The 144179-nt window shown below is 38.1% G+C and overlaps 1 protein-coding gene across 2 annotated transcripts; it reads left to right on the top strand.

The window, feature by feature from the left end:
• Window positions 1-65379: 65379 nt before the first annotated feature.
• PLPPR4 (phospholipid phosphatase related 4) lies at window positions 65380-113219 on the top strand. Of its 2 annotated transcripts, XM_065927685.1 has the most exons (7): window positions 65380-65472; window positions 93299-93484; window positions 100883-101012; window positions 103148-103343; window positions 105108-105165; window positions 105943-106116; window positions 111261-113219. In XM_065927685.1, the coding sequence occupies exons 1-7, from the start codon at window positions 65395-65397 to the stop codon at window positions 112587-112589; spliced, it is 2151 nt and encodes a 716-aa protein (XP_065783757.1). In that variant the 5' UTR covers window positions 65380-65394; the 3' UTR covers window positions 112590-113219. The 2 variants fall into 2 exon arrangements, with proteins under 2 accessions (XP_065783757.1, XP_065783750.1); XM_065927678.1 differs by lacking the exon at window positions 105943-106116 and having other exon boundaries at window positions 65395-65472.
• Window positions 113220-144179: the final 30960 nt, after the last annotated feature.

Below are 144179 nucleotides of genomic sequence, written 5' to 3'. Positions count from 1 at the left end.
GAATATATTTAGACCTCATTTATGTAATTAAAAAATAATTCTTAAAAGTCTAGCAGAAGTCTGCTACTAATAATCTAAGCATTATATTTAATGTCCTCAAATTAATTTACTATCATGAATAACAGGTGATACACTCTGAGAAATATCAGTTCTTAAAAACTTTAAAAATGTATCTATATTAAAAAAATCTGATTCGCAATGTAATACACCCCTATAAAAATTCCAACAATATGAACGAAAAATAAAAGCCTTCCTTAACTTAGGGGTGGGAGATGAGGTGGGGTCAAGTATGAAAGGAGCTTGAGTCTGAAGTATCTGTTGTAAATATTATTTGGTAATAAAATTCTTACATTTTAGTAGACCATCTAAATTTAAATACTTCAAAATAGCCTTTCAAAATCATTTTTGTCCCTCCAAGGTGAATATAGCATGTGACTGACATTTCTCTCTTTCTAAAGAAAACACATTGCCTACAATCAGTTATATTTCTAAAACGAATGTCATCCTGTGAATTTTCCTTTATACACAATGAACACTCTTTAAATATCTTTTCTTTCTATCAGCAGCTAATACCCATTATAATAAAGGAATGTCACTGTTTTGTTTCCAAGCTGAATAACCAGAAGCTGTGAGCACACTTTTGTTTAACTCTTTTATTACACATTTGGAAAACTAATAAATTGCCCTAGACTTACTTTACCTTCTCTTAAATTATTTATTGGGAATATAATTTTTGAATCCAGAGAGCACCATAAATGCTATCAAAAGCCATCATCAAAATGACCTGTTACTTCGAGACAACATAAGAAAAATCTATTAATTAGTTTAGTTTAGCAAATTATCTACAATGTGTATTCCCTATTTGTTTAATGAGTGCCTCCTCCATCTTAGCACTGTTATGCTTTGTATACAGCAGCAAACAGCACTGAGTTTCCATGTGGTCTATCAATTAGAATCATCTTGTGTGCCATCAAGAGACTGACTCGATGGTAAAATGAGCAGTCTCAAAATTATCCTCTTTATTGGTACTGAGACATTAACAAGACTTGCTTCAATTGCTATCACTCTCTAAGGTTGAGTCTGGCATTCTTAATGACTTTCTTTTTGGAGTCTGCATCTTAATATGAAAGTTTTTCAGACTTTGGATTGACGTTATTCCCCCCAGTAAAGTTGAATATAGAGGAAGAATTATATAGTTTATATATATATAAAGAATTATATAGTTTATATATATAGTTTATTATATGTATACATGATTTATAGAGTTATCATTGTTGTTCAGTTACTCAGGCCTGTCCCACTCATTGTGACCCCATGGACTGTAGGCCACCAGGCTCCTCTGTCCGTGGGATTTCCCAGGCAAGAATGCTGGAGTTGCCATTTCCTTTCCAGAAGATCTTCCCGACCCAGGGATTGAACCTGCATACCTACATCTCTTGTGTCTCCTGCATTGACAGGCGGATTCTTTACCACTAGCACCAACTGGGAAGGCCTATATAGAGTTATAGTTACATATTATATGTAACTATATGTATAGTAACTATAATTATATATAATAATTACGTGCAGTTATCAGAGGCTATGGTAAGGAAATGTTTTAAAATGTTCACCATCAGTATGTCAAATATATGGAAAAGTAAGTTAGGAAAAACTAACCCATGAACACATACGATGACCCTTTAATTCCACATTTAACAACTATTTTTTGAGTATTGTGCTAAAGGCTGAGTATAGTGTGTTAAACAAGATATTCCTTATCCTTAGAGCTTAGTGGAAGAGATCAGAATAAAAACTATAAATCAATCAGTAAACACAAAATTTTAAATTCTACCATTATTTGTGCAAATAAACAGACTGCAATTGCAAAGAATCACAGTAAGGCCTAGTTTACATTGCAGGAGGTGGTCATAGGAGACTTAGAGTTTTGTCTGACCCATCTTTGTAATAAGAGATTTCTAAAAAAAACTCTGGTTGGGATTTATCATGTTGACATTATCATCTAGTTATGACTTCTATATATGACACTCCATCATCTAGTTATGACTTCTATGTGTGACACTCCAATTATGTTTCACTCTTAAAATTACCTTAAAATCTTATACACATCATAATAATCAGACCAAAGATGATTTGATCATCTAAAATTTCTACCCCTTCCTCATTAACAATATGAATTGGAACATATGACACATCTGTAGTTAATTAGTAATATGAGGTAAAATAGTACTAACCACAGTTAAGGTACATTAATGTCTTATAAATTAAAATAGTATATAAATCTTACCCAAAAGCTATGTGTAGAAATTATCTGGACAAATATCTTTCTTTTCTGTCTTCTGGTGGACAATTAAGCTCTCCATAGAAAAGGCCGGGCCAATCTTACCCAAAAGCTATGTGTAGAAATTATCTGGACAAATATCTTTCTTTTCTGTCTTCTGGTGGACAATTAAGCTCTCCATAGAAAAGGCCAGGCCAATATGGGGATGTTAAGCATGGATAGATATTCATATTCCCCTTACTTTATGTTTGACAAATAATGCAATGTGGAAAAGGGGCTAAAATGGTGGGCAAAAAGTGATAGACAAACAGGAGGAATGAGATAATGGTGCAAATTTGAGGTGAGTGAGTTGGATGATGACTATTTTAAAAAAAAATTTTAGGAGAGTTTTCATACTGAGAAAGTTTTTGACTAATAATAGCACAATATTAGTTTCCATTTCTTACATATTTGCAATGTACCTGGCCCTGTGCTTCACAAATTTCTTATTCAAATTTCTTGACCACCCCATGTGGTCAGAAACATTATCCCCACTTTACAAATACAGAAGAGAGTCTCAGAGAGGGAAGTGGCTTGCCCAGTGTCACACATCTTGTCAAATGGAAGAATCAGGGTTCAAACTTATGTCCATCTGACTCCAAGCTCTTTTTGGTATATCTCATTGCCTCCGTGGGCTTTCCCAGAGGCTCTTTCCTAGAGGCAAAGAAACTGTCTGACAAATGCAGGAGATGTGGGTTTGATCCCTGGGTTGGGATGATTCCCCTGGAGAAGGAAATGGCAACCCACTCCTTGGGTTGTATTCTTGACTGGGAAATCCCAAGGACAGAGGAGCCTGGTGGGCTCCAGTCCATGGGGTTGCAAAACAATTGGACTAAACAATAACAACATTGCCTCCTTATTGAAGATTTACAATATTCCTAGGTTTTTTCAGCAATGTGGAAACTATTTTTTCTGGGCCTAGAAGATGTGGAACAGGTCATTAAGTGTGCAAATTGATTTATGTTAAAGTCAATTACTTTTGAATGAATATTTCACTAATCGCTTATTACAAGGTGCTATATTTAGTATTTGCATAGCATTATGCCATGCCATGCTTTGGGATAGAGCAAATGTATTCCCATGAAAAATATTTATTGGACACTCCAGAGGCAAATGAAACTCCAAACTATTCCTACATTTTCATGGGTGACTCTAAAATAGTGGTTTATACTTTTCATTGATTTGCATAGGAGCATAAATACACTTTCCTTTTTCAAGTTTTTCTAGTTTTATTTGACATAAAAATTTACGGCATAAGTTAAGACTACATAACAATAGGAGTAATTTAGTATGAAATGTTCGGAGAATTGTCAATAAATATTTAAAAAGTTACAAGGAAGAACTGGAGAAGAAAATGGCAACCCAATCCAGTATTCTTGCCTGGAGAATCCCGTGGACAGAGGAACCTGGTGGGCTGCAGATCATGAGGTCGCAAAGAGTCGTACACGATTAAGTGACTAACACACAAAAGGAAGAACAGTATCTGTTCCTACTTCTTTGGCTATGCAGATCCTTTAGAGATGCTGAGAAAGGGCAGCAGCATGAAAATGTAACTGAGTTTTTGTTATTGTCGTGCAGTCGCTCAGTCATATCTGACTCTTTGTGACTCTATGGACTTCAGCATGCCAGGCCTACCTGTCGCTCACCATCTCCCACAGTCCATCTAAGTTCATGTCCATTGAATTGGTGATGCTATCCAACCGTCTCATCCTCTGTCTCCCTCTTCTCCTTTTGCCCTCAATCTTTCCCAGCTTCGGGGTCTTTTCCAATGAGTTGGCTGTTCATATCAGGTATTTTTTTTTGGAACTTCCAGGAAATCTTCACACCCAAAATGTTTTATGTGCCTTCCCAGATAGATTAGTTGTCTATTGTTGCATAGTAAGTTACCGCAAAATCTCCTAAAGTAACATGTGTCTCATAGTTTCTGTGGGTCAGGAACCTGGGCTGCCTGGGCTCTCTGGTTCAGGGTCTCTCTCCACGGGTGATCAAAGTGTTGGTCGGGGCCATGATCATGTCAAGTCTTGCCCTGGACAGAACTGTTTTCAAGCTCCATTGCTGGACTGTTGGCAGGCCTGAGATGATCACCTCCAAGGTCACTCTCGTGGCTCTGGTCAGGCCCGATACCCTCACTGGCTTTTAGAAGGAGGCATCATTTCCTTCCCATATGGTCTTCTCCACCACAAGACAGCTTGTTTCACCCAGACTTTCTCTGGCTTTAAAACTAAGGCCAGAGAGAATGCAAGATGGCAAGTAAGATAGAAAGTTCAGTCTTTTGGAAAACTAATATTGAAAGTTTTACCACTTCTCTCTTGTTTCTTAAAATTGAGTCACTAGGTCCAGCGCATACTCAAGGGGAAGCAGTTATATAAAACTTTGAACACCAGGAGGCAGAGATCATTCGGGGTCTTTTTAGAGGCAAATGTTGCCTACTGCACAAATGTACACTCAGTAGTTTATAAAACAAACATGGACCTAAAGATGATCATGCTAAGTGAAGTAAGTCAGACAGAGAAAAACAGGTTATCATGATACAAATGAACTTATTTATGGAAGAAAAACTGGCTCACAAACTCTGAAAACAAACTCATAGCTATGAAAGGGGAAAGGTGAGCAAGGGCATAAATTAGGAGTTTGGGAAACTAACACAGTACTGTAAGTCAACTATTTTCCAAGACAAAATACAAATTAAATTTAAGAAAAAATATTATTATTATAGTCATGCAAGAATGTTAATAACATACTTCAACAGCAATTTGCATTTTTCAAAGTATTGTAGAAAAAATTTACCATAGCAAAGTCTGATGACATTTTTGCCAGTAGATAAAATAAACATGTGTGAAATTCAGTCAGTGGAATAGACTGACATCTGTAAATTTAGCAAATGCGTATATCCTGGGCTTAAGAGTGGGCAGGTAGTTAGAAGTTAATCCATCTTGATATGATGCTAAGAAGTGCTATTCCTGTATAGCTTTGCAGTATAATTGACTTAGCTGAAAAGTTACAGTCTGTGACCTCGGGACTAATTAAAGCTAATTTGACCTCAAGGTGGTTAAACCAATGACCTTGGCCTCATTAACCCTGATCAAATGAATGCTTGGTCCTAATACTAACAATGCCTGAGTACATCATGATTATACAGTTTCCAGGTCAATGGCCATAAATATCAAGGACTAAAAAATATAGAAATGATAAAGAACATAGCTTACAATAATTTTTTCTTCAGGGAAGTATTTCCTAAACCTACTATATTAAAGTTATCTGGGATCTGTTGCACACCTGAATTCTAATTGTCTGATAAATGGAAATCATCACTCAAAGCTGTTCATCAATTCCATAATGAATCCAGTAGTTTCCAGCTGACAGTATAAGGATTACTGACACTGATAAAAGGAACTGGCTGAAGTTACCGGGGATAGCATGTCTCTAGAGCTTTTAAAAAGCCCTGCCTGAAAAGCAGATAGCTTGTCTGTGGATAGGGTGATGTGTTGCATGGGAGTGTGACCAAGGTTTTTAATGCTGAAATCTAACTCTTTCATTTATTTCATTGTAACTCTGGAATATTTCCTAAACTTTCTGAAATGCAATTTTCTCACCTCTGAATATGGGTGAACTCTATGATGATCATGAAAATGTGCTTCCCAGGAAGCATGCTAGACTGAGGGTCCTGCTGCCCTGCTTTGATACTCGGGGCTGTGTTTGCCTGGAGTCTGTGCTTCCATGGGGCAGCAACATCCAATGAACAAATGTGTTCTGACCCAGTACCAAATCTTGTTTCTGGGAGACTAGGGACTCTGCTGGCAAACTTGGGCAGATGTCTTGCCCAAATCTTCCCCAAACTGCTTGGCACTTTTGACACTTCCATCCAACCTTTTCTACTTTCTCCTTTCATGATCATATTGTCATTGCAGTCCACTGTTTGCCTGCCTTTGCTGGGTCTCTTCTGTATTATCTGTGTATTTTTATTCTAATACTTTGACATCTGTGTCTTTTTATTCCAATGCTGAGCCTGGAAGGAAGGATCCTTCCAGGGTTTACAGATTCCAAGAGATAATAAACAACTTGCCCCTGAGCTTGCCTTTCTTTCAAATGCAAACCAATCAATCCGGAGACCACCTACCTACCAACCACTTCTTTATTGGGCTCTTATCCCCAGGCCACTATCTACTTGCTCTAATTATCTCAAGGCCAGGTTCCAGGCAACTCTAGGCTGCTGAAATTATTCAAACTAGTCATTTAGCATTGCCTCTGCCTATTCTTCCCCATAGAAACCACGTTCAAGGCTTTGCCCACATTCCTCCATTCCTTTTGTCTTCTGACCAACCCTGGTGCTCACCTGTGTGGCATGATACACCTCCTTTTCTGAGAGAATTATAAGTATTGTTTACATTTTTGCATGTCTTATCATACCTGATTAAAATAAATCCCAGGTTTTCTTAAAACATCTTCCCATTTCCCTTCACACAGGCATCTCCTTAATATCCTTGCATATTTAATCCCCTCTTGGCATCCGTTTATCTGAAAATCCAGACTAAATCAAACTGCCTGCTAAAATTGGTGTTTTTATTTCTTTATCTTTAAAAATGTTTATTTACTTGTTTATTTGGCTGCTTTGGGTCTTAGTTGTGACGCTCCGGATCTTTGGGGATCTTGGGATATTTCATTGCCATGCATGGATTCTCTAGTTGTGGCAGTACCTGGTCCAGTTGCTCCCCAGCATGTGGGATCTTAGCTCCTGGACCAGGAATCAAACCCTTGTCTCCTGCTTTGCAAGGTGGACTCTCAACCACTGGACCACCAGGGAAGTTCCTAAAAATGATATTTTTTAAATACTTAAAAAAAAAAAAAAGACATCATGTGTCTCCAGGGCCGGGGGATAATGCCCATTTTGCCCTACTTCAGATTTTTTCTGAAGAAGAAATCTGTCCTTAAAATGTTCATTCAAAATCAAATTAAAAATGCTGTGAAGATCAAGTAAATATCAAAGGGTTGGATGTGGCTTATGGAGTCAAAAAATGGGCAGAGTAAAGAGTGTGGAATTCCATGCAGGGGGGAACACCACATAAGCCAAGCTGGCAGGCGAGAGCAGCAGGGGTCACAGAGAGAGCATCTTTCAGTATGTCTAGTGCATGCATGCATGCTAAGTCACTTCAGTCATGTCCGACTTTTTGCTATCCTATGGACAGTAGCCTGCCTGACTCCTCTGTCCATGGGGATTCTCCAGGCGAGAATACTGGAGTGGGTTTCCCTGCCCTCCTTCAAGGAATCTTCCTGACCCAGGGATAGAACTGGAGTCTCATATCTCCTGCATTGGCAGGCAGGTTTTTTATAACTAGCACCACCTGGGAAGTCCTATATGTCTAGAGGTGAGAGTTTTTGGTAGGTAGGAGTGGCTGGAGGATTCAGCAGAACCCAGATTAAGAAAAATCTTATCAACCGTTTATGGAATATTGACCCTAACCTTTCAAGGCTTTTAAGCGATGAAATTAGTTAGCTGGATTTCCCCTTCAGAAAGAGCTATTTGGCTGCAATATGGAAAAATAATTTGAGTGTGGCATGACTATTAAATTGGAAACCATTATCTTCACCTCTTCAGAGGTATCATTTTCTGTGACAACATAACAATAAAATGTGTTTTGTGGACCATGAACAACAAAATGGAGTCACTTATGTCAAATGGATCAAGTGGAGCCAAGAGGCGATTGAGGAAGGAGAACTTCCATATGTCTACACCCGAATGCAGCATAAAATTCTGACTTGGCAAACCACAACTACCCAAACTCATTTTCTTCACTCACTGGAAACCGCAGCTTAGCAACCAATCAGCTGCTCACAAGTAACTGAATGCCTGCTGGCACCAATCATCCTTCTACAAAACAACTATGTAACTTCCCTGGGATGTCTTTGTCTGCTGTCTTCATAAACCTGTACTATTTTTACTTCTCTCAGGACACATTCCAGTTGCTGCTTCAATCTGTACCTCTCAAATTGCCATTCCTAAAACCCCAAATAAATGCTTCTTATTTGTAACTTCCTGTGTATCTTCACTGACAGGTTCAACCTAAACCCTTGGGCTATCTGTATTCCCATACGCCTATCCCAATTCGGTCTCCACCTCCAACCTGGCAGTTAATTGGAAAATACCCCAGGAGTAGTGGAGACAGCATATCATAGGAAAGAAAAAATACACACACACACACACACACACACACACACACACACAGGCTCTATTAGTCATTTACTGCAGCAAAACTTTTATCCATCCATAAATTTAGCAACTTAAAAATAACAACAAATATTATTCCTTCAGCGTTTCTGTGAGTCAGAAATTTGTGAAACAGCTTAGCTGAATGATTCTGGCTCAGTGATTTTGTAAAAGGTTGCAGTCACGATGTTGGTAGGGGTGCAGTTATCGAAGCTTTAACTGGAACTGAAAGACCCACTTCCCAGATAACTCACTTACACAGGTACTGGCAGGAGGTCTCAGTTCCTCCCATGTGAACCTCTTCGTAGACCTGCTGGAGTGGCCTCATGACATGGCTAAAATGGGCTATCACTCCGACATTGAGATGCCCAGCTATTATTAAAACCCTCAGAGTTTTAAGGTATACCCAGAGGAAGAAAGGGCAGGTTCAGAGACAGACATTTGTTTAGCTTGAACTGAGTTAATCATTTGACCAGCAAATAACCTTTGAGTAAATCTGACCAACAAATCACTGTATTTATTTTAACTTACATGCAATAGTTTGAATAGAGTTATTTTCAAAAAGACAGTCTGGGAGTTGAGTCTGAAAACAAAATCAGTTCTAGTATAAACTTCTATTTTATAGAATCCAGTTTTGCCAGTTGTCATAATTGGTGAAATAGATACATGATAGGTGCTAGGAAATGTGGACTAGTAAAAGCTTATCCCTGTTTTCAAAGGGACATGGGAGACTCAGTTTTGGCCAAAGACTCTCTCGTTTAAAGAGACTACTACCTTAACATACTCTTGGAGAACCAAGGATGTTCCAAAATATTTTAGTGATCCTAATATGCATGAATTCCTAGAAACCCAAGTGAAAAGAACCCAAGGCAACGAAATAATAATCTGAGTGTCATTTAACTCAAGACATTTAGCTAAATAATATATAAATAAATTCTTAAATATATTCTGATTCCTTGCTTTAAAATAGAAAAACTGATAATATAACATACTGAAGAGTATAACTCACAAGGAGATTCTGACTGAGTTCAAAACTAATCTCATGTCTGCATCAGTAAACCACATGAAAGATTAATGATAAATTAATATTTAACATTATAAGTGAACTTAACTGCTACAATGATTTTTCTCCCCCCAAAGAGACAGCTTACTATATAAGAAACTTGAAAGCATGAAAACAGATCATCATTTCTCAAAAAGCCACTCATGTTAAGCATAATGGAATTGTGCATCTTTAGCACAAAACCAGGACAAAAAGGCAAGCTAACATTTTTAAGATACACATAAACTTAACTGTTTAAAATCTAAATAAAAATAAAACACAGGTAATGAAGAATATATCAATGATTTTTCAGTGAAGATGACCCAAGAAATCACATAAGTATTTTTAACTATGTTCTCTGCATCAGCTGAAAATTACTATGGTTTCTGTCTTGATTTGCCACTTTTTTTCAGTTTTGCAGAAGTTCATCATGTGTGAGACTGAGAATATGCTTATTCTATCTGCCAAAGGTCCAGTTAAGACTCCTCACTTCCAGTGTGGGGGCCGTGAGTCTGGCTCTTGGTCAAGAACTAAGATCCCACATGTTGCTAGTCTTAAAAAAGTTTAATATATATATATACTGTAATATATATAAATATGCACTCTAAAAATTATCTGCCAAAGCAAAAATTGCACTGGAAAAATTTTAAAAGGCAAGGAAGACTTTATTCAAGGCTACTGAATGCAGTAGAGGAGAGAGGCAAGAAAATCTGAGCTCAATCTACTAATTTTTTTTTTTCCCCAGTGGGTTTTATCATACTCAATTTACTATTAACAAAACAACGGACTGGAGAGTTTTTAAGAGCTGGAAGAGGAATTGTAGGCCATCTGTGTCTGCTAATTATCTTTACCTAAAAGGTAAACTTTACCTAGAGTAAACGTCCTCTGATCGTCATGACAGGAGGTAGTTGTACAAATTTATGCAAGATGCCTACTAAAGTTAGGTTTCTACCCTCTAGAAGCAATGGGAGACGGAGTGCTTTTTGTCATGATAATTACATTGCAAAGGTGTGATTCCCAGGTCTTTGAGAAAGACAGTCTTAGGAAATAAAACTAGCAAAATGTCAGAGGGGGCAAAGAAAGAATTTATAGATTTTCTTTAAAGTAGTAAAAGAAAAAATCTAAGAAAAGAAAGGTCAAGGGCCTCAAGTCAAGAAGAAATCTGTCTCAAGTTGAGTCAAGCTCTGAGGAAGGTTAAGGCTGTTTTCATCTTACCAAATCTATATTCACACACATGTATTTGAACTAATCTGTCGTTCTTTCCTTGGAGGAGGAAATGGCAACCTACTCCAGTGTTCTTGCCTGGAGAATCCCAAGGACAGAGGAGCCTGGCGGGCTACGGTCCCTGGGTCACAAAGAGTCAGACACGACTGAGCATAGCACGCAGGTTGAATCATCCTTGCACCAATAGTAGACTCTAATTTTGCCCCAGATTTCAAGTTATTCTCTTTTATTCCAACTGACAGTTCGTTCAACTGAGGCAGGGATGAGGATCAATTAAACACGCAGGGACTGGGAGTAAGCACCTTGACATTTTTTTTTTTCATGTAATTTAATAGGAGAGAATCTTTTCTGTTCTTAGAACTTCCAACAAGGCAGTCTGCCTTCTCAGTTATCTACTACCGTATTAGCAGCCCTCACATGCAAGGCTTTGTTTCATAAATTCAATTAAAATTCTCACTTCCAATTTTAATGTTCTCCAGCCTGCCCTTGGCGATCATCTCTTTCTCACCCTCTGTGCTACTATCCTTGTTGTTGTTGTTCAGTCCCTAAGTATCCTTTGTCTAGGTCAAATATGATTTTCTCCCACTGTATTTGCTTTTTCAGCCTAAATTACTCTTGTCCTGCTTCATGGCTTTTCCGTAGTTGAATCATGTTTGTACCATCATAAGTCAGCAGAAATATTTGGAACCAGAGAAATTGAGTTCCTAATCCTGGGTTTCCCACATTTCTAGCTAACGTCAACTACAAATTGGCACTTGCCATCTACCTCTTCAAGAATTAAATCCTGTGCTGCTGCAGCTGCTGACTTTCAACAACCCACTTAAAGGAGTTCAGGGTGTGCTCTGGGGGAGCACAAAACAGGTCTTCAGATAGTTAGATACTTTCAGGAGCTGATTCTATGAGCCCGATTCTTAGATCTCCTTACATCTAGAAAAACATTAAAATTCTTCGTGTGACAACTGCTCCCTGTGACTAGAAGAAACCTTTTGCAAAGTATATGTGCTTGATTTCATGTACTCTCCCTTCACCAAAATCACATAAACACTAACTCTCCCCACACCTCCGGCCTCTTTGGAACAGTTTCTCAGAGCTATCTGAGGTGCTCTCTTCCAGGCTATTATTCTCATTTTGCCCCAAATAAAACAACCGTCACTTTGTACATTTTTTAAAGTTGACAGTAGGGAACCTGGGACACAATTTTGGAATACCAGTTTCCTCATTGTAGAGTCAATAAAACTTATTTTGAGAGAGGAAGATTAAATGAGGCAAGTGTTGAGCACAAGTGAGTGAAATGAAAGTCACTAAGTTGTGTTTAACTCTTTGTGATCCCATGGACTATACAGTCCATGGATTTCTCCAGGCCAGAATACCGGAGTGGGTAGCCTTTCCCTTCTCCAGGGGTTCTTCCCAACCCAGGGATCGAACCAGGTCTCCCTCACTGCAGGTGGATTCCTTACCAGCTAAGCCACAAGGGAAGCTCTGAGCACAAAGCAGATATCTAACAAATATGAGTGCCCTTCATCTTCCTTTTCGCAATGGCCTACTTAACTTGCACCTAGCACACTGGTCACTGACTCTCCTGTACTGAGAAGGGAGAAAAAATAATTCGCCAACACATACAGCTTTTGAGCTATCATTTTACTGATGGTAATGAACACCACATTAAAGTTATATAATATATCGTGAAGATCCAGAAATACTGATCAATCATCTAATTTATTAGAATAAAAAGGCAGCAACGTTGGAAACCAAATTATGGTTTGATGTGATCGATTTTAAATGGATGCTAGAAAAAACATTTTTCATTCAATCTCCCTTAAAAACCAGTTAAATCAATTTCTTTAAGTTCATGGAAGCCAAAAGGGCTTGTAGATTCATTTCCACTCTCTGATAAAGATAAATGTCACACATAAATAGTATGGGCATTTCCCTTGATGCAGGTATGTGGAAGAAGAAACTTGGTGATCTGTTATATCACTGATGTGATAAGGACATCAGTTTTTAGAAGTTCTAAGTGATAATTCAACTCTTCCTTAAATCTAAAACAAATTCTCTCCTAAAAACAATGTTTTCTATCATCAAAAGACATATGAGAATATTTCCATCACCTGTTTAGTACTACATTAACACAGAGTCAAAAGCAGATAGTCAGCTGAGTAAAATTCAAGTACATGTACCCTTCCCAGAAAGCAAGACAATAGATGTATTTACTAAATGTATTATGTCCACAATAGAATACATTGCCAGGGGCTCTAAAAATGTTATTGAGTTAATTATTTTGGTATCTTCCATCTCAATTTCCTTGATATTCAGAGTCACGTCCTTTTATAAGGAACGGTTAGGCTGAGCCTCTGCTTCTGGTGCATTTCGTCTTCAAGTCAACACTGCATTTACTGAGTATCTATGCAGATTTATAGTTGCTTCCCAGGTGACTCAGTGGTAAAGAATCTGCCTATTATGCGGGAGACCCAGGTTTGATCCCTGGGTCAAGAAGATCCCCTGGAGTAGGAAATGCCAACCCACTCCAGTGTTCTTCCCTGGGAAATCCCACGGACAGAGGAGTCTGAGGGGCTATAGTCCATGGGGTCACAAAGAGTCAGACACGACTGAGCGTGAGTAAGTGTTATTATACTCAGACAAGGCAGGAGGAGAAAGGGATGACAGAGGATGAGAGGGTTGGATGGCATCACCAACTTGATGGACATGAGTTTGAGCAAGCTCTGGGAGCTGGTGATGGACAGGAAAGCCTGGCATGCTACAGTCCATGGGATCACAAAGAGCTGGACACAACTGAGCGACTGAACTGAACTGACTGAACTGAATACCTATACAAAGCCATGTTTCTGTAAGAAATTGAAAGAGACACTAGTCAACTGTAAGAGACAGAGAGATGTGGAAAACAAAGATGTCTTCTTAGGAAATTTAAAATGTATCTGGGGATACAAAATGTAGAGAGGGACATATAATAAGCATATTTCACATTTTATTTCTTGTCTGAGAATCACCAGATTATTGGTTCATAACTTGATAATTAACTGTTACTCTCTATTAGGTAGGGAAATCAAATACAGAAGACTAGAGATGTGTCTAAAGGCTATAGATTGCTAAAACTTCTCTTCAATAATGTAAAAAGTCAAAGGTACCTTGATTAAAAAGCACAGTTGGTATTGAGAAGAGAGAATTAATATCTAAAAAGGGAGCCAATGCAAATGAATAATTGATGGAGTTTATAAATGAATAAGAATGCAAGGGCTTCACAGGCAAGAAATAATGTAAAGCATATAATTAAATTTCCTGAGACCCAACCTAAAGTAATTTGCAAATGCAATATTGTCTTTTAAGGCTGTTGGTAACTAAATATCTGCTCACTGTTTGAAGCTTTTGCTAAATAAATTTGATATGTGATAGCACAAACTAGTTAAGACCCTAACCATTTTACACTAACATGTATTAATTTCATGCTAAGAAATTCAAACCAGTTCCAAGCAGAGGCTTTCATCATGGGTGTCTCCTTCACATCAGCTTTTCCTGTTCAGGTAGGCTTTGCACATTGCAATGTACATTGTAATTCCAACACAGTCGTCCTTCAGCTTCACTTGATCTGTGGAAAATCAAGAACCAATAGTGGCGATAGCCAAAGTAAAGCAGAGGTTGAGATGCGGGTGATGTAACTTGATCTTGTCTTATGATACACACACCAGCTATTATCACTTGGTCTGGGTTAAATGCTTTTAACTGAGCAACCCATCTGGTGGGGCAGAGTTGTGTAACAGAGAAAGTCATCTCTGGAGCAAGGCCATTGTATGCCCTCATTTCAAATGACACCTAGGTTTATTCTCACAGACCAACTGGAAAAATAATAGATTCTGTTCTAATAAGTGGTGATTTAAAAACCTACTGGTTAAGACTCAGTTGCTTAATTACATTGAGTTTAAAAAAGAAACCAGTTAGAAAAAATATAACTTTGGTGGGAGAAAAGCAAATTTCTAATAAAGATAGCTTCACAGAACTCAAACCTAGTCCTTTTGAAACAAAAATATTAAATCATGATGCACATGCATCAAAAGCTAAAGTTGATATCATTACTTGTCTTTCTCTGCCTGACTTATCTAATTAAAAAAAATGATACAAATGAGTTTTTTAGAAAACAGATATTTAGAGAGATTGGAAACAAACTTATGGTTAACAAAGGGGAAATTTTGGGGGGAGGGATAAATCAGGAGCTCAATAATACCATATATACAAGATAGATAATCAACAAGGACCTACTGGGAACTACACAATATTCTGTGACAACCCACAGGAGGAGAGAATCTGAGAAAGAATGAATGAAAGAATACGTGTAATTGGATCACTCTGCCGTACATCTGAAACTAACACGCAACACTGGAAATCAACTATAATCCAATACAATTAAAAAAAACTTTAAAAAAAACCTTCACATTAGTGATTTGATGTAAAGCTATGGTGAGAATATTTTTATTTCTACCACAGAAATAAAAACCAAAACCAAAGGTAAAGTCCATAGAAAGGACCCTTCCCAAAGACCTACTAGGGTTATCCTGATATAAATCACACACACACACACACACACACACACACTCGCATGCGATTAACTTATTATTTAAAGATCTCTTCTAGCATAGCCAAATCTCAGCACTTGGTACTATATAAGATTCAAACAAGTCCTCTTGGAGAGGTACGGGCTGTGAAGGATTAGGATGTGCTGTCTCCTCTCACCCCAGGACCCAGCATTTCAGCGTGGTTCTTCCCCATGGACACCTAGCACCCATCCCTTTCAGGCACGTGGTCCCCCATAAACCTCAGGCTCGGTATGTCCTCCCAACACCACCCACCACACCCCATCCCCCCCCACACACACACTGAGGTTGCCTTGAGAGTTCCAAGATGTCAGCTCCAGTGTAAGAACAAATGCAAATTAAAAATAAGAGACATCACGCTCCCCACTGAAAATGGGGAAGAGAGTTCCATCCCTTCATTTTTCTTACAACATTTATTACCTTAAATTTTTTTCATTGTAAGTATCAATACTTTCTCACTCCTTTGAAATGAATAAAAATACTTTTGAAGAATAGTTAGGTTTCTTGCCAGCTTTTTAACCCAGAATCATCTTTCTTAAGGACCTAGGAACCCTTTCTTTGAAGTGTTAACATCAAGGGAGCTAGCACCCCTGTTTCCCAGTTTCTGTGGAAGAGTCAGGATCTAACTTCAGGGGGTCCCTTGCTCGAAGCTGCAAAACAATCTGCAGTCATAAAACCACGAGTTTTGTTTTTCCTCTGGATAAAGCCAGTAAGCTAACAGCGCCCCCAATTACTAGGACAATTTAGGATAAACTATATATGACAAACTGTGCTATTAAATCCTCTTACTTGAAGACTAGTTACTATTTATCTTTAAAACGTGTATGTGATGAATTGTATATGGTTGTGTATAAAAGGGGCAAGATTTTTATCTTTGCCATCTTTTAGCAGATTGCCTGTGGTGCACATTACATTCTGGTTTAATGCTTATTCAATAATAAATGTGTTTTCTTTCTCAGATATCTTTGTGAAGAGGAATTCTGGATTGGGAGGAGATTTTGCTTTCAATTATATTTCCCTAAACACAGGTAGAGTCCAATCGACCACCTAGGGAACTGGAGTTTCAGCAGGGAGCCCTCAGCCTGGATGACAGAGCTACTATGTTTACTTACTCATCTGTTCTGAGCCCACCCTATCTTCCCTTCCTCAGGGTGAAGGAGATTTGAGCTATTTTTCTTGTCCTAAAATCACACAAATATTCAGTGGCCTCGATCCTGCCCTCTGACAGTAACTGCGTTAGCCTCTTATATGTTAGGTTTTTCAGAGTCATTTATGAGCCCCCTCAAAAAAGCTGAAGTAAAACTTTGATAATGTTAAAAAAGTTTTTGAAAATAGAATTTTTATACTTGATAAATCCTAATATCCCAGATTTTTTCAACAGAACAAGTATACTAACAACCACCACTACCTCAACCAGTTTCAGACTTATTCTTCTGGTCACATGAGGGGACAAATTTTCTCTCTTCTCTTTATTTTTTAATTGCAGTTAAAAAAAAAAGTATATTATGTGATCCACTCACAATAATTTTTAAGTGTATAGGGCAATGTTGTTAACTGCATGTGTATTGTTGTACAACAGATCTCTAGAATATTTTCATTCTACATGACATGAACTCTATACCCAATAAACAATAACTTCCCATCCCCCTCCCCCCGCAGCCTCTGGCCACTCTCTGCTTCTATAATATGACTACTTCATTAGATCATGTAAGTGTGAGAGTGAAAGTGTTAGTCGCTTAGAAGAGTCCGAGTGTTTGCGACCCCATGGACTATAGCCTTCCAGGCTCCTCTGCCCATGGAATTCTCTAGGCAAGAATACTCGAGTGGGTGAACATTCCCTTCTCCAGAGGATCTTCCCTACCCAGGAATTGAACCCAAGTTTCCTGCACAGTAGGTAACTGTGCATTCTTTGCCATCTGAGCCACCCATATAAGCATAATCTTGCAGTATTTGTCTTTTTGCTGCTGATTAGTTTCATTTAGCATAATGCCCTCAAGTTTCATCCATGTTGTAGCATAAGACAGATTTTTCTACTTTGTTAACCATGAATTATATTCCAATGTATGTATATGCCACATTTTCTTTATCCATTTATCCATGAATGGACATCTAACTTTTTTTCCACCTCTCGGCTATTGCAAATAAATGCTGCAATGACCCATGGCAGTGCAAATATCTCTTTGAGACACTGTGTTCAAGTGAGATTGTTGGATCATTTTTTTAATTTGTTGAGGAAACTGCGTAATGTTTCCCATAATGACTGCACATTTTACATTCCTAACAACTGTGAACAAGGGTTTCAATTTTTCTACATCTTTTCTAACACTTAATTTCTGTGAATTTGATAAAGGTCATCCTAACAGATGTGAGTTAATATTTGATTTTGCTTTTGATTTGCATTTCCCTGATGACTGATAATGTTGCTTACCTTTTCATACACCTGGTGGTAACTTGTATGTCTTCTTTGAGAAATGTTTATTCAAGTTTTGATCATTTTTAAATTAGGTTATTTGTGGTGGATTGATACTGAATTGTAGGAGTTCCTTACTTTTTTTTAATATTAACCCCTTACCAGATTGCCTTTTCACTCTGTTGATTTTCTTTTCCTTTATGCAGAAGAATTTTAGTTTGCTGAAGTTTCACTTGCTTATTTTGGTTTTCATTGCTTGGACTTTTTGTGTCATAGCCAATAAATTATTACCAAGACCAATATCACAAAGGGTTTCCCTTATGTGTTCTTCTAATATTATAGTTTCAGATCTTCCTGTTAAGTCTTTGATCCATTTTGAATTTATTTTTGTGCATAGTGTAAGATAAGAGTCCAATTTAACTCTTTTACATTGAATATTCCCAATACAATTTGTTGAAAAGATTATTCTGTCCCCACTTATCAAAGATCCTTAGTTGTAAATGCATGGGTTTATATCTGAGATCTCAGTTCTATTTCATTGGTCTATATCTTTATACTGATATCACATTGCTTTGACCACTCTAGCTTTGTAATATGTTTTGAAGTTAGGAAGCATGAGATCTTCAGCTTTGTTCTGTTTTTCAAGATTTCTTGGCTTTTCAGGACCCTTTGTAGTTTCATATCAATTTTACAAATGGTTTGTCTATTTCTGCAAATAATGCTGCTGGAATTCTTATAGAAATTGCATTTACTTTGTAGACTCTTTTGGGTAACATGGACATTTTAATAATCTCAAACAAAAAAACTGAAAAGGAGGGAACACTTCCAATCTCATTTTATAAGGACAATATTACCCAAAGCCAGACAAAAACACTACAAGAAAAGATAATTATTGGCCAAAATTCCTGATGAAAATATATATGAAAATCCTCAGTAAAATACTAACAAGCTTAAGTTCAACAGCACATTAAAATATCATATACCTTGTCTAATGAAATTTATCGCTGGGATGCAAGGATGTTTTCACATATAGAAATCAATCCATGCGTTACATCACATTAACATGTGAATGAAGGGTAAAAATCACATGATCCTTTTAATAAATGGAGAAAAAGCATTTGATAAAATTCAACACTGTTTTATCATAAAGAACACTCAGCAAACTTGGAATAGAGGAAATTACCTCAACATAGTAAGAGTCATTTATGAAACACATACAGGTAGTATGATACGAAACAGTGAAAAACAAAGTTTTGCCTCTCAAATCAGGAACAAGTCAAGGATGCTGACTCGGATCACTTATATTCAACATAATATTGGAAGCTGAAGCTAGAGCAACTATGCAAGGAAAAAAATAATAGCCATCCAAATCAGAAAAAAAAAGAATTAAAATGATCTTTGTTTATAAATAGCATAAGCTTCCATGTGGAAAACTCTAAAGATTCCACCCCCCCCCAAAAAAAAAAATCATTAGAACTAAGAAATGAACTCAGCAAAATTTGCATGATACAAAATCAACATACAAAAATCAGTTGTATTTATATTACACTAATAACAAGCCATCCTAAAGGGAAATTTAGAAAACAATCCATTTACAATAGCATCAAATAGAATAAAACATATAGGAATAAACTTAATCAAGGGAGAGAAAGACTTGTACAACAAAAACTACAAAACACTGCTGGAAGAAATTAAAGAGGACACAAATAAGTGGAAAGAAATGTTCTCCCTTTGGTGTGGTACATGTTGGTACCCTGTATGTTGGTTAATCCTTATATTCAAACAAGTGTTTAGCCTGCCCAGCTCTGACCACAGTCATCTGCATGTTAATGGAATCACTTTACAAAAGTCAGTGGGTAAAAACGCAACCTCGGAATTAGACGAAGGAGGTTAGGTGGGTGGCTTGATGTGAAACAGAGAACCTGAAGAGATACAGTGGAGAAAAATGATGAAGAAGGGACTGGAAAGTAAAGAATCTGGAGAAAGAACTGAAATTCAGGAAAAGAAAGAATTGATAAAGCTTATCTTGCTGAACCAAATGAAAAACCTACAGAAAAGTAAAATTTTCAGGACATTTTAGACCAATGATTTAAATTCAAAATACCTACTTAGAGATATTAAGGGTAGGTTACGAGATTTATTTATTCCTCGAACCAAGTGTTACCACTGGAAGCAACTCAGTAAGGGTCCTGAGGAAGGGAAGGAGCAGTGACAGTTATTACCTAACAGAGTAAAACCCTAGGAAAGAAAATCAATCTTACATAATAATATTAACTACAGTGATACTGCCAATCTTTGCCTGCTTCCATATATTTTACCCACAAAGAATCTTTATTCAATTGTAAAGTAACTTCTGCACACTGTACAATTAATTGAGACTGCGCTGATTCCCAAAAGTCATTGAAAAGGAAAATCCAGGCCCTGTTCCTGGGATCTGAGGAAGCAAAGTGTCCTTAGTCCCTTGAATGATGCTTTTAGAAGAGACTAGTAGAAGAGTTGGAGATTTCTTTTTTTTAAGCATTTTCAGACACTTGACCTCATTATTTATTAGGCCACATTTGTCTTTAGAATTTACATCCTTTAAAAAAGAGATTTTTTTGTTCCCCATAAAACTGAGTGTGTCAGGAACAAAGTATGAAAGTCAACCTCTCCCATTGCCAAGTTTGATAAGGAGGGGACACTATGAGCAAAAGTAACATAAGGGATCTATAGCTGCAGTCAGCAACATCGTTTCTCCCTTTATCCCTTGCAGAACCTCTTAATAAGTAAACAAAACTGGTTTTGACTCTTCAAGGGCTCTTTCCAAGGACCTCAGATTGTTAGGGAGTGTGGGATTGTTATGTACACAATGATACATTTAAAAATGAATAACCGGAAGGACCTACTGTTTAGCACAGGGAACTTGACTCTATATTCTGTAACACCCTAATTGTGAAAAGAATTTGAAAAAAAGTAGATACATGTACGCATGTATGTATGTATGTATATATGTATGTATATATTGTTCTACAGCAGAAACTCACACAATATTATTAATCAACTGTACTGCAATATGAAATAAAAAGTAAAAAAAGAAAAGAAAGAACCGCTGGCATGCTTAGAGTCAGTGAGGATAATGGAGGCACTACTTACAAAAACAGTGGCAAATATTTGCTTCCCAAAATTGGAGGGTTAGTCTGACTTAGGAAAAATGCCATATAATCAAACCAAATTTGTTGTTTATGTTTGTGGCAAATTGAAATCTATTCATGAAAGAACTTTCTAGCTGCTAAAAAAAAAAAAAAAAAAAGCCCTCTGATATGGAATTGGATTTCTTATGACATATGTTTGCTATAGAAGTTGTCTGGCTTCCCAATTTCTCATCAGAAAGGCCTTAGAGAAAACACAAACTGCCACGCTTGAAACATTTCAACTGTTCTTTATTCATCCTTCTAGCTACCTTGCTATTTCTAAAGCTCCAATTACAATGATTTATGCTCTAAGGAGACAGCTTTTACAGTTAACAACTCTTTAAAAAGCATCAGTGATGCTGAGCCAACAGGTAACTTCTTTGGGATGTGGGTTTTATGACTCTGATGGCATTTTTCTATATCATGTCCATTGCTTCACAGAGAGTTGACATTGAAGAATCAGTATGTATCACTCAATCAAAGAGCATATGATGGTGATAACTGTTTCATTGGTGCCAATGCCATGAATCTCTGTAGAAAGAACAACCTCATTTTTAGTCATGAGGATAAGGTATTGATGCCTTTGAAGAGGACATTTTAATAATGGCTGCAGTATACAGTTGAAAAGCATCTTGTTCACCTCAAATATTTTCCCACACTATCTCATTTAATTCTCAAACTAACTGTTTAAGACAGAAGAGCAATTGTGACCTCAATTTTACAGATATAAATAACAAGAGTGCTTTCATGGTCTTTCACAATTAAATCTGAGGTAGGTAGAACTCTTGTTATTTTTCTCAGATCTTAAAAGCTTGCTTATACAGCAAGTCTCCAAGTATTTGTCTCTGTCACTGCTCCTACAAGTATACTATTATCTCCTCTAGAAATTCTTTGAAGGATGCAAGAATGTTTATCAACAATAGTTTGTGTGTGTGTGTGTGTGTGCTCAATCATATCTGACTCTTTGCAACCCCATGGTCTGTAGCCCCTCAGACTCTTCTGTCCATGGATTTTTCCAGGCAAGAATATTGAAGTAAGTTCCCATTTTCTCCTCTAAGGTATCTTCTTGACCCAGGGATCCAGCCCCATCTCCTGCATCTCCTGCATTGGCAGGTGGATTTTTTACTGCTAGTGCCACCTGGAAAGCCCTATCACTGCCCCTACAGGTGTACTATTATTTCCTCCAGGAATTCTTTGCAGGATGAGAGAAATGTTTATCAACAATAGTTTAGGTAACTTCAACTGCATTTGAAACTCTTTACTTACGCACATATCAGAAACTCCAAGCAGTGTACCACTAACCCATGGTGAGATTGATTAACCATGCCTAATGTGAATGCCAAATTTGTTAGATGTCAGTCCTTAGGCAGAATTCCTCTTGGCGGCCAACTATTGCTTCTCCAGTCTCAATGCTTCAAAAATACATAGACAGAACAGGAAAACTCTGCCTTTACAGCAATCTTCAGATAAAAGCTCATCAATAGCAAGGTCCAAGATTGGCTTGGGATCATAGTTTACATCTACTTAATGTAAAATATGTAATCTTATATCTGTTTGCTCTAGGTGTGGAGATATTTGCTTCCTGTGGAAGTCTGTAGTAAAGTCAGCTGATGGTCAGGCCATAGATGTATGTTCTAAATTCACAAAGCAGATGTTAGCACCTGCCCTATCAATCTCTCAACCAACAAAAATTTGCTAAACTTCTGTTATTTACCAGTCGCAGTACCAAGCATGTGAAAGATTTAAGCATGTATGAGACAGGATCCTTTAATTGTTAAGAATACCAGAAGAGCATATATGTGAAAATCATTGAGCATTCCAGGAATATTTATTCAGCTCAGTTGAGTCACTCAGCCATGTCCGACTTTTTGCGACCCCATGGACTGCAGCACACCAGGCCTCCCTGTCTATCACCAACTCCCAGAGTTTATTCATACTCATGTCCATTGAGTTGGTGATGCCATCCAACCATCTCATCCTCTGTCTTCCCCTTCTCCTCCCACCTTCGATCTTCCCCAGCATCAAAGTCTTTTCCAGTGAGTCAGTTTTTCGCATCAGGTGACCAAAGTATTGGAGCTTCAGCTTCAAATCAGTCTTTCCAATGATTATTCAGGACTGATTTCATTTAGGATGGACTGGTTGGATCTTGTTGCAGTCCAAGGGACTCTCAAGAGTCTTCTCCAGCACCACAGTTCAAAAGCATCAATTCTTTGGCTCTCAGCTTTCTTTATAGTTCAATTCTCACATCCATAATGACTACTGGAAAAACTATAGCTCTGACAAGATGGACCTTTGTTGGCAAAGTAATATCTCTGCTTTTTAATATGCTGTATATTTGGTCATAGCTTTTCTTCCAAGGAGCAAGCATCTTTTAATTTCATGGCTGCAGTCATCATCTGCAGTGACTTTGGAGCCCAAGAACACAATTCCTGCTCTCATAGAATTTAAAAGCTCTAAATAAGCAAAATGCTACTATTATAATTTTTAGTAATTCTTGTTATTACCATGTTATCATTTACTGATAATAGTGATATTTATGAAAATAATCTGATTTATATATTCATATTCAGATTAATATTCTTTTTCATCAGTATGAAACAATCAGTATGAAATAATAATCCACAAGACTTAATCTGATTTTTTCGAAGTACTACCATAAGCCTTGAGACCACATTTAAAGGTACTAGCTTTGGGGGTTTTTTAATCCAAAAGGTGATATTTTGCTGTGAAGTCTTGGATTAAATTCAATCTTCTCATTATTATTTTCATAGTGTATTGTGCTAGATATTAAAAATATATTTATTCAATCTCTTGGCTATGGTTTGGCAGCAAAAGATTTATTTCCCTTGCTATGAACATGTATTTGCTTCATCAAGCATGCAGATGAGGGCCTGAGTGAAAAATAGTGACAAGAGGAGTGGGGACTGGGGGAGATGCTAGAGTTCTACTTCAACCTTGGTTAGAAGATGTACCTGTGGACTTTTCTGGTGAGCCAGTGGTTAAGATTCTGCCTGCCAATGCAGAGAACACAGGTTTGATCCCTGGTCTTGGAAGGTTCCACATGTCGAGAGGTAACTAAGCCCTTGGGCCACCCACAGCTACCGAGCCAACATGCCCTAGAGCTTGTGGTCAGCAACAGGAGAACCTACCACACTAAGAAGTCCGAAACTGCAACCAGAGAGCAGCCCTGCCTTGCTGCAACTAGAGAAAGTCTTTAAGTAGCAACTGCAGCCCCAGGGCAGCCAAAAATAGATGTGCTTGTGCCTAAAAGTTGTTGTAAGAATTAAGCCTGAATGTAGCAGTACAAGCAAGCAGGATACAAGTACAAGGGAGAACAGCTTGGTGACAACGAGAAATACGGCAGCTGTATTTCCTCAGTGCAACAATCAGTCCCAGAAAACTAGAAACTTTCAATCCACTAATTACCGTGCTGCTGGGACTGTATTTACCAATGAACTTTGCTCACCACTTGCCCCACAGACCGGGTATTTGAAGCAATCAGTTACATGGGTGTTGTGCCAAAGCTAAATCTGCGCACTGTCTCTGCATTTCTAGCTGAGCTGCTGGAGACAGCTCAGTCTCCATGGGCAGAGGGCAGGGCAGGCGGGGACCCAGAAAGAGGAAAGAGGGACAGTGCTTCATTAGTCAACACTTTTAGACCAGGCCCGTGTACTTTCTGATGCCCTTCTACCCACACCCCCACCCCCACCAAATTATTTGCAAGCTTCTATCATTCTTGTCTTCACTTAGTAAAGGGGGAAAAAAAAGAAATTGTGTTTTGATCACTCTCCACACCATATCAAAGCAGAGAAGCTAGATCGCTGTGCCTACAGGAGACTAAGAGTCATCAAATAAGCCAGCCGTCATGTTTTGCTACAACACACACCCACATACACCCCCACGCACACACACACACACTTTGACCTTAGTGGAGTAGAAGGCTCAGGATCTCCTCTCTCCCCTGGAGGCTGCGCCGTGAATGACAGCTCAGACAAGCCCTTCCCCTGCCCTGGCCTGCCTCACTTCTGTCCTTCTCTTGTGGAACTGCACCCTGAATATGCATTTGACTCAATCTGACCTTCTTTGATGGGGCTTCCAAGGTGGCTCAGTGGTAAAGAATCTGCTTGCCAATGCAGGAGACATGGGTTTGATCCTTGGGTGGGGAAGATCCCCTGGAGGAGGAAATGGCAACCTACTCCAGTATTCTTGCCTGGAAAATTTCATGCACAGAGGAGCCTGGTGGGCTACAGTTCATGGGGTTGCAAAGAGTCAGACATGATGGAGCACACATGCACACACGACCTTGTTTGATATTTACATCAATTCTGAGTTTCTGTCTGATGTCCTGAATTTCTTTTGACTTCTCTATTTTTACTACTAATAAATAACCACCTTTCTGCGAAATACAAACACCACGAAATGGCATGCAGACACACACACATACACAGACCAAGAAGAGTATCACATTTTCAAATCCCAAGCTTGTTGTTATGCCATTAATGTCCTCCGTGCCATCTTGATCTGAATGTGACCCATTTGTAGCGCTGGCCAATTTTACAGTTCCGTTGAGTCACATTTTAAGCCTCATTACTGGGCCTAAAATGATTTGCATCGCCTTCCACTCTGAAATATAAGCTTTTTAAAAATAAAGTTCCACTATAAATAGAACTGTTCTGAAATTACATGTGGCACATAATTAAGTGGTACGCATTTAAACACTCAGCTGTTTCATAATTCTCTAGGACCTGATGGTGCGGCATTGAAATCCAGAAAATACACCGCCCTTATTCTGGGCACCATCAAACCAGTGAGGAAGGCAGCACAGATTTAGTTCATCAGGAGGTGGTTGCATAAGCAACATTTAGAAGCAGGGGACCCTGCACCAAATGTGTTTTCTTTCTCCACGCAGAAGCATCGCCACCTCAGTACAGTACCTAGAATCTTGGCTGCCCCTCCTAATGGACAAGGCCTGACCTTTCTTCCTGCTGCCATAGTAGCCTGCGCATCTGCTGATAAGCATCAGAAAATTGTACAGCTCGGGCGAGAAGTATAACTTCTCCCTGGGCAGCAAATCTACTGACAGGCGCATGGGGTTTTTTTTTACCCTTGGCAAGCTTGCAGCACGGGGCTGGAAGAACAAGTAACAGAAGAAAAAGATGGCTAACGTCTCTTACCTGCGACTGTACAGACAGCTCCCCTCGCCTCTGTAGAGTGCCAACCGCAGTTACATTAGCAGGCTGCTAGTGTGAGCTCATCAATATTTAAAGGGGGAAAGGGACAGGAAGAGAGAGGGAGGGAGGCTTGAGAAGTCAATTTCATTTCTGAAAGAGGCCAGAGAGTATCTTCTTTCCTTGTATCATGACTAGTTGCTTTTGAGCCTGGGGACTGAATGCCATGGCCTAAAGCAAGCCTTTTCTGGGTAAGAATAGGAATGCAAAAAGGAAAAGGATGGGACAAAGAACAAAGAAAAAAAAAATGAAAAAGAGAACAGAGTGAAGAGGAAAAAAAAGGAAGCAGGAGAGATGGGCACATGGCAAGAAAAAGAATAAAACAAGGGAGAGAACAAAGAGGATGATCAAATGGAAAAGCAGAACAGTAAGAAAACAGGACTGAGTTGATCTAAACATAATCAAGCACTTGTTTAGGAGTCTCAGAGGAAGATTTTCCCAAACAGGGGAAGAAAACAGACATGAATGAGCATTTATCTCTGTGAACCCTGCCAAGTGGTGCATCATCGTGGGAGGTACCTTGAGCTGCTTTGGCCAAGGGAAGAATGAATTATCAGAACATATTATTCAAGGGCTGAAAGGGAATTTTGTTGTTTAGTTGCTAAGTTGCGTCCAACTCTTCTGCGACCCCGTGGACTGTATATAGCTCACCAGGCTCCTCTGTCCATGAGATTTCCCAGGCAAGAATACCGGAGTGGGTTGCCATTTCTTCTCCAGGGGATCTTCCCAACCCAGGGATCAAACTCATGTCTCTTGCATTGGCAGGTGGATTCTTTACCACTGAGTCACGAGGGAAGTCCAAAAGGAAATTTAGAGGGCATTTAATTCAATCTCCTATTTGATATAAGATTTCACTACATCTTTTCAGTTAAGTAGCTCTCCACTCCCTTCTGATAGATCATTTAAAGTGAGGAGTCATTGTTTAACAAATTGTTGTGTCCGTTGTAGATAATGCTCAGATTTAGAAAGACCTACCATCTTTTGAACAAAAAAAACTTTCAAAAATTCCAAAAGTTTTTTTCACTGCAAACTGTATCTCTTTGGCGTGAAAATTAATTTAGACTATTATTTTTAAGAAGCAGACAGCTCAGGAAGTTTTTCTTGTTACCTCCTCCTTAAATGCCTAAAAGAATTTAGGTAAAGGACTTGTTACAAGAATAGAGCTATTACCAGAAATGTAAGTAAAAAATCTGGGCTTGGTTGTTATGGAAAATTCAGTAGAGTCTAGACATCAGGGTCCTCTCTCTGTCCCATTGTCTCTGCAGGGCCCAGCAAACATTTATTTACCAAACATTTGCTTTTCCATCTCAATGTGAATTATCTTCTTCTCCTTTGAAATTCCAAACCACTACTCCTAACCTCCTCTGAAGATGATATTTAAGGTGAGGATGTCTGCTGTTTGGCAAGTTACTCAGTTTTCCTGGGTCTCTCCCATGTATGAGTGTGACATCGCTCAGTTGTATCTGACTCTTTGCGGCCCCATGGACTGTAGCCTACCAGGCTTCTCCATTCATGGGATTTTCTAGGCAAGAGTACTGGAGTGGGTTGCCATTTCCTTCTCCAGGGGATCTTCCAGACCCAGGGATCAAACATGAGTCTCCCGCATTGCAGGCAGACGATTTACCCTCTGAGCCACCAGGGAAGCCATGTTATTAAACATTTTTTTCCCAAGATTTTTGTTTTTTGATGTGGGCCATTTTTAAAGTCTTTATTGAATTTGTTACAATATTGCTTCTGTTTTATGTTTTGGCTTTTTTGGCCAGGAGGCGTGTGGGATCTTAGCTTACTGACCAGGGATCCACCAGCAACCCCTGAATTGGAAGGTGAAGTCTAACCACTGGACCACCAGGGAAGTCCCCTAAACTTTTGTTTGATTTTTTTCTGTTAATCTGTCTCATGTCAATTTAATTTTCAGAGCAGCCAGAACTTAGAAGGGCAGAGGAAAAATATCTTCCTCTTCAGTACTTCCAGTGGTGTACTTCTGTAGACACAAAGGAAGAAAATAGAAAAAAAAATACAAAGAAAAGGAAGACAGAGGGGGAAAGTATAATGGAAGATCACCTGCTAGCTAAAAAGAAGTATAAGGAAAAATGAAAAATATTAAAAAGAGGGAAATTTTGACTGAACAAAAAGGAAAATTGAAAATAAAAGGAGGCTATATGAAGGTAACTGCCATTGAAGAAGGAGAGATAGAAACAGAGAAGAGTGTTTTATCTTCTAATTAATTTTATTTTAATATTTCTCTGATGACTTTTATATATTTCTCAAAATAGAACTTTATTGTTCTGGAGAATAAAGGCAGCAGCCTAATTCTCTTTTGTGTTATAATTCTGAAAGTGTTATTTTTCTATAATTTTCCAAACACAGCCAAAATCTCTACAATCCAGCTTTTGATTCAAGAATGAAGAAGCTAAATTTGTGATTCTTCTTTCTAACATGGTCATTACATGGTTAGAGATACAGTAATTGCTTTTTTGTTTTTCAAGTGTTAGTGATTTTCTGTACTGTAAATAACTGGATGTTCTCTAGTTGTTCATAAACAACTTCCATCTGGGGTCCAAAATTATAATGGGCTTGGCTTGATATGTATTTATGAATTGCCAGCATCTGAAATCTATTAAAAAGAGAGATTTTATCTACTGACCTGTTTCTAGTCACACATTCCTGAATTTCCAAATAGTTTCAAAATGCCCTGTTCACTTGTATTTCTAGAGCAAATAAATATATCTTTTTAGAAACAATATTCATTTTAAATTTATTCCCTACACAATAATAAGGAAGTCATGAATACATATTGTTACTGCGGAGGGAATTTCTTTACATGCAATACATTAGATAAAAGAATTGTGAACACAATGCTGCAATATGATTATTGTCCACTTGTGGGGTTTTTAAAAAGTTTGATTTTCCTATTTGTCAGAAATCTTTGAGTTAAAGAAACATTTGAGAGATCAGTATTGCTAATGAATGCTCTTAAGGTGTTATTCAAAATAAAATGCTTTGTTATGAAAGCCCTCCAACTTTATATAAAATCCTCTCTAATCAGCTTGAGTAAACTCTTCAACATGAAAATTACACAGAAAAGTCCATGTGATTGCATCATTTGGATGTTAATTGAATGCAAAAATGTCTCCTGTGGTCTTTTACACTCATTTTTCATCATTTGTTTTTTTAATTTTATAGCTCTTCATGAAAAATAGCAGCATATTGAGAAACCCAAAAAGAAATATAGTCTTATCCAGTGTTAGGAGGACAGATTTGAAATCCAGGAGAGGAAGAACATTTTTTTTTTCACCAAACTGAAATACAAAGCAATGAGATTTACCTGTTTCAGAGATACAATTCACTCACATAAATGCTAACAGTAAAGGAGTATTGTCATTGGATAAACAGCTGTTCATAAGCTGTGATAACTTTTAAGACAGTTCCTAAGGTCTTATTAATGTTAATTGCTGAAATTTTTTAGGTTAAAAAGTAATTATACTATTGGTGACTCAGACAGTAAAGCGTCTGCCTACAACGTGGGAGACTCAGGTTCAATCCCTTTGTTGGGAAGATCTCCTGGAGAAGGAAATGGCAACCCACTCCAGTATTCTTGCCTGGAAAATCCCATGGACAGAGGAGCCTGGTGGGCTATCGTCCATGGGGTTGCAAAGAGTCAGACACGAATGAGTGACTTCACTTTCACATACTACTGAAAGCTACCATCTTCAATAGAAGTAATATTCTCTGATTCCAGGATTCATCTGTCTGCTTCTTTCTACATTTGCATTTCTGACATCCAAACTGGTGATCTTATTTATAAAGTGCATGATAATTATTATAGAAACTGCTGCTGCTGCTAAGTCGCTTCAGTTAGTGTCTGACTCTGTGCGACCCCATAGATGGCAGCCCACCAGGCTCCACCGTCCCTGGGATTCTCCAGGCAAGAACACTGGAATGGGTTGTCATTTCCTTCTCCAATGCATGAAAGTGAAATGTGAAAATGAAGTCACTCAGTCATGTCCGACTCTTAGCGACCCCATGGCCTGCAGCCTACCAGGCTCCTCCCTCCATGGGATTTTCCAGGCAAGAGTACCGGAGTGGGGTGCCATTGCCTTCATTATAGAAACTAGATTAATCCATATCAACATGGATATTCTGGCAACTTTGCTGTTTTCCACACGCTGTTTTCTCTGAGAGTTGAGTTGTGTTGAAGGAGACCTTTCTACCTTTATCTCTTTCAATTTTCTACCAATGACGCTTTTTCCAAATTTTACAAAATACTTTCTGCTGCTTTAGTTTTGTAGCCATTATCCCACGTAATCTGTGACTTTGCGCAGACATCCAGCCTTTCTGGCTTCTGTCTTCAAAAGAGACCTCGCTAGGATTACACATCAGCCTAGAATCTTCAAGAGCCTCTCCAGAGCTCTTGTCATGTTGTATCTTGAAGTCTGGTCTAGATCCATAATTAATCATTCATGTTTTAAAAGTCCAAAAATTACAAGTTACAATCTGCAAAAATTTTCAGGGTGGAGCAAGACAGATTATAAATGAAAACTAAATATTCTTTTAAGGAGATGAGGTTGATCTATACTCATACTGATGACATTTTTACAAAGACTATAAAATGGTTATTTTTATTAAAGAATGCCATGATGTTTATTTTCTTAAAACAGAATAATAGCTCTTTCTAGAAAGCAATATCGCAACGTCAGGAATAATTTCTTTCTCTACTGAAAAATAACAAAAGGAAAAGCAATTTTTTTGATAGAAGTGCCCTGGAGTTGATATCTTCTTTTATGTGGAGAAAATAGATAGGCTGCAAACTTTTTGAGAAGAAAATATTATATAACTCATTCCCCAGTGACTCAGGGTTTCCGTGGTAGTTCAGATGGTAAAGAATCTGCCTCCAGTGCAGGAGACCTGGGTTCGATCCCTGGGTTTGAAAGATCCCCTGGAGAAGGAAATGGCAGCCCACTCCAGTATTCTTGCCTGGAGAATCCCATGGACAAAGGAGCCTGGTGGGCTACAGTCCATGTGGTCACAGAAGAGTTGGATACGACTTAGCGACTAAACAATAACAGCAAATATTCTGGGTACTTTTCTAGGATCAGATGAAATAATGCTGAATAAGACATAGTCCTAACTATGGCCTATTCGTATTAGTAGTGTCAGGGAGGAAGAAATTTTCCTTTACCCTTCTAGATTCTTCTGGCTGGTCTAGAAATTAAATTGACATGAGAGATTACAGAAGAAAAATTTAATGAAATATGTATATGGGAGGTGAAACCGTATAATTTAGATTGGGACTGGAACCCACACCTGGCCTCAGCACTTAATGAATGTTAATTTCTTGATGTCTCATAGTAGAAAGAATTCAGTGAGAGACAAAGTGATAGATAAGAACTGGATTTACTTAGAGAGAAACGCTCCACAGAGTGTGGGCCATCTCGGGAGGAGATCACAGCCTCAAAATATGGCATGGTTAGTTTTTATAGGACTGGGTGGTTTCATAGGCTAAGGAGTGGGAGGATTTACTCCAACTATTTAGGGGAAGGGGCAAAGATTTACAGGAATTGGGCCTCTGCCCACTTTTTTGTCTTAATGGTCTGCCTTGGAGCTATCATAGTCACTGTCAGTTAGTCAGTTCAGTTGCTCAGTCATGCTTGACTCTTTGCAACTCCAAGGACTGCAGTACACCAGGCTTCCCTGATCTCCACTATCTCCTGGAGTTTGCTCCAACTCATATCCATTGAGTCAGGGATGCCATCTAACCATCTCATCCTCTTCTGTCACCCCCTTCTCCTCATGCTCTCAATCTTCCCCAGCATCAGGGTCTTTTTCAGTGAGCTGGCTTTTCACATCATGTGGCCAAGGTATCACATTGCCTTGTACAATTTGAAAATCTGGAGATATTTCTATCTCTTAAGCCTTGAGAATTCCTGTCTAGTAGATGAACAACAGCTTCAAATTTTAACCTGCTTAGATGAAATGGGACAGATAATAGTGAAATGGCCTTAGATTTTAGTTTCTACATTTTAAAAAAAAAGAGTCAAAATGAAGTTGATTTTCTTAAGCCTTCAGCAGCAATAACATACCTCCAGAAACTCTGTCTGAGATCTTTCGCCAAATTGGTGACATTGCAAAACCTGTCTCCCACTCAGGTCTGATTTTAGAAAAAAAAAAAAAAAAACACAAACTCTGTGATGGATTTGACAGATTTCAGAAAGAAACTTGAACCAAAAAATCTGCTGTCACAGCACTGGAGATTCCATTTTTTAAAATGTCACCCTTTCATTCATTTACTCGTAGTTCCACAAATATTTATTGGTATCCTACTGTGAGCCAGGCACTTTAGTTGAAATAAGAAGTAAAAGATCTCATGGTACAGAGGAATGAAGTGGGAAGACCTGATAGAGACTGTGATTAAGGTGAGACTTAAAAAGTGTTTGGGCCAGATGATATGTTTCATGTCTTACTCCTCCTATAGGCATGAAAGCATCAGACGGCCTGTGCCTAGTGGCCAGAGAGTCTGGGGCAGCTAAACCACATTCAGAATTTGAGCTTGATGGAGAAAAGGAATAGTCACTAAAATGAGGGTAAAAGCCTTGCAGTGAAAATTGCAGGTGTTGTCAGCTAGTTCAGAAACAGTATTTTTTGAGAGAAAACCATTCCTAGGGGTGAACTGTTCAGGAAATAAAAACATACTGCCCCACACAAACTCCTGCTATATCAGATGGGCATGTCTTTTGCTATCTATTCCCAGCTACTGTTGGTTGATCCCTAATAGCCCTGACATGAGTAGAGCCCTAAACCACTAATTTTGTTACTGCTTCTGGGTATATTGCAATCTCCAGCAGCCTGTCCCAGGGAATAGAATTTGACAAGGGCTTTGCCCGCATGCTGCCAATCAGTTAGCCAATGGAGAAGAAGACCCTCTCGCTGTGCATCAGGTACCATGAGATATGATGTCATCAGACATCTCTGAAGGAAATCTCATGAAGCTAAATCTCTTTATTCTAATCTGAAGAAGAAACAGTAGGATTGCGCCCCACAAAGAAGCCAGTGAGTTTTTACAAACAACTGGATGAGTATCAGGATTATAACATCCCGTTATAAATAAAGTTAATTGTTAAACATATTTAATTTAAAATCTATACCTAAATGTTTATAGTTATGGGAAAAGCCTCATGCTAGATTATTAAATGAACAGAGAGCAGCCTACAAAGTAAAATATCAACAACACTGGTTTTTTTTGAAATTGTGGAAGGACTCATCAAAATGTTTAAAGTGGTAATCTTGTGACAATAGAAATAAAAGTATCTTTCCTTTGTGATTTTCTGTTTTCAAGTGGTTTTTGTTGTTGCATTGAGCATTTTTACATCAGAATGCCATATACATAAATAATTTGATCGATTTAAGTAATTTAATACTGGAATCATGTACAGGAGAAGCATGTATCTGAATTTTGGCAATGGTATGGAAAAGTGGTCACCGGACAGCTTTAGTGTCATGATTTCATTTGGAATTGGAAATTTTGTGTCATTAAAAAGTAAAATGTATCTGGAAGCAATGTTTGCTTCATCAAGCGAGAAGGAAGGCATCTCTAAACTCTATTTCAGGCAATATACAGTTATGGCCTGTTCAGTCTGGTGTCCTTTGCTAATAGGTATTGTAATGAAACAAAAACATGGACATGCATTTTCTTCTGATATTTGCTTTTTCACATGTGCCATCAAGCGCATTTTGTAGACCTCTCTGGCTTTTCTTTATTTCAGAACACCAGATGGATGTGGAAGTGCACAGTGTGTTATGAAACGTTTACTCCTCCTACTCAAGATTTGTTCCGACAGATTCTACTCCATAATTTCCCTTAAACTACATCATAGTCAATACCATTATGGAATTAACCCATTGCCAGCAAATGTGATGGTTGGTAACTTTTATTACAACAGCAACAAATCTACTGACCCTGAGCCAGGATTCTCCGAATGCTAATGTGAGTAAATTCGGACCCATCTTTTATTTTATATTATTAAAAACCCAACGATTGATTGTTATCATTTTGGAAAACTTTAGTTTGACATGAAGACAGGGAGAGGTTAATGGAATTCTTGCTGCAGGTATGCTTGATGACTCATTAGTTTATGCTCGTGGAATAAAAGCTCAACAGCACCATAGATTTTCTCCAAAGTCGTACCTTTATGCGACTCTTTGGGACATTGTTAAAATGTTATTCTGTTTGTATGGTACCTTCCCTTATATTTTTAATGTAAAACCACCAATGAAACAGTAAGAATGTCTTTTAATTTAATTCATTTGTAAATAATGCATTGTTCTTTAAAACTAGGTTAGAAAGAAATCTAGTCTCTAATATTTCTTCTTAGAGAAGGATACAATTTTAACCTCAGTATTAGTTCTCAGCTATGGTTGATGCAAAATACTTTAAGCATCTCTACCTTCAATATTAAAAACAACAGCAGTAAATGCAGGAAATAATTTAAAGCATGAAACCATTATTACATTTCTACTGTAAATGACTACCTGAGAAATTGCTGAGGCTTTTTATAAAGCGTTTAAGCATATAAACACACTTTTTCATCCCAGAATTATCTTCATGTTTTCACACATCCTGTGATCCAAAGGTCCTTTATATGCAGTGTGACTTGATCTGTGAGACATCAGGAAAACAGTTTATCACTAAGGCCAATCTCTGCAAAGCCCTTACTGGCTCAGTCCTTGGGGTATTCCCTTGGGGAAGAGGAGTTTTGCAGCATCCCCGAATGGTGTATTCTCAGATGTCCTTGCTCTGTGATAGAAAGAATAGGAAAAAAAAGTTAAGTCTAGATTTTCTGCAAAATATCTCTGGTAACCTGTAGAACAGAGTAGCATCATTACATTTGCATGCAGAGCTAATGTTACCGAGAAGTCATCCAAGGAAGGACAATTGCATTACAGCAGCTGTAGAGACCAATGCAAAGCACATTGCATTGCACTGGCCTCTCTGAGAGGCCAGTGGTGGAGTGCCCTGAGTATATACAAAATGACTTAAACTCTGTTACAAGAAACTTCATGGATGGGAGTCTTAGGACAAACCATGATGTCAGTGAAATTCAGTGTGGATAACCTTTTAAGAACTTCAACTTGAGGTCCTCAAAACCTAGGAGTCTAAAGTTACTCCCTAGGTTCAGATATAAGATTATTTCTTGACTGTACCACACTTTTTACATATATTATACCCATCTCATGGGTCTCAAATCTGTTTGCCATTTGCAACTTCCAAGTCTTTGATCAGTGATAGCAAACAGAATAAACAAACTCATGATGAAAAAAAGAACCCTTCTTCTTTTAAAGATTCTATGTAAGCACTTTCTGGGTATAGTTGTTTTACCACTGCAGCCAATAGAGAAAATTTTAGTAGAAAGAATTTTAGAGAAGCAAGAAGTAGAGAAGTAGGGAACAGATCTATGGAGGGATACTGTGAAAAAGGACTTTCTTTTCAGAGGATCTGCCTCAAATAATAACCCACAGATTGTGACACATTTATTTTGTTATGTGTGTATGCATGCATGCTAAGTCACTTCAACTGTGTCCAACTCTTTGCAACCCTTTGGACTGTAGCCCACACCTCTGTCCATGGGATTCTCCAGGCAAGATTACTGAAGTGGGTTGCCATGCCCTCCTCCAGGGAACCTTCCTGACCCATGTTTCTTATATCTTCTGCATTGGCAGTTGGGTTCTTTACCACTAGCACCACCTGGGAAACACTTATTTTGTTATGCATGTTTTGTATTATACAATATATTGTATTTTCCATATATATATAGACATCTCTTTCTATATATATACATATATATATAAAATATGATATATGATATATGACTTCCTTGATGGCTCAGTGGATAAAGAATCTCCCTGCAATGTAGGAGACACAAGAGACATGGATTCAAACATCCCTGAGTCAGGAAGATCCCCTGGAGGAGAAAATGGCAACCAACTTCTGTATTCGTGACTGAAAAATCCCATGGATAGAGGAGCCTGGCATGCTACAATCCATGGGATGACAAAGAGTCAGACATGACTCAATGACTGAGTGCACACATATCATCATACATATATTTCAGTATGTTGTTTTTGTACATGTTATTATGTTGTAATATACAATGCAGTATATGTATAATGGAATAAATTGTCATAATTTGTGGACTATTATTTGAGACAGACCTTTTGAAAGGTGTTCCTTTCTTACAATCTCTCTCTGTGGATCTATTTTTACCTTCAGTTCAGTTCAGTTGCTCAGTCGTGTCCAACTCTTTGTGACCCCATGGACCGCAGCACACTAGGCCTCCCTGTCCATCACCAACTCCCAGAGTTTACTCAAACTCATGTCCATTGAGGCGGTGATGCCATCCAACCATCTCATTCTGTCATCCCCTTCTCCTCCCACCTTCAATCTTTCCCAGCGTCAGGGTCTTTTCCAATGAGTCAGTTCTTCACATCAGGTGGCCAAAGTATTGGAGTTTCAACTTTAGCATCAGTCCTTCCAATGAATATTTAGGACTGATCTCCTTTAGGATGGACTGGGTGGATCTCCTTGCAGTCCAAGGGACTCTCAAGAGTCTTCTCCAACACCACAGTTCAAAAGGATCAATTCTTTGGCACTCAGCTTTCTTTATAGTCCAACTCTCACATCCATACATGGCTACTGAAAAAACCATAGCCTTGACTAGATGGACCTTACACACACACTCACAAAGACATAGTCACGCATTGCCATGTAACTCTTTTGATCGTGCTACATAGTAAGGCTGAGTCCCTTCTTGTGAACCATTCCTTTCAGAGCAGGAAGGGATTCCTGGGGTCAATGCAGTCCAACCCTCTTATTTTCAGATACAGAAACTGAGAACTTGAGAGGTTAAATATTTGCCACAGCAAACAATCAGTTAATGGCATCATCTGGTCTAGAAATCCTGAAGGCTGACTCCTAGACTGGAGCTTGTAGGCAAGTTTGACCCTGCATGCAATTTAAACACTCTTGGATTACCGAGAAATCATTTTGTAAGTCATTAAGACTTTATTTCTGAGCATCTGAGGAGCAATTTCATCAGTGGTGCCCTAACAGGACTTGACAGTTAGTGGAGCTTCTCAAAATGCCCCTTTTGGTCCCCAGGGAAGTTCACCAGCAAGAATAATCTAGTTCATTGTGTGCAAAGCAGAATAAAATACCATATATTTTGAAAATAAAAATATCATCATACAAATGAATGCTTCTGAAAGAAGCTCTAAAACACAAACAGATGGCTTGTGTATCTTAGAAACACATAGAGTGAGTTTTTTTTCTGTGTGGAATTATTAGAAAGCAACTCAACACTAATATCTTTTCTTCTCTAAAAAGTAAAGTTGTTGGTTAGGGGAATGTTGCAGAAATTATTAATACCTTTAGACGTCAGCAAAGCATTGGATGGTCTTCTGTGATATAATAACAGAGAAGAACAAAAGCAAATAATATTAGAGTTATGTTGATACATAATGGATTAATTATTATGGTAATTATTGGCAATAATAATAATTGTTATCAAGGAAATAGATTTATGTTACCTAGGGAAATGATTCACATCCAGCAAGTTTCTGTTTGAAAATATAGACAAATTTTTATCAGACACTATGATTATTATTATTCACTCATTCCAAAAAGATATCTGACATAGTTTGTAATGATAACAATACTAAAATATGAAAACATTGTTTAGAACAAAGAAAGAGAATTAAGACAATGTGAGAAAATTGAAGCCAGAATGAGATTGTGCTCCCAATATATACTGCAAATGCCATTCATTCTCCACAGAGTAGTGGAAATGTCACTTTATTTCTCAGGAATTCACAATTAAGAGAAAGAGTTTTAGAGTTAGGTATTTAGGTTTAGTTGCTTCATCTATTAAAAATGGAATATTAATAATACCTTTCTCATATGGTAAAATTGAAGATTGAATGAGATAATGCCTTTAAGCTCTTTAACACAGCTCTAGATGCAGAGTATATAGTTCAGTTAATATTTGTTGAATCAAAACCTCATGTATAACATCAAATTATATTTCTTTTAGCCCTGGAAACAGGCGTGAACCCCTTGCTTCTTGGGGAGAACCTCGGCAGTTGTGATTTCCTTCCCATTTTTGTGTTGCCTACAGGGTTGTGGGTCTCCACCCCCTACCTGCCTTATTGTGACTTCTTCTTTATATCCTTTGATGTGGAAAATCTTTTCAACTAGCCCTCATTTTGTTCTCATCCATAGTTGTTCTGTAAATAACCATAATTTTGGTGTGCTCATGAGAGGAGGCAAGCTCAGAGTCTTCCTACTCTGCCATCTTGGCCACTCTTCCCTTAAAATTAAAATTCAAATCCTATCAATCTATAACTCAAGTATGAGGGAAAAGCCATTGGAAGATTTTTACATAGAAAGTTTACCTCTTAAGCACACTTTCTGGAAAAAAATTACTTAAGGATGTACTCTAACAAAATGGGAACTGTTTTTTCTTTCTTTTTTTGCAAAGTAGGATGTACACTACAAGAAGCAGTAGAAATAACCCAGGAATGTGAGAAAAAGAAATTCAGAAACAGCTCTGAAGCTAGACTAGAAGTCAGTTTAGATTTTAACAGAAAGTCAGAAAATCTTCAGAAGAATGACATAGAAAAGGAAGTAGATTTAAATATGTAATCTGTAGATTCAATTAAGAACTTTAAATTTCTTAATGACAAAACAAAAATATACTTTCTATGGAATATATTAAATTCTATCAACTAATAAAATATGAAATAAGAAATGCTGGGGGAAATGACAGCTCAAGTAACTGTCAAGGGAAAAATCAAGTAACTTTTCAAGGGAAAAGTAACCACTGCTCAAAACCAAAATACATTTCGAATAAATAATGGGGAATGAGAAAAAAATAATCCATATGAAATTGCTCTTTGGATTATTTTCCTTTGATTAGCAAATTTAAAGCAGTATAAAGTAATATTTTCTTCTTTATAAGCACAATCACATTATTGATTCTTCACTGAATAATTATTTATGTGTTTATAGCATTCAACTGTCTGGTTCTTTTTTTCAATTCGTGCAATCAAGATATAAACAAAAAACTGACATTTCTGGTATAGTGTTAAAAAAGAATGTAAATACGAATAGTATAAACATTGACATTTCAAAAGCAATAATCATAGAACTGACAGAATTTGGAATGGGAAGAGAGTTACAGAAGATGAAAGATGAAATCAGGATTATATGTCAATTTTACACTGTCTAAACTTGATAGTTCAAGAAGTAGAGATTTAAGTGCATCATTTATAAATAAAACAACTAGATGAAAAACCAAAAACCACCAGACCCTGATGCTGAGAAATATTGAAGGCAAAAGGAGAAGAGAACAGCAGAAGATTAGATGATTGGATAGCATCACTGACTCAAAGGACATGAATCTGAGCACACTCCGGGAGATAGTGGGGAACAGTGGGGCCTGGCATGCTGCAGTCCATGGAGTCGCTATAAGGGCTTGGTAACTGAAGAACAACAAAGTTGATAGTTCAAGAAATGGACACATAGTGTATCACTTATAAATAAAACCACTAGGTGAACTAGAAATGGACATAAAACTAATAAAATGAGAAAAGAGCAAGGGTCAGTAATGTTATTCAAAGTTGGTGAATCAAGAAATAGATACAATGCTATTCTCTCAGAACATCCCACCCTCGCCTTCTCCCACCGACTCCAAAAGTCTGTTCTGTATATCTGTGTCTCTTTTTCTGTTTTGCATATAGGGTTATCGTTACCATCTTTTTAAATTCCATATATATGCGTTAGTATACTGTACTGGTCTTTATCTTTCTGGCTTACTTCACTCTGTATAATGGGCTCCAGTTTCATCCATCTCGTTAGAACTGATTCAAATGAATTCTTTTTAACGGCTGAGTAATATTCCATGGTGTATATGTACCACAGCTTCCTTATCCATTCATCTGCCAATGGGCATCTAGGTTGCTTCCATGTCCTGGCTAAAGTAATTAGCCTCCAACTAATAAAAATAAATGGGAAAAAATTTTTTTAATAAATAAATAAAAAAAAAAGAATTAGATACATAGGTTATGTCAGTAACCCTCAGAAGGATTTTAAAACAACAGCTGAAATGGTTAACTCAGGAGCTGAAGTGGGGTGCAGGGTGGAGAGCTGCTGCTTTTCATTCTGAGTGCTTTTGAACTTTGATGACTTTAAGCATGTTGGTTAGCTTTATATCAGTCTCCCTCTCAGAATCAATTGAGAAATGAAATATAGCTTTATCGCTGATGAAACTGAATGTGGATATACTGGGTTTCCCATTTCTGCATTCTTCCCTCCCTTCCCTCATGCAGTCATTACACAGGCAGGGAAGCTGCGTAAGCAGGGATACAGTTCATCCTTGTGACTTTACAAGATCTGAAAGAGACCAAGAGAAAGAAAAACACGCACTGAGTATTTTCCTCCTTGTCTCATCAGAGGTTATCAGTGTTTCTCTCTCAGAGAAAAGTTTCAGAACTGGAACTATTCCTCTGGAAATTAGATTTCATCAATGGAAATAAAAATGAAAGTGCTTGACATCATAAATTTACTGAGGGCAGCTCAGTGTCCATCTTCATAAATCCACTCCTTAAATGCAAAAATTCTATGTCCTTCTGAGAAAACAACATATTTTAGAAATTCTTATTGGGCAAAAAATTATTAAAATTAACTCCAAATCATGCTACAATTGCACTGAAAATTCATTCAACATTTATTTTCCATGTAAAATTTTTCTCAGCTGTGTTTTCCAATAAAAAGAGGCAATTCCTCAATCACTCTTATCATTGATTCTACACCCTCCAATAATTTCCTGTATCTGGTTCCTTTTGAAAGTCATTTACTCTTTGAAATTTTGCCTTTTTTCCCTTAGTTTAGGCCATACTTGGTTCTAGCCATCCTTTCCGATTTATTAGTGAACATAATTTGCCGTTTATTGAAGTCTCATCTTTGAGAACTATTAGATTTGAATTCATCTTCTTTTACCTTTCATGACTATGTAGCCTTGTCACTCCTAAGCTTCTAACCTTATCAGTAAAATTTTAACTTTTTAGGAAGAAAACAATTTTTCTTTTATTCTTCCATTTCTGTCCTTGCTCTAATTTCAAAATTTACTTTGAAATGTCCTTTGGAAAATCTAAGCAAACTGGATTCTTACTGACACTGTCCAAACTACAGTCTGTTTATATTCCTTAAGAGTCTATCAGTGATTATAATAATTGCATTGACTTAATTCTGCCTGCTGGCCCAAAAGATGATATCATTATAGTTCTCTCTCTCTCTCTCTTTTTTTAATGTTGGTAAATCCCTTTGTAGTGAACCCAAATGCTTCAGACTGAAACATTTATTTGTTGATTCCAAAATTTATATGCTAAAGCCTAAACCCCCATTGTGACTATATTTGGAATAAGGAAATAATAATTAAATGATGTCATAAGGGAAGAGCCCTGATCCTCTAGGGTTTGTATTCTTATAAGAAGAGATAGTAGAGAATTCTCTTCCCCCTTCTTGTCATGTAAAAACACACAAAAAGGTGAACTGTTTGTAAGCTAGGAGGAGGACTTTCACCAGAATTGCATCTGCTTGACTTTGATCCTGAACTTCTAACCTCTCAAACCATGAGAAGATAAATTTTAGTTGTTCAAGTTGGTCAGTCTATGGTATTTTGTTGTGGCAGCCCAAGATGACTAATACACAAAACTCTGGGTCTCTGAAATACAAAACACAACTAGACCTTATGAAATTAAAAATCAACATGAACCCAACGAGTGATGAGTTTAAGAGACTCTGAACAAGAGCTTGAGAGGTCAGCCTTTCCATAGTCCCCTCTTGACCCGGGTAAGGTTCAAGACAGGATAACATAGAACAGAAAATTTGACCCACATCAAAGGGCCAACTCCCTATGCCTGGCCCTCCACATTTAAGTCAGAATCTCATGCACCTGGGCCCTGAGTCCATATGAATCATATCTGTCTTCACAGGATAGTTTTGGCCTGAAGTTCACAATAAAAGTCAAAATAAAGAGAGCAAAACTGATTCTATCCACCAGTGCCAAGAAGATAAATTTCAAAACCTGCATGATGATATGCTTCATTTTCTAATATTCTAACCCTGACTCAGCTGGACTTCCTTTCTGTAGAAGTCATACCTTGCCATTCTCATTGAGTGATTTTTGCTATATCAACATGGATGGGCTATGCTAACTGAGATCCACAGGACCTTGGCTTAATTAAAACACTATTGACTTATGATTCCAGTCAACAGTGACTTCATAACGCTTGGTATCTTCATGTAGTATTTGATCACCAAATCTTGTGGCCACATCAAACTTTCCAAGAATCATGCATTGGGTTTTCAATGTACCAAATAATCAAACACCTCTCTTTTCCTAGGAGTTAATTCTAAGAAAGAAAGAATCAGAGTTATAGAATTTTTATGAGAAAGCAAATTTGTTAACAACTCCAATGTCTAATAAAATATAAAGAGTATATACACTAACATGTTAATCATTATCACAGTGTAGTGGATTTTGTGTCTGTTTTCCTGGATTTCTCAACTTTATGCATCAAACATTTATTAATTTAACACTTGTTTTGTGAATAAAGAATCTAAGATGCCTAGAAAAAATCATTACAATTTGGGGTGAATTTTTCTTTATCACGTCCCTCCTGTTGCCAAAACTCTGTTAAAATACTCTGCCTCCAATGGGTCTGACAAACAGCTTGAAAAGCTCTTTATTTGGACTTGGGAAAACAATGGACTATCTGTGTCTGGCCAGATGTATGGTTATGATTACAATGCCATCTTCTCTTAAAAGAATGGCTACTTAACCCAGATGAAAGGCCATTCATAAGCATGCCCTAAATAAGTGGACACAACTGTTTTGGAGCTGTTTTGGCTATTGATGCTAAATTATATTCTCTTGCATGTTTTAGACTCAGAAATATCTGAGGAAAATAAGGCACAGACCAAAAAGGGAATACAAGCTTAACAAGTTTCTATACTTTTTAATTCCCTGAAACATTTATCTAGCAATGATTTAAATTAAACTGAGGAGGCAAAGCTGACCCATATGTATGCATGTCCTCAAGTAATCTACTAGCTAATGAGAAGTACCAATATGCATATAAATCAGTTCAGTCAGTTCAGTTCAGTCGCTCAGTCATGACCGACTCTTTGTGACCCCATGAATTGCAGCACACCAGGCCTCTCTCTCCATCACAAACTCCCAGAGTTTACTCAAACTCATGCCCATTGAGTTGGTGATGCCATCCAGCCATCTCATCCTCTGTCATCCCCTTCTCCTCCTGCCCCCAATCCCTCCCAGCATCGGGGTCTTTTCAAATTAGTCAGCTCTTCACATGATGTGGCCAAAGTACTGGAGTTTCAGCTTCGGCATCAGTCCTTCCAATGAACACCCAGGACTGATCTCCTTTAGGATGGACTGGCTGGATCTCCTTGCAGTCCTAGGGACTCTCAAGAGTCTTCTCCAACACCACAGTTCAAAAGCATCAATTCTTCAGCGCCCAGCTTTCTTCACAGTCCAACTCTCACATCCATACATGACCACTGGAAAAACCATAGCCTTGACCAGATGGACCTTTGTTGGCAAAGTAATGTCTCTGTTTTTTAATATGGTATCTAGGTTGGTCATAACTTTCCTTCCAAGGAATAAGCGTCTTTTAATTTCATGGCTGCAATCACCATCTGCAGTGATTTTGGAGCCCCCCAAAATTAAGTCTGACACTGTTTCCACTGTCTCCCCATCTTATTTCCCATGAAGTGATGGGACCGGATGCCATGATTTTAGTTTTCTGAATGTTAAGCTTTAAGTCAGCTTTTTCACGCTCCTCTTTCACGTTCATCAAGAGGCTCTTTAGTTCCTCTTCACTTTCTGCCATAAGGGTGGTGTCATCTGCATACCTGAGGTTATTGATATTTCTCCCGGCAATCTTGATTCCAGCTTGTGCTTCTCCCAGCCCAGCATTTCTCATGATGTACTCTGCATATAAGTTACATAAGCAGGGTGACAATATACAGCCTTAACATACTCCTTTTCCTATTTGGAACCAGTCTGTTGTTCCATGTTCGGTTCTAACTGTTGCTTCCTGACCTGCATACAGGTTTCTCAAGAGGCAGGTCAGGTGGTCTGGTATTCCCATCTCCTTAAGAATTTTCCACAGTTTATTGTGATCCACACAGATGAAGGCTATACATAACAACGATGAAATAGATGCTGGAGTAAACCATGAAATAAATACCAATGCAATGGGAAGAGAAGGGGGGGAGTGGCAAACCATAAACTTAAGACAAATTGTCCATGGATTCTTCTTTCTTTCTTTGTGTAGATAATTCTGCAATGGGCAGAAAGTAGTCAACTGTACAACTCTAATCAGGATATAGAATATTCTATGAAGAGTGTCCTCTGCAGTCGTGTATCACGGCAGCCCTAGAAAAGAAACTATCCTTTACAAACACCTCCATGCGGTGGCTTAGAATCCACCACTTCTTAGGCCTGTCAATAATGCTTTGGTTTGCAAAAGCTTAGTGTATGATTGTGAAAGACATCATTATCTCAAAATATAAAAATTGACATTAGACGCTCTTTCTCCTGGAGAAGTCTATTGGCAGCTCTCTGATTCTTTGTTGTCATGGATAATCTGTTCTTTCTTTCAGAATACTGAAGAAGGTGAAGGAGAGACAGTGCAAGCAACTTAAGGAGGGGCATGCCAGCTGCAGATGCTCAGACTTCCTCTCAGCACAGAAGCTAACAAGGTCTGCTGGGCGTCTTCCTGCAGACCAACTTTTCACACTGACTGTATCAAATAGCCTTCCCTGACCTCATATATGTAACAGTGAGCACTCCTCACGCAGCCTTGCCTATACCACTTAGCTGTCTTTATTTTTCATTCATTAAGTTCACTTTTGTTTGTTGTTTAGTTGCTAAGTCATGTTTGATTGTCTTGTGACCCCATGGACGGTAGCATGCCAAGCTCCCCTGTCCACGGGGTTTCCTAGGCAAGAATACTGGAGTGGGTTGCCATTTTCTCCTTCAGGGGATCCTCCTGACCCAGGGATTGGACCTGTGTCTCTGGGTCTCCTGCATTGCAGGTGGGATTCCCTACTGCTGAGCCATAGACATATTTTATTTCTTTGTTCTCTTCTGTTAGAATGCAGTTCCTTAAAGGGCAGGAACTTGGTCTTTTTAATTGACTGCTCTATTCTCCATGCCTAGACTGTTCAAGTGGAATATTTGCTGAGTGAGTGAATGAATGCAAAGGTAGTACAGGGACATGGTTACTCTATCATTTTCAATGCATGTGTACAAGGCATGCATTTTATGCAGTTCTGCTGTCCTGAAGTGGGACTTCTTGAACTCCTGCTATCTGATTCTTAATAAAGTAATGGAATCTAGGAAAAACTGCAGTGCTTGGCTTGCACTCCTTTGAGGCTTTTTAGACATCCTCTGCTTCAGCTCAAAGTAATTTTACTTTGGGGAATTAACTTCTCAGCATGCAGTGTACCACTGTAAGTCTCCCCTTGCTGGTTTTTGGGAGTTACAGTCTCTGAATGAAGTAGGAACATGGGGATAGCTTTAGAAAAAACAGAAATTTCAAAGAAAAGGAATATACACTGTTTCCTGGTTTGTAGAAAACTATTGCTCAAGCCAAGGGCCATTTGACTGAAGAGGAATTTAACTTCTTCCTATCTTCTTTCAGATCAGAAGAATTATTTGATTTCCTGCGACAAAGCATAAGGCATTGATTACATTTTTTAATGAATTGAAATTCCTCCCTGGTTGTAATGAAAGATTCACTGTTAAAATTTTCAATGTTTTATGTTTTTATTATTCCATAATTCATTTTTCTTTTTTTCACAGGTGTGTTTTCTGGAAAATATGCTATGCTGCAATCCATTAACCTTAAGATTTTCTAACCCTGAAGTCAAAAATTATCAGATAGAGGCTAGTAAATATTTGTTAGTGATGTTAAAGAAAAAATAATCCTTAGCTTGAATTAGGTAAAACTTAAATATTGTTCCAACTTTTATATTCCACTGACAGTAAACACCTCTGAAACTGACTCAAAGAAAAGATGTTTTACAAATATAAAATATTGCTTTACATTTATATCTACATCATCTATCTCCAAGTCTGTGTATATCTCATCAATCTTTATGTCTATATTTATGTTTAGATCTATATCTAATCTATATCAGTACATTATTGGTATCCATGCTACTTTTTAAACTCACCTTTCTTAAAGCTCACTTGGTCCTCTTATAATTTGTTCTCTTTTTCCAAAACAGTGGAATCTTACTATAGAGTTGGTGGGGTGCCAAGATTGGTTGAATAGACAGGGAAAATGATAAACATTTTTTTTTTTTTCATTCTAAGTTTTTTTCTATACCAAGAGCTAACTTTTTGGTTCACTACCTTTTGGTTCATCTATTCTCCAAGTAAGTTAGGATGTAATATATATTAGCTATTTGGGGTAAAAGAAAATATTATGTTTATAATATTTATGATATATTTTTATAATATTTATGATATAAATTACTGGCAGTGCAATAAAAATGCATTAGAATATAAAATTCTATCTCACTGCAAGTGTATCTGTCAGAGTTCTCAGTTGCAAGCAACAGAAACCGTCTCTAGCTGATTTGAGCAGAAAAGCAACTTATTTTAAAAAGAATCTCAGCATCACCAGATAAACTGAAAACCAGGCTTGGGAAAGAAAAAAAAGCAAGGTTTTTGCAGCCCAAAACTGAGGCAAAATCATTCCAGCTGAAATTGCTTTTGCTTGTGATAAATCATTCCAAAATTTTAGTGGGAACCATTTGTTTAGCTTACAGCTTTGTGGTTTGACACTTAGACTGGGTTCCTTTATGGGTCTGCTATCAGTTGCCAATGAGCTAAATGGCTCTGCTTCTGATGGTTGTCTGATGGATGGAGGACACAAAAGGGCTGTGTGATTCCCATCAACCCGCAGACTAGCCTAGGTTCATCTATATACTTGCCACACATTGTTCCAGGGAATAAGAATGTGACATTCTTTTGACTTTACCAAAGACAGATAGAATACTCACCCACCATGACTCTTATTGTAGTGTTCAGTACAGTTCAGTTCAGTTGCTCAGTCGTGTCCAACTCTCTTCCAAAAATGCAATCTTGAAGTTAATATGTTGAATTTAAGCAACTCAATTCAATTAATTAATATCAATTAATCCTCTGCAAATGCAAATGTGCTGGCCCAATTCATAATGGCACATGTAATAATTATTAACCATAAATATGTCAACCAATTTAGGTGTAATAATTCTTTTGTCTACCTCTCTGTTCATTTGTTTTGTATTTTAGTACTTTGAGAGATACTTGAAATAGATTTGGCACAAATATAAGCTTTTACTTGAAGTTAAAGGCAAATTCCAAAAACAAACAATTTCTGATTTTATAGGGTTTTCTTTTTTAACTTCCTATATCATATAAATTTCACTAGATAAACAGAGTGCTTCTAAGTGAATGATCGTCTGTTATGTCTTGGAACTATGTTTTCATGTACTTGTAATAAATTAGAAAACAAATGATTATAATGCCTAGTTAACAAATTATTTTTCAAGACAGGCAAAATCTTTCCATATGAATTTTATAATCAGATTATCAAGTTCCTTTTAAAAATATTTTGGAATTTTTATTAGGACTGCTTTGAATTTATGGGTGGCTTCAGAGAGAATTGACAATTTTGTATTCTTGTGTCTCACTCCACAAACATGATATAATTCTCTGTTTATTTAGACCTTTAATTTCTACCATTAAATTTTTTGAACTTTTACTGTAGATGTCTTGAAAAGCCTTTGATTACTTCCTATAGCAACTTGATAACTTTTTATTCCATTATAAATTAATAGAGCTACATCAGTTTCTTCTGGTTGTTTTTATATGGTGTAATATTTATTTTCTTTATACTTTAATTTTCAAAATCTTCTGTAAATATGATAAATTAATTTTTAAATTTGTGTGCTAGTTCTCATATTTTAACTAACTTAATCAATATGAAGTCATGTAATTACATATTTAATTATGTATTATATGTTGTTATTGTCTAATCACTTAGGTTGTGTCTGACTCTTTGCAATCCCATGGATTGTACCCTTACAGATTCCTCTGTCCATGGGATTTTCCAAGCAAGAATACTGGAGTGGGTTGCCATTTCCTTTTCCAGGGTCTCTTCCCAACGCAGGGATCAAACCCATGTCTCCTGCATTGCAAGTGGATTCCTTACCACTGAGACACTGGGCAAGCCCATGTATTATACACTACACATCATGAATTACATGCTTATATCTTCCATTCCTCTAAGTGCTTTTCTTTTTCTGCCTGAAAACTTTTTCTTCACCTGATATGTCTTTATTTTCTCTTTTTCTCTTCCTGTAACACAACCTACAAGTTTAAAATACTGTAGATTTGATCCTCTCCTGATCATGTTTATTTTCCACCTTTACACTCTAATAAGGGTCTAATCTACTATTAAATCTATCTATATAATTTTGAATTATATAATTTTTAGATAGTTCCTCTTCAAATCTGCAAAACTACATTCCATGAAAATTTTGAATTTCAATTTTATCTCCATGGAAAGAATGTATTTGTTTTATTCCCATATGTGTCTGGTAAATCCAGTACTTGAAGTTCTTTTGGGTCGGTTTCTGTCTACCCTTGCTCATTCTGATTCTTGTAAACTCATGTGCTTTATAATTTTAAATGATTTGCTGGCCAAATTTATTTGAAAATAGATTAGTGATAAAATATATCACTTATGCTATTATCTTCTTCAGAAAGAATTTTATTTCCCATTTCCAGTTACCCGTGGACACTTGCAGTTACAGGATCAAAGTATGAGGTTTCTCTTGAGTTACCCAGGTTGTCTCTATGAGGCATTTGCCCACAACAGGAGTGAGTTATGTTAGACTCCTGCCTTTGGCAGTCAGTGAGCTTAAGGTCAGTCCCCTCATCTCCAAAAATCAGCCCCAAAGCTGTCTATGGGAAATTCCCTCCTAGTTGCGCTAGTTCCTTACTTAATTAAGTGTGAGTTGCCTCCTCTCCATGGACAAATGTCCTCAAGATCAACATCTCCAGTTCACCTCTTTGTGGTGTTCACTCTTACTGGCCTAAGATTGGTTATTCTTCATTGACTTGTTGGGTATCTGATGCTGTTATGAGGATATATTCTGTATATTTTCTATTGTATTTAGCAATAGTGTTAGTCTCAACCTCCTAAATCACCATTACAGGAAGCATTTCTTTTTCATTTATATCATTAGTGAATGAAAAGAAAAGAAAGAAAGTGAAGTTGCTCAGTCATGTCCAACTCTTTGCGACCCCATGGACTATAACCTACCAGGCTCCTCTATTCATGGGATTTTCCAGGCAAAAGTACTGGAGTGGGTTGCCATTTCCTTCTCCAGGGGATCTTTCCAATGCAGGGATCAAACCCAGTTTTCCTACACTGTAGGCAGACACTTTACTGTCTGAACCACCAGTGAATGAAGGTAGGTATCAAGTCACAGTGGCATTTAGGTTCCATGGGATACATGTTCTAAAATGATACAACAGGTTTTTTCAATGTTGTCAATATTTACAACATGCTAAAATTATATCTTTTGCAATCATTTAAACATATGCTAAAATTTGATACTAACACAAATTGGACAAGGAAAAGCATTTTTTTTTTAAATTATTTTAAGGGGTAGATGAGAAAAAATTTAGAAAACTGGTGTCTGTTTTCTGAGCATTTGATTTTGCATAACTTTCCTTAGCCTAGTATGAACTTGGTGAGAACACGAATGTGTTCATTTATCTCTGTACCTTGAATAAAGCTATTATTTAATAAGTATTTATTGAATTATTAAATTTTGATTTGATTCATTATAGAGAGGCAGATATATGCCAGGAGTAGCTACTTCTCCTGCACATTCACTATGTATGTAGTCAATATATATACTTTAAAAAACTGTATTGTGTATGATGACAGTGAGTAACTGGAATATAATGAGTCAATGGAATATAATATTATTTCCATTAAATCTAGTCATATTCCTTTCTAGTCAATACAACTATTGGTTTCAGTGTTTAAATGACAGTAAAACCAAGTCCCATCTGTTTTTCCTGAAAAATTGGTGAATTTACTCTAATTTGCAAGCCATATTAAATACCTTTGAAGAATTCAGCACCAACTGAACAAATTAATGATATTCATTTGATGTGGCCTTTGCCATTTTATGACATTTAAGGCTTAACATTTTCTCTGAATAATGTCTGCAAAGGCAAATGGATGTCTGAAATTTAAATATATTATTAAGACAAGTACTTGACTAAATTTTGTAACATATTAGGAAATATTTTTAATTTCCCTTAAATCTTTAAACATAAGCTTTAAACTCAAATTTGTGTTCAAATTCTTATGTGTGTTTGAAGTCATGTCAGAAGTTCATGGCGCTCAGTGATTTCATGTCCCTAGAATGTGACATTGAAGAATCAAACACTTTGACATTGTAGTCGAGTAGGATGTTGTTTGGGCTTCCCAGATTGCACTAGTGATAAGAACTAGCTTGCCAGTGCAGGAGACTTGAGAGGTGTGGGTTGGATTCCTGAGTTGGGAAATCCCCTGGAGGTGGGATGACAAAGCACTCCAGCATTCTTGCCTGGAGAATCTCATGGACAGAGGTGCCTGGTGGGCTAGGGTCCATAGGGTTGCAATGAATCGGACAAAACTGAAGCAACAGCATGCACACACAGGGTGTTTAAGAACTCAGCCATGAGCGAGATGGGTGAAAATGGTATGTAAAGAAAAAGTCATGGCTCATTCTGGAGATGATAAGAGCAAGCATGTGGGCTCAGAGTAAACTCAGAGACAAACATTGGGAATAAGAATAGGTGAGGTAAAGCAAAATTGTGAAAGTTGTTGAATATTAGGAGTCAGCAATGGTTTCTGTAAAGGGCCTAAGAATAAATATTTCAGGTTTTGTGAGGGATATAATCTGTGTCACAAGTCCTCAACTCTGCCACAGGAGCACCAAAGCAGTAGCAGACAATACAGAAAGGAATGGGGGCAGTTGTGTCTTAATGACACTAGAAAAGAAGTCTAGATTTGGTCTATGAGCTTGTCATTGACCAGCGCTGCTCTGGAGTGACCAAGGACCACAGGAGCTTATTAGTTGCTCAAAAGGCTGAGTCCCCTGCCAACTCCAGAAGAGGGAATCACAGATCTTCCTCTTCCTCTGACATTTGGTTCCATTTGCTGCCATACCCTCATCATCTGCAGTCCAGCCCAGGTTAATCTAAGGCTGCACAGATTCACTCAGTGACTCAGAATCTCAGTTCAATTCAGTCGCTCAGTCATGTCCAGCTCTTTGGGACCCCATGCACTGCAGCACGCCAGTCCTCCCCATCCATCACTAACTCCCGGAGTTTACTCAAACTCATGTCCATTGAGTTGGTGATGCCATCCAACCATCTCATCCTCCGTTGTCCCCTTCTCTTACTGCCTTCAATCTTTCCCAGCATCAGGGTCTTTTCAAATGAGTCAGTTCTTCGCATGAGGTGGCCAAAGTATTGGAGTTTCAGCTTCAGCATCAGTCCTTCCTATGAATACTCAGGACTGATTTCCTGTAGGATGAACTTGTTGGATCTCCTTGCTGTCTAACAGACTCTCAAGAGTCTTCTCCAAAATCACAGTTCAAAAGCATCAATTCTTTGGTGCTCAGCTTTCTTTATAGTCCAACTCTCACATCCATACATGACCACTGGAAAAACCATAGCTTTGACAAGATGGACCTTTGTTGGCAAAGTAACAAATTAAAAGTTGTCTGCTTTTTAATAATCTATCTAGGTTGGTCATAACTTTTCTCCCAAGGAGCAAGCATCTTTTAATTTCATGACTGCAGTCACCATCTGCAGTGATTTTGGAGCCCCCCAAAGTAAAGTCTGTTGCTGTTTTCACTGTTTCCCCATCTATTTGCCATGAAGGGATGGGACCAGATGCCATGATCTTAGTTTTCTGAATGTTGAGCTTTAAGCCAGCTTTTTCACCCTCCTCTTTCACTTTCATCAAGAAGCTCTTTAGTTCTTCGCTTTCTGCTGTGGTGTCATCTCACACAGGCTGCAACAATACCATGGTTAGAACTGTCTTGTTTTGCAAATGGTCATCACCGTCCCTCTAAACACCATACCATGTCAGGGTCAAGTCCAGAGGGACTTCCCACCTTAGTTACATATCCCTCCAAAAGGAGCTGTTCTTTGACATTGCTTGGGCTCTATTATTTTGGACCAGGGTCATTGAATCAGAAACTCTTTCCAGCATGTTTTTCTTGTGTCTCTATGTCCCTCCTACCAGGAGACTGCTTGTTTAGGGCTATCCTAGTTCACTTGCAGAGTCTGTACCCAGTTAAATAGGTGTCAGAGTCTGGGTCTCTTTCTTCAATGCATCTTTTTATAAGATAGGTTCACCTCTTGGCATACTAAAGAAAACAGAAAAGCAGCTTCCTGGCTACAAAAGCTCTGTGATAACCTTCTCTGAGAATGTTTCTTGTTCAGTTTACATGTGTCCTTGTCGACACTTTCAAAGCAAAGATCTGCTCCAAGGTAGCTTTTCTCTTTGCCTATAGAATAAACTAGCAGTTTGTCATCATAAAAAGAAAGTTTAGCCTTATTTAAAATAAGCTCATATTTAGGTAAGGTCATTTCCTGGGTCGTTCTTTCCGGAAGGACTAGGCTTTCTAAATTGAATATAAGTTAATTATCCAAAATGCAAATTAAAAAGCACTGCATATATTAGTTCTTTTAAATTGCCAGTACTCTGCTTATCTTTATTCAGGCATCACTTCACACATGCTGGTCCATTGCACAACTTGGACAATTCTCCAATCAAAATTTGCCAACTTCAGTTAATCCCAGTGAGTTATGTACGTGGACAAGCTGTGCATGCCCACAAGTAATGAAGCACCAGAATCACTTCCTATGATGGTTCACAGACACCCTTATCATCATCCCTTCCAACAAGTTATACAATGACGAATAACTTGTATTGAGGCTTACTTTGTAGTCTGTTGTGATACATTTCAGTATGACAGCATGATAAGATTTTAGCTTGACATCATTTAGACACTGATTGCTAACACCTCATACTTTATTCCCAGAGAAGAACTCTTAAAATATCATTAGTAGTATTATTCTTATAGAGTGTGTATTGCACAGAGATTTTTGGTTACAAATGACTGGAATTTGAAGAAAAGTAATTCAGGCACAGGTGGTTGGGGAAGGGGCCAATTATTGACTCATGTAGTTGAATCTCTCAGATTTTTCTGCAACTGATCTTGTGGGTAATTGAATTCAAAGACATGAAACTCCCAGAAATCTCTCTATATCTTTGATATTTTATTCTCTCTTAATTCAGCCTTATTCTCTTTTACTACTATGAGCCTTTCTTCATTTAGTCGAGGAAACATGACCACAGGCAATTTGGAATTTAACACTTGTTTAATCTTATCACCAAAAAGGGAAGGGCATTGTTCCTTCCTATCTCTAGTTAGAAAACTCCTGGGAGAATGTTCTGAGAGGCTTCCACTGGTTTCATGAGCATCTCTGGATAAATCCCCATGAGCAGAGGATAGAGAGTCACATATGGTAAGCGTCACTTCAGTCGTGTGCTCCCTCTATGACCAATATGGTGAATTCTGTGACAACAGATGCACTCATGCTTCAGAATTAACAGATCAACTCGTATATGGAGAAGATATCCTGTCTCAGAAGAAGTAGAGATTTTAAACCAAGCAGCACATGTTTCCTATGCATGGAACCTGTAAAAGATAAAAACTGGGTGAGAAAATATTTCACTAGATTATAAATCAATGACATATAAGTTCATGTAAAACTTGAGTCAATGAATCTGAGAATTCCAGAGTTTAGGCGAGCAACATCTATACATCTGCAAAGACAGAAGAGATCCTCTCTCATCTGTGATTCCATACTTATGTGAAATCAAATTTGTATTAATTTAGCACATCAAAATAAAGTCCAACATGAATATGGTTATTTTTCAAATATCAGTGAACAAATATTTATCTAAAATATAACTAAAGGAGTAAAGTTTATTTTAAATATGTAATTTTCATGTAGTTTGTATATTACTAAGAAATTAAACTATAATTCTACTCTATTTTAAAATCATGACATATCTTAATTTTAAGAGCTGTCTTGCTGTTGTTCTTTCCATAAGTGCTTTGAGCACATACCTTGACAATAAAAGTGGTGTGAATGGTGTGAAAGGTTCAGAGTCACTTCCCTACATCATTTTACATGGCTTTCCATGTCTGGGAAGATGTTTCCTTTCAAAAGTCATCTGGACTCCTGCTCTAGTTTTTCTTACAGTTGGTTATGAAACATAGCATGGTGACTATAGTTAGCAGTGTTGAATGGTATATTTGAAATATTGCATATTTGAAAGTTGCTATGACAGTAGATGATAAAAGCACTCATTATAAGAAAAAACCTGTAACTATGTATCAGTACAAACATGAACTAGACTTATTGTGGTGATCATTTCACAATGTATACAAATATAAAATCTTTATGTTATACATCTATAGCCAATGTAATATTACATGTTATTTATACCTCAATAAAAATTAAACATAGCATCTATCATTATGATAGTCAAATTAAGACAGCATAAAGAGAAATGTAGTTCAGCATGACAAATAAAACAGAAGTCCTGGCCCACAGAGGAGTTCAACAGCTAAGGAGACCAGAATAGGCCAGAGGATCTACACAAGAGCCACATAACTGAACAGGTGCTCAGAGAAAGAAGAAGACAGCTAGCATATGGATGATGGGACATGTTTGGATCTGTTAGAGCCCAAAGACCAGCTTAAAGTAACTTCCTAAGGGACTTGTTTCTCCAGGAGAATTTGATCTATAATATTGAAGAGAGATCACGGTTGGTTGGCTAGACACTGGGCAGAGAAGAGAAGAGGATGAAAATCTGGTGACTGGAGCACACTTTTTAGCAGCTCCAGACAGATGCTCAACCTCCTCTTGTTGAATTAATCATTAGACAAACTCTGTGCAATCAATGAATAATTATTGAGGGATGGAGAGAACAGGAGTCACTCTGGACTAATTAAAACAAGTTTTCATTTGTGTGTGTCAGACTCTTTTTGTACTTCTTGTGAGAATTGTCAATATTTTCAAAGGGTTGGGAGAGAGGAGAGAGAATGAGAGAGTGTTTATTCCTACAGAATCACGACTCATAAAACCCTAAATTAATTAATAAGCATGTACTCAGAATCTCTGCATTATGCTAGAGCTGTGCTAGCTACTGCAGGGGAGAGTAGAAAATATGGAATTCATTCATTCATTCAATAAATATTCACTGAACTTTTTATGTGTACTATGCTGAAGGTTCAAGAGAAAAAGAAAAGAATGATGAGTTGGATATGATCCATACTTAGAAGAAGCAAAATATATTTGAGGAAAAATAAAACAATTGATGCAGAAAATAGCATGATCTACAAACAGTGTCCAAGGAAAGTCTTAAAAGACTTTAAGACTTGGAAAAGATTGAGTAAGATTCATCAGGAAGTTGTTTTGTGTCTATAAATTTTGAGGGTGGAAACGGAAGCACACATAAAAAGTGCGTTTCTCCATTGCAGACGAGTATAGCTTATGCAGTGCCATGTAGTTTGGGGTATCTTGAGTGTAGGCTCTGCATAGGGGAGACTACAGGGTCAGACAGATTGGTGGAGGCCAGACCAAGGAAGCCCTTAAATAAACATCAGGATAAAGACTGGAAAACTATGGAGCATTTTGAGCAGATAAGTGGCATAATCAAAACTGTGCTTAGGAGAATTATCCTGGTACAAAATTAAAGAACTGATTAGAAAACAAAGAGATGAATCCAGGGAAACTGGCCTGGAGCCTATTCTAATGTCACAGAACTAATGAAAAGCTGAACAAAATGGGGACAGCAGAGGTGGAAGGGAGGGAGATGGACAGAAGGGTAAAGGCAAGCGTCTCTCCCCCAATTCACTCCTACAGTTGGGAGGACAAGATTAGAATGTATCAAATAAAACTGTTCATAATTAAGAGCTAGAATGTATAGTGCAAAATAAGGACCACTGGTGTTCAAAGAGAGGTTACTGAACGTTGGAGCAACGTGAATACAATTCAGAAAGGAGAGATGTTAATGCGTTCCAGGGGAGGGGAACATATATGAGGAGGCACAGGGACAGAACAACGAACACGGTTCAAGTATGGGTCAAACAAGCTCATCAAAGGAGAGGACACAGCCTTCAGAACAGGAAACAAGGCCGTTTAGCTGAGACAAGGAAAGTCGAGTGGCATATTTATCCAGAGGGGTGTTGTATGGCAGAAAAACTTGAGTTCTTTTTCTTGATAGTCATCATTGAAGAGAAACTGTACACATAGCTAATAAAAATCTAAAATCATTGCTTTGTGATCATTGAAAATACAGCAACCCTTGAAATTACATTGGAAAAAATCCAATAACTCTGCCTTTATTGATAAAAGTAACCTTTACATTTCTGTGGTAACTTGGATGTTTTTAAATCCAATTATATATTTTTATGTCAAGTGTTTCAAAACAAAAGTGATACTCTTATTTGCAGAAAGTGTATGTATTTGGGGGCAGTTGCTATATAGTTAGCTGGACACCCCATAAAAAACATGTACAGACTTAACAGATCTAAGAGGGATATTAGTCATACCCATGATGACACTTCTGGATCTTTCCATTCTCTCATCACCCCCAACATGCCACACCTGAGGCTGTGACAGTAATATGTTCTGCATCTGACTGTCCAGATGTATATTCAGTGATTCCAGGCACTGCTCAGTGGGTTTCCAGGTGGTGGGGTTCCTTCTTGGATCTCTTCGGGGATGGAACAGCAAGTTCTGATATGATTCCTCTGGTTTTCTTGCTAGCAGCCCACAGGGCATGCTAGCAGAGGATACTCTATCCGCCCCCCCCCCCCCCAACTCCAACCAGGATGCTCACAACCAGAAGCAACCTGAAGAGACAAATATTTTATGGGACAGATGTAATCCATTCCCAGCACACTAATATGCAATGCACACCCACAGCAAAGCTCTGTAATGCAACCTTTGGTTCTGTTCTTTGAATCATTGCTATGGGATTTGGACTTCCCTTGTGGCTCAGCCAGGGAAGAATCTGCCTGCAATGTGGGAGACCTGGGTCTGATCCCTGGGTTGGAAAGAGCCCCTGGAGAAGGGAAAGGCTACCCACTCTAGCATTCTGGCCTGGAGAATTTCATGGATTGTATAGTCTGTGGGGTTGCAAAGAGTCAGACATGACTGAGCCACTTTCACTTTCACTTTCTAAGGATAGCCTCTGTGCCCAGAGGAAAGGCATATTCTGGGGAATGACATTCACTAAAATTGTGCAGATCACCTTCTACCATGCCCTGATAGGGAATCACAGGAGAGCATGGTGGGCCAAAGTCATTGATAGTAAATTCAAAATTTGATTTAAAATTTATCTCTTATGTCTCTTGCCAGAGGATACTGTTAGGTGTTAAGGGGTTTTCTGTTTGTTCTATTTGTTTGCTTTTTTTTTTTCTTTTTTTTTAGATCTTAATCATTTAGCAAATGAATGTCTTGTTATTCTTTGTAATAGTTAGGTATTTGGGGTCACAGAAATGGGCTCTGGCTAAATTAACCGAAAAAGGAGAGATGGGGAGAGGAAGAGAGAGATGGAGACAGAGAGAAAAATTTATTTGAAAAAAATATGGGATGTACCAAAAGGAGAAAAGCCAGACTTCTGAAAGAAATGGATCAAGGGCCGTTCTGAAAATTGAAAGACCAACATTAATCACTGTTCTCTCAGCTTTCGCCATGAATCGATACCAAGACTTTTCTGTCTCAGGATCACTCCCCTCAAGATTCAAGTTCCTGGGAGTAGACTCCAGTTGTTTTCCTCGGCTCACCATCCCCTCCCCAACTCCAGAGAGAGCTGAGCACCTTCATTCCAGGTCCAGGCCTGACTGTGACTAGTAGGACAGTCCACCAGGAAAATTCAAGAAGCAAGCTCAAGAAGAATGAACAACAGATCTTGGACAAACAGAAACAACAGATGTGTAGTTTACCAAGCCTACTCCACTTTTTTAAGGGAGGAAACTTGAGTCCCTGAGGTAAAATGTTCTTCTCCACAGCCTCTCTGTTGGTCAGTGATGAGGCCAGGACCAGAAAACCCCTTTACCATATTCCAGGATCTTCCTCATTTCAGTACTTTTCCTCTTTTACAATCTGCATGCTCAGTTCTTTTAAACCTCTCTCTCTTAGAAAAATGAAATAAAATCTTACAGTGTCTCCTCAAAATACCGTGAAGTTAGCTGATTTCTGGGAAATCCATTACTAAATTAAATACACCTTTTTATGACCTTAAAGATAAATGTCAGACAAATATTCTGAGGATGAATAGTTGCCAGGAAGCTGAAGAAGGGTTTGTATTTGGCTGTGGGCAGCCCAAAAGGATATATAGAAGAGCAGCTTCTTTCTTATCTCTGGAATCTGACAGTGTTAAAGATGATGTCAAATGCATTTTCAGGCATATTTTTCCAGGTTATTTGTGCTGGGAAGTACACTATCTTGTGAAATGTCAGAGTGCAGCCTTTTCAGTGGGTGCCATTTTTCATTTGAATGCTCTGGAACAGGATTTTCATGGAAAATGTTCAAGTTCTGTGAGACACCTTAAATTATTTCTAATACCACTGTAATTATGAGGACCTGCAGCTGGCATACCTGAAGCGATAGTCAACATACGAGTCCTATCCTTGACCTAAAGGTGGATTAACATGGGTTGAAGGTGTGATGGAGCATATTTTTCAGTTCAGGGCCATCCTGTAGTAACCTCAATACTGTAAGCAGGCTTGAATGTCAGCTCCTCCTAAAGTCTTCCTTGGCCATCATACTTAAGTTTCTCATAGTAATTATAACTGCATTCTAATGTTTCTTCAGTAGTGTATAGCACAAGATCTAATTATATGTTTGCTAAGAGAGGCAGTATGTGTAGCCCTTAAGATCACAGAACTGAAGCAACCCACTGAGTTCAAAATCTCAGCTTCACTAATTATACTAATTATACTCGTTGCACTTGCATAACCATAACTAACCTCTCCAACTCTCAGTTTCTTTTACTGAAAAAATGTGGCAGGGTGGTACCCATTCTTAAGGATGTGGTGAGAATTAAAGGAGGTAACATGTGCAAAGTACTTTTAACAGTACCTCATCTGTGGTGAGCATCATGTAAGTGTTTTCTTATTGTTGTGACTAATGTATTATCTGTGCCTCTCTCCTTTCCACCTGCGTTAGACTGTAAACTCTGTGAGGGCAGGAACCATATCTCTTCTCTCCAGTAGATATTCAGAAGGAAAAATACCTATCATATAGTGGAGGGTCAGTCAAAATTTGTAGGTTGAATGTATGAATGTATGAATGAATGGGTCAATCTGATCATCTACCAATTGCATTTGCACACATTTGACTAGAGAATGGTGCTGTCAGTGGTACCAAATACTTTTCTCACTTTGCAAGTTAGGAAACCGAAGCTTAGAGTTGTTAAATGACTTTCTCAAGAGCAGATTTCAAATGTAACAAGTCCTGGGCTTGAACTCGGTTCTCTGACTCCAAATCTCTTTCTCCTCTGATTCAACCTTTTATTTATTTATTTATTTTTCATCTCTGAAGCTTGTCTTCAAGACTTTTCTAAAAAATAGGGGGAAAATTGCCCTGCTTATTGCTTTGTTTGAGCATCAAAAGTTCAAGTAGGTAAAATGCATTAAACTGTTACACTAATGTAGGCATTATTACTCTGTTTAAAACATGAGTAGCTTGATTGCTTAGTGAAATAATTTTAGATAGGAAAGAGTATTTTAAAAGGAGAGGGAGAGAAAGAAAGAGAAACTGGGTAAAAGAGTGATAAAGAATTTGTAATAAGAATTGGTTTTGAATTCTGAAGCATTTCTTGATCCCTGACCATGTGATCAGGTCAAGTTGGTCAAATAACCTAGAGAGGAAAGGCGAGTACCTTTCTGAGGTCTCAATATTTTCCTAAATTATTGAGGTATGGTCAGGATATATCTCTGGTATTTTGACACATATTTTCAGCTCCTGGCCAATGACATTAGGAAGCTATAGTTTTAGCCTTGTATTTTATTTGCTTTTATATATAAATGCTGAGATTCAGGAAAGTTCTAATTTACTTTTCAACATCTACCAAGAATTGCAAATTCTGTCAGCTTCTTTGGCATTAGTGGTTGGGGCATGGACTTGGATTACTGTGATACTGAATGGTTTGCCTTGGAGTAAACAGAGACCATTCTGCAAAAGTAGAAAGTCAAGAGATACCTGTAGTAATAGGCAAGTTTGGCCTTTGAGTACAAAATGAAGCAAAGCAAAGGCTAACAGAGTTTTGCCAAGAGAATGCACTGGTAATAACAAACGTGCTCTTCCAACAACACAAGAGATGGCTTTACACATGGACATCACCAGATGGTCAATATCAAAATCAGATTGATTTTATTCTTTGCACCCGAAGAAGGAGAAGCTCTATACAGTGAGCAAAAACAAGACTGGGAGTTGACTGTGGCTCAGATCATGAACTGCTTATTGCCAAATTCAGACTTAAATTGGAGAAAGTAAGGAGAACCACTAGGCCATTCAGGTATGACCTAAATCAAATCACTTATGATTATACAGTGGAAGTGACAAATAGATTCAAGGGATTAGATCTGACAGACGGAGTGCTTGAAGAATGATGGACTGAGGCTCATGATATTGTACAAGAGGCAGTAATCAAAATCATACCCAAGAAAAAGAAAGGCAAAAAGGAAAAATGGCCATCTGAGGCCTGACAAATAGCTGAGAAAAGAGAAGCAAAAGGCAAAGGAGAAAAGGAAAGACACACCCATCTAAATGCAGAGATCCAAAGAATAGCAAGGAGAGATAAGAAAGCATTCCTAAGTGAACAATGCAAAGAAATAGAGAAAAACAATAGAATGGGAAAGACTAGAGATCTCTTCAAGAAAATTATAGATACTAAGGGAACACTTCATGAAAAGATAGGCACAATAAAGGACAGAAATGGTTTGGACCTAAGAGAAGCAGAAGATATTAAGAAGAGGTGGCAAGAATACACAGGAAAACTATACAAAAAGATCTTTATGAACCAGATAACCATGATGGTGTGACCACTCACCTAGAGCTAGACATCTTGGAGTGTAAAGTCAAGTGGACCTTAGAAAGCATCACTATGAACAAAGCTAGTGGAGGTGATGGAATTCTAGCTGAGCTATTTCAAATCTTAAAAGATGATGCTGTTTAAGTGCTGCATTCAATATCCCAGCAAACTTGGAAAACTCAGCAGTGGCCACAGGACTGGAAAAGGTCAGTTTTCATTCTAATCCCAAAGAAAAGCAGTGCCAAAGAATGTTCAAACTATAGCACAATTGTAGTCACTTCACATGCTAGTAAAGTAATGCTCAAATTTCTCCAAGAGAGACTACAACAGTGTGTGAACCGAGAACTTCCAGATGTTTAAGCTGGATTTAGAAAAGGCAGAGGAATCAGAGATCAAATTGTCAATATCTGTTGGATCATAGAAAAAGCAAGAGAATTCCAGAAAAACATCTACTTCTGCTTCATTGACTATGCTAAAGCCTTTGATTGTGTGGATCACAACAAACTGTGGGAAATTCTTCAAGTGATGGGAATACCAGACCACCTCACCTGCCTCCTGAGAAATCTGGATGCAGGTCAAAAAGCAACAGCTAGAACTGGATATGGAAGAACAGACTGGTTCAAAATTGGGAAAGTAGAACATCAAGGCTGTATATTGTCAACCTGCTTATTTAACTTATATGTATAGTACATCATGCAAAATGCCTGGCTAGATGAAGCATAATCTGGAATCAAGATTGAGAGGAGAAATATCAATAACCTCAGATATGCAGATGACATCACCCTAATGGCAGAAAGCAAAGAGGAACTAAAGAACCTGTTGATGAAAGTGAAAGAGAAGAGTGAAAAAGCTGGTTTAAAACTCAACATTCAGAAAACTAAGATCATGGCATCCTGTCCCATCACTTCAAGGCAAATAGATGGGAAAACAATGGAAGCAGTGAGAGACTTTATTTTCTTGGGTTCCAAAATCACTGCAGATGGTGACTGCAGCCATGAAATTAAAAGTCACTTGCTCCTTGGAAGAAAAGCCATGACAAAACTTGACTGTGTATTAAAAAGCAGAGACATTACTTTGCCAACAAAGATCCATCTAGTCAAAGCTATGCGTTTCCAATAGTCATGTATATATGTGAGAGATGGACCATAAAGAAGGCTAAACACAGAAGAACTGATGGTTTTGAATAGTGATTTTGGAGAAAACTCCTGTGAGTCCCTTGGACTGCAAGTCCAGGGACCAAGCCAGTCAATCCTAAAGGAAATCAGTCCTGAATATTCATTGGAAAGACTGATGCTGAAGGTGAAGCTTTAAGACTTTGGCCATCTGATGCAAAGAACTGACTCATTGGAAAAGACCCTGATGTTGGGAGAGATTGAAGGCGGGAGGAGAAGGTGACGGCAGAGGATGAGATGGATGGCATCACTGACTCAATGGACATGAGTTTGAGCAAGCTCTGGGAGATGGTGAAGGACAGGGAAGCCTGGTGTGCTGCAGTCCATGGGGTCACAAAGAGTCAGACACGACTGAGTGACTGAACAACAAAGAACTGAATGAAAACAAGTTAAAGTCATTAGCTGAAAATGTCAAGATTTGAAGAGACTAGAGGAGGTGTGAGTCTGTCCTCAGAGAATAAGAAAGTGAACAGACTATGTGAGTAGTAGGGATTATTTGAAGTTTGTAGTCCTGAGTCTAATGTGACACAATGAGTTCTGCTCCATCCACCTTCTGGTAAAGGCAGAGAATTGGGTTTAACTGAGCTGGGGTTTTGCCAGGTGAGTGTGGTGAACCAGAAGTAGGAACTGAGAGACTATACTGCTGAATTCTGAAACCTAAACCAGTAGGAGAAGGTAACGGTATGAGGTGGTAGTGGCAGTGGTAGATCAGAAATATGGACATTGGTAGATCAGACTGTCCTGATGCTGCCAAAGACTGACTGGAGTATGTGATGGGCTGAGTATTTGTGGCTCCTCAAAATTCAAATATTGAAACCCTAACCCCGAAGATGACAGAATTTGGAGGTGCTATCTTTGAGGGGCAATCAGATTTAGATAAGGTCATGAGGATGGTTTTTCTAGTAGTCATGTATGGATATGAGAGTTGGACCATAAAGAAGGCTGAGCACCGAAGAATTGATGCTTTTGAACTGTGGTGTTGGAGAAGACTCTTGAGAGTCCCTTGGTCTACAAGGGGGTCAAACCAGTCCATCCTAAAGGAGATCAACCCTTAATAGTCATTGGAAGGACTGATGTTGAAGCTGAAGCTCCAATACTTTGGCCACCTGATGCAAAGAGCTGACTCATCTGAAAAGATCCTGGTGCTGGGAAAGACTGAGGGCAGGAGGAGAAGGGGGTGACAGAAGATGCAATGGTTGGATGGCATCACCAACTGGATGGATATGAGTTTGAGTAAACTTCAGGAAGATGGTGAAAGACAGGGAAGCTTAGTGTGCTGCATCCATGGGGTCACAAACAGTCTGACACAACTGAACAACTGAAAAATAACAACAAATGAGGATGGTGCCCTCATGATGGGATTAGTGTCCTCATAAGAAGAGACCAGAAAAGTAGCTCTCCTTTTCCTCTACGTAAGCATACATCCAAGAAGAGAATCCTCACCACAACCTGATCTTGCTGGCATCCTGAACTGGGATTTCTAGCTTTCAGAATGGTGAGAAACTAATGGCTGTTGTTTAAACTACCCAGTCTATGTGTTTGCTTGTTTGTTTGAAGCCCAAACTAACTAAGACAGGCTAGCAGTTGAAGGGAGTTGAAAAGTGCGGTGGGGATTGGCTCTCAGGCACTTAAGGTGGAGACTGAAATGCCCAGGGCCATGTAATCCTGGAAGTGGGTTATCTTACTTAGCATAACACAGCATTTTATATTTTTGAGTTTTTTTCCTCTATATCATTTGACACCTCTGGGTTGCCAAAATAAGCATAAAGTTGAGACAAGCCAAGGACATTGGCAACAAAGAGAAAGACTTAATTTAGATTGTTAACGGCCCAGAAGTGCCTCCTCTTACGGTTATGACTGAAATACCGACGTGGTTCCGGGGGTGCGATGATGAGGTAAGAGCATATCGTGGCTTTGGGGCTCTATGAATGAGGATGCCCACACATCCGCCTCCACCCGGGCCTCACCGTTCCCAGGCAGGCAACAGTGAAAGTTTATCAGCAGGTTAAGTCGGTGTCCTAGGGAGCCAGGGAGTCTGCTAGGCAGAGAATCCTCAGTCGGGGAAGTCACTCCTGGATGGCAGCCAGCTCTGAGTTCCCACCGCGGCCTACTTTTCAGAATGGGATCTAAGTTTTAATTTCGCGCAGGTGGAGGTCGGTTTTCGCGCTGCGGGGCAGTGCGCAAGAGCTGAGCTTCCGCTCTCCAGCAGTTCTGAAGTTAGGAGTTCCTAGAGGGATCCAGGAGGCTTCCCGGGGGCCGTGGGTGCCTGCTCTCCTCAGCCTCGCGGCTGCAGCATCCAGGGGTGCGTCCCCCCTTTGCCGATTCTTGACGTCAAGCCCCGACCGCCACGAAGCCTCGCCGGGGCGGTGGAGAGCAGAGGGAGGGTGGCGGGGAGGGGAAGCCATTGCTGCAACAGCTTGGAGGAAGGAGCTGGACGTCTCCGCCGAGAAAACCCGGGGGTGGCAGCCAGGGTAGGGGAGGCGGGGGACCTGCTCGCTCCGGGAGCCGCTGGGTTGCTGCAAAGAGGGGCGGGGAGAGGCGGGGGCGCTGCCTGCACCGCGCTGGCTCCAGCGGTGCCCGCGGGGAATGTGACATCAGCGGCGCCGGGCGCTTGCGGCTGGAGGAGGCATCTCGCCTGGGCTGCGCTGAGCACACCTCGCCCCGGGGAGGACGCATCCCGGGCAGGCGGCAGGGATGTCGGCGAAGGAGAGGCCAAAGGGCAAAGTGATCAAGGACAGCGTGACCCTCCTGCCCTGCTTTTATTTCGTGGAGGTGAGTTGGCCCAGCGCCTTGGCATAATGCAGATCCTCCGGGCGGCTCCGGAGCCAGTTCGGGTCCCGGAAGGTGTTGGAGGAGCAGAGACCGTGCTGGGTGCGCGCTGCTGCCCCCAAATGCCCCCACGCTCCCCTTTCCCCCTAGGTTTCTCGGGATCTCCCCGGAGTGTGCCTGTGAGTGCCCGCCAGCCCGGGCTGGTTGCCGCTAGCGTTGCCTCTGCTGGGGGCCTGCAGTCGGGGAGATACCTGTGTGAGTGAGCGTGGGGCTAGTTCCCTGGCCCTCCTGGACTGCCGGTGTGCTCAGCGTCGTCCCTGGCCCGGAAGGACCATGATGCTGATATTTTGGGATTTGTGTCCTCAATCTACGAATAGCTGTCTAGAACTCTGTGAGCTTTCTGAGGGAGTTCAAATACACACAGCCATGCCCTGGGTGTCTGAGGGCTGGGGATGTTTATGTAGGATTAGGAATATCGATTGCTTTATTACACAAAAACAAAAACAAAAAGCCCCTCCCCTATTAAAATTACTATGGTGTTCACATCTGCTTCTAAAATTGGGTCCACGTCTCTAGGTATCAATCTATTAGCTTTTTTCCATGGTTAACAAAAATTATATGCATATATACATGTATATGTATATTTATACATATGTATACGTATGTATAATATTTTTTAAATAAATGACATCATCTGATTTTACATGATTTGTACATGTGCATTTATTCTGTGCTGAGCAGTATCACAGATAAGCAGTTAACATGCAGATATATTCATAATGAGCGTCTAAGTTACCAAAATGCGGTATTTAAGGGAGGTACAATTTATGGGAGGGTTATAAAGATTGACAGGTCCGGTGATTCCATGCACTGTGGTCCACTGCATTAGGAAGACATTTTTAAGCAAGAGGTTTATTAAATCATAGGTAGAGAAGAGATGTGTTGGATATGTTTAGTGAAATCATATGGTTTTAAGCATAAAACTATATTCTGTGTAATTAGAGCCTGGATTTCAGAGAGAAGTATAAGACCATTGCTGAATTATAAATATCCTTCCTTGGCTGTCTTTTCAGCCAAATATGGAGGTTTAGCACTTACAAGTACAGATAGTAGATTCTGTATCTGATGACTGTGAGGCTTATCTGTGTTGAGGTATAGTCACTGTTTTGAAACTTGGGAGAAGTGACATTGTCAGATTGTTTTTATAGATAACAGTATACCTGCAGGTTTCTCTTAGGTCTTGCAAATTTTTTAAAAAATGGTTTCAGGGTTAAGAAAGATGTACGTGATTTGCATAAATCTCAGAGAAATGATGGGTGATTCCCTCATCCATGACCAATAGAAAAGAAGGGAAAAAAATGACCTGTTTATTTAAAGTAGTTAATTGATTCATTTATTTTTATCTTTTCTCTTTTCACAAGGGATTTTGAGGCAATGGTTTAGATAATTTTGTTGAAAGCTTATGAAGAGTTTTCCCGAGGAAAAAAATGTGGGCACAGAAGATTCCATGATGAACAGGGTAAAGGGATGGAGAGATGAGATCCCTGCCTTCAAGTTAAATCCTGTCAGGCCACTTGTCGCATTGCTAATCCGCTGTGGTTTTGTGCAAAAGCATGTTCATTCCCTTCTGGATCTATTACATCTGTCCAGGAGAAATCAGTTAATTGCTGGCTTCTGTCTCCAGGACAGAGCACACCTGAGGTCAGCTAGAATCTGACCATATTTAGATTGTAGCTGTATGGCTTCGAGGAAAACACTTTCATGAACGAGGATGCAAACCAGAGAATTAAGGATGTACCTAAAAGAATCTATGTGTGCACTTTAGAGGTGCCTTTAATAGGAGTACATTATCTTTTAATTGAAAAATTTAAAGGTAAAAATGCCTCAAAATACATTGAAATATGTTCTGTAGGAGCAAGCATCTCACAAATGTTTGTTCTTTTCCTTGAGTGGAAACAGCTCAAAATCATTACCTTCACTTTGAACCATTCAGGTACCCTCTATGGATTCCCTAGTAGGACAAGCTATAGAACCATTTCTTGAAAACAGTTCATGGAGTCTGGATGTGTACTTATGACATTATGTCTTGAGAGTAGCAGATTTCAAAGGAAGAGCCACAAAACTGGATTGCAGATGATCTCTCCGAAATTTATATTCATGATGAACCACTAAAGAGCCTCTCAAAAATGAGAGGAGGCATTAGTACCCGATTATTTAAAGAGTTGACAGAATGCACTGCTGTACTCCTTTGGAATGACTCATTTTGTAGGCAGTGAGAATGAGCTTCCTCCTTTGGAGGATGAATAAATATAGCATGAATTAACATGTCAGTAAAGTGCTCTAGAGTAATGGCACTTTGCTTCCCAGTGTAGTTTCCCCAGACCTTAGTAATTAAAATGGAAGAACAAAGCATGAGTGACTCTTTCACCACATATCAACCCAAAGCACATATTTCAAGTCTTTTCTGTTACGTCAGACAATAATGTAAGGAACAAAAAGGTAAAAAAAGACCAGAATTTGAGGAGAAAATGGGACCTAAGACTTAAGTTAGGTTCCTACCATATCCCATACAAAAATAAATTCCAGACAGATCAATAATTTAAATTTTAAGAAATGGTTAAAAACTAAACAGTAATAGCAGCATAACCATATATTTTTTTAGACTTTACAGTGTGAAAGACCTTTCTTAACATATAACTAAAGTCAGAAATAATATAAGAAAAGACTAACACATTTTCCTACCATCCCAAAAAGTTTCTCTATAACAGAAGATACTCTAAAGAAATTTTAGAGAAAAGAAGTCTCTGAGTCTCAAGTCAGTGATATCATGGACAATTTAAACTTTGCCTTTCTTCTTGGAGTTCAGGCTGTTTTAAATTGCTATTCATGATAGGCATTAAATATGAAGAAACTAGGTCTTCCTTGGTATCTCAGCTGGTAAAGAATCCACCTGTAATGCAGGAGACCCTGGTTAGATTCCTGGGTCAGGAAAATCCCCTGGAGAAGGGAAAGACTACACAATCCAGTATTCTCAGGCTTCCCTGGTAGCTCAGATGGTACAGAATCTGCCTGAAATACAGGAGACCTGGGTTCGATCCCTAGGCTGGAAAGATCCCCTGGAGGAGGGCATGACAACCCACTCCAGTATTTTTTCCTGGAGAATCCCCATGGACAGAGGAGCCTGGTGGGCTACTGTCCATGGGGTCGCCAAGAGTCAGACATGACTGAGCCATTAAGCGCAGCATAGCACGTGAAGAAACTAACTAGGAAAGTGAAGAACAATATTCATTCCAACCAGAGGGGCCTGAAATCAGGTTAAACTGAATTATGGCCGGAAAAGCTGGTCTGATAGACAGCTTGACCTGGTTCATATACCACCTGTTCTACATACTGCTTGGATAATTCTGGCCAAGTTACTGCTCTCATTCTCAATTTCTACACATGTGATAAAAATTATATGATATGGCAGAAATATATTTATTCATAGGTAATAGAAATTATAATATCCATGTATCTTAGAAAATATTATGCAGTTAAAGCATGAAATATACCAGCTATCATACCTGAGCTAGAATATGCACTCAGGATGTATCAGGTGCTTTTGCATGGTGTCAGGGTATAGAAATTATATCCTATATATAGACTGAGGTACTCAGTCACTAAAATCAAGTAATTATGTCTCAGGTGATGTCCAAACTCAATGGTAAGCAAATGTTAAATTAATGGATATAATTAATTTTTCCTTACATTTTTGGTTTATGCTGCCAATTGTTTATGCTGATAAAGGCGTTTATGGTTGACAGTAGTTAAATATATCAATATTACATGTTAATTTGAAAAACACAAATGATTTCCAACATGGTACCTCACTTTATGAACATGTTTGACAGTTCAGTTTTGCACTGTTTAATTTGGGAAGAGAAAAGTCAAGTTATGAAAGGAACTTTAAAGCAAGCATACCCTAGGCCTTATCAGGTTAAACAGAAAAGCGGGTGGAAAGGAACATTCCACTGAAGAAAAGGTTTCTCTTGCCTTTAAAGTTCCAAAGCCCTCTCCAAGTGATGGTTGTATCACTTACCGTGCAATTGCAGCCGGCAGTTCACCTCAAATTAATAAAAGGTGTTTCAGCCTAAGAACCCTATGTTAGACATGAGAAGGCTGGTGTGTGCCTAATTCATTTCCTTTATGCAAAGCTTAACAATGCTTCCACCTGTGCTCAGACTCACAATTTTGTTCTCATTCGTCATCCTTTTCCAAGATATGAGTTCACATTGACAGTACCTACTATAAACAAATGACAAATTAACCTTGAAACCGAAAGTTGCAAGTTCTTAATAAATAAATGGGGAAAAGATTCTCTATCCTTTGAATGTGAAATAACTACCTGAAGCCAATTCAAAATATTTTAAACACGACAGGCTTGAAATCATATAGAAAATTTTCACTAATTGAATATTGTACTTAATGGATATGTTTCAGGAATTTGTTAATGCAGGTTAATTACTATAGTTTAAATCAATATCTAGACATTGTGTTCAGGAGTAGAAGCCATCATTTCTCTGTTACTGTTCTGCCTGAATAAGTTCAAAAGGCCTTTGTTTAAGCAAGCAAAGATACCCTGGTTAGTTCAGTCTGAACATCATGCCTAGACATTATTGTGTCTTGACAGAACCTTAACATGTTTTTATGTTTTTCCTCACTGGAAAGTGTCCACTGTATCTTAATTGTAGCAAACATTAATTCACAAGATTTCTGCTTAGCCCAAGATCTATGTGAAAATTTTATAATTCACACAATCTTCCTGGGAAATATAGCTAGCTGATTTCCTTTTACATAAACTTTAGCATCAGCAGGAAGTACAAAATGACAACATTTCTGCATCGCACATACCAAAATAGTAGTTGTAGGATTTTTCCCTTTTCAGCGTGGCATAGGTGGTCTACTCAAAGAAGAAGTCCAAACCCTACCAAGAGAGACAAGCTGACAAATCCTTCTTTCTTTTTTAAAATTACAGTGCAAAGTCCTTTGGTGATAACAAAAAGGAAATAGAGACAATAATAGAGTCGTGGGTTTTAGAGACACTAAATGAGGACATTTCCACAAATACTGAAACCAAGTCTTGAACCCAGAACCAACTATTAGGGAATTCTATACTATTCCTAGGTTGCTCCACTATCTTACTGGGTCTCCATGGTCAAGACATTCGTAGCAATCCTTGTCCTAGTAGGGGAAAAAATGGGTGCCTTCTACCAACCTTAAAGGGATATTAATGATAATGATAATAATAAAAAGGAATAGTCTATTTCAAGCCGCCTTTATATACATCATCTTTCATCCTGAGAACTACTTTAAATGGTAGTATTATTTGTATTAAGGTAGTATCAAGAAGGGGCTTCCCTGGTGGCTCAGCTGGTAAAGAATCCGCCTGCAATGCAGGAAACCCCGGTTTGATTCCTGGGTCAGGAAGATCCCCTGGGCAAGGGATACGCTACCCACTCCAGTGTTCATGTGCTTCCCTGGAGGCTCAGATAGTGAAGAATCTTCCTGCAATGCAGGAGACCTGGGTTTGATCCCTTGATTGGGAAGATCCCCTGGAGGAGGGCGTGACAACTCATTGCAATATTCTTGCCAGGAGAATCCCCATGGACAGAGGAGCCTGGCTGGCTACAGTCTATGGGGTCACAGAGAGTCGGACACGACTGAGCGACGAAGCACAGCACAGCACACTATCAAGAAGGCATTATTATCCATATTTTTTTAAACAATATGTTGTAACTCAAACAGCTAAATGTCTTTCTGGGGAAACAGCAGTTAAGGGAAGAGCCAGGATTTGGGTGCTTGTCCATCTCCCTCTCACATTACCATTACCCCAGGCCACCTCACAATGACTCTAATGATGCTAACCTTAATGAAGGAATGGGCTGGGGAGACCTCTCCCGTGACTTGGCTAGCTTTGTGGTTTTGGAAGTCATGTGTGTGGATGATGTCTTGTGGGGGTTCTGCTCTGTGGAACAGAGTTTTCTCTTCATTTAGCTACTGAACCTGGCTTTGCTAGTGCTATCTTCTACTGAGAGCAACTAGTTTAATTCTGACACAGGCGTGTAGATGGCACAGGGGCTGTCTACCCAAAAAGATGCTTCCTTTGGGAAAACACAAGTGGTACCCTTGAGACTCCTGTGAAGGAAGAGTGAACGCGGAGCTTTGGGTAGACTGAGAAGGAAGAGTCAGAATTTTAAAAAATTTAGAAAAATAGATTGTGTATGTCTGTGAGAACGATAGAGCACGGAGGAAAGAATTCCTAATAGAATAGAAAAGGAGGGAGGTTAGACCAAGGCAGGCGGATTAGGAGAAAAAACATGAGAAAAATAGAAGATAGGCATGAAAGGCATGTGGAGGCAACGGGGGCATCAACTTTGTGAGCAAGCTCTGGGGATTCCGTTAGGGACTAGAGTTGTCTAAATTGGCTTGTTAAGTAAAAAGCATTAAGGGTGCAATTTTTAGTGTTTACTTTGGGAGTGTGTTACAAATATTATCACAGAGATTTCTTCCCTGCATGTGTATACATCACAGGCTATTTCTCATGCAACGTATCAAGAACAAAATGTGAGGAAACGTCTCATTGCTGAATTAGGTCTAATAAAGTCATGTACTCCCAGAACACTTGGTTTGATTCTCCTATCACAAATGAGAAAACTGTGGCTTGAAAAGGTTAACTGAGTTACCTAAAAACACACGATGGTTAATATCAGACAAGAATACAGCCTGTCTCCCCACTGCTGTTCTAGTGCTCCTCTCTAATTATACTATTTCTAGAATTCCTTACATTACAGGGTTTCCCTCTGGATTATAACACAATATAGGTCATTATAATTCTACACATGAACAAATTGTGTTCAGTTTTTTAACTTTATATCTAAATACCTTTACATATTTCATATCACATTACATTAGTAAGTTAAAGCAATTGTGAATGGATCTTCTGTTTTTTCAAATTGTTAGACTTGTTGAAAAGCATGTTTACAGCTAAAAATCATAAAATTGTAAGTGATACTTTTCTTTTTCATTGCTGAATTGTCTGCTTATCATTTCACAATTACTTCTCTGGACATGATGAGGTCTCTGATGGGAAAGGAAAGTGGAAACATTGAAAGGAGTGAGGATATAATTTACAATATCAGTGACAAAATAACTGAATTTTCTTTACAGTGTGTTGTTTTCTAGTCTCTCAGACATGTCTGACTCTTTGCAACCCCATGAACTGTAGCCTATCAGGCTCCTCTGTCCATGGGATTTCCCAGGCAAGAATACCAGAGTGGGTTGCCATTTTCTTCTCCAGGGGATCTTCCTGACCCAGGAATCGAACCCAGGTTCTCCTGCATTGGCAGGCAGATTCCTTACCACTGAGCCACCAGGGAAGCCCAGTTTGATAAAACAGTTTACATTATAGTTTAATGTTATTTTTTCACATACATTATTTCATGTGATCCTTTTAATACAACAGAGGAGTAGATATTAAGTCTGTTTTACAAATTAAGTAACTGAGACTCATGCATTTGTCTAAAGCCCAAGTAGTGTCTAAAGCTTAAGAATTTGTCTAAGGCCCAAGTAGTGCTATTTTCCCCTGTTGACCACAGGAAGAAAAATGATTGTATTTACTGTGAAATGTCTAATTAGAAACATCTAAGCTTTCTTTAGTTTCTTCTAGAATTAATTAATTGAGACATGTACTTCCACGCAACTATGGACTAGAGTCATTTCCTTATAGTGAGCTGGGCTTTGGAATGTGAAAGCCAAGGCTATTATTGTTTGGTTGCTAGCTTGTGTCTGACTCTTTTGCGATTCAGTGGTCTGTGACCCCTCAGGTTCCTCTGTCTATGGGATTTCCCAGACAGGAATACTGGAATGGATTGTCATTTCTTTGGACAAAATTGATATCAGTGTGTTTTTCCAGTCTTTAATCAGGCGCTGAATCAATCACCTCTTAGGTCCATCACTGGGCCTTTGTTTTGTTTTTTTTTTAGTTGTTATTGGAGTGTATTTGCTACAATGTTGTGTTAGTTTCTGCTGTACAGCAAAGTGAATCAGCTATATGTATACATATATCCCCTCTCTTTTGGATTTACTTTCCATTTAGGTCACCATAGAGCTGGAGTAGAGTTCCCTTTGCTATATAGTCAGTTTCGTTGTTTTTAAATCACAAACATTTACCTTAATCATCATAGGGAGGATAATTGCTTCCTTATTTTCTATCATAAGATGGTTTCTATTCAGTGCAGTTCAGTTTAGTCGCTCAGTCGTGTCTGACTCTTTGCAACCCCATGGACTGCAGCAAGCCAGGCTTCCCTGTCCATCACCAACTCCCGGAACATACTCAAATTCATTTCCATTGAGTCGTGATGCCATCCAACCATCTCATCTTCTGTAGTCCCCTTCTCCTGCCACCTTCAATCTTTCCCAGCATCAGGGTCTTTTCAAATGAGTCAGTTCTTCTTATCAAGTGTCCAAAGTATTTGAGTTTCAGCTTCAGCATGAGTCCTTCCAATGAATATTCAGGATTGATTTCCTTTAGGATTATCTGGTTTGGTCCCTGGACTTGCAGTCCACGGAACTCTCAAGAGTCTTCTCCAGCACCATAGTTCAAAAGCATCAATTCTTCAGTGCTCAGCTTTCTTTATAGTACACCTCTTACATCCAACCATAGCTTTGACTAGACAGACCTTTGTTGGCAAAGTAACGTCTCTGCTTTTTAATATACTGTCTAGGTTAGTCATAGCTTTTCTTCCAAGGAGCAAGCATCTCTTAAGTTTATGACTGCAGTCACCAACTGCAGTGATTTTGGAGCCCAAGAAAATAAAGTCTCTCACTGTTTCATTGTTTCCCCATCTATTTGCCTTGCAGTGACGGGACCAGATGCAAAGATCTTAGTTTTCTGAATGTTGAGTTTTAAGCCAACTTTTTCAGTCTCCTCTTTCACTTTCATCAAGAGGCTCTTTAGTTCTTCTTCGCTTTCTTCCACAAGGGTGGTGTCATTTGCATATCTGAGGTTATTGATATTTCTCCCAGCCATCCTGATTCCAACTTGTGCTTCATCCAGCCTGGCATTTCTCATGATGTACTCTGCATATAAGTTAAATAAGCAGGGTGACAATATACAGCCTTGATGTTCTCCTTTTCACCTGGAACCAGTCTGTTGTTCCATGTCTGGTTCTAACTGTTGCTTCCTGACCTGCATACAGGTTTCTCAAGAGGCAGGTCAGGTGGTCTGGTATTCCTACCTCTTTAAGTTTTCCACAGTTTGTTGTGATCCACAGTCAAAGGCTTTGATGTAGTCAATAAAGCAGATGTTTTTCTGGAACTCTCTTGCTTTTTCAGTGATCCAGTGGATGTTGGCAATTTGATCTCTGGTTCCTCTGCCTTTTCTAAATCCAACTTGAATATCTGGAAGTTCTCGGTTCACGTACTCTTGAAGCATACCTTGGAGAATTTTGAGCATTACTTTTTAGCATGTGAGATAACTGCAATTGTGTGATAGTTTGAGCATTCTTTGGGATTGCCTTTCTGTGGGATTGGAATGAAAACTGACCTTTTCCAGTCCTGTGGCCACTGCTGAGTTTTCCAAGTTTGCTGGCATATTGAATGCAGCACTGTCACAGCATCATCTTTTAGGATTTGAAATAGCTCAGCTAGAATTCCCTCACCTCCACTAGCTTTGTTCATAGCGATGTTCCCTAAAGCCCACTTGACTTTGCATTTCAGGATGGCTGACTCTAGGTGAGTGATCACACCATCGTGATTATATGGGTCATGAAGATCTTCTTTGTATAGTTCGTCTGTATATTCTTGCCACCTCATCTTAATATCTTCTGCTTCTGTTAGGTCCATACCATTTCTGTCCTATATTGTGCCCATCTTTGCATGAAATATTCCCTTGGTATCTCTTACTTTCTTGAAGAGATCTCTACGCTTTCCCATTCTATTGTTTTCCTGTTTCTTTGCATTGGTCACTGAAAAGGGCTTTCTTATCTCTCCTTGCTAGTATTTGGAACTCTGCATTCAGATGGGTGTATCTTTCCTTTTCTCCTTTGCCTTTCACTTCTCTTCTTTTCACAGCTATTTGTAAGGCCTCCTCAGACAATCACTTTGCCTTTTTGCATTTCTTTTTCTTGGGGATGGTCTTGATCACTGCCTCCTGTACAATGTCACAAACCTCCATCCATAGTTCTTCAGGCACTCTGTCTATCAGATCTAATCCCTTGAATCTATTTGTCACTTCCATTGTATAATTGTAAGGGATATGATTTAGGTCATACCTGTATGGTCTAGTGGTTTTCCCTACTTTCTTCAATTTAAGTCTGAATTTGGCAATAAGGAGTTCATGATCTGAGCCACAGTCAGCTACTGGTCTTATTTTTGCTGACTGTGTAGAGTTTCTCCATCTTTGGCTACAAAGAATACAATCAATTTGATTTTGGTATTGACCATCTGGTGATGTCCATGTGTAGAATCTGTCTTGTGTTGCTTGCAGAGGGTGTTTATTATGACCAGTGGTTCTCTTGGCAAAACTCTGTTAGCCTTTGTCCTGCTTCATTTTGTACCCCAAGGGAAAATTTGCCTGTTACTCCAGGTATCTCTTGACTTCCTACTTTTGCATTCCAGTCCCCTGTAATGGAAAGGACATCTTTTTTGGCTGTTAGTTCTAGATGGTCTTGTAAGTCTTCATAGAACCATTCAACTTCAGCTTCTTCACCATTACTGGTTCCGGGCATAGACTTGGCTTACTGAAATATTGAATGGTTTACTTTGGAGACGACCAGAGATCATTCTGTCGTTTTTGAGACTGCATCCAAGTACTGCATTTCAGAGTCTTTTGTTTACTGTGATGGCTACTCGATTTTTTCTAAGGGATTCTTGCCCACAGTAGTAGATAAAATGGTCATCTGAGTTAAATTCACCCATTCCAGTCCATTTTGGTTCACTGATTCCTAAAATGTCAATGTTCACTCCTGCCATCTCCTATTTGACCACTTCCAATTTGCCTTGATTCATGGGTCTAGCATTCTAGGTTCCTATGCAGTATTGCTGTTTATACCATCGATCTTTATTTCCATCACCAGTGACATCCATAACTGGGTTTTGTTTTTGCTTTGGCTCCATCTCCTCGTTCTTTCTGGAGTTATTTCTCTACTTATCTCCTGTAGCGTACTGGACACCTACTGACCTGGGGAGTTCATCTTTTAGTGTCCTATCTTTTTGTCTTTTCATGCTGTTCATGGGGTTCTCAAGGCAAGAATACTGAAGTGGTTTGCCATTCCCTTCTCCAGTGTACCTCGTTTTGTCAGAACTCTCCACCAAGACCTGTCCATCTTGGGTGACCCTACACTTCATAGCTCATAGTTTCATTAAGTTTGACAAGGCTGGGGTCAATGTGGTCACTTTGGTTAGTTTTCTGTGATTGTGGTTTTCAGTCTGTCTGCCCTCTGATGGTTAAGGATAAGAGGCTTATGGAAGCTTCCTGATGAGAGAGACTGACTGAGGGGGAAACTGGGTCTTGTTCTGATGGTAGGATCCATGCTCAGTAAGTCTTTAATCCAGTTTTCTGTTGATGGGCAGGGCTGTGTCCCTCCCTGTGGTTTGACCTGAGGCCAAACTATGGTGGAGGTAATAAAGGTAGTGGCGACCTCCTTGAAAAGGTCCCATGCAGGCATGCACGCTCAGTGCCCCTGACCCTGCAGCAGGCCACCACTGACCCACGCCTCCACCGGACTGTGGACACTCACGGGCAAGTCTGGGCCAGTCTCTTGCAGGATCACTGCTCCTTCCTCCTGGATCCTGGTGCACTAGGTTCTGTCTGAGCCCTCCAAGAGTCTGTTTCCCAGTCCTGTGTAAGTTCTGGCAGTGCTATGGTGGCTTTAATGACGACCTCCTCCAAGAGGGCTTATGCCATACCCAGGTCTGCTGGACCCAGAGCCCCTGCTCCCACGGCAGCCCACTGCTGACCCGCACCTTCTCAGGAGACACTCAAACACAGTTCTGGCTCAGTCTCTATGGGGTCTCTGGGTCCCTGTGCTCACAAGGGTTGTTTGAGCCCTCTGGGCATCTCTGGCAGGTGAGGGGTTTGATTCTAAATGCTATTTTGCCCCTCCTATCATCTTGCTGGGGCTGTACCTTTGCCCTTGGATGTGGGGTATTTTTTTTTTTGGTGGGATCTAGCATTCTCCATTTGATGGTTGTCCAGCAGCGAGTTGTTTTGGAGTTCTCACAGAAGATGAGCACAATTCCTTCTACTCTGCCATCTTATGCCACAAAAAACTGAATGCCAACAAGGAACACTTCCTGCTCTCACCTCCCAGGGACACCTTGGGCCTGGTTTTGAAGTCAATATCACTTCTGTACATTCTGCTAAAACTGGTATTAGTCCATTTAGGTACAAATTAAACAGAAGAAGAAATAAAGGTAATAAAAATCAGTGTATTTTCAGGAAAAGGTGAACAAGTTATCAGTACATTTAGTGGGCGGTTGTTTGTGATTAATAACCATGGAAATATGTATGGATGTATTGTCTACAATTTAATGTCCTTACCAAAGCCTGTGCTGTACGACTGCTTTGGTGGTAAAATCGTCATTTAATTAAGTTCTATTCATGCTTCAGAAACTGGGCCTTTGTGGATGGTCTAAAAGGGACCAATCTTATATTAAATACACTCCAAAACGGGTGCCAAAGTAAAATAGCAGAGTGTATTCTGTTTGTACTTTTATGAAAATTCATTTATTCATTTAATAAATACTTATTGATTGTTTATTATATGCCTTTTGGTTAAATTAATGAAAATAATATGGAATCATTACTGGCATATCTGCTAATCTATAGTAGAATTTCAATAAAGTTTTATTGAATGGATGGAGTAAAATAAGACTAATAGTTATGAACATAATTGTTTTTCTTAACTTTCTTTTCTCAGTCAGTGGAGACTTTTGTATATGAAGAATAAGTTGTGATGAAGGTTAAGATTGAATCAGTGTCTAAGATCTAGAAGTCCTCATTCTTAATTATATTTATACTCATTTATGACCTAGAGCATACCTATGGATTATTTGAGATTTGCAACTTCAGAGAGAGGCAAAGAACTTGTGGTTTTAATTTTCATAGAAAATTATTTGATATAAAGTGCACATGCCAGTAAAGACATTTTTTATATTGTTGTTATGGTAGAATAAATTATTAGATTTGTTAGTAATAAAATGTTTCTTTGTGCGATATACTTGTATCCCATATTACATTTTATTTCTTTTATATATTTTGTTCATAATTTGACTTTTTGGTGCATCTCACAATGAAACACATAACAATCATACTTAATTTAATCACACTCTTAGGATGTTGGAAAATTAAAGTTATTAATGTCCCACATTAACAGCCCCCATTCAATATCTCTTATTCATCAATCCCTTTTATAGACATATCCAAGTAAATTAGATCTTAAGCAGCCTTGGAAAGATTTTAATCTTGAAGGTGGGCCTATAATGTGCATTTAAATATGATCTAAGAGTCAGACATGAATTAGCAACTGAGCAACAGCAATGATTATATAGGAGACAAGTTTGAAAAGACAGTGGCTAATGATATATTGCTGAATTATCATCTCCCAGAGTAGATTAGATCCCTTCTCTGGATAACTTATGGATTGAATGAAATATATCAGGCACACGGTATACACTCAATAACCATTTGCTAGATAAACTAATTAGTTATTACATAATATAAAACATAAACTTTTATAGTCCTTAAATAAAATGGTTTATTTGCAACAGCATGGATGTACCTAGACATTATCATTTTAAGTGAAGTAAGTAACAAAAGAAAGATAAATACCATGTGACATCACTCATTTGTGGAGTCTAAAAATAATGTACAAATGAATTAATTTATAAAACAGAAAGAGACTCATAGACTTAGACAACAATCTTATGGTTACCAAAGGGGATAGCTGAGTGAAGGGAGATAAACTAGCAGTTTGGGATTATTAGATGCACACTACTATATATGAAATCAACAACAAAGACCCACTGTATACCACATGGAACTGTATTCAGTATCTTGTAATAACCTACAGTGGAAAGTAATCTGAAAAAGAACACACACACACACACACATAATTGAGTCACTTTGCGTTACACCTGAAATTAACACAATATTATAAACTAACTGTACTTCAATTTTAAAAATGGTTAAAGAAAGTGATGGAAACTACATTTTGAATAAACTTTGAAGTTAGAATGACATAAAATACAATGTTTTAAGGACAAATTTGATACTTAACTTAGTAAACAACTCAAAAGAAGTAGTTTACAAGTATTGATGTCTCAAAGTCAATAATTTATGTGTATATAACAAGATTGTCACATTAAGTATCAAAATCAGAAATTTGTTTCTCTTATTCCATATCTCAAATACAGAACTTTCAGTTAATTTTATTACTCTGACATCATTTAATATTTTTCCCACTTTTTCATTACCTCCTATTTCATTTGATATTAAGACGTATGTGTTGGATCCCTAAATACTATCTGTTCTTTTATTAAACTATTCAGGTCCAAATATATATGTTTTTTCTATATGAATAAAATAATTACACTAATAGTTAAAATACCGTTTAAAAATGAAGGTGAAGTCGGTCAGTTGTGCCTGACTCTTTGTGACCCTATGGATTATAGCCTGCCAGGCTCCTCTGTCCATGGGGTTTCCCAGGCAAGAACTGGAGTGGGTTGCCATTTCTTTCTCCAGGGGATCTTCCTGACCCAGGGATTGAACCCAGGTCTTCCACATTGCAGATAGACTCTTTACTGTTTGAGCCACCAGGGCATCAAAAAATACTATTTAACCAAAAATTACTATTTATTCTGAGTTTATTAAGATCTTACTTTTTTTAGTAGACAGTACCACTCACAGCAGAAATTGTAGGATGACGTTCATAGTATACAAAGAAAAAATGTGCATTATATTATTTTCTGCTATTTCTCAATTTCTGCTGGAGAGTAAGGTCAGTGGTAAAATTTTTTAGCAAGAGGTAGTAGGCATACAAACATGAACTCAGATACTAGATTTCTTGATTTTATAATCTAGTTAACAAGCTATATAATGTTGTATAAACCTTGCGATACTTCTGTGTTTCAGTTACCTCATCTGTTAGATGGGGATAGTAATAGTACCTTCATCAGACAGGTGTTGTGAAGATCAGATGAATTCAGAAATGTAAAAGTATGAAGTTTACATGATACCTGGCAAATATTAGTAGCACTAAGTTGTGATTTGCACTCATGTTTTTAAAAGACAGGTATATGTTCTATGGGCAAAGAAATTACAGTTGTAAGAAAATATTTCAAAGCAATTACTTTTAAGAATTGAAAGACAGGTCCCCAGCCTCAGGTCTTGGTCTCAAATTAGTTTTAAAGAACAAAATGCTTTCCAAGATAGTACATATACTTGTGTAGAACCTGAGGTTAAAGCTAGTGACTATAAAGCTTAGTACTCCAAGCTTAATGCTAGATCAATATTCAAGTGATAAAACAACCTACATAATAAAAGAATCCTCATTTGCAGGCTGATTCTTTACCAGCTGAGCCACAAGGGAAGCCCAAGAATACTGGAGTGGGTAGCCTATCCCTTCTCCAGTGGATCTTCCTGACCCAGGAATCGAACTGGGGTCTCCTGCGTTGCAGGCAGATTCTTTATCAACTGAGCTATCAGGGAACCCCGATGAAACAACCACATACCATTATTTAAACTTTACTGTTAGATCACAGTGATTTTTACTAGTCTTTTTAGATCTGTAAAGATGTAATTTATATTTGGTCATGAAGATATAAGGGGTCTTCCCTGGTGGCTGAATGGTAAAGAGTCCACCCACCAAGCAGGAGACCCAGGTTCAATCACTGTCGGGAAGATCCCCTGGAGAAGGTAATGGCAACCCACTCCAGTACTCTTGCCTGGAGAATCCCATGGACAGAGGAGCCTGGCGGGCTACAGTCCATTGGACTGCAAACAGTCGGACACAACTTAGTGACAGACTTTCACTTTTCATAAAGACATACAACATATTTTCCTCCTTAAACCTAACATATATATTAGGTTTGTTCTCTCTTTCCTATTAATTACCACTGCTATTTGAAGCACTCAGTCTGAGCTTCTTGTGTTCTGTAGTATTGAAAAAAATTATTAGAATTCTAGAAATTCACAGTAGGAGCATTTTTTACAGTAGAAGTAAACAAGGGTCTTTTAACTTGGAGATTTTTCTTTAGTCAAGTTAACCACACATATAAGAACCATGTAAACATTGACATTTCTGTTCAAGTCATCCATAAATGCATTAATTTGGTACATCAAGCTTACCCAGTATGGCAGGTCCTCCCCTAATACTAGGCCCTTTGGATAGAGAAGTGAATGGGATCATTTCCCTACTCTCAGGATCTCTTCATTGAGTAAGAGAGAAAAGTAAAGGAATAATTGCCATCCCAAATGACAACTGCTGTGTCAGAGGCATTCATCGGGCCATCTCTGTGCAGTTAGGGAGTGATCCAAAGGAAACACGAGAGGAAAGCATCTGGGGAGCTTGAAATGTGCCAATTCCTGATATTTTATATTTGAAGTCATTTGCTATGGAAAATAGAAGTGAAGATGAAAGAAGACTATGTCCAAGATATAACTAAATTTCTTGAGATATTACAAAAAATAAAAAATAACATTGGCAAAAGCTGCACAGGGAAAAATAATCAAGACCTTGGAATACCATATAATTAAGAGCATGATTCAAAAGTGCCTGGCACCCCTTTGCTCTGGGTGTTATTAAACCTCTTGTACACATGGCCATCTTGAACTTCTGTCCTCTAATCTGGCATTTCCACTGGAGCCTGGGGCTATTCTTTCCTGAAAAGCACCAGACTAGTGCCAGATGGCCATGGTGACATGTACCGAAGTGGCAGCAGGGTGTAATGGGACTCACACTTCCAGGAATTTAATAGATTGGGTTCCTACAATCGGCCTGTACTTAGAATCCAGGCATGCTGTTCACCTTACCTTGAGCAGGGTCTCCACCTTAAAGTTTATCTTAAATTCCCAGAAAACTTATGGGGAAATGTTTAAATAAAAAGTCAATATATATATGTATATTTTTTTTGTAGGAATAAGTGCTCAATATATTCTTTCTGAAACAAAATGAAGAGAGTTCTAGTAAAGATAGATACTAGATTTGCTCAAAAGAAGCAGTTTTCATGTTTGAGTGATAAAAAGTCGGCAGAGAAACTGTTAGGAGTATTTAAGAGTTAAGAGTGAGCGGGAGCTTTTTCATACTGCACATTCCCTCTGCAACACCCTCTTCCCATTTGGGAATTTCAGCCATTGTAGCAATGTCGAGAGGGAAAGCAGTTTGAGACCCAGGAACAAAGCAGTTTAGAGCATTTTTCCTATATTTAGGCACTTAGGTAGGAATCTGGGTGATCCCCTTTACCTGCTTTGTGACCATTGACCAATTTATGTGACCTCTCTCAGTTTTCTCATCTGTAAATTGGGGATACCAATAGAAGGTATATAGGTTTGTAGGACTGAATGCAGCAATCTATTATAGAACTAGCCTAGTATCTTATCTTTCACCTAGGTCCTCAACACATTCTATGTACTACTAAGAAACTGTCCATGTTTTCTGCTTATTTAATAGTAATATCCTGATTTCTTTCAATTAAATTCAGCAAGCATTTTATTGGACACCCAAAATTTTCAAAGCACTGTGTAAATTACAAAGGTCTCACTTTGTAGTACCAGATCTTAAGACAAAGGCTGATAATATACAAATAACTACAATCCAAGGCAGACTAACAGGTCCTACAATAAAGATATATATGAGCACATGAGGCAGAATCTTCAGTTCTGAATGGAGACCATGGGAGAGGTTTCAGGGAGAAAAAATTGTGTGATCTCAACTTCTACAAGGATAGTTTTTATGGGAAGCAAATGTGAAAATGTAAATCAGAGACTTGAACATGTCTGTCTGGGACATAAGTGTAAGGGAGTCAGAAGTTGTTTGTGGTTGAGCAAGTGAAGAGTAGGTGCAGAGCACAATTAAACAAGAAAGGCAGATGGAAGTTGTAATATGAAAGATCATGTATAATACAAAAGGTTATTCTGGGAAATTCGCGTTTTATTTTGTAATTAGCAGAGAATCATGAAAGGCATGATTAGAGGTGAATTCCAGAAAAATTAGACTTGAAGTATTATGGAGGATGAAAGAATTTATAGACAGTAGAGGTAAAAAAAATCTAGTACATTACATGTGGTAGTAAGAGTATAAAAGAAGTGTGAGGGATGATTTTTACATCATGACAGCACATAGAGAATTTTAGATCTGGATGACAATATTAGAAGCCCCCCATTTCACAGATGACAGATAAGACCTAGAATGGTTAAGTGACCTGCTCCAAATCCCAGAAGCTGTGTATGCCCTCAGTTCCCCAGTTGTGTCTTACTCTTTGGGACCGCATGGACTGTAGCCCACCAGACTCCTCTGTTCATGTGATTGTCCCAACAGGAATACTGGAGTGGGTGCCATTTCCAGGATGGGGATCTTCCCAACCCAGGGACCAAAACTTCATCTCCTGCTTTGCAGGTGGATTCTTTACCACTGAGTCACCAGGGAAGTCCAAAAGCTAGTGGGAGAATTGAGGGAAGAAACTGAATTTTTCTGGTCCTGAGGTCAGCATTGATTTCCCTCAGTCACACTGTCCTGTTTTAATTTGTATCAACGCATGTTATTGATATAAGCCACATCCATTCTATTTGTGAAAGCTTGTTTAGATTTCTAGACCTTGAGTATGTTTTAGACACATTCTGACCTACTCTTAATGATGTTACAAGTGTTAGTATGCTTTTCATGATCTATATTCTTGAGGTTCAGTATAGTTAACCTAAATATGCTACAATTTTGTTGAAGATAAACCATAAAGCCCTATACTATATTACTAATTATTACTATTTTCAGTATTTAAAGGAAATATTTATCTCTACTAACTATAAGGCAAAAATGCTAAGGAATATCATTCAAGATCGCACTATAGGAAATGGAAAACTATCACTGTGTGTTGACCTATGACCAACTTCTTGTTGGCCACCAGTTTTATTAAAATTACTTTCATCTGCTAATATTTCTTCCAGTTTGAATTCCATTTGAATAGAATGTATGTTTTAAGTTTCATATTTTGTATGATTGGGGGATACTTAGAATTGATGCAGAGTATGACATTTAAAATTTGTTATTAAATAAAAATGTTCTTTTTCTCTTAAATTATCTCTTGCATATAAGTGGTATAAATATACTCAATTATATTCTTTGATTCTTGTGACATTATTTGTATCAAAACCAAGTTAATTTAAGTTTGAAGTTTCCTGTGCAAGTGGTGTTTTTCAAAACTGAAGGTGATGGTGTTCAAATCATCCTGTATCAATGACATGCAGCTTTCTCCCTGCAACCTTGGATGCTCTTTAGACCCAGATTAGCATCTTACTTCTTCTTGGTATTTTGATAACTGAGAGGCATCTCAGTTTTAATATTTCAAAAAAAAAAAACAAAACCCCTTAGATTCCTCCTAGTTAAGCTTCTCCCAGCCTTCCCTATCCTAGTAAATGACACCCCCAGCCCAATCACTCAAGCCTCAAGTCCTTAAAATCAACCTTTATTGTTTTTTCAATAACCAGCTCATCAGCAAGCCCTGTCCTTTTTGCCTCTAAAGTTATATCCAGAATCTGCCGACATCTCTTTGTCTCAGTGCTGTGTGCCATGTGTTGTGCTAAGTCGCTTCAGAGGCGTCCTTCTCTTTGCGACCCCATGGACTGTAGCCCGCCAGGCTCCTCTGTCCCTGGGGTTTCCCAGGCAAGAATGCTGGAGCAAGTTGCCGTTTCCTCCTCCAGGGGACCTCCCCGACCCAGGGATAGAACCCGTTGTCTCCTGCATTTACAGGTGGATTCTTTACCACTAGTGCCACCTAGAAAGCCCTAGCACATACTAGGCACTCAATAAGTATGTGTTGGATTTTGAAGAGCCTTCTAATTTTCACCCTGCTTTTACCTTTGACCCATCACAGTCATTCTCAACTCAACTGCCAGAGTGATCTTCCTAAAATATATTCTGAGCCTTACTATATCTCTGCTTAAACACTCCAAAGTTATTTCCAAATGTACTTTGAATGAATAAAATACGAACTCCTGCCATGGACTTCAATGCTCTGCGAAGTCTGGTCCCAAATCCACCTCTCTGACTTTAGCTTTCCTTTCGACTATGCCTTTTATCTGGTTTTTATATGGTTAGTTCATTCTTGCCCACTGGAGTCTTTGTTTTAAAAATACTTACCTAGGTAGATCTTCCTTGATCTAAAATAGCAATACAGGCAATTATCACAGCCCCCTGTCTTGTCTTCTTTATAATATGTGTTCTTGCTAATATTGTAATTTTTAATTTTTATCTGCATTCTTCAGAAAGAATAAAATCTTCATCAGAATAAGGACTTTGTCTTTTATCACAGCTGTATTCCCAGGATGTAGAACAATGCCTCAAACCAGTAGGCTTCAATAGATATTTGTTGAATGAATAAATAAGTGAGCCATGGATATAATGTATGTAACTGACCCTCTGTTACCATGATCCCACCAGTTTATGAATATCTCAGTGGACTCCAAATTTACCATGTCTGTGTAAAAGGAAAAGAATGGAATTGATAGGTCTGTAGGCTGAGAGCAAGTGAACTCCCTGAATGAAAAAAGTTTGTTATTATCAAGATGCTAAAAACAAGTAAGGTATCTGACCTAGATAAAATGTCATGATAGATTCCATAAAATGTTTCACTAACATTGAAGTACACCTTGTATTTGTCTTGTTCAAGCTGGCATCAGAAAAATCAATATTATCTAGTAAATGCCATCTTTTGAAACACATTTCTTTTGTTTGCTCTGTTCTCTAAACTGTTATAATTTTCTCTCTAAAAATTGCCCTATTATTTTTACTCTCAAGTCTCGTATCAGAGGATAATTATAAAAATCATTCTTTTCTTTTTGAAAACCATTTTCCCAATCTTCAGATAATTTCCCTTCTCTGTATTGCTGCATAAAAATAGTGTGGTTCACACTTTTTTCTTTGCTACAACATAACTAGAGAATAAAATTCCTAATACTTGACTATGTAGGACTTTTAAAATCTCTTTTTAAATCTCATTTTAAATGCAATCAAAAGCTGTCTGTGTGATTTTATGTATTTATATCATTTTATGTATACATATCAATTCTATATCTATGCCAAAGTTAGCACATACTCTCTGTTAAATTTCTTACATTCAAAAGAAAATTATTGTTGTATACTTCAAAAGATAAAAATAATCTTTGAAGATAAGTATGTTAGAAACAAACATTACTATTTAATCCATTACACTGTCCAGTAGTAAAATACAGTATAGGAAAATGTTGTCTAAAATTACTTTTACCCCAAATATTTAATAAGAATTTTGTTCAAAGCTCTTTCTTAAAAACCAAAATTGATGTAAAAGGCAAAGAATAAAAGATACCTTTTTTAAAAAGTCAGAGAAACAAATAGCAAAAGGGAATAAAAATATGATTCTTATTTTGAAGACAGATGAAAGTCTTGAAACATGCTTCAATAGAACTATATAAAAGATATTAACATATGGATAGAAAGATATACGGATTAGAAAACCTGGAAAAATTGGCCGTTTCAAGGAGGCTAATGTCTTAAAAGGCTAAACTGTATATTATTAATAATGAAGGAAATTATTTCACACATTTATTTATCATATATATGCATATATATTTGAAAAACACTATGATGTTATATTATTAGTTTAAATATTAAAGTGAATAAGCTTAGGCCCCATCTTAAGGATATTTTCACTGGGGAAGCAGAAAAAAGGCTGTAACTAATCTATACCAGATCACTGTAATAAAGAACAGTGTGTAGAAATTTCCAAAGACAAAGTACTGGGAAATTAAGAAAGAGGAAATTACTCTCAAAAAGAATTACCAAGTAAGGCAAGTGGGAAAAGTTACATTTGAGGAGTGTATTATTATTAATATGTATAACAGCAATGACCGTCTCAAACATGACTCCTGTTTAAAACATATATGTAGAAGGCCTAAAATATGAACTAATGGCATCAAGGGAAGGATGTGGATCCTCAAATCTGGTTAAATATTTGACATTCAAATTAATGGAGGATAATTTTTTCTAAATTTATTGAAACCATGTTTTTAAGATAATGTTTATGCTAAGTGAAACTTACTGTTAACTACAGATTTGCAAATATAAACTCTTATTTAAACAGAACTGCAGATTAAACAGTACCCCTATTCATTGATGCTAATTGTAATTCAAAATACAGGCAGACCACCTGACCTGCCTCTTGAGAAATCTGTATGCAGGTCAGGAAGCAACAGTTAGAACTGGACATGGAACAGCTGACTGGTTCCAAATAGGAAAAGGATTATGTCAAGGTTGTATATTGTCACCCTGCTTATTTAACTTATATGCAGAGTACATCATGAGAAATGCTGGGCTGGGCTGGATGAAACACAAGCTGGAATCAAGATTGTTGGGAAAAATATCAATAACCTCAGATATGCACATGACACCACCCTTATGGTGGAAAGCAAGTAAGAACTAAAGAGCCTCTTGATGAAAGTGAAAGAAGAGAGTGAAAAAGTTGCCTTAAAACTCAACATTGAGAAAACTAAGATCATGGCATCCAGTCCCATCACTTCATGGCAAATAGATGGGGAAACAGTGGAAACAGTGGCAGACTTTATTTTGGGGGGCTCCAAAATCACTGCAGATGGTGACTGCAGCCAAGAAATTAAAAGACGCTTACTCCTTCAAAGAAAAGCTATGACTAACCTAGACAGAATATTAAAAATCAGAGACATTACTTTGCCAACAAAGGTCCATCTGTCAAGGCTATGGTTTTTCCAGTAGTCATGTATGGATGTGAGAGTTGGGCTGTGACGAAAGCTGAGCTCCGAAGATTTGATGTTTTTGAACTGTGGTGTTGGGGAAGACTCTTGAGAGTCCCTTGGACTACAAGGAGATCCAACCAGTTCATCCTAAAGGAAATCAGTCCTGGGTGTTCTTTGGAAGGACTGATGTTGAAGCTGGACCTCCAATACTTCGGCCACCTGATGCAAAGAGCTGACTCATTTGAAAAGTCTCTGATGCTGGGAAAGATTGAGGGCAGGAGGAGAAGGGGACGACAGAGGATGAGATGGTTGGATGGCATCATGGATTCAATGGACATGAATTTTAGTAAATGTTAACTCCAGGAGTCAATGATGGACAGAGAGGCCTGGCGTGCATGGGATTGCAAGAGTTGGACAGGACTGAGTGACTGAACTGAACTGAACTGATCCTAAAGCTCTACTCCCATTTTTGGAAATGAAGCACAGAGCTATGTTTTAGAAATAAGACCTTGTGGCTACAATTCGTGGATTCAATTGCTTATCTATTCAATAGCTTATCTATCCAAAAAGTATAAATAATTGTTTAGCATAAGTATCTCCCAAATAGTTAGCACTTATGTCATAATAGAAAGTTTTTAATTAGATGAATTAAAATTAATAAGATTAATTAAAATTTCAAAAACAGAAAATTATCTGTCATATTAAGTGCTATTTAAAGTATTTGTTGAATTAAAGATAGAGTATATTTCACTTGATTTAAATGAAAAAATCTTAATTGTGCATATAAACCATAAAGTGTTGATTTATTGGTCAAGTCTGGAAGATACTACTTCTTACAAGAGAGGGAAATGGTGAGGAGGAATGACCAGATATTTAGAGTGGTCAAATGGTCATGGATTTTAATAAGAAAAATATAAGTGTTTTTACAGGCTTTTGTTCTATATATTGAAAAACATCCAACTGAAAAACAGAAAGACAATGCCAGATTAGTTTCATACATCATTACTTTTTCCAATAAACTAAATTCTCACCTCATTACAAAAACGGTATTGGGAATAGAAGACATAATACTGTCTTGTAGAATTTATTTATTTTTAAACCAGATGACCAGAAATCGTGGATGGTCAATAATATTTTTTTAACAAAACTTGATCTGCTTTGTTAAATAAATATTTTATCCTCCACTAGTAAGTAAGCCTTAAGATAGATACTTTTTTCAATGTTGTAGAAATCTGTGTCTTCAGATTCTGAAAGACCTGGCATTGGACCTTATATTTGCAGTACTTTTTCTCTAGCTGAGAACAGGTGTCTCAGTAAGTTTATGATCTTTAATCACCAAGCCCATGTCTTGTTTGTCTTATCATAGTAAGGACGCACATAGCACCTGGCACATTGTAGGCTGAATGAATGAATAATTCAATCTATGACACAAAGTCTAGAAAGTCAATTGCGCCTAGTTTAGGTTTAGCAGACAAACTGGAAGACATCCAATGAAATTAGAATTTCAGATAAACAATTTTTAATGTAAGTATCTCCAAAACATTACATGGGGACCACTCTAAAAGTGATTTATTGCTTATCTGAAGTTCTAATCTCACTGAGTGATGTATTTTCGTTTGCTAAATCTGGTAACTCTAGTCTAGTTATTGTAATGAATTAATATTTGCTTGTTTATTCAATTAGTCATTTATCAACAGGCATTTATTGTTTTATTAAATTATGAAATGATATATTGCATGCCTACCATGTGCCAGGAATAATTCTATACCTTAGGCACTCAGCAACAAATAACACTGGCAGACTCTCACTTCATGGAGCTTGTATTTCAGTGGGAGATGGGGGGAGAAGAAAAATAAATAAGTGAAGTGTTAAACCAACAAGACAATTTCAGTTAATGATAAACGTCATGAAGAAATGAAACAAGATGATAAGGGTAGAGGGAAAGATGGATCAATGGCTACCTTCTTAGTGATGATACAGAAGTCATCATTAAATGATAAGGAGAAGCCATTCAGACAAAGAGCTGGGGGAGGGCACAAAAGAAAGAAGAAACAGCACATGCAAAAACCCTAGGTAGAAATGAATTTGACTGCTACAGGATAAGAGTGAAGACCATAGGACTACATCAAACTAAAAAGCTTCTACACAGCAAAGGAAACCATCAAAAAATGAAAAGACAGCCAATCAGATGTAGTGAAAGTGAAAGTCGCTCAGTCGTGTCTGACTCTTTGCAACTCCATGGACTGTATAGTCCATGGAATTCTCCAGGTCAGAATACTGGAGTGGGTAGCCTTTCCTTTCTCCAGGGGATCTTCCCAACCCAGGGATCAAACCCAGGTCTCCCACATTGCAGATTCTTAACCAACTGAGCTATGAGGGAAGCCCAATCAGATGTAAAAAAGTATTTATAAATCATTTATCTATTATAATGGCATTACCAACTCGGACATGAATTTGGGCAAACTCCAGGAAATAGTGAGGGACAGGGAGGCCTGGTGTGCTGCAGTCCATGGGGTTGCAAAGGGTCAGACATGACTTAGCGACTGAACAACAAAATCTATTATAATTAGGGCCAATGTCCGAAGTACATATAAGGGACTCATACTACTTAATAGGAACTTGTCCAGTGACTCAGTGGTGAAGGATTCACCTGCAATACAGGTAATGTGTGTTTGATCTTTGGGTTGGGAAGATCCCCTGGAGAAGGAAATGGCAACCCACTTTAGTGCTCTGGCCTATGACATCCCACGGACAGAGGCTAGCATGGTGGGCTACGGTCCATAGGGTTGCAAAGAGTCAGGGACAATTTAGCAACTAAACAACAACAACAACAACTTAATAGCCAAAAAAAAAAAACCTCCCACAAAACATGCAAACCCAAGCAATTTGATTATAAAATGAGCAGAGGATCTGAACAGACAATTTTCCGAAGAAAATATACAATGGGCAATGATATAGCAAAAGATGCTCAATATCACTGATCATGAAGGAAATGTAAATCAAAACCACATGAGATACCACCTCATACCTATTAGAATGGTTATCACCAAAAAGACAAGAAATAACAAGTATTGACATAGATGTGGTGGAAAGGGAACCATTGTGCACTGTTTGGGTATGGAAATTTGTGCATCCACTATGGAAAACAGTAGCTTTCTAAAAAAATTAAAAATAAGAGTGCCATATGATCCAGTGGTTCCACTTCCAGGTATTTATCTAAAGAAAACTAAAACACCAACTGGAAAAGATATATGCCCCACTGTGTTCATTGCAGCGTAGTTTGCAGTAATCAAGACATGGATTCAACCTAAGTATCCACTGATGGATGAAGAAGTAAAGAAAATGTGGTACATATATACTATGGAATATTATTCAGCCTTCAAAAAGGAAATACTGACATTTGAGACAACATGGATGGATTTTTAAGGCGTTATGCCAAGTGAAATAAGTCAGTCAGAGAAAGATAAATATCATATGATCTCATTTATATGTAGAATCAAAAAAACAGCAGCAATAAAAAATCAAATTCGTAGAAACAGAGAACAGATTGGTGGTTGCCAGAGGTGGGGAATGACAGTGGGCAAGATGGGTAAAGGGGGTCGAAAGTCACAGATGCTCAGTTATAAGACAAATAAGTCCTGCGGATGTAATGTACATATAGAGACTATAGGTAATAATACTGTATTGTATGTTTAAAAGTTGCTAAGAGAGTTGATTTTAAAAGTACTAATCATAAAAAAGAAATTGTTAAGTATGTGTAGTGATGGATGTTGACTAAATTTATTGTGGTGATCATCTTGCAATATATATAAAAATATTAAGTCTTATGTTGCATACCTGAAATTAATATAATGTTATATGTTGATATATGTCAATTATTTTTCAACTAAAAGGGGAGACCCATTGGCTTATAGTGGTTAGGGAACTAGTTGCTACTACAGCTGTTTAATCACTAAGTTGTGTCCAACTCTTTGCTACCCCACAGTCTGTAGCCCTTCCGTCTCCTCTGTCCATGGGGTTCTCCAGGCAAAAATGCTGGAATGAGTTGCCATTTGCTTCTCCAGGGGATCTTCCTGACCCAGGGATGGAACCCACATCTCCTGCTTGGCAGGCAAATTCTTTCCACAGATCCACCTGTGAAGCCCAAGGGGGACTGGTAGTGGTGGTTTAGTCACTAAGTCATGACCAACTCACGAAACCCCATGGACTGTAGCCTGCCAGACTCCTTTGTCCATGGGATTCTCCAGGCAAGAATACTGGGGTGGGTTGCCATTTCCTTCTCCAGGGAATTTTCCTGACCCAGGAATCAAACCCGGGTCTCCTGCATTGTAGGCAGATTCTACAGTGGGGGACTGGGGAATAGTATAAATATGGTATAAAACGATGTAAGAAACTGAAGCAAGAGCCAGATCATGCACTCAATGGTGTGAAATTTGAATTTTATTCAAGCAAAATGGGACCCACGTGAGTACTTAACTTCAGGAGCAGCATGAACTAAAATAAAATATTTTCAGAATATTTGGGATGCTGGGTAGAAATTGGATAGGTGGGGTGGGGAGGGTAAGTGTGAAAGTGGAGCAGCATTTAGAAGTAATCCAAGAACAAAGGTGAGGTATGCCATGGGTTCAGAGAAGGCTGGTGACAGAGGTGGAGGAATTGGAGTTTATTTTAAAGGCAGAAGCAGTAGCAAGTATGAATGATTTTAATTCTGAGATCAGAGAGGAGTGATGAGAGAAAGTGGAAAACACTTGTGTTTCTAATTTCAAGATGTACTGATTCTATGTATGACCTGTGTAGAAAAATTAATTGATTTTCTCTGTCCTTCATTCTCAGTTGCCTATATTGGCATCATCGGTGGTTAGCCTGTATTTCCTTGAACTCACGGATGTCTTCAAACCCGTGCACTCTGGATTCAGCTGCTATGACCGGAGTCTTAGCATGCCATACATTGAACCCACCCAGGAGGCAATTCCTTTCCTCATGTTGCTTAGCTTGGCTTTTGCTGGACCTGCAATTACGGTAAGAATTGCCCCCAAATTGTGTTTGTCAGCCCCAGAAGACTAAGAATGACTACATTTATGTAATAAATGAGGTGTCCCTGGTGGCTCAGACAGTGAAGAATCTGTCTACGATGTGGGAGACCTGGGTTTGATCTCTGGGTTGGGAAGATCCCCTGGAGTCGTGAATGGCAACCCACTCCAGTATTCTTGCCTGGAGAATCCCATGGACGGAGGGGCCTGGTGGGCTGCTGTCCATGGGGTCGCACAGAGTTGGACACAACTGAAGCGACTTGGCATGCATGCATGCATTGGAGAAGGAAATGGCAACCCACTCCAGTGTTCTTGCCTGGAGAATCCCAGGGACAGAAGAGCCTGGTGGGCTGCCGTCTATGGGGTCTCACAGAGTTGGGCACGACTGAAGTGACTTAGCAGCAGCAGCAGCATGCGTTCATACCACATCGCAAGTCTTAGAAACTGTGGGAAAGAAACAAAAAATTCTATAGCCAACAGACTTTGTTCTCCAAAGTGCATGTTGCTATCAATTTTAGCAGATTAGCACTTTTTATTGATTCTTAGCACTGAGCATGCGCAACTGTACAGAAAAGAGGGTACAACTTACATTCCTACTCCTCACAAAATAAAATACTTTAGATACAGAATAAGCATTTGGATTTTAAAATGTGTAGCCTACAGAAATGACCTAACCTATTGAAATTGAATTAGAAATGTAGTTGTTTTTAGTTTGCTAACATATAAATTGGGAATTACATATTTTTCAATAAATTTATTAATAAGTAACACCAGCATAGTCTTTATAGCATCTCTTTTGCCCCCAAAACCTACCTAAAGGACAAGAATCATATTTCAGGGTTAATAATATTTATTTATAACAGTAGGAACTCTTACTTTACTTTTATCATGCTAATGAATGTCAGAGGAAGTGCTCATCAAATAAAAAGCTGTATTTGAATGGACTTTTTATAGGATCCCCTAAAGAACTGGTCTATTCTGGATCAGTATATGGCAGCAGTTTTAGAAAAGTCTCTGCATTGACCTTTTGTATACCCTTGGATTTGTTTCTTTTTTAATTTCCCCACATTAAACAACAACATTCTATTTACACTATAAATTACATGAAATATTACCAGAAGATAAAACTGAAACTTAATTTTTCCTAGAACTTCATCATACTTAAAAGATGAATTTTGAGACCTTTAGGTCTCAAAACACTTTGTAAGTTTTAAAAAATGAGTTATCTGAACTTCAGTAACTCCAGGGTGATTGGAACTGTTAATGATGTACTTGAAAGTAGCTGAGACTCAGACTAAAAGCACAATGTGCCTTTATTTGCAATATTGTTCAGAGTGGGCTTCCTTGGTGGCTCAGACGGTAAAGCGTCTGCCTGCAATACGGGAGACCCAGGTTTGATCCCTGGGTTGGGAAGATCCCCTGGAGAAGGAAATGGCAACCCAATCCATACTCTTACTGGGAAAATCCCGTGGACAAGGAGCCTGGTAGGCTACAGTCCATGGAGTCACAAAGTCAGACACGACTGAGTGACTTCACTTTTGCTATTGTTCAGAGTAACAGTATTTTCTGGCCATTCCTCTAATGACTTACCAAAAAATCTATTATCATCCAGTTATTTGACAAAAGCAAAAAGTATACACGTTTTAAATCTGGTAGACCAGAAAGCATTTCTCCTAATTGGAATATAATGCAGAAATTTATTGTAATTACTATTTTGAAGTACAGTTATTAAATACAAATGCTTGTGACTCTGCTGAAGAGACCAAGATGATATTTCATCATTTACATAATTTCTTTTTTATATACCCAGAAGTCTTTCTTCCCTGGGTCTTAGACGAAGTGGCTAGGAGAACACATCTAATTGTGGCTTTTCCTGCCAGCACCATTTATTTCACACTGATCCCTTTGCTGACACTGTTACAGGTCCTGGGGCCAATGACCTTGGCCTCATTATTGTGTTCCCGCTTTTCTGACTCCCTCATTTCCAGTAATAAATTCTCAATATGCAATTAAGGATGCCTTCTGGGGGATTCTGAGTCAACACTTTCTTTCTTGAGTCTTGAGAAGTGAAAGAACAAGTTTGCTATGACTACCTCTACCAAGTTGACCTGGGGAACCTGGTGCCAACTCCTTCGGCAGAGACTGCCTGAATTCCCGGGCTGCCGCTGGGCCTCCATAAGCTGTTGCATGCCTCTTTATGGGAGGAGAGGCAAACTAGGGAAATATTGACACTGCTGGGTCCCTGATCTTCCCCTTATCATTCAGGATATTCCAGGATGTCAGTGATTCTTTTCTTCCACACTTCCTTCATGGATTTTGAGTAAACAATTTGATGGTAAAACAAATCCTGACTTTATGGACATCAAATAACTGTCTTTTACGTCTTACTCTCTAAACATACATCTTGTCTAAATTTCTAATTTCATTTTTCCTTGTTTTAAAAACTTTTTCCAAAACATTGGTTCTATAGTGTCTGTATGTCAGTATAGTCCTAGAATAGGGGTCACCAACCCCAGGGCCATGGACCCGTACCAGTTCATGGCCCATTAGGAACCAAGCGAAGCTTCATCTGTATTTACAGCTACTCCCCATCACTCACATTACCCCCTGAGCTTCACCTCCTGTCAGATCATTGGCAACATTAGGTTCTCATAGGAGTATGAACCCTGCTGTGAACTGTGCATGTGAGGGATCTAGCTTGCTCACTTCTTATGAGAATCTAATGCCTGATGCTCTGAGGTGGAGCTGAGGTGGTTAGGCAATCTGGGTGGGAGTGGCCGCCACTGTCTCTCATCACCCCCAAACCTAGTTGCAGGAAAACAAGCTCGGGGCCCCCACTGACTCTACGTTATGATTAGGTATGTAATTATTTCATTATATATCACAACGTAACAATAATAGAAATAAAGTACACAATAAATGTAATGTGCTTGAATCATCTTGGAACCATCCCTCCCACCCCCATCTGTGGAAAAATTGTCTTCCACAAAACCAATCTGTGGTGCCGAAAGCATTGGGGACTGCTGTGCCAGAACCATGATTCTGTCTCTAAACTTACTACATATGTTACTGCTCCAACTTCTTTCCCCACTCTTCCTGAAAGTGAAAATAACAGACTCTAATTCCCGACTTTCAAGGATACCATTTTCTTTTTTTCTTTTTGGCAGTATTAATCTGTTCCAGAATGGAATGGTGGGGGAGACAGAGAGGCAGGATGAGTTCTTCCTTTGAAAATCACTTTCATAGTCCATTTGTGTAAGGAGAGGGGCTTCTCATTTTCACCCATTCAAATGAGGAGAAGGCAAAGCAAAACAAAAGACCGCACATGGGTAGCTATTCTTTAAAAGGAAGTTTATAATTCTTTACAAAAGGAAGTTTATATTCTTTACAGAAGGAAGATCAACTGCTTTTTTTATACAGGCATTTACATATAAATCATTTGATGTTTGCTTCTCAGGTTTAAATTTTTTTTTTTACTTATTTAGTTATTTTTGGCTGTTCTTGGCCTTTGTTGCTGCATGCTGGCTTTCTCTGGTTGGAGCAAGCGGGGCTGCTCTCCACTGAGGGACGCGGGCTCCTTGTGGTGGCTTCTTATTGCAGAGCACAGGCTCTAGGGCGCACGGACTTCAGGAGTCGTGGTGCATGGGCTTAGTTGCTTCCTGGCATGTGGGATCTTCCTGGACCAGGGATCAAACCAGAGTCCCCTGAATTTCAAGGTGGACTCATCACCACTGGACCAGCAAGGAAGCCCCTCAGATTTTTTTTTTTTTGATGCTTTGAAAGGTATTTTAAAAATTACCTGCTTTTGTATTGTTACACGAGAAACTGTAAAACTTCTTTTGTGTCTGTGAAATGTATATTCTTATTTTTTGAAACTGTCCTTAAATTCTCATCTTTAACATTAACTTCTAACTTACTTTTAAGTGATAATGAAACAAGCATTTTGTTTAGTCCTTTGGAGATTCTCAGGGAAAATAGCACGAATACTGAGGCTTATCATAAATCTTTCTGAAATCTATATGAATAGAAAACATGTGTATGTTCTCTTCCCTGGAAGTAAAATGTTACTGCATAAGATCAAAGGGTAAGTATATCCAGCTTTATAGAGGAATTGTATTGAAATTTATTATTGTTTCTGGGAGTTAACTTTAGCTTTAACAGAGCACACAGTCTCCTTTAGGTGGCTTTTCCAAGTGCAGTGTCCATATAATAATAAGCAATGTATTTCCTCTCTGCATCTCCCCTGAAACAGTCACTTTATAATCTCTTTCAAAAACCTGTCCATGATATCTGACATGCACAAACTGGTATTGTTTCTTTTCAAGATTGTGTATGGCATAAACAGAATATTGTGAGAAGATACTTGTCATATACTGTTTTCTATTTCCAAATGACAAGAGCAACAAATAATTTTGTTGTCAACACCTAATCCTTGAAACCATATTGCATCACAGCAGCGTGTCATTCAGAATGGAGAGACAAGCAGGCATATTTGAAGATACATCAGGAAACATCTATCTTTTCCCTGAGGAGAATTCTCTTTAAAGCAAATTAAATCATTTTGAAAATGCATACAGTGACATGTAGGTCAAGGTTAAATGAATAGTAGTGTGAAGAGAAAATTAATGTGCTCCTTAGAGAGTGGGGCGGTTGGATGATGTCAAAATACTGACAAAAAACCTCCATCCATAATCAAACCAGGGTGTGAAAGCACTCTCCTAACATATGAATTTTGAGCTTATTAAGCAAATAAACGAAAACTCTTGAAATTTCAAGGTCACTTGAGATAATGACTGCTGTGTTAATGACAAGAAGCATTTCCCTAATGACACTAAACAAATAAATTCTTGCATATTTTAGCATTCATGGATAATATGTGAATCACTATTTCCATGTATAATTAAAAAGAAACAAAATTATTCACAGAATTATTATTAAAGAAATGAAAATGAAATGAATCTCTCAATGCATTTTAGGACACATTTCAGAAATGAGTGGTTAATTTTCTTGAAATGATGAATTTGGGATAACCATGGTATTATTCTACTTGCATGGTGCAGCATGTCACATCTATCTGTGCAGAATATTATAGAATCTTTTGTGTTTCTATGTCTAACTTGAAGTGATAATGTATTATGATATTTTTCAAAAAGTATAATTAACTTCATATTCAATGACTTGAAAAAAATTCCTTGTGATTATTTATATAATTATCCATAAAGGAGTTTATCAGTGTTATTTATATAATTATCCATAAAGGAGTTTATCAGTGTATGCCACAAGATTTTCACTCTTGTAAGGTTATTGGTAGAATTTTATTAAGAAAATTATTTTTATACAAGTAAAGGTTCTTTATAATTGTACACACACCATATGGAACTAAATATATCTGACAGAACATTTGAAGCATAAGGTCATAGACTTAGTCATGAGTTTTAAAAATCATAAATTTAAGTACTTTATAATATAAATGTTAAGTAGGTGTTGAGAACTGGGAACTTTCCCTTGGAAAATATATTTCAGTTCCCAGTCACGGTGACAATCTTTAAAGTGACATGATTCACTTATATCTAGGGGACTGCCTGTTCCCAGTTTCTCAGTTCCACATTTTTAGCCATACTGATTCTAATTTCACAATAATCTCTGAGGCACAGTAACCCCAAATATTTGATTTTTTTGCATTAAAAAACCACATTATTTCAAGTCTTACTTTTCTTAATAACTACCAGCCCAAATGCCCAAGGTAATTAGCCAATGAGAATCCCACAGTGAAGGTAACAAAAGCAAACCCCACAACGCAGGGCTCTGTGCTAGACGTGAGAATAAAAGGTAAAACAAAAAAGATGGTTTTCCCGTAGAGGGTCACGGTCAAGCGAGAAATAATCAAGCTGTGCTAGAGAGAAGGACAAGATACTAAGGGGGCCACATAGAAGGGGGCATAATTCAGTTTAGGATATAGTAAGGGATTTCAAGGGAAAGTTCTGGAAGGAAATGATGCCTAAACGTATTGAGTTTTTCACTGATGTCCTGTGTCTTAGAATCCAACAGCAAGTGTGCTGTTCCTTATCATAAGTATGGTCCTCTGTTTACTGAAAACACATTTTCTAAATATTTCATTCTTAAGACGTGTTACTCACTGGTAGTGGTGGTGGTATAGTTGCTAAGTTGTGCAATTCTTGGACCCATGAACTATAGCCCACCAGATTCCTCTGTCCAAGGGATTTCCCAGGCAACTGGAGTGGGTTGCCATTTCCTTCTCCAGGGGACCTTCCCTACCCAGGATTGAACCCATGTCTCCTACACTGTAGGCAGTCTCCTGCATTGCAGGAGGATTCTTTACCACCAAACCACCATTACTCAGCATTACTCAGTATGAATGGATAACTCTTCAGAAATTAACCACATCAAATTCTATTTCAGTTGTCCTGGAGCATTTTCACCCAAATGTTACTGCTTATAGATTCTCTTATAATCTACATTCTCCAATAAGATAGTTACTAGCCACATGTGACTATTTCATTTTAAATCTGATTGTTTTACATTTTACATAGTTAACTAAGTACAATAAAATGAAATTAAAACTTCAAATCCTCAACTGCAGTAGCAAAAAAATGTCAAGTGCTCAGTAGCCAACAGTGCTATTTCAAGTGCTCAATAGTGGCTACCATATTGGACAAAGCAGAAAATATGTCCATCATCACAGAAAATTTTAGCAGATAGCTCTGCTTTAGATTGAACCTTTCTACTTTCATGTCTGCTTTACATGGGTGATCCTTCTGCCCAATCCCAAATTATTTTATTGAAATAATATGCTAATAAAATATTCCTGATTCTAACTTTGGTACTTATTTTTTTCTCTCCTTGTTTTCAGGGTTTTAAGGATAAAATGTCAAGATTCTAAGTGTCAGAGCAGAATCAGTCACCATGTGATTAATCAGCTCGGTAACACTGGGTATTGTTGGGAATAGGGCCAAAGTCTGGGTGCTGCAACCACATTGCAATGCCATGATGCTATTACAATTTTGACCAGTATGTAGGAGCACAGAAGATCTAATAACGCGAGTTACAATGCCCTGATTACTTCTCACTGCTTCCGCAAATACTCAGGAGAAATCCTCCCATCTCTAAAATGCCTGCAAAAGGTACATCTTTACTTAATTTAATTGATGGCATGTGAAGAGATAACTTCCCCTATAGGAGGAAATGGCATCTCACTCCAGTATTCTTGCCTGGAAAATCCCATGGACAGAAGAGTCTAGCAGGCTACAGTACATGGGGTCTCAAAGGAGTCAGACACAACTGAGCAACTGAGCATACATACGTAAGAGATAACATATAATTCATCTGCACCCATTGATTCCATTTGAACACCCTCTTGTCTTCGCAGATTATGGTAGGGGAAGGAATCCTCTACTGTTGTCTGTCCAAAAGAAGGAATGGGGTTGGCCTGGAGCCCAACATTAACGCTGGAGGCTGCAACTTCAACTCTTTCCTTAGAAGAGCCGTCAGATTCGTTGGTAGGTGTGGGAAACCACAAAGAAAGAAAATGTTTTTCAAATAGAAATGTTGTATTTAGTTACAGACATTGTCTTTAAAGCTGTAATTTAGATGTATAATGTCAGGTACATGATGAATTTTACATTATAAAAAAAAAATAAAAACTGTTAAAAACACCCTAATTTAAGTTTTGTATCCACAATGTGTTACTTATAGTTGTAGTCCTTGGTTTGAGAGCCAGCATGCCATGCATTTCAGTTTATTTTTGTCTTAGCTCTGGTAGATCATGAATTTACTTTAAAATGGTTTCTTGGATCTGGATTCATTTTTTAAAATGGAGAATAAATATCAGCAGACCAATATAAATGGATAACCCTTCAGAAATTACGTTAGCCGCATCAGTGATTCCATTTCAATTGTCCTGCGGTGTTTTCATCCAGAAGTTACTGTCTGTGGAAATGTCACCAAACAGCACAGAATCAAGGCTGTTTTTCCTTGGTTATATCATCTAACTTACCTCCTATTTTTCTGAGACCTGCAGAAAATCCATAGGCCTGTATCAGAGTCAAATCGGCATCTAAACCTTCATCTCTTCTGATTAGCATGTGACTATCTTAATATTATTTGAGTCACAGACCTTTCTTTTTAACTGAATTGAAAAGTCAAGCCATAGTACATCACACCACTGTGAATGTTTTAAATCATTCCCAGTAAATCAATAAAAAGTTATTTTCACCTGTAACCTCTCAATTCAAAGGAATAGGTAGCTTCATTTAATACCTAATAAAAAATTAAGTACCATCATCTCTTCCACTGGAGAAAAAAATCTGGTCTGAATCATACCCTAGACTCTGCCCCACTTAAAAAAGGCACGTTTTTGCTCCACAAAGACTGTACGGCAAGAATAATCCCCTACCAGGATCATGAACTAAGACCAAGAAGTAAAAACTTCAGGACATCTAGCTGATCTCAGAGGAAGTTTTCCTAATGTAACACAATGCTGTGGCAAAAGGGCACATAACCTCTCTGAAAAACCTCATGACTGAGGATGCACCATCTTATCCTGGAGAACCCAGTCCCGGAGTCAACCACGCCCATGCCCTGGGGCCTAGAGATGGGTAGGTTTCCTCACTTACCCATACTCCTCCCCAAGATCTTACATGCTGCTAGGAGTTAGAATGTAGAAATAAAGGTCCAGGGTCACGAATCTGAGGTGAGTGGGTGGAGAAAGAACTGGGAGAGTGATTATTAGGTGACAACAAGCAGAGAAGGAAAATGCAAAAGGGACCAGGCCAGAAGGAGAACACCGTCGGGTTACCTGCTGCCTGTCACAGTGATTTCTGTGAGCAAATCATGAATCAGAATCCAGACTCTCAAGTAAGAATGACTCCAGGGTGTAAAGGGAGCAGGTGGGCTAGACTCCCAAGGATAAGACCAGGCAAAGAACCTGAAGCAAGAATGGAGTTTGAATGTACAAGCCTGCATCAAGATTTGTTAGTTTATGGTTTCAAACTGGTCCCAGAAGAGAAAAGAAAGAATTTAATCAAGAGATTTAAGAATGTCATTTCTGCGTTCCAAAATGAAGGAAGCCTCCCACAGCCTGGTACTTGTATGATTATTGCTTTCACCATAGGGCTGGCTTGCTGTTTTCTCTGTTTTAATTAGCATTCCTGGTATGCTCGTCATCTGTAGGTAGTCATACCAGGAACCAATCCCATAGGGTTTGCCTACTGTGGCTGGGGTGAGGAACTCCTGGGGAGAGAGCCCTGGAAGCACAATTCTGCTAAGCAGTTTACAGTGATTTTGAATTTTGCTTCATTCCCTGTATTGAATTCTTTTCAAATCACACAGTTGTCACCTTAACATGTTCCAGGTATCTGTCAAGTGACCTACAGTTGATAATATTAAGAGTTGGCCTGATATAACCAAACAGACAAAAATCCTTCAAATGATGATTTTGGAGATACTCATTGCCTTCAGCATCTGTTTGGAAGTTTAGAAATTGTCTTTACTATCTTCCTGAAATTAACCCAGAGAAAATGGTCACAGTAGATGTCAAGGTTGTCATGTTAATGTGTAATATGCAGGACTGATGATGGCACCACATTGGCATCAAGAGCCAGCTTGGTAACAGGCTCTTTCCTTTTCCTCATAGGTGTTCATGTCTTTGGACTCTGCTCTACAGCTCTCATCACAGACATCATCCAGCTCTCCACAGGCTACCAGGCTCCATACTTTCTGACCGTGTGCAAGCCAAACTATACCTCTCTGAATGTGTCTTGCAAAGAGAATTCCTACATTGTAGAAGATATTTGCTCAGGATCAGACCTTACAGTTATCAACAGCGGCAGGTTAGAAATGGAGATTATGAATACTTCCATGTTGGTGTTTTCATTGTTCATTAATAGCTTGGGGTATCATCATAGGCATACACTTTTCAATCACAATGACTTGGATTGTATTTTTCTTTTCAGTTCAGTGATCTCTTTAGGGATGATACTGTAGAAACCCATTGGTGGCTCATTCCAACTCCTCTCTCTCCAAATTTCAGCCCCATATTCATTCTGCTCATCTTCATATAACCAAACCCCAGTCATGTTCTGTGATCTCCTCTATACTAATTATGGGTTTAGAAAGAAAGAAAGTGAAGTTGCTCAGTTGTGTCCAACTCTTTGCGACCCCATGGACTGTAGCCCACCAGTCTCCTCCATTCATGGAATTTTCTAGGCAAGAGTACTGGAGTGGGTTGCCATTTCCTTTTCCAGGGGATCTTCCCAACCCAGGGATTGAATTACAGGTTTAGGTTATCACAAATTGGTTTATTTTAGATGTTTTTAGTTAGTCATGGCTTATAATCAGTATGTGTCATGTAGTGACTTAAGTAGAAGACTATATATGATATTTCCAGCTCCATTACATATTTTATTTAAAAAGAAATCATATGAATTTTCCTTTTGATTGAGTTTTAAAAGAAATAGCATCTAGGATTGCATGTGTCTTCTTTGAATAAACCCAGAAAGTCTGTACAGCTCCTGACCTTGCATTTCAGAAAGTAAAAACTTTAAAGCTCAAGAAACTACCAAGGCATTAAACTGTTTTCAATCAATAAAAAAAAAGAAAGAAACTTAGATTGCAAGAGAAGTTTATAAGAAATAAATTACAGAAGGGTGAAGGCAGCAAAAGACTGATATAAAAATTTTATTTTTCATTCAGTCAGTTCCCAAAGATTGATTTGAGTCAAAAATAAGTTAAATACACTTGAAGAATCAGAACCTGTTATTATATAATTATATACATATGGTCCATTCAACTCAATTAATTTTGAACTTACATTTAAGACCTATATTCTGTATTCTTTCTCAGTTTTTCTATATTATCTTGTCTGTGTTGAATAGTAGTCCTTTTTATTGGGTACCAAATTATTAGTAGGTCATTAATAAAACCAAATTTTTTCCCATTTTTTATTCATTAAAAGTTCTCTGTTCTCCTTCTATCTTTCACAATCCTCTGTTCTACCTCTCCCACCTTGCTTCTTATTTAACAAAACAATATACTTTGTGATTCTTGAGATAATAGTCGTTTTAAACTGGGATAGAGAAACATTTTGCTAAAATTAGATTTTTTCCCCTATGCTTTCTAAAGTGTAAAAAACACTTCTAGACCCACTACTGCGAGAAAATAATTATTCTTTTAAATATTTGTGTAAATGAAACTATATATTTAGGAGCATAGAGAAAGTTTAAAGGCATTAAAATCTTAGGTTTTATAGGCTTTTACTTTAACCTGACATAATTATAATACCAATAAACAGTTATAATGCTTTCCACTCCATTTCCACTTTCAACCAGCATTCCAATGGTGTAAAGAAGTGATCCCTTAGAAAGCTAACACTTTATATTGGAAAGTATATCACTACCCTTCTTTAATACTAATGGTGATTAACAGTGTTTATTTTATCACTCAGATCTTTCTCCAGAAAACCAAACAGAAATTAAAGTTATTGCTTATTACCTTGTGGCTTTTTAATTGAACATTTTAACCACTCAGTGTTCTTGTGATAATTGTTAGCAGCGTGTCAGAAATAGAAGGCATAATTTGACTTCTTCCTTTGGCAGAAAATCATTCCCTTCTCAACATGCGACCCTTGCTGCCTTTGCAGCTGTGTACGTTTCGGTAAGTAACTGGGTCTTTTTCATCAAACTGTGTCCTAGAGAAAATCAGAGAAATAAGTGTTGTCTCCAAACTCTAATTAGATTATATTATAGCTGGGTAATAACAGAAGAGTATAATGGCATAAGAAATAGAATTTAGAATGCTACTGTATAACAATATATTTGTTACTGTATAACAATATAATTATAAACAATATAATAGTAAGATCATTTTTAACACAGTCATAATATTCATTTAGCCTTGTATCTCCTTAATGTGATATTATACTTCATGAGAGAGTATTGTGAACTACATGAATGTTAAAAACTGTAAAACTAAAAGAATTGTGTTAAGTATATACATACACAGCACACACTTTCGTTTCAATCATTATGTAACAGCAAATTCTAAGTGAGTGTAAGTTGATAAATGCTCTGCAATGAATTGTCACTATATCTTACTAATATAATAGTTTATTAGATTTTATGTGAAAAAATGGATTGAAATTAAGTGACAAGTAACACGGAGATTAACCAGTTATCTGGCTAATTCTATTGCTGTAATTTTTTTCCAAACTTTTGTGTAATCACATAAGAGGTCTGTTATTTATTTGATGAATTTTGTCAGACATTCCTTCTTTTTCAGGTACAGAAATTAGCCATAGCAGGGGGAAAGAAATAGTAAAATTGACATCAAGTGTATCAGAGATTTGAGCTTACCTTTTTATTTGATTATAATTGAATAGAAAAAAAAATGACCTTTTAAACATACTTACCCCAGTTCTTTCCTTTTTTAAAGATGTACTTCAATTCCACACTAACGGATTCCTCTAAGCTTCTGAAACCTCTCTTGGTCTTCACCTTTATCATCTGTGGAATCATCTGTGGGCTAACACGGATAACTCAGTATAAGAATCACCCAGTTGATGTCTACTGTGGCTTTTTAATAGGAGGAGGAATTGCTCTGTACTTGGTAAATAGTTTACTATTATTCAACAAAGCACAGTTTAAAAAGGAAAATATGCACAAAATGTCTTGCATTGTATTAATTTATTTCCAATATAGTTTATGAGAAAATTCCTGACTCCTTCTCCATTCTAAACCAAAACAAATATTCTACTTTCAGTAAAATAATTTATTAAACTCATACCTTGGGCTAGAAAAGGGGATTTTAGAAAGATTATCATATTTTCCCTTATCACTCTCCCACCAAAAAAAGTCAAGGACTACTATTACTAGTATAATTTTATAGATGGGGAAAGTAAGTTAAAGAGAGTAGAAGTTTAATGAAAAAATTATATACTTTGCCCAATAACACAAATGTGGAACCTGGATATTACTATAATCCAGCTAACATTTAATTCTTTGTGTGTGCTCAGTCATGTCTGACTCTTTGCGACCCTGTGAACTGTAGTCCGCTAGGCTCCTCTGTCCATGGGATTTCTTAGGCAAGAATACTGGCTTCAGTTGCCATTTCCTTCTCCAGGGGGGCTTCCCGACCCAGGAACTGAACCCATGTCTCTTGCCACCTGCATGGGCAGGTGGATTCTTTACCACTGTGCCACCTGAGGAGTCCCATTGAATTCTTTAGCAACCTTCATTTCTAAACCTGATCTTCCTTTAAGGGAAATATCTTCAGCATAAGGGAACTGAAATTGTCCATTTCATTCATGCATTCATTACCTTTGCATTTATTCAAAATCTGATCTGTGCCAGGTACTATACTGAGCATCACAGCACTGATAAATAAGATATATCATTTATGAGTTTACAGTGCAAAGATTAAGAAAAGTATAAATGGTTACAATATATTAAATGACAAACTAGGGTATAAACAAAGTACTTTGAGGATAGCAAACTGCCTAAGGAAGCCAAGGAAGGCTTCACAGAGTTATACTCATGTTTTTAAAACATGAGAGTTTTTTAGGGTAAAGAAAGGAGGAGGGCATTCAGGCTGAAGAAATTACATATGCAAAAGATGGACATATCAATGATCAAGCCTTTGTGGAGGGTGAGGGAACAGAAGGAATGAGAGATAATGGCCAGGTTTCTAGTTTGGAAGACTGGCAGATGGCGACTTCATTAGTTGATTGAATAGATGTGTACAAGCTCAATTTAAAGATCTATAGGCAGTTGAATAGTTGGGTCTGGAGCTTAAAGGAGCAATGACTGATGGAAGATAGATTTGGAAATCACGGACATTATAGGTGGAAATAACATTATAGTTATGGGAGTATATAAAATTATCAGGTCCTAAGAATAAAAGGAGCCAGGAAATCACCAATATGCAAGTGGCATGCAGAGGAAAAGGCAATGATGAAAGAAACTAAGAGGATCTACAGAGAAATAAAAATTAACTATCTGTTGGAGCAGTTCTAAATCTTGTGATCTTGGAATACTTGTGAAAAGCATTAATAAAAAAATGCTTACAAAAACAGGAAACGTACTAAAGTGAGCAATGATTTACTTTTTTTCATTTTTATATACTAGTGGCATAGACAGGATTGTCACTTCAGATCTCATACTTCCCACTCATACTTTCTTCAGTGAAGGAGAAAGTCATCAAATGAAAATTGGTGTGCCAGGAACTGTGCATAAACCTGGGTTGTCCCTCGGGTTTCATTGGCAACAAGTGTTACAGAATAAAACTGAGGACTGTCACTCTCCAGTTCATGCATTGCTTTTGTACATGTCTGCTTTTCATGGTGTCTTGGAGTCCAAGGGTTTGGGCTCGAATCTCCGTTCTTCTGCTATCTGGCCAACTTTGTACCCATTCAGAAGCCTGATTCTTCATCTATAAAATGAGGATGATAACTATTTGCCTTATATCATAACAAGGAATCAAACAACTATTAAGCTGAGTTCTGGGCACTGAATTTTGAACAATGTAGGTAGAGGTTATAGCTGTGAAAAGAAGAGAAATGAAAAGCAAAGGAGAAAAGGAAAGATATACCCATTTGAATACAGAGTTCCAAAGAATAGCAAGGAGAGATGAGAAAGCCTACCTCAGTGGTTAGTGCAAAGAAATAGAGGAAAACAATAGAATGGGAAAGACTAGAGATCTCTTCAAGAAAATTAGAGATACCAAGGGAACATTTCATGCAAAGATGGACTCAATAAAGGACATAAATGGTAGGGACCTAACAGAAGCAGAAGATATTAAAGAGGTGGCAAGAATACACAGAAGAGCTGTACAAAAAAAGATCTTCATGACCCAGATAATCACGATGGTGTGATCACTCACCTAGAGCCAGACATCCTGGGATGTGAAGTCAAGTGGGCCTTAGAAAGCATCGCTACGAACAAAGCTAGTGGAGGTGATGGAATTCCAGTTGAGCTACTTCAAATCCTAAACGATGACGCTGTGAAAGTGCTGCACTCAATATGCCAGCAAACTTGGAAAACTCAGCAGAGGCCACAGGACTGGAAAAGGTCAGTTTTCATTCCAATCCCAAAGAAAGGCAATCCCAAAGAATGCTCAAACTACCACACAGTTGTACTCATCTCACACGCTAGTAAAGTAAAGCTCAAAATTCTCCAAGCCAGGCTTCAGCAGTATGTGAACCATGAACTTCCAGATGTTCAAGCTGGATTTAGAAAAGGCAGAGGAACCAGAGATCAAATTGCCAACATCCGTTGGATCATCAGAAAAGCAAGAGAATTCCAGAAAAACATCTATTTCTGCTTTATTGACTATGCCAAAGCCTTTGACTGTGTGGATCACAATAAACTGTGGAAAATTCTGAAAGAGATGGGAATACCAGACCACTGGACCTGACTCTTGAGAAATCTGTATGCAGGTCAGAAAGCAACAGTTAGAACTGGACATGGAACAACAGACTGGTTCCAAATAGGAAAAGGAGTATGTCGAGGCTGTATATTGTCACCCTGCTTATTTAACTTACATGCAGAGCACATCATGAGAAACGCTGGGCTGGATGAAGCACAGGCTGTAATCAAGATTGCCGGGAGAAATATCAATAACCTCAGATATGCAGATGATACCACCCTTATGGCAGAAAGTGAAGAGGAATTAAAGAGCCTCTTGATGAAAGTGAAAGAGGAGAGTGAAAAAGTTGGCTTACAGCTCAACATTCAGAAAACTAAGATCATGGCATCTGGTCCCATCACTTCATGGCAAATAGATGGGGAAACAGTGACAGACCTTATTTTTTGGGGCTCCAAAATCACTGCAGATGGTGACTACAGCCATGAAATTAAAAGATGCGTGCTCCTTGGAAGAAAAGTTATGACCAACCTAGACAGCATATTGAAAAGCAGAGACAATACTTTGCCAATGAAAGTCCATCTAGTCAAGGCTGTGGTTTTTCCAGAGGTCATGTATGGATGTAAGAGTTGGACTATAAAGAAAGCTTAGCACCACAGAATTGATGCTTTTAACTGTGGTGTTGGAGAAGACTCTTGAGAGTCCCTTGGACATCAAGGAGATACAACCAGTCCATCCTAAAGGAAATTAGTCCTGAGTGTTCACTGGAAGACTGATGTTGAAGCTGAAACTCTAATTCTTTGGCCACCGTATGTGAAGGACTGACTCATGGAAAAGACCCTGATGTTGGGAAAGATTGAAGACGGCAGGAGAAGGGGATGACAGAGGATGATATGACTGGATGGCATCACCGACTCGATGGACATGAGTTTGAGTAAACTCCGGGAGTTGGTGATGGACAGGGAGGCCTAGCGTGCTAGAGTCCATGGGGTCTCAAAGAGTTGGACATGATTGAGTGACTGAACTGAACTGAACTGACGTACAGTCTTGTGGAAGATGGTCCTAGACTTATGAATTTAAATACAATTATCAATGGAACATGAGGTAAAGACTGTTTACCCTGAAAACTTTTGTAGTGCAAGCATAGATAGGTATTATTTAGAAGAAGATTTTAGCCAGGAATTAAAATACTTGGAGAGGGAGAAGCCTGACTTTATTCTGCTCCTGTTTACACTCTGTCCTGAAATTATTAATTTTTCCATTCTAAACCAATGCCCTTGTTCTTGTTAGGCACTCTACAAAATATCACATCTGTGGAATTCCTTTGGTTTGATCTGAAAATTAGACAGTGGCTCCCTTCTGTTGAGATTAACACACAAATAGTTATCTGCTTCTGGCTCTTATCTCTAAACTAAGCATCTCAAAAACTGAAAATTCAGCAGGGATTAGATCTCCTACATGTCAAAAGTTTAAAATTCTGAATCTGATCTTTAGCCTTTATCAGATTTTTATCTCCCAAATTAAAAAAAAAATTGATCACCTGAAGACAAGATTAAATAAAACTCAGCTCAACTTTAGTGTAATAATATTGAGTTGATCAAATATTACTTTCAAAATTTAAGATCAGGTTTTACTTGGAAAAGAACTTAGAACCAAATATAGGGACAGTTTCTGCCCTCTTTTCCCAGAACACTCTGTAAAATGCTCCACACATAGGGCTGAGCTCCATGTCAGCTGAGAAGATGTGTGTCTCTGACCTCACTACAAAACCTATGTCATATTTTATGAATGATTTGTTGTTCTCCATTTCCACATGCAGGTATGATTGAATGGTATGATTTCAATCATACCATCAGGAGGTATGATTGAAAATGGAAGGTAAAATACATCAGTTAAGCCATCTGAGTTGTCACTCAACAAGCAGTTCATAAATCCAGAAAAATGAATAGCTTTGAAAAAACAGAAGATGGTTGATTCACACTGTTGCATGGCAGAGACCAACCCAACAGTGTAAAGTAATTTTCATCTAATTGAAAAATAAATTTTAAAAAGAGAAACAGAAGAATGTCCTTATTTCTCTCATTGTCTGACTTCTTTTCTCAAAACAGAGGATAAGATTATCCAAAACATCCGGTGGGATGGAGAAAGGAGAGAAAAACCCAACTAATAATGAAAAATAAGGGACTTTATAGTTCTGAAGAGTTAGTTCCATGGCTGATGGTGTAACTTACAACTATTTCCTGAGTAATTGTACTTTTAGTTTTGGTTATCTGTGTCAGTCAGTGGTGTGTAGAGAACACATCTTTCTGTGCCTCACTACATCCTCCAACGGAAACTCTCAGTAACCATGTCTCCTGGTGGCTGATGTTTATTGTTTCTCCCAACACTAGGGTCTGTATGCTGTGGGGAATTTTCTGCCTAGTGAAGAGAGTGTGTTTCAGCACAGAGAAGCCCTCAGGTCTCTGACAGACCTCAATCAAGACCCCAGCCGAGTTTTATCTGCTAAAAATGGTAGCAGCACTGACGGAATTGCTCACACTGAAGGCATCCTTAACCGAAATCATAGAGATGCTAGCTCCTTGACCAACCTCAAAAGGGCAAATGCAGATGTAGAAATCATCACTCCACGGAGCCCCATGGGGAAGGAGAACATGGTTACCTTCAGCAATACCTTGCCTAGAGCCAACACCCCATCCGTGGAAGACCCTGTGAGAAGAAACGCCACCATTCATGCTTCGATGGATTCTGCTAGATCCAAGCAGCTCCTCACCCAGTGGAAGAATAAGAATGAGAGCCGGAAGCTGTCTCTGCAGGTTATAGAGACCGAGCCGGGCCAGTCACCACCCAGATCCATTGAAATGAGATCAAGCTCGGAGCCGTCCAGGGTGGGGGTCAATGGAGACCACCACGCTCCCAGCAGCAATCAGTACCTCAAGATCCAGCCTGGCACCGTCCCTGGGTGTAACAATAGCATGCCTGGGGGACCAAGAGTATCCATTCAGTCCCGCCCCGGGTCCTCACAGTTAGTGCACATCCCTGAAGAGACGCAGGAAAACATAAGCACCTCTCCCAAAAGCAGCTCCGCCCGGGCCAAGTGGCTGAAAGCCGCGGAGAAGACCGTGGCTTGTAACAGAAGCAACAGCCAGCCTCGCATCATGCAGGTCATAGCCATGTCCAAGCAGCAGGGTGTCCTCCAAAGCAGCCCCAAGAACACTGAAGGCAGCACGGTCTCCTGCACCGGCTCCATCCGCTACAAAACCCTGACGGACCACGAACCCAGTGGGATCGTGAGGGTCGAGGCCCATCCGGAGAACAACAGGCCCATCATACAGATCCCGTCCACCGAAGGCGAAGGCAGTGGCTCCTGGAAATGGAAAGCCCCTGAAAAGGGCAGCCTTCGCCAAACGTACGAGCTCAACGATCTCAACAGGGACTCAGAAAGCTGTGAGTCCCTGAAAGACAGTTTTGGTTCCGGAGATCGGAAGAGAAGCAACATTGACAACAGTGAGCATCACCACCACGGAATCACCACCATCCGCGTCACCCCGGTAGAGGGCAGCGAAATCGGTTCGGAGACTCTGTCCATTTCTTCCTCCCGCGACTCCACCCTGCGGAGAAAGGGCAACATCATTCTAATCCCTGAAAGGAGCAACAGCCCCGAAAACACGAGGAATATCTTCTACAAAGGAACCTCCCCCACACGGGCTTATAAGGATTGAGTGATGGTCATTCAAATCACTTGGGTCACCCCAAGAGACCACGTGTTGTTTCTCCCAGTGCTCTGTTCCAGCGAATTGGGAACCCTCTCACCAAACTAGATTGTCCATCATCAGCCCGCGACTCACTGACACTCGAGAACTATTCCACTCAAACTTGCAGGCTTCACATCAAGGGAAGGGAAAAGCACAATGCAAGAACCTAACTCGTGTGATAATGTGAAGACTCTTCCTAAGACTTACCTTCAAACGCAAAACGGCTGCAGAGGGCAGTATCAAAAGAAAGCGGTTTTCTTCAGTGTATACTATTGTACTTCCTGAATGTGCCAACTTTAGGGTTCTTTCTTTATAATTAGCTGTGGGAATCCAGAACACACGTTTTCCCTACAGCAGAGGCCATGCAGTATTATATATTCATTTTGCAGAATCTGCACCAAAAGCTCACTATGGGTGGTGCTGATTATTATAGTACTTATATGGTGTAAACTCTCAATTTCTATTTAGCTGTGAAATAGTGGTGTGCAATTCCTTGTCAAAGAAATGCTACTGTTATTAAGAAGATGTTGGCTTCTTTGTGTTAGAATAGGACACCCTGCAGCTTCTCTGCAGTGGCTCCGTCACAGTCAAAAAATGAAAAGGTTTTGTGCATTTCTTCAAAATTTTGCTTTCTTCAACAACAAAGATTTATAAGGATATTTTCAGTGAAAGGGAACAACCAGTACTTTTCTGCATAGCTTTTTGCTGCTTACTTTTTATTTCAAGTTACTGCTAATGAAAAACCTGTTTTTAGTGAGTACATCTGCATAATTTAAAGATGTTATTTTTAAGAGTCTTTTGAAATTGATGTGATCATATTTTGCATTTTATGGCTTCTCCTTTATTTATTGATTTAAATTTTTTTATTATAGGTATGTTCTGTTTTTAACGCAAAAATAACAGTTGATATTCCTTGAGTAAAATATACTGCTGTGAATTTATAAACAAGAAATATGAACCAAAACTTGACACTGTGGGTTACACTGCCAGCAGTGTTGATCATATGTTAACCTTAGATGTTTCCAGTCAGCTGGCTTAAATTTCTAATTTAAGTAATCCAAAATTTTCATTTTGTTCCAGATTATTAACATTTTTTGATATCCTGATAACCAGTTAATTAGAGTCACAATGGTTGGGTTTTACCATCTTCTCTAAAATATTTTGTTATTTGTATACTAACAGGATGAATCTGACAAAAAAAATGAAAATTGATAAGTAAAAATATCTCAGAGTATACATTAAGAATGTATTTCTTCAAAATAGATAGGCACAGTTTTTGTGCTCAACGTACAAATAACAGTTTTCGCTACCTATCCTGAATGAAGCCTTCAACTTAAATCAATGGAAACCAATATTGCCAGTCAGAAGAAACTAAAAGCAAAACATTTTGAGGTGTTTTTCCAACTTAAAATTTTAAGTATGAAGAAATATTTGGTTCTTGTAATTTCACATTTAACCTTTTTACACCATTTCTTAAGAATTCTGATGTACATCTCATAATTGCCACGGGGACAAAAGGTAACAACAATGCTGGTTAATCTGATCTCAGTTCAGTTTTCACTGAGAACAGAAGTACTTGTTTAGAGATGAGTAGACCACATTCTTAATCAACTTCTACTGGAAAAGGGCAGAGCTTTCTAGAGTAACCAACTTCCTACAGCATTAGGGATTTAGCTGAAACCAGCAGAATTGAAAACTCTGGCAATAAAATACAGATTCAACTATATCCCTTCTGGCAATTTCCTTCTCAGAGAGGGGAGTGGGAGTAAAATGTTGCCTTCCCCACTTCTCACCACCACCACCATTATGACACTCCTACTGGCTTTTGCCAATTTATAGAGAGAAAGGTGGATTGGTTTTAGTGCTCTGAAGAAAAAAAAAGCTGCAGCATTTCAGGTGCAGTATGATATTTCCTAATCTTTCCTATTTCTTAACAAAAGATTTTAAAGTACTTCTCTAGTCATTGAAGTTTTTTTTCTTTACATGAATATTGATATATTCTTTTTCTACTCAAAGTGCCAAAGGCTACAGTTTTTAATGACTTAAATTGTACCACATTGTTAAGGAAATATATAATGATAGTCGCTAGAACTCAGACCTCTGCATGTGTATTTGATAACACATCTTTTGTAAACAAAAGATTACAAAGAATTATTTGTTTACATTCCACTGGTACCTTAATTTAAAACAAATGAGACTAACAGGTGGTATCTCTTCTTAGTGTTCTATTTATCTTATTTGCTAATGAGAGCACTTCTTCCTTTGTTAGGCTGTGCTTTATTGATAAAATCAAGTATTGAATAAAGAGAGTTAATTATCTTTTTAAAGTAAATAAAATTATGAAGATATATATGATATATATAAAGTATTGTGTTTAATAAAATGTTATGCAATGTTTTCCAAACTGATAAAGTTTGTAAAGTGCTATAATGTATTTTGTTAAGTACAGATCAGAGCTATTGTGTGAGTATATTGTGCTAACATCATAGAAATAAAGATTAGATTTCTTCATCAAAACTGGAACATTTTGATCTTTTACTTCAGACAGAGTATGAATTGATAATACTTTATGGGAAAACAACTGAAAAAATTTGAATAACTCAGAACTGATTATAATTAGAAGAAAGAGTATTGCACTAAGAAGGAAAAGCTTCTCGAACTATGACATATTCCTTATCATTTAGAATTTTGGTTTTATGCTTATTAAAGAAGTTCTTTTAAATTTATTTGAATGAATGAATGAATGAAGTCGCTCAGTCGTGTCTGACTCTTTGAGACCCCGAGGACTGTAGCCTACCAGGCTCCTCCGTCCATGGGATTCCCCAGGCAAGAATACTGGAGTGGGTTGCCATTTCCTTCTCCAGGGGATCTTCCTGACCCAGGGATCGAACCTGGGTCTCCTGCATTGGAGGTAGATGCTTTAATCTCTGAGCCATTTAGACCTAGATTTTTTGCAAATCAATGTTACAGAGTATTGAAAAAGAAAATAGGAAAGAATCATTTGTGTAAGTACCCCTTATACTATGATTGGATAAGTAACCCTGATCCTAATACATTTCTCATGAGGTATCAGGTGAGTGGATTCTGGGTTATATACATAAGAAGTTATCATTAAAACCATATCATTTATACCTTTTACAAGTCAAGTCTTTACTTGATATCTATGGGTTATTTCATATTCAAATTCAAATGGAATATGGAAATTCATTATTCAGAAAATAATTTAATTAAAATAATTCAAGGAAATCAAAAGGAATTGAAATGGTTTAATCTAAAAGGGAAATGTGGCCTGGAAAATGGGTAATGGTTTGTTTGTGACAGTGTTTCATTTTCTCTGCTTACTAAATGTCTCCTGTCTTTATTCTGTAGAAAGTTTCTACTGTGCTCTAGGATCGAATGCTACAGTTTGAAGGAAATATAGATTTCAGTCATAGTATATGATATTACACGCTTCCCTGGTGACTCAGGTGGTAAAGAATCTTCCTGCAATGCAGGAGACCTGGGTTCAATCCCTGGGTTGGGAAGATCCCTGGAGGACGGCATGGCAACCCACTCCAGTATTCTCACCTGGAGAATCCCCATGGACAGAGGAGCCTGGTGGGCTACAGTCCATGGGGTCGCAAAGAGTGGGACACGACCAAGCGACTAAGCATAGCACATATGATATTACAGATGAGACCCAATAATCGGAAATTCCCAGTGACAATGCTTCCTAATGGTTAAAAAAGAGAGAGAGAGAGAAGAAAGCAAAATGTCTAGATGAGTCCTCTGGTACAGAAATGACTCTCATCTCACTGGCCATACAATTGTCAATGAAAGCCCCTAACTGCTAGTGTTTATTCACTATCATCAATGAGAAGGAGGGGCAAACTGAGCAAAGCTACAGTTCTGCCACCAATTCTGTTTAACAAACTTACTGAGTCTTCATTTTGTCTCCTTTACTCCTTCTTCATTAAAATTTTCAGTCATAGCCTAAGAGACAAATTTACCTAAACTCTAGGGTTAGATTTTAAAAATAGTACATTTGACAAGTAGGTGAATGAATTTAAAGAAGAAAAAAATATGAAATCACATTCGTGTATAATCTCCCTTCCTCTCAATCACCTCCTGACACTACACCTCCTACTAACTGGTTCTATTCCTGGGTTGGGAAGATCCCCTGGAGAAGGAAATGGCAATCCATTCAGTATTCTTGCCTGGAGAATTCCATGGACAGAGGAGCCTGGAGGGCTACAGTCCATGTGTTCACAGAGTCGAACATGACTGAGTGACTAACAGACAAACACAAACACACACACTAACTTATAGAAAGAAAGCTAGATATTCTCTATAAGAGGAACTTTCCCCCCCACAAACTCCCTGGTTGTAGTTTGTTCCTTCTAGCATGCGATATCCCTCTGAGAAATGATAAGTAGTTTTGAATATTAGGTAAACTAATTCCACTCCACCTCTAGCCCAGTCTTTCCCATTCTGCATCTAAATTAAATAATCACAGATATTTCTGGAGGTCTGTGTGTTTGTGTTAGTCATTCAGTTGTGCCTGACTATCTGTGACCCCACAGACTGTAGCCCAATAGGCTCTTCAGTCGATGGAATTTCCCAGGCAAGAATACTGGAATGGGTTGCCATTTCCTTCTCCAGGGGATCTTTCCAACCCAGGAATTGAACCCCCATCTCCTGCATTGCAGGTAGATTCTTTATCATCTGAGCCACCAGAGTATAAAAAGAGACATTAAAAAAATAAACTCAAAATAAGTCAAAGACTTAAATGTAAAACTAAAAAATTTTTAGAAAAAATATAGGAGAAAATCTTTAGGATATAGAACAAACACTAGCTGCTAGTCCTTGGTTAGATATGTGTCTGCAAATATTTTTTTTTCAGTCTGTAGTTTATCTATCATCCTTTGAATAGAGTCTTTCAAAGAGCAAAGTTTGTCTTTATGGGTCATTTTTTAAAAGTCAAACTAGACTTTATAAAAAAAAATCTTCAAAACTCAACAGTAAAAACTTCAATAACAGTAAACAGAAGAGACTAAAAGAGAAAAACAGTAAAATAAAAATGGATAAAGACATGAACAGACATTTCAAAGAGGATATATAGATAACAAATAAGCATATGAATCGATGTTCAAAACTATTAGTCATTTCAGAAATACAAATTAAAGTCACAATGAAATATTACTACATACCTATAAGGATGACTAAAATTTTAAAAAATGATGATACCAAACGCTAACAAGAACGTGGACAAACTGCATCACTGACACATTGCTGGTGGGAATATAAAATAGTATAAACTCTCTGTAAAACAGTTAGGCAATTTCTTTTTTAAAAAAACTAAATTTACATTTATATTTCCTAGGATTTGTACTCTTGGGCATTTATCCACAGAAATAAAAATTTATGTCCCCAAGAAAAATGGTACCCATGTATTCATCTTAGTTTTATTATTAATAGCCCCAAACTGAAAATAATCCTGACGTCCTTCCTTGAGTGAGTTGTTTAGCAAACTGTTATACAACCATATCATGGACTACTACTCAGCAATAAAAAGAAATGAACTATGATACATGCAACTGAATGAATCTCCAGGGTGCTATGCTGAATGAAAAAGCCAAAAGGTTATACCTGTATGATTCCATCTCACACAACACAGATAGGAGCAGTCCATGGCTAGAGAAGTTGTTTTTACCATCTTTAATATATGGCTTCCAAAGTTGCTCTAGTTGACATGATTTCCCAGGAGGATTGGGGTTGGGAGGGAGGAAGTCCAGGATAAGCAGCTTTGTCTTTAAGAAAATGGCACTGAAGTTGTATCTGTCAAATATAATCCACCCAATGGGAGCAAACTGAATTATCCTGTGGCAAAAGATGCCAGAGAATGTAGTCTCTTGGTCAGAGGACTTATTACCAACTAAAAGTTTGTGTCTTCTCTAGCCAGATGGAAAAGAATCAGAATGGTTTCTGAATGATAACAATCAGTCTCTGTCTTACAGCTTCAAGACTCTTCATAGTACAACCTAAGACCCTTATAAACCACTACTTTTCCATACACACCTATTGTGCAATAGGTTTCACGTCTACATTTGTGTGTGTATTTGGCTGTGTGCCTGTGGTTTATTCTTAACTCTCCTTCCAGAAAGTCTTTGCATTCATTTTTAAATCTCTTTTGTCCTTCAAGACTAAATCTCAATCTTCCCCTATGCAACTTTAGAGCTAGAAGGGATTTAACAGATATAACACATCATTTTAGGTATAATCAACCTAATTATCTATGTATCAAGAAAAGTAAGACACATGAGAAGTGACTTACTCAGAGTCACACAACTGGTAGGTGCCAGGAGGGTATTGAGAGCAGGAAACAACTACCTTCTGTTCATTTTGTAGTTTCTAATGTTTAGCACATCACCTACCACATAGGTTAGACACTAAGAAACCATTTGCAATGAATAGATGTTTGAATGAATGAATGATATATTATGACACCAGAGTTGGTACCTTTTTCAAAAAGGTTGAGTGATCTCTTTCTTTTGAGAATGTTGGTAGACCTGTGTTTTTCATGGCCAATGTATTCACAGTTATATAATTTGTACAATTAATCACCAATTAACAAGACATTGAATATTTACTACAGACAAGACTGTAAGCTCTTTATATGCAGCACCTAACACAATAAGTGATCAATAAATATAAGAATATTTGAAAGAGTACAGTATGTTCTACCTATTATGTGTGAAAAATTCATGAAATAAGTAAATAGAATTTATTATATGAAAGAAAAATTATGAAGGGTCTTGGAACAGAAAGAAATAGTTGTTCATTTGATCACTCTCTGAAGTTCCACAGTTCTCAGAAATCCCTTCATGATTTTGAAGCCAAATTTATTTATATTTTTCTCTTTTTTCTTTTTTGAAACATCTTTTAAAAATGTTGACATGGTGTAAGCCAGATTTCTTGGAACAAGCTGTCTTCTCACAATAGATGTGATTTTGCAACAGTTGTTTGTTCAAATGTTCCCACCTCCACAGTAATTTCTGTACAGGCAAGTGCCATTGAGGAATACTTATTATACTTAAGCTATGACTAAACTGTGAAAGTCCCTCAGTCCAGTCTGACTCTTGGCGACCCCACGGACTAATTCTCCAAGCCAGAATCCTGGAGTGGGTAACTTTTTCCCTTCTCCAGCATATCTTCCCAACCCAGGAATCAAACCAGGGGTCTCCTGCATTGCAGGTGGATTCTTTACCACCTGAGCTATCAGGGAAGCCCCTGTGTTTTTCATGGCCAATGTATTCACACTTATAAAATTTGTACAATTAATCACCAGTTAATAAGACATTGAATATTTACTACACACTAAATTGTAAACTTTTTATGTGCACCAGGACCCAGAGACCCAACAGAGACTGAGCCAGAACTGTGTTTGGGTGTCTCCTGCAGAGGAACGGGTCAGCAGCGGCCTGCCACGGGGGCAGGGGCTCTGGGTGCAGCAGACCTGGGTATGGCAAAAGCCTTCTTGGAGGAGGTCACCATTAACCCCACCATAGAGTCCCAGAACTTACATAGGACTGGGGAAACAGACTCCTGGAGAGCACAAACAAAACCTTGTTTGCACCAGGACACGGGAGAAAGGAACAGTGGTCTCACAAGAGACTAACCCAGATTGCCCATGAATGTCTAGGAGTCTCTGGCAGAGGCATGGGTTGGCAGTGGCCTGCTGCAGGGTCAGGGGCACTGAGTGTGGCAGTATCTGAGTATGGGAGCTTTTGAAGGAGGTCTCCATTATCTTCATTGCTGGGAGCAGTTATGGGAGGTCCTGCCCGTGACAAGGTCATGAAGAAAATACTGGGCAGGCAAGGCCATCCGGGACCCCATCCATGACAAGGTCACGAGGAAAAAACCTGACATGCAAGGCCGTCTAGGATAAAGGACCTTCCAGGTTGGCCTCAGCCTCTACCCCACCCTGTATCCTCCCCCCTTTTTCTGTTGTTGTTCTTGTTTGCCCTGTTGCAGATTCTTGTGTAGCCTGCCGAGAGCTCTCCTGCTCCTCTTTCACTGAATGAGGACCAACTTAAAACCCTAATTAATAAATCTCCTGGATGCTGGTACCCTATGAAGGGGCCAGGGATGAAGGAAATGCTTCCATTCAAACATTTTGCTAGCATCCTGGCTTGTTTGATAAATGTGTGATCTCATTGCACAAAATGCTCTTGATTATTCTAAACATCCTAAACACAGTACACTAACAAAAGAAACTATTAAGCATAGGCCCCTCCACGGGGTGAGAAAAGCTCCACAAATAAAAGCCACAAATGTGCCTAATAGAAAATACTTTAGATAGAGTTTAGCTGGCGACTTCTTGCAGGTAGTTAACTTTTAGACTAAGAGCCTATTTTGTGCCATATCTGCTGTTTTTGCAGTCCTTCGCATTTCTGTTCTGTAAAAATGTAATCCTATCTAGTTCCCATGGAGATGATGCTTATTAGAAAGAAAATAGATTAATTATAAGAAAAACAGGGTCAGCTACTGAAGTTGCTTAAGTCACACCAGGTGCAAGCCGTAAAATGTTAGCAGGCCTGAAGGCCAAATGATAAGAAAGACTTGTGAACGAAAGTATGTGGGTGACATCCTGTTTCTGTTGAAGGTCAAGTTGCTGTAATGTTTTGAGGTGCCCTGTGTGTAAGCAATATGCACTTCCCCCAAAGATGTTGTTAAGGCTATAAAGGGGCCATGCAAAAATAAACTTCAGACTCAGCCCCGAGCTTTGTGTCACTCTCTCTCTCATTCGCCGACGCCGTTCATCCTGAGGGTTCCCCTGGATCCTGCTGGGGCTGGACCCTGGCACTTCATTACCTCCACCATAGTTTGGCCTCAGGTCAAACAACAGGGAGGGAACACACCCCCACCAATCAACAGAATATTGGAATAAGGATTTACATAGCATGGCCCAGCCCATCAGAACAAGACCCAGTATCCCCCTTAGTCAGTCGCTCCCATCAGGAAGCTTCCATAAGCCTCTTTTTCTTATCCATCAGAGGGCAGACAGAATGAAAAACACAACCACAGACTACTAACCAAGCTGATCAAATGGACTACAGCCTTGTCTAACTCAATGAAACATTTGGGTGTAGGGCCACCCAAATGGATGGGTCATGATGGAGAGTTCTGACAAAATGCGGTCCACTGGAGAAGGGAATGGCAAACCACTTCAGTATTCTTCCTTTGAGAACCCCATGAACAGTATGAAAAGGCAAAAATATAGGATACAGAAAGATAAATTCCCCAGGTCGGTAGATGCCCCATATGCTACTGGAGATAGGTGGAGAAATAACTCCAGAAAGAATGAAGAGATGGAGCCAAAGCAAAGAACAACACCCAGCTGTGGATACAACTGGTGATGCAAGTAAAGTCTGATGCTGTAAAGAGCGATATTGCATAGGAACCTGGAATGTTAGGTCCATGAATCAAGGCAAATTGGAAGTGGTCAAACAGGAGATGGCAGGAGTGAACATCAATGTTTTAGGAATCAGCAAACTAAAATGGACTGGAATGGGTGAACTTAACTTAGATGACCATTCTATCTACTACTGTGTGCAAGAATCCCTTAGAAGAAATGGAGTAGCCATCATAGTAAACAAAAGACTCTAAAATGCAGTACTTGGATGCAATCTCAAAAACAACAGAATGATCCCTGTTCGTTTTCAAGGCATATCATTCAATATCACAGTAATCCAAGTCTATGTCCCGACCAGTAATGCTGAAGAAGCTGAAATTGAATGATTCTGTGAAGACGTACAAGACCTAGACTAACACCCAAAAAAGATGTCCTTTTCATTACAGGGGACTGGAATGCAAAAGAAGGAAGTCAAAAAACACCTGGAGTAACAGGCAAATTTGGCCTTGGAGTACGGAATGAAGCGGGGCAAAGGCTAACAGAGTTCTGCCAAGAGAACGCACTGGTCATAGCAAACACCCTCTTCCAACAAGGCAAGAGAAGACTCTACACACGGACATCACCAGATGGTCAATACTGAAATCAGATTGATTATACTCTTTGCAGCCAAAGATGGAGAAGCTCTATATAGCCAGCAAAAACGAGACCGGGAGCTGACTGTAGCTCAGATCACGAACTCCTTATTGCCAAATTCAGACTTAAATTGAACAAAGTAGGGAAAACTACTAGACCATACTCATATGACCTAAATCATATCCCTTACAATTATACAGTGGAAGTGACAAATAGATTCAAGGGATTAGATCTGATAGACAGAGTGCCTAAAGAACTATGGATAGAATTTCGTGACATTTTGCAGGAGACAATGATCAATACAATCCCCAAGAAAAAGAAATGCAAAAAGGCAAAATGGTTGTCTGAGGAGGCCTTACAAATAGCTGAGAAAATAAGAGAACTGAAAGTCAAAGGAGAAAGGGAAAGATATACCTATTTGAATGCAGAACTCCAAAGAATAGCAAGGAGAGATAAGAAAGCCTTCCTCAGTGATTGATGCAAAGAAATAGAGGAAAACAATAGAATGGGAAAGACTAGAGATCTTTTCAAGAAAATTAGAGACACCAAGGGAACATTTCATGCAAAGATGGGCTCAATAAAGGACAGAAATGGTATGGACCTAGAAGAAGCAGAAGATATTAAAAAGAGGAAGCAAGAATACACAGAAGAACTGTACACAAAAGATTTTTATGACCCAGATAAGCATGATAGTGTGATCACACACCTAGAGCCAGCCATCCTGGAATGTGAAGTCAAGTGGGCGTTAGGAAACATTACTATAACAAAGCTAGTGAAGTTGATGGAATTCCAGCTGAGCTATTTCAAGTCCTGAAAGATGAGGCTGTGAAAGTGCTGTACTCAATATGCCAGCAAATTTGGAAAACTCAGCAGTGGCCACAGGAGTGGAAAAGGTCAGTTTTCATTCCAATCCCAAAGAAAGGAAAATGCCAAAGAATGTTCAAACTACCACACAATTGCACTCATCTCACATGCTAGCAAAGTAATGCTTAAAATTCTCCAAGGCAGGTTTCAACAGTATGTGAACCAAGAACTTCCAGATGTTCAAACTGGATTTAGAAAAGGCAGAGGAATCAGAGATCCAATTGCCAACATTTGCTGGATCATCAAGAAAGCAAGAGAGTGCCAGAAAAGCATCTACTTCTGCATTGTTCACTATGCCAAAGCCTTTAACTGTGTGCATCACGACAAACTGTGGAGAATTCTTCAAGAGACAGGAATACCAGATCACCTGATCTGCCTCCTGAGAAACCTGTATGCAGGTCAGGAAACAACAGTTAGAACTGGACATGGAACAACAGACTGGTTCCAAATTGGGAAAGGAGTATGTCAAGGCTGTATATTGTCACCCTGCTTATTTAACTTATATGCAAAGTACATCATGAGACATGCCAGGCTGGATGAAGCACAAGCTGGAATCAAGATTGTCAGAAGAAATATCACTAACCTCAGATATGCAGATGACACTACCCATACGGCAGAAAGCAAAGAAGAACTAAAGAGCCTCTTGATGAAAGGAAAGAGGAAAATGAAAAAGTTGGCTTAAAATTCAACATTCAGAAAGCTAAGATCAAGGCATCTGGTCCCATCACTTCATGGCAAATAGATGGGGATAGAGTGGAAACATTGACAGATCTTATTTTTTTGGGCTCCAAAATCACTCCAGGTGGTGACTGCAGCCTTGAAATAAAAGATGCTTCCTCCTTGGAAGAAAAGTTATGACCAACCTAGACAGCCTATTGAAAAGCAGAGACATTACTTTGCCAACAAACATTCATCTAGTCAAAGCTATGGTTTTTTTTTTAGTCATGTATGGATGTGAGTGTTGGACTATAAAGAAAGCTGAGCACCAAAGATTTGATGCTTTTGAACTGTGGTGCTGGAAAAGAACTCTTGAAAGTCCCTTGGACTCTAAGGAGATCCAACCGGTCTCTCCTAAGGGAAATTGGTCCTGAATATTCATTGGAAGGACTGATGCTGAAGCTGAAACTCCAATACCTTGGCCACCTGAAGCGAAAAACTGACTCACTGGAAAAGAGACTGATGTTGGGTAAGATTGAAGACAGGAGGAGAAGCCAACGATAGGGTATGAGATGGTTGGATGGCATCACTAACTCTATAGACATAAGTTTGAGTAAGCTCCGGGAGTTGGTGATGGACAGGGAGGCCTGGCATGCTGCAGTCCATGGGGTCTCAAAGAGGTGGACATGACTGAGCGACTGAACTGAACTGATCACTGAAAAAATAGCAAGCACTGCATAGTCCGCATTCAAGTTTATTTTTCAAATTCAAAATTAGTTATTAGAGTCCTGGATTATAGCAATTTATTTAGATCTGGCATGTCCACTGGTCTCATATTCTCACCCCATCTGCCACTAGGATATCACAATTATTTTCAGAATTATGGAGTAGCAGAAGAGTCTTTGGGATCAGGCTGATAAGTTTTCAAATTCTAAATCAACCTACTGTGTTCCCATTTCCTGTATAATAGGGATAATAATTTAGAGTTGTTATGGAGATTAAATAAATATATGCAAAGCATTTAAAACACTCTGTGGCAGTGGCAGTACATTTGTTCTTAATCTTGAGCATTGTTTTCTGATTTCTTTATCTCTAGTCCTCATCTCTCCTAGAACTCTAGAACTGTAATATGCAACTCACTAGTTGATTGATATCTCTACTTACATATGTACAATTGTCTCAATTTAACATTTTCAGAATACATTTTCTGATTTATAGTCCCAAATTTACTTCTCCTTCTTAGTAATAGCAAACTGTCCTTCCCCCACTACAACTATTAAAGCAAAGCAAAAAGATGTAAGCTAAGCTATATTTTTTTTAGAGCTGCTGCTGCTGCTTTAAAGCTACATATATATATTTAATCTAAGCTATATATTTCATTCCTTTTTCTTACCAGTTATTACGGCATTACCACAAGTGGTAAAAAGTAAACACAACTTGTGAGAAATGGAGAACACTTAGTACAACCCTGGATGAATTACTCACCAATTCTGTGACCTTGAGCAACTCCTCTAGCCTTTCTGAGAACTCTGCATTTATTTTATTTATTTTTAAATAAATAAATTTATTTAAATTTATTAAAAGAATGGTTTGTTGGGAGAATTCAATAAGATTATAAATCATACCCCAGCTGTCACTTCTATGATCATTTTTAAGCATCATGAGGTAGTGTTTTTTAGGAAATAAAGGCAGATTGTTATCTCAGATCCTGTCTTTGTGTGAGTGTATGTGTGTTTTAATTTATTTATTTTTTATTGAAGGATAATTGCTTTACAGAATTTTGCTGTTTTCTGTGAAATCTCAACATGAATCAGCCATAGTTTTTAAAATAATTTTTGTTGGAATATAGTTGCTCTCAGATCATATCTTGAGTTATCCACCCACCGGTTGCTTCCCAGCCTATTGTGTTGGTGTATGCTACGTCTCTGCTTGTCACCACCAAGGATGATTAGACAGGCAGGCTTAATACAACACTGTTCTTTTCACTTAGGTTTAATGGGAGGAAGAGTGAGGAGAGGCAGCTTGTTATGGCTCCATTCTTTTGTTCTCCACACCATCACACACGAGTCTATATTGATACAACCAAGTAACCATAGGAACTTGTAAACATGGAAGGTAAAAATATTAAAGCTTTTGTGCTAAACATTGATTTCCTGTAATTAAAGAAAGAAGAATCTAGGAAGTTTAACTCTTCGTAAAGGTCCTTAATTGATTGCCTTAGTTTCTCACTTTGCTTTGATTCTTTATTATTGAAACACCTTTTTTATCTCTAGTATCCATTGAGCAAATCTCTCATGCATTATTGACATGGGCCAGTTTCAGCCGATTCCACCTATCTTTTCTTAAGCTCTAAGTGTTAGAATAATGTCCTAGGAAGCGAGGTTCTGGGAGAGTGTGGAGAGGACTTCAGCTGCCCAAGTGCCACCAAGAAATTTAAATTTGGACCCTTTGAGATTTTCCCATCAAATGAGTTATAGATAGGAACTGCTGATTCTTTCACCAATTAACTATTGAATTCTCTCTGTCTCTTTCTAATGTGAATATTTCTGTTTCTTTCCTTTCTTTCCTAAGCACTGCTATCTCAATTTCCATCCTCTTATATTTTCTTATAATTCTTTGAGTTCTTATATCTCAGTTGTAGATAGGCGTTGTTGATTCTTTCACCAATTAACTATTGGATTCTCTCTGTCTCTTTCTAATGTGAATATTTCTGTTTCCTTCCTTTCTTTCCTAAGCACTGCTATCTCAATTTTCATTCTCTTATATTTTCTGATAATTCTTTGAATTTTTATATCTCTTCTTCTCTGGAAGAATTTTTGTATTTCTTGATACTTAAGAATAAGTGTTCATTAACTTTTGTGATATTATTTTCCTTAGTTTAGTCTTCATGTTCAGTTGTGTCCAACTCTTTGTGACCCCATGGACTGTAGCCCACCAAGCTCCTCTGTCCATGGGATTCTTCCGGTAAGAATATTGGAGTGAGTTGTCATTTCTTACTCCAGGAGATCTTCCCAACCCAGGGATCGAACCCACGTCTCCTGTTTCTCCTGCATAGGCAGGTGGATTCTTTACCACTGCACCTGGGAAGCCCAATGAATAGGATATTTGATATTTATTAAAGTAATGATAAATCTACTGCTCAAATATTAAATACATATATTTATATAATAACAAAGAAAATTTCATTTAGAGCAGGACTTTAAGAAATATAAAATCCAGCCATAAGGCAATGTTGGTTTAATTAGACTAATGTTAGTCACTGCACAAATCAGTACTCAGGGGAGAACATAGTGCAGACTCCATTCCACACCAGTAAGGGGTTTCTTTCCCAGTCCACTAGAGCCATTATCTTCACAATCTTAATTCTACATTTTAATCAGTACCCCAGGTGATAATTATTCACCTAGCATTTGGAAAATATTCCATTGGGCAGTATTCATCAGAACAGGAACTATGTTTTTGCATTGTATTTCAAGTGCCAACTAAAGTGCATTGGTGGTGGAGAAACTCAAAAGCATCCATTTGAATTTACTAAATTCTCCTGACAATTTAAGTATTGCTGTTTCAATTTGAAAAATGAGAGACAAAAACTTGAAGAAGTTAGAAGACTCTGTCAAACTACTAACTAGTAAGCTTGCTAGTGAGTTTGTTAATCGGACAGGCCATATTTTGGGATTGTAACTATGTATGTGATGGTGTGCCACAAGAATCTGACTTTTCTTCCTTATTAGTGAGTATCTGGCTCAAAAATGTCCAACTCATTCAGTTTGGAGGACACATTTAGATTTGGAGATAAGTGGAGCAAGAAATTTAATCCATCAAAATTCCATCAAGGGAAATTAGCTTGGAAAGTTCCTTATCAATAGCAAAAAAAATATTGCTCCATTCGATAATGGACCTTTGAACAGAGGCCTTGTTCTAATATGAGTTCAGTTTCTCATTTATTATTTTTGTTGTTGTCATTAAAAAAAATAGCACAGTTTGTTTAGAATCCCTTAAAAGCGGTCTTGGGGGAAAAACATAAGGGACTCTTTCAAAATCCAAGATGATCTAGGGTAGGATTCCTATCTCTAAACTGAGTTTTTGATCGATTTCTAACATTTTGTTAATTGATAGACACCAGGATCATAGCAGGAGCCTCCACATTCATGCTGTCTCAGAGCTGAGATGTTCCCAGTGAGCAATCATCACCTTTCAGCTCTGTTATCCATATGCTGACCACTTCCACACATGCCTTGCAAGGCTCTGGAGCATCATCAGTGGTTGGCCTCATTAACAAGTCAGAGAAAATTTTCTAGTTCTTGTGGTCTAGATTGTTAAACATATATAAATCTATGACGTGGCTTTGTGCATGCCTGTGCAAAAGAAAACATATGGTTGTTAATATGTTAGTGGAAGCTTCTAAATAGTGATTGTATGAATATTTCATGTTTCCTCCTGGCTTTGCTTCTGTAACCTGTTTCTAAAGGGATAAAAAGAGAGAAAAGAGGACAAAAGAGTTCAGTTTCCATAGGAACGAACATAACCATGGAAAAAAACCTGTTAAAGCTAGAGTATTGCCTGAAGGGAAACTAAACTCATGCCACCAGAGAGTTATGAGCAACACATTTATCTAATTCAGTTACATTTTCAAAAGTCATGTTTAAAACCTTCCATAGTGATAGACTACCATACGAAAATTAACTATCTGGTCTCTGAAAACCAAAATACTTTAAATCAGTATATTAACTATATTTTAAAAATTTTTGGTTGGTACTATTAGAATATGGAGGAAAAAGTCAGCTAAAGCACAAATATTCTAGGAGAAATTTAAAGTATTACAAAATAATCACTTTTTCTAAAATATTAACTTTGTAGTACATCTAACTATAAACACACTAAGTATGTAACAGAGAGCCTGAAGAATCAAAAAATAATAATAAAGTAATAAATAACTTTTAAAAGTTCTCTAAATTTACAAGATGAATTAAAAGCAAAAAATTCAATTTAAAAGAAAAGTTGGTAACTTACAAACAACTCGTGATAATCAATATAAGAAGGCAAATCTGACCAGTATTTATATTCTAAGGACCCAGAGGAAAATTTTCATTTTAGAAAAATAATTCTCATGTGAACTCTAAAATTTCTGCTTATAGCTTTTGAAGAGGAGTTTTTAAAATACTGACAACAAATAAGTTCTGGATCTCAGAATTATCTTTGAATTCTTCTTCTTTCCTCTCTTTCTATGCCCAACTCATCATAAAACTCTGTCTTCTGTCAATTCTTATCCATAACCCATGACGTCACCCTAGTCCTTCTTTACCCCAGTTGCTCTAGGTCCCTGCTTTGCAAGCTTCCAATGTTTCAAAATTCCTTCTTGTAGTTACTTACCCACACTCCCAGTCCTAATGGGCTGGTTTATCATTTCTTTGCCACAAGGGCCTGATTAAGTGATTTTGAAATATAATGTAAATGTCTAATAAGGAGGCCAGTGTGTTATACTTCCTACCCAGGGCAATCTGAATTTAAAAGGGAGATTTATAATCTCCCAAAAATAATGTGTTGATTGAAATCATTTAGAAATGGGAGAAACACTTTTTTTTATTTAAGTAAACAAATAAATATTCATAGGAAACTAAATATATGATGCTAGAATTTCAGCAATAACACAGCTGTAGACTATAATAGTCTCAATTTGCATACTTTCAGCAACCAACTCCTTCATATACAATCATCAGCTCTGCAACAAAACTTTGGAAACTTAGAAGCAAACTGATTTGTTCTTTACCACCTCTACCACACGCTGAATTTATTGCACCAGCTACCCTCAAAATGGAGACACAGAGAGACTGAAAACAAGAGTTGTTTAAGAATCAGCAAGAGTCATCAAATAATCTTCTTTACCGATCATTCTCAACCTCTGCAGAAGACTGAACATTTGTCTTTGAGATGGTGAGACAGAAGCTTATTTGAGAAGGTTAAGAAATCTGTCCCTTTGAAGCACACACCATAGATGGGGGGCAGAAATCCATATTAAAAGCTGAGTTAAGTCAAAGTCTACAGGTCATATACTGAATTTTGAAAACCCAAATTTTTCCCTCATTGGGATCTCAGAAATGATGACAGATAGACTAATAATCTCCAGGTCAAAAACTGAAAAATTCATTTTGTGAAATCTGACTGGCACAAGAGAACTAAAGGTACTGATAATCAGCCTAGCCAGATGAACCAAGCCAGAGATCAATGACTCAAGACTTAAAAACAAAAACTAACAGGACTAGAGGGAGAAATCAACAAATCCACACTCACAGGTAGTAATTTTAACATCTGTTTCTTTGTAATTGATATAACAAGAAAAAAAAAAAAAAAATCAGTAACAACATTGAAGTTTTGAATTAACATGGCCAAACTTGACCTAACTGTTTACTCATACGAAACTGCAGAATATACTTTTTAAGTGTACTATGAAATGCTCACTGAGACAGACCACATGTTGGGCCATAAAACAAATCAGGATAATCTTTAAAAACTGAAATTATGTGTTTTAATATCACAACTGCATTTAATTAAAAAAATCAGTAAGATATCTAGAACATCTGCAAATATTCAGAAATTACCTTCCAAGTAACTGATGGAGCAAAGAATAAACCACAGGGAAATTAGAAAATATATCCTATTAAATGCTAATAAAAACATAATAAACCAAAACTAGCAGGATGTAACCAAAGTAGTGCTGATACAGTACTTATAAAGAAATTTATGGTTTAAAATGTTCATATTTAACTGCAAAGCCAATTATCTAAAACAAGACACTCTGCTAGATACCAGAATACAATGCTAACAAAAATACAGTCCTGATGGTGAATACAGACGGCAAACATTGCCATAAACTATCATGAATAATCACCACCAGAGGTATTCATTAAAATGTAGAGTCATTAATATGTACACCAAATTATAGATTTCCTTCCTGAAGCAATCGTTATTACAACATGCTCTTCACAACAAGGAGATCCATGTGGCTACCAACCATATGCAGAAGCCTTCAATCTCATTACATATTAGGAAGGTGCTAATTAGAAACAATGAGAATTCATTACACACCCACTAGAATAGCTAGATGAAAAGGACAGAAAATCCCAAGTGCTTTAAAGACATGGAACAACCAGAACCCTCATCTACTGTTGGTGGGAATTTAAAGTGGTTTAAGCACTTTGGCTCTTCAAAGTGATAGCTACAGTTGAATATGCCTGTAACCCGTGACTCCTTAGTGAATGATAAGTAGGAAGTTACCTGAGTGTAAGGAGAGGCAGACCCTTCAGCTTACCATCCAATCAATAGCTGCCTAATCCCGCCAAGCAATTTACCAGCCCTGCTCCTAATATGCCCACAGCACTCCAAAAATAGTCAGGGGTCATAACCCCACCCAACCCCCACCCAAAGCTGGCAGGGCTTTTCCTGTTCTAGCACATGCACACACCTCACATTCTCTTGGACTGAAGTAACTTTTGGTGCCCACCAGGCTCATTAACTCCTCTTAAATATTCCATGAATGTGCTCAGTCCATGAGGTCACAAAGGGTTGGAGGCTACTTTAGTAAAGTAATGCTCAAAATTCTCCAAGCCAGGCTTCAGCAATACGTGAACCGTGAACTTCCAGACGTTCAAGCTGGATTTAGAAAAGGCAGAGGAACCAGAGATGCAATTGCCAACATCTGTTGGATCATCAAAAAAGCAAGAGAGTTCCAGAAAAGCATCTACTTCTGCTTTATTGACTATGTCGAAGCCTTTGACTGTGTGGATCACAACAAACTGTGGAAAATTCTGAGAGAGATGGGACTACCAGATCACTTGACCTGCCTCTTGAGAAACCTGTATGCAGGTCAGGAAGCAACAGTTAGAATTGAACATGGAACAGCAGACTAGTTCCAAATCAGGAAAGGAGTACGTCAAGGCTGTATATTGTCACCCTGCTTATTTAACTTATATGCAGAGTACATCATGAGAAACGCTGGGCTGGATGAAGCATAAGCTGGAATCAAGATTGCTGGGAGAAATATCAATAACCTCAGATATGCAGATGACATCGCCCTTATGGCAGAAAGTGAAGAACTAAAGAGCCTCTTGATGAAACTGAAAGAGGAAAGTGAAAAAGTTGGCTTAAAACTCAACATTTAGAAAACTAAGATCATGACATCTGATCACATCACTTCACGGCAAATAGATGGGGAAACAGTGGAAACAGTGAGAAACTTTATTTTTGGGGGCTCCAAAATCACTGCAGATGGTGACTGTAGCCATGAAATTAAAAGACGCTTATTCCTTGAAAGAAAAGTTATGACCAACCTAGACAGCATATTAAAAGGCAGAGACAAGAATTTGCCAACAAAGATCCATCTAGTCAAAGCTATGTTTTTCCAGTAGTCATGTACGTATGTGAGAGTTGGACTATAGAAAAAGCTGAGCACAGAAGAATTGTTGCTTTTAAACTGTGGACTCTTGAGAGTTTCTTGGACAGCAAGGAGATCCAATCAGTCCATCTGAAAGGAAATCAGTCCTGAATATTCATTGGAAGGACTGATGTTGAAGCTGAAACTCCAATACTTGGGCCACTTGTTGCAAAGAACTGACTCATTGGAAAAGACCCTGATGTTGGGAAAGATTGAAGGCAGGAGGAGAAGGGGTTGACAGAGGATGAGATGGTTGGATGGTACCACCAACTCAATGGACATGAGTTTGAGTAAGCTCTGAGAGTTGTTGATGGACAAGGAAGCCTGATGTGCTGCAGTCCCTTGGGTCACAAAGAGTTGGATGCGACTGAGCAACTGAAATGAACTGAACTGAACCAGTGACTAAAACAACAACAATGCTGTGTGTCTATCCGTCTGTCTTAGCTACCTACCTATCACATCTTCTTCATCCATTCATATATTTATGGATACTTTGTTTCTACATTTTGATAACTGTAAATAATGTGTCATTTAACAGGGGAGTGCAGATATCTCTCCAATATCATATTCTCATTTCCATTGTATATATTCCCTGAAGCAGGGTTGCTGAATCATACAGTAGTACTATTTTCAATTTTTTGAGGAAACTTCATGCTGTTTTCCCTACTGGTTACAATATTTTACATTCCTAAAACAGTGAACAAGTATTCCCTTTTCTCCACATCCTCACCAGTAACTCTTATCCCTTGTCTTTTGGTGATGACCATTCTAATGGGTGTGAGGTGCTGTCTCAGAGTGGTTTGGATTTGCATTTCCCTGATAATCAGTGATGTTGAGCCTCTTTCCAAGTATCTGTTGGAATGTTGTTTAGTCGTTCAATCATGTCTGATTTTTTGCAGTCCCATGGACGATAGCCCACCAGGCTGGTCTGCCATGGACTTTTCCAGGGAAGATTATTGGAGTGGGGTGCCATTTCCTACTCCAGGGCATCTTCCCAACCAAAGGCTTGAACCTGCATCTATTGTATCTCCTGTACTGGCAGGCAGATTCTTTATCACTACCACCGCCTCAATTCCATCAATACAGACATCTAACTATAACAGGCTGAATTAAGGAAATAACATGCACAGTAAAGCATCTTGCAATATAACCTGCAGCTGTCAATCAACAACTCCCTTGGGTTATGCAAATGACTGGATTATGCAAATAACTGCCTTAAGTCTGTACCCGCGTCCTCCAGGGCCATTTGCCTCCCTTGGCGTGGCCCACCTCTCTCTTGCGTTCTCTCTGTTCTTTCTTTGCGTGTGCTCAGTTGCCTCCAACTCTCTGCAACCTAGTCTTTCTTTAGATAATAAACTTTCTTGCAATGGATAAGACTTTAGATTCTTCTTTTCATCCTTACTGTAAACCAAGGCCCACAGAAGGAAGGATCTTCAGACTCTCCTTCCACTAACAGTGAACACCCTCCAAAAATGTTTATTAATATGTTGATAAAAACTGTGTATGCACAATCATATTTGGAGTAGCCCTATTTGGAAAAACCCAGATAAAAACCACCTGTCAACAGTAGAACAAATTTAAAAGAAAAAAATGACATAGCCACACAATTAGACACTATATAGCAATGACTATGAAAAAATACAAATGCATGTAAAAGTTGACTGAATATCATAAATGTAATGTTAAATAAAAGGAACCCCATTGATAAATTGGTATCAACAGAGTGATCCTACTTCTATAAATTTCATATCAGATAAAACTATTTCATAATAGTAAAAGCAAGAATAATGGTTTGCCTTGGGAGTGACAGGTGGTGACTGCTAAGCAGTATAAAGCTAGCTTTGGGATGCTGGCAATATACTGTTCCTCAACTTGTATACTGCTGATATTTGAGGGTTTGCTTGGTGAAAGTTCTTTCACAGAATTTTTTCCACACATATTGTCTATCTGTAATATTCAAATTAAAAGCTCCAATAAAAATGGAAGAAATATTTTCCTTTGTTTTTAATTTGATTTATAAATGTCATCATCAGACTATCTTTATTATTAGGGTTTCTTATGCTGAAAGTTGCCAACCACTATTCCTTTTCTGATTACACTTAGTTAAATGGTCTCTTCTGTTTTGTTAGTTCTCATATTTACCATGTACTAATTGGGTGTTAAAATGAGTGGGGAGAACTTTAACATTCTCAAAGTCAAATATCAAGTTTACTGTTTCATTAAGAGAATTGTTTTTGAAGTGAACTAATTCTGAAATCTCCCTGAACTGCAATATAATCCTTTTAGAATTACAAAGGGAACCACAGATATAGAGATGTACCACTCTAATGCTAGAAAGCTAAGAGGGACTAAAGAGCCTCTTGACGAGAGTGAAAAAGCTGGCTTAAAACTCAACATTCAAAAAACTAATATCATGGCATTTGGTCCTAGCACTTAAAGGCAAATAGATGGGGAATAAACGGAAAAGGTGGCAAATTTTATTTTCTTGGGCTCCAAAATCACTGTGGATGATGACTGAAGCCAATGAAAATAAAAGACACTTGCTCCTTGGAAGAAAAGCTATGCCATACCTAGATAGTGTATTAAAAAACAGATACCACTTTGCCAACAAAAGCCCATAGAGTCAAAGCTGTGGTTTTTCCCATAGTCATGTATGGATATGAGAGCTGGACCATAAAGAAGGCTGCGCTCCAAAGAACTGATGCTTTCAAATTAGTGCACCAAATAGGTCAGCTGAAAACACCTGTGCAATAATTGCATTAATTTGAAAGCATCAGTTCTTCCAAGCTTCAGGATCAAACCCATGTCTCTTACGTCTCCTGCATTGGCAAGCAGGTTTTTCATCACTGGTACCACCTAGGAAGCCTTTGAGTCAAGATATCTCCCTGCCAAATCAAAATGATTTAGAAGTTGCACTTGAAATATGTCTAATATTGGAAATTAAGAAAAAGGAATAATAGTCATTTGTCTTAGTATATAGACCTTTCAAAATACATTAGAGTTTTATATTTTCTGGTTTCTTAAAATAACTGATTTCTTGACGAGATCTTAAAATAAGAGTATGCCACCTTCATTACAGTTGCACAAATTTATACTGGTAGATAAGCCATAATTGTTTTCCCTTCTATTATCTTCCTTTGAAAAATTTTCTATTTTGCTTTTTTCTAATAATTATGAAGCATTTTGTGTTTTAATGCTTTCTATTCATAATACTTGCATCTTTACTTACACTTTCATTGTTTCTGAATTGATTACTGTTGTAGTTTCTATGGTAACTCTGCCAGTTGCCTACCTATAAATAGATATTTTGTAACAGCAGGCTTATGAAAGTTCATTTCTTGAATACCCTTCTGCAAAAAGAATTGCTAGAAAAATAACATATGAAGCAAAGGTTTAAGGAAACAGATATCTTATACATGTCAGGGTGTAAAAATAGAAGACTAAAATTAAAAATTCATGTAGGTGCAGATTGGGAAGTACACAGTGAGAAGAGAGGATACGTGAGTATTTCAAAAGAAAAACATACAGTTGGGTATATGTTTTATTTTAGTCCCCACTAAAAATTTCATGATACTTAAAAAATAATATTTATTAACCACATATGAACTATCTAGCTTCCATTTCTTTCATTGGCATCTTAATACTACTCTTCAATGTGACATTCTGGAAACTCTCTTATATGAATATTATCCTTTAAAACACACACACACACACACACACACACACACACACATATATATATATATATATACACACACACAAAGTCTCCCATTCTATTCTTTATCTTTTAACTTTATTTGTATTATGGCTGTATTTGCCATACAGTTATTTTAACTGATGTAGTTAAATATGTCAGTTTTCTTCAGTGGCATCTGATTTTGTGTTTCACTTAGGAGGTCTTTTCTACTGCAATATTATATTAATAAAGAACATCCCCCTACATTTCTTTTCTTTTTAAATAGTCTTTAAATGTATTATGCTTTTAATTGATCCAGAATTTCTTGTTTGTTTTGTGTGAGATAGTAATTTTTTATAGAAAGGCAGTTAGATTTCAGCACTTATCCTTTTCCTGATAATTTTAAGTATTTTATTTACTATGTATTAAATTTCAAAGGTACGTAGATCTATTTTTGGTCCCTGAACTATAGTTCCTTCATTTGTTTTTCTGTCCCCACAATGATAGTTCTTAAATAACATGTTTTAATATAAATAAGTGTGTTTCAAATGTGTTAGTATTCTGTTTATTTGCTCTTTTATATGAGTCTAAAATCAGCTTGAAGTTCCATAAAATCCCCATTACTGTTTGCATTTAGTCTGTTATTTAATTAAGGAAAAATTACACCTATATAACCTTTTATTTTCCCATTCAGAGACAGGGAAAGTGTCTATGTTTACTCTACTTGGTTTTATGTTCAACAATACAGTGACATGTTATTCCCTGTTCAGATAGAATTGTGTAGTTTTGAACTACATGAACTACAACAATGTTAGCATGCTTATCTTGCATTTTATCATTCAACTGTACTCTGTTATTAGTTCTATTTGCTTTTTTGTTTTATATATAAATATTTAAAGGCATGTTAAGATATGCTTTCCTTGACTACCCACATATCTTACAAATCTTGTAAACCAATTTTTATAGCTCTCAAGATTTTTATATGCTTTTAAAAGTAAAGTACTATAATCTTGGGGAAAAACAAGATTGTACATATACATAAATGTACATGAGTCTGTACATACCTGTCCCAATGAATATGTATCTAGAGACAGAGTGGGAACTGTAATTCTGCAAAATAAGTAACATTTCACTCTTTCTTATAAGAAAATATTAATTTCAATGTTTTCCTAGATTTGAAGTGCATTATAAATGTTCACATGATATAATCACCAATGAATTGTGAACTCCTCAAATTGTATGGATCCACGTGACCATGTTAGCACCCCGGGCTAACAATCATTCAGCATTGTTGGATAAATCGACCAGTCCTTACTGCCTAATTATTTTTGGTTATTAAAGAAAGCCACAGTCTGATTGAAGTCTATGCTTATGAAATTTTACTCTGCTTTGAAAGAACTGTATTTTCTTTTACCACATTTGGTTTTATTCCTAAATGCTTTTTACATACCAGATTATTGTGCATTCAACTGAAAAAGTTTTTTTCCACCTTAATCAGAATCATCAAAGGGCTACCTGTAAGTGTCTCACATAAGGGAACAAAAATAGCAAAAGTGACTATACTAAAAAAAATCTAGTTTTCTAGAAAACGTTTTTAAGCAAAACATTAATATCATTTGAATACTGCTCATTTTCCTTTTCTTCTGCATTTTGATTGTAAACATCATTAGCATTATACTTCCTGGCTAGATTCATGACACAAATCAATAAATTGTATTCCCTTGCTCTTTTAATATACAGAAAACATGTTAGCATAGACAAATATAAATTACTTCTAACAGTTAAGACTCACATTAATCACTTCTTTTGAGGTTTCTTCAAAGAATGATTATAATAGCATGAAAAAAATGCAGTATAGTATTGATTTTACTGCAAGCAGTACAATATTCTATTAATGGATGCATTTTTGCATTCGTTTCAGGGGAGACTGTGTATGTCAGATATTTAATGTCTGTTAGACATTTAAACTGCTCTATATTTAAAAGGATAAGCTGACCTTTTCAGATGTCTATTAAGTGAAGTAACTATCTTGTAATAATCAAAATATCTTCTATTTTAACAGAAATGAGATTCAATTGCATCATGCAAGTATTATTTATGCGGTGCAATAAATTATGACTAAATACATACTTCTGGTGCTAAGGAAACTCAGCAATTTCTTAAAATGGTTATATTTGGTATGCCTACAATAAACAATACTTTTAAACACACAATTGTTATAAGTATGGGAAGGAAAACATAGCCTCAAAAATCAAATATCAGCAATGCTTCCATTTTCTGATATTTAAAGAAGTGGAATGTATCCAAAGCAGAACTTGCTCCATCTATATCACTGCTAATGGTATTTGTTTGAATAAGTTATCAGAAAAGCAATAATTTTAAAAATGGGTGGTGATGCTAAAAAACAGATCTTAGTATCTGTGAGTAAATGGCTAATTCTATAAACTAGGATTAAGATCATGGCATCTGGTCCCATCACTTCATGGCAAATAGATGGGGACATAGTGGACACAGTGACAGATTTTATTTTCTTGGTCTCCAAAATTACTGCAGACATGAAATGAAAAAATGCTTGCTCCTTGGAAGGGAAGTTTTGACAAACCTAGACAACATATTAAAAAACAGAGACATCACTTTGCCAACAAAGGTCCATATAGTCAAAGCTATTGTTTTCCCAGTAGTCATGTACGGATTTGAGATTTAGACCATAAAGAAGGCTGAGCACCGAAGAATTGATGCTTTTAAATTGTGGTGTTGGAAAAGACTCTTGAGAGTCCCTTGGACAGCAAAGCTTTTGCTTTTTGACTATCCTACAGTAGTATTCTTGTCTTAGAGCCCCATGAACAGTATGAAAAGGCAAAAAGATAGGACATGGAAAGATGAACTCCCCAGGTCAGTAGGTGCCCAATATGCTACGGGAGATCAGTGGAGAAATAAGTCCAGAAAGAATGAGGAGACGGAGCCAAAGCAAAAACAACACCCAGTTGCAGATGTGACTGGTGATGGAAGGAAAGTCCAATGCTGTAAAGAGCAGTATTGCATAGGAACCTGGAATGTTAGGTCCATGAATCAAGGCAAATTGGAAGTGGTCAAACAGGAGATGGCAGGAGTGAACATTAACGTTTTAGGAATCAGCAAACTAAAATGGACTGGAATGGGTGAATTTAACTCAGATGACCATTATATCTACTACTGTGGGCAGGAATCCCTTAGAAGAAATGGAGTAGCCGTTGTAGTAAACAAAAGAGTCTGAAATGCAGTACCTGGATGCAGTCTCCAAAATGACAAAATGACCTCTGTTCATTTCCAAGACAAATCATTCAACATCACAGTAATCCAAGTCTATGCCCTGACCAGTAATGCTGAAGAAGTTGAGATTGAATGGTTCTGTGAAGACCTACAAGACCTTCTAGAACTAAAAATCAAATAAGATGGCCTTTTCATTATAGGGGACTGGAATGCAAAAGGAGGAAGTCAAGAGCTACCTGGAGTAACAGGCAAATTTGGCCTTGGAGTACAAAACAAAGCAGGGAAAAGGCTAACAGTTTTGCCAAGAGAACACACTGGTCATAGTAAACTCCCTCTTCCAACAACACAGGAAAAGACTCTATACGTGGACATCACCAGGTTGTCAATACTGAAATCAGATTGATTATACTCTTTGCAGCCAAAGATGGAGAAGTTCTATACAGCCAGCAAAAATGAGACCGGGAGCTGACTGTGGTTCAGATCATGAACTCCTTATTGCCAAATTCAGACTTAAATTGAAGAAAGTAGGGAAAACTACTAGACCATACAGGTATGACCTAAATCATATCCCTTACAATTATACAGTGGAAATGACAGGTAGATTCAAGGGATTAGATCTGATAGATAGAATGTCTGAAGAACTATGGATGAAAGTTCCTGTCATTGTACAGGAGGCAGTGATCAAGACCATCTTCAAGATAAAGAAATGCAAAAAGGCAAAATGGTTGTCTGAAGAGGCCTTACAAATAGCTGAGAAAAGAAGAGAAGCAAAAGCCAGAGGAGAAAAGGAAAGACATAATATAAAAAGGAAAGACAAAACTCTGCAGTTGAATGCTGACTTCCAAAGAATAGCAAGGAGAGATAAGAAAGCCTTCCTCAGCGATCAATGCAAAGAAATAGAAGAAAGCACTAGAATGGGAAAGACTAGAGATCTCTTCAAGAAAATTAGAGATACCAAGGGAACAAATCAAGCAAAGATGGGCACAATAAAGGACAGAAATGTTATGGATCTAACAGAAGCAGAAAATATTAAGAAGAGGTGGCAAGAATACACAGAAGAACTATACAAAAAAGATCTTCGTGATCCAGATAACCACCATGGTGTGATCCCTCACCTAGAGGCAGACATCCTGGAGAGCAAAGTCAAGTGGGCCATAGGAAGCATCACTATCAGCAAAGCTAGTGGAGGTGATGGAATTCCAGTTGAGCTATTTCAAATCCTGAAAGATGATGCTGTGAAAGTGCTGTACTCAATATGCCAGCAAATTTGGAAAATGCAGCAGTGGCCACAGAACTGGAAAATGTCAGTTTTCATTCCAATCTCAAAGAAAGGCAATGTCAAGAATGTTTAAACTACTCATCTCACACTTTAGCAAATTAATGCTCAAAATTCTCCAAGAAAGTCTTCAAAAGTACATGAACCATGAACTTCCAGATGTTCAAGCTTGATTTAGAAAAGGCAGAGGAACCAGAGACCAAATTGTCAACATCCATTGAATCATTAAAAAAGCAAGAGATTTCTAGAAAAACATCTTCTTTATGGACACCTTTGACTGCGTGGATCACAATAAACTGTTGAAAATTCTTCAAGTGATGGGAATACCTGACCTGAGATCTGACCAAGAGATGGTCAGATCACCTGACCTCCCTCCTGAGAAATCTGTATGCAGGTTAAGGACCAACAGTTAGAACTGGACATGAAACAACAGACTGGTTCCAAATCGGGAAAGTAGTACGTTAAAGTTGTATATTGTCACCCTGCTTATTTAACTTATATGCAGAGTACATCAGTGAAATGCCAGGCTGGATGAAGAGCAAGCTGGAATCTAGATTGCCGGAAGAAATGACAATAACCTCAGGTATGCAGATGACACCACCCTTATGGCAGAAAGTGAAGAACTAAAGAGCCTTCTGATGAAAGTGAGAGAGGAGAGTGAAAATAGGTTTAAAAGTCAACATTCAGAAAACTAAGATTATGGTATCTGGTCCCATCACTACATGGCAAATAGATGGGGAAACAATGGAAACAGTGCCAGACTTGACTTTATTTTTGGGGGCTTCAAAATCACTGAAGATGGTGTCTACAAGCCATGAAGTTAAAAGATGCTTGCTCCTTGGAAGAAAAGCTATGACCAACCTAGACAGCATATTTAAAAGCAGAGACATTATTTGCCAACAAAGGCCCACCTGGTCAAAACTATGGTTTTTCCAGTAGTCATGTATGGATGTGAGAGTAGGACTATAAGAAAAGCTGAAGAATTGATGTTTTTGAACTGTGGTGTTGGAGAAGACTCCTGGGAGTCCGTTGGACTCTCAAGGAGATCCAACCAGTCAATCCTATAGGAAATCAGTCCTGAATATTCATTGGAAGGAGTGATGCTGAAACTGAAACTCCAGTAATTTGGCCACCTGATTCAAAGAACTGACTCATTTGAAAAGACCCCGATGCTGGAAAAAATTGAAGGCAGGAGGAGAAAGGAACGAAAGAGGATGAGATGGTTAAATGGCATCAACGACTCAATGGAGATAAGTTTGAGTAAGCTCCAGGAGTTGGTGATGGACAGGGAAGCCAGGAATGCTGCAGTCCATGGGATTGCAGAATTGGCCACGACTGAATGACTAAACTGAACTAAACTGATCCTACAATACAGATGACTTTTGACCTTTGTGATGTTCAAGTAGGAAGTACAGAAGAGAGGCTACAAGGTCAGACTTCACCTTTAACCCTGATTAGTACAATTTGTCATTATGTTTCCTTCTGTTCCGCTTTATTTATTCCCATTACAATACTAAGATGGTCTTTTCACTCACCCACTCTCTTTGAGTTAGGGTCCTCTGACTGCTCTCTTCTCTCAAGATGTTCCCAGCTTTCTCTAAAAGAGATACCTTCTGACTCTGGTTGGGAAATGTGGTTTCTTCTTCTGCCAACATGTAGACGCCCTCAGCCAACTTTGCTGAACACATCTTTCAGATTCTAAATTTTGCATGGAATACAGCATTGGTTATACTGTGTGAACTTTGACTCATTCTAAATTCTATTTTGGACCTCTTCACATGGTTCATACACCTCTGTTTTTAAGATTGGTTTCCAACCTGTGCATTACTTTTTCCCTATGTTCTCCCACCCTCAACTGCCAAGGTCTTTCTCCATTCTTTCTATTCCCTTAAAATCAACAAGGATTCACTGAGCAACTTACCATGTACCTGAAATGTACTTAATACAAACACACTGTCCCTGCCCAAAACACAGACTTCTCAAAACCTACGCTTCCTTCAAATCTTTCTGAAATCCAGTTTATGTATGTTTGAAGGACTGGTATAACAGAGAAAGAAATGGAGAGATATTAATCGATAATTTTCTTTTTTTAACAGCATGTCTATCCAATACTCAAGGACTGGAATTTGAGACTGATAAATCATTCATGCTCATTCAGAAAAGATTTGGGATAAATTATTTTTAGGTTACTGGGAAAAAGGGGAAACTTAAATGCAAATTTTGTTTATACATTAAATGTATAATCTAAAATTGTATCTGATTTTACTTCATTTTGAGCTACTACTGTTGAATCTGAGGCTGCAGATTGTGTAAGGCTCTGGGAGCAGTGAGATTAATTACATATAAGGGAAAATCAGAAACTGCCTATGTCAGAAAGCTAAAGTAATGATAATAATCTGTAAATGTAACAGAAGAGTCTAAAAATAATACAGATTTTAGAAATGTAAACAATAAAATTACAATCCAAAGAAAAACTGGAAAACCTAACAGTAAGAGGTTCACAAAAAAGCAAACAAAATAAGGCAAATCTGTTTCTGACCCTCATCAGATAGAAAGTATGAGACAGTCTTAAATTACTGTGTAGCTCATATTGAGTATGAGTGTTCAAGGAATTTTCACCTGCATAAATGAGAGAATTTGAAGCAAAGAATAATATGTCTTTCTACATCTGAAGCACTTTTTGAAAGGAATTTCACATTTCTCATGACATCCTTACAAGAATTTTAAAAGGAGGTCCTATGTCTTAGTGTTCATCTTATAGGATATGAAAAGAAAACTGAACTGGAAAATGGTTTGAGGGAGAATGGAAACAACCTTTTCTGACCTCACAATTGTAACTGCAGGATGCCTAGCTGTGATATAATTGCAGTAAAGCCTTTGGTAGGACCAAAGGCAAATGAAATATTGTTATAGATCATAGGACCCTTTGAACTAAGTGCTCTACACGAACTCTATACACATTTGTTCATAAGGAATGCCTAATATTTGCCTAACTAGTTTAATATACATTTCTCTAGTTTACTGTGTGCTTTTATGCACAGAACTGTGTGATCTCTCAACAGGTCTGTGAGGAAGGCGACATTTGTCACTTTTTCAGCAAGAGAAAACAGAACTCAGAAGGCTAGGTGTCTTAGTCAAAGCCACTCTAGTACCAAATAGCAGGCAAATCCAGGGACCTGAACTTCAAATTCATGCATTTTACTCCTTTGCCAGGGACTGGAAGGAAAACGCAGAAGATACTTTGTTAGGTATGCAGCCCTGTGACACATGATCTATTTAATTTTTTTATTGGTGTCTAGTTGATTTACAATGTTGTGTCAGTTTCAGGCGTACAGCAAAGTGAATCAGTTATACATATACATATTCCCTCTCTCTCTTTT

Source organism: Muntiacus reevesi, chromosome 1 (genome assembly GCF_963930625.1).
Source record: "Muntiacus reevesi chromosome 1, mMunRee1.1, whole genome shotgun sequence".
Taxonomy (NCBI): domain Eukaryota; kingdom Metazoa; phylum Chordata; class Mammalia; order Artiodactyla; family Cervidae; genus Muntiacus; species Muntiacus reevesi.
The sequence above is the reverse complement of the archived record's forward strand: the minus strand, read 5'-3'. Positions and strand labels throughout refer to the sequence as shown.

What these genes read in the sequence shown, in the direction of transcription:
- PLPPR4 (XM_065927685.1), top strand. Translation starts at nt 65,395, where the DNA reads ATGTCGGCGAAGGAGAGGCCAAAGGGCAAAGTGATCAAGGACAGCGTG. An exon ending in CCTGCTTTTATTTCGTGGAG is followed by an intron (nt 65,473 to 93,298) that starts GTGAGTTGGCCC and finishes CTTCATTCTCAG; the next exon opens with TTGCCTATATTGGCATCATC. An exon ending in TTGCTGGACCTGCAATTACG is followed by an intron (nt 93,485 to 100,882) that starts GTAAGAATTGCC and finishes TTGTCTTCGCAG; the next exon opens with ATTATGGTAGGGGAAGGAAT.